Source organism: Vicugna pacos, chromosome 2 (assembly GCF_048564905.1).
Source record: "Vicugna pacos chromosome 2, VicPac4, whole genome shotgun sequence".
In the NCBI taxonomy this organism is placed as follows: domain Eukaryota; kingdom Metazoa; phylum Chordata; class Mammalia; order Artiodactyla; family Camelidae; genus Vicugna; species Vicugna pacos.
In genome coordinates this window covers 23,481,871-23,626,049 of record NC_132988.1, presented here as the reverse complement: position 1 = coordinate 23,626,049, position 144,179 = coordinate 23,481,871, and the positions used below count along the sequence as shown (strand labels likewise).

Genomic DNA, 144,179 nt, shown 5'->3' with positions numbered 1-144,179 from the left:
TTATGCTGTACACCAGAAATTGACATGTTGTAAACTGACTATACTTCAATAAACATATATACAAAAAAAGTTTATGTATCAATCCAATGAGAAATAAGTTTTTCATTAAATTGACACAGCTCTTTGTCAAGAAATGTACCATCTTAAAACAGTTTTCCCCAGAGCAGCTTTCTCTTCTACAGGTACCCACAAAAGTATATAATATAATATATAAAAATGCGTAGTATATAGTCAAGTAAAAGGGTAATTACAATTTAATTAAAAATCTGAACAGGCATCCTCTCCTTGGTAGGAGTGATAGATGCATAAAATAAATCATTTAGAAAATCAAACTGGTTGGGGGTGGTGCAAATTTTAGGGGGAAGTATGGGTCAGAGAGTTTAATAGCCTTGCATTTGCCATCCCCCATTACCCCCACCATTTATGGTAGAAGAATATGAGGGCTTAAAACATGGCCCTTGAGGAAAGCTATTTTATAAAATTCCAGGTTGCCTCTAGACCTATAGCATTAAAATCCACCAAAAAACCCCAAAAACCTACACAGGAAAATTGTACATTGGTTTTCCTGCCAAGCCACAATTCTGGAGACAAACCTTAGAATTTGGAAGGCAATCTTCACAGACTGCCAAGTGGGAAAAAAACCACAACCATTATCCTCATACAGCTTAAAGTTAAATCTGTTGGCGCCAACTGGATGATGTAGCTCACTCAAACCAAGGAGTCAAAGAACCTAGCCGAGTTTCTAAGGAAAGAGTGAAAGCTGTCTTTCTGGAATAGGTCACATTCCCAGGTCCTGGGCTAGCTGGAAAGGAAGCCAAAGAAGGGCTATTTCAAACTATTTCTGAGAAGAGTGTGCTAGGAGGTTAATGGGGGACAGCCTGAGGGTTCAATTACCTACCATTTCATATCACTCTAATTAATTGGTGGTGATCAGTTTGGTTTCCAAAAGAAAAAATATAAACTTCTAAGAGACTTTTAATATAAGCTCTTTTTGTTTTTCTAAATCTGTTGCTCTGCTCAGCCTGGTGCTATTTAGAGAGCATGCCCCGTTGAACTGTGGTTAAACCGAACTGCGCACTTGCTAATCTCTGAGAAAAAGACAAGGCTTTTGTAATCATAAACGTCCATCGCGCTAAAGACTATTGAATCTAGTAGATCACTTCACATAATAGGATCTTTACATCAAACTTCTATTTTGGGAACTGTCATTAATATTTTCTACAGCCCGACTTCTACAAAGACATTCTTCAGTTTATATTGGAGCCCAGTCAATTTATGAAGCTTATGTTGGAGCCTAGTCAATTTCTCCCACACTCTTCCTGCTTTTTTTGTATAATGACCTCCATTCCCCAAACTCAGTCTCTGTTGTTAATTTCCTGAGGATTGTATAGAATGCTGCCTAAATGAGAAACATCAGTTTTAAAGATGTAGGCAATGTCTTAATTGATCAGATAAACATGGTCCATTTAGTTTTGCTTTAACTCAGACTTCAAAGTACCAAGCTGTATGTTTGCTTCATTTTGGCAGAAGCAAAAAGCCTGAAAACTCTTCAGGACGTAAGGAAGCAGTGGAAATTAGGCATCTGCCCAAAATCTAGGCTGAAGAATAAACACTTAAAACCCATTTTAATTTCTACTTTGAAATGAAAAGAAAAGGACTCATGAGAACATCTGAAGACAGGAAAAGTACAATTTTCAAGACCATGAACTTGCACCCATTTGACAGCAGAGGATGTGGTTTCAGGGCCACGGAATACTGGTCTTTCTTCATTAAAGTCCCATCAGCCCTATCAAGATAAAACACAGGTCCTAAAATCTCCCGCAGTCTTCCACCTGCCATGTGTTAGCACTAGGCAGGGACTTGCCTGGGGAGGGTTTATGTAAGCCCTTCTGAACTTCAAATAGAGTCTCTCTTTTGAGTAAGCATTTAAAGGAAGATTAAATTTAATTAGACTGTATCTTTTTCCTGGGATATGCTGCCTTCAAAGTTCACTTTATCACATTCTTCTACCAAAGCAGAAGTGTACTAATGCTGGCTGGCACAGGGCACGTTCAAGATGCAGGAGGAAGGGAAGGAGATATTTATATACTCATTTATCCCCTGGGAGTATTTTGGAACCAGCTGACATCGGACATCCATGCCAGCCCCAGCAACACACCTGAGTAATTACTGCTCAAGGATCAACTGGGACATGTGACAACTGGGAGGAGTCACCAGAGTCTCCCACTCCCCTGTCCGAGCCAGGAGCTAGAGTCATCAGGGGTTCGATCATCTACTCACACCCTATTTCTTTCCTTTTTGATGTTCTCTCATTCTCTGAATTTATTCATAATAACTACACCTCAATAGTAGTTAGTAAGAACCCACTTATGAGAAGCATTTGTTTTATCCTGAAACCTAGGTATGATTTAATTAATGATCATCTCAGCCTAATTTGCTTTTAAAGCTATGTTTACACATTTACTATCAATACTATTTATTTGAACAAAATCAGTGTCAGTAGTTCTAAAGGGATTCATGGGAAGCAAATACCATAATCACTGTTCAAGAAATATTAAATCACATAGAAAATCACTTCAGGTAAGATTTGGTAATCATAATTTTTACTCGTAGATTTTTGAGAAGAGAGAAAGAAATATAACAAAGAGAAAGCAGGCATTTAAAAAAAAAAGAGAGAGATGAAAGTCAGCATTTTCAACCTGGTACTAAGGACTCATTCCTCTTAAAGGGGAAAAGAAATGCAGCTGCCTCACGATGCCTTTGGTTATATCAATATTGTTGGGAAGCACAGATGAATGTGGTTTTCTCTCTTCTTAATTGTGTTGTTGATTTAGCCAGGATGTGATGCATTTTACCAACCTTTCCCTACCCAGACACATCTTTTACAAAGATAAAGAAGAAAGAAAACGAACAATTTTTAAAGCAATTCCTTCTTCATTTGGGTGTGTTTTCCAGCAATGCTGGGCTGTCTGTGCAGCCCTGGCTGCGGGCTTGCTGTTCACTTCTCTGGCCTCTAAGGCTCCCTGACTGCTTGGACAGGAGGAGGCAGAAGGGTTGTTTGTGATTTTTTCAGTTTTTTTCACTGAAATGACAGTGCACAGCAGTCTAGTCTATTCTCTCATTTTTCACTGGTGCAGAGGTGCACAGTCACTCAGCCAAGGAAACCACCGGCGGCTAAAGGCAGCAAAGAGGTAAAAAAGGAGCAGGCCAGCCTGGCCTTTCTTTGGGGCCTGAAACGGCCTGAAGTTAATTGCTCGCATAAGAAGAATAACTGGTGGTGCTGTAATTGAATTTTTATGGAAATAAACAGGTGGCAGATTTACTATAGCTGTGGGGATAGTAGGGGGCGAAATGCTGTAGCCACATTAACCTGTTTAATTTAATAGCTTCAGTACTCGTAGGAAAAAAAAAAAAAGGCAATGTTGCTCCTGGAGTCAGCTGGATGCCAAATGTAAATAACTACAATTACCCTCACATGCCCATGTGGTTGAGCCAAAAAAGGGCACGGTGCCAGCTTTGAATGGGTTTTCATGTTTATTAATTAAGCTCCTGAAACTATTAAGTTTCAAAATAAAAAATAAATTTTAAAACCCGGAAAAAGAGGCAGAGGAAAGAATTTGACAAAGGAAATCTGACCACCGACAGACGGATGGACAGTCAGGCAGACAGACAGACAAAAGCTCTGCTTCCATTAAAGGCACAGTATGAGTCTATGACAGGGAGATTTTACTGAGAATCTCCACTGGTTATGGGAAGAATGAACAAAACGCTAGCTTTGCACCATGCTTCCCCCCAGTGGCCAAGTTTTGGAAATGCACTTTTATAGTAAGGAAAGGAAAACTGGGGACCATCTGGGTGAAATATGCAAAGAACATCATTAGCTTATTAATGTACCTGATGTTTACTTTTAATAAAATGGAGAGTGTGTATTTAATTTTTTGCAAATTTGAAAAAATATGTATATTACATATAAAATATATATACTTTTTTTTTTTACATTAGGGATTAAAACACATTTTAAAGAAAAAAAGCTAAATGTTCATAAGAGACAGAGCACTTACTATCAAGGAGGCACCCCACCAGCATTGTGAACACAAAGGTGAATGAAACAAGAGTGTCCTCTGCCAAATTTCACAGGTCTGGAGGGTGGACAGATTTCCAGCTGAGCAAATCAAATATAAAGCAGAGTTTTCTAAGTACTGAAAGTCATCTCAAAGAAATGCGGGGATGGGAGTAAAATAGAGAGAATCAGAAAGCCATTGGATAAATGAGAAACATTTTAAACTTTATTTGAATCACCAGATCCAATACTTAGTAGCCAACATTATCAGAACAGAGGAACTGAGCAAAACATTACAATCCAATTTGGAATGTTCTGCGTTTATTTTTACTATTTTAGAGTAAGCTAGGAAAAAGTGAGAGGGCCTAAAGAGGTGCTCTATCTTTCTATCAGTTTTGTTTCTTGTTTTTTATTTTTTTAAGCCCATAAACGTTTAGTGAATTCTTGGCAGTGCATCATGTGATACTGACTGCCTCCCAGGGGCACCTGCGCCTTATCTGCCGGAGTCCTTCAGGGCACAGTGCCAGGCTCTTCTCTCCTCACTGAGCATTTCTCCACACCTCTGGCCTCACTTCCCACCTATCGACCAGTGACCTCCATCTTTATTACTTATTTCATCATCAAACCAGTTCTCATCCCTCATCTTTATGTCTGATTTTTCACTCAACATTTTCCCATGTGTCACGCCCCTTAATATCTACAGGCCCAAGAATTAACATATAATCATTGCCCCAATTTTATTCTCACTCAGTGATACACAGATAGATAGACAGATAGACAGATATTTTCCACTGAATCCAGATTATAATAAAGCAAATGAGCCAAAAATTAGACCTACTTCAGCCAGTTCAGATAGTATATACACATACATAGATACAGATAGATAATCTTTTGCTATACAAGCCAGAAATATGATAATATTGCTTTACAGTTTCCACTGCTGCCTGCCCAATATTCAATCCATCATCAACAGACCATCACCAACCCTGTTAAGAGCGCCTCCTAGATGTCTCATAAATCTACCCCCCTATTTCTATGTCCATACCACAAGCTCACACTTGGATTGCTGCAACAGCTCCATAACATACCTTGGCACTCTGCTCAAACCTCTATTGCAGCCAGAGAAGTCTTTTAAATATCTGATCGTGACATCTTCCCTACTAATAACCATGCACTTGACTTTAGGGATAGTCAGATAGGAGCAAATCCTGCACGTTTAGCCCCCGTCTACTACTTCAAGCTCTTCTCTTGCCACTTTGCCCCTCACACCCATCACTCCAAGTATACTGTCTTTCATTTGGTTCCTCAAGCACACACTCCTTTCCGGCTCTCTACAGTGTTTGGGCCCTTCCCTTTGCCTAGCTAACACCTACCTCTGCCTCAGAGCTCATCTAAGTGTCACTTGCTAAAGGAGGACTTTGCTCATCTTCCCTCCTCCAAACCCCCTCTACACACACATACACACAAACACCAGGACAATACAGGGGTCCCCTACAAAACAAGCTCATAGAATTATCTTGAGCAGCGCCAGTCTCCACAACCAAAATATGTGCCACAAAAGCAAAGGCATGTCAGGATTTGCTCATAATTGTCCCCTTGACATGTAGCACAGGGCAGGAACCTTGGTTGGTACCAAATAAATTTGTATGAAATGGATAACTGGGTATAATTTATAATCACTCAATTATCTCTCCATGTCTTCCAAGCATGTTCATCTTCTAGATGACCTAAATAGAGACATGAGAATAATCATCTTTTATGTTTTTGATGATGTCTTTAATTTTTGTGACTCACCTCTGGATGCAATACCTTTGGATTTTAGTACTTTGGTAGGTAAAGACAACTCTAGAAGCTTGGCTTTTCCAATCATAATAGCCCTACTCATGGTACAGTGACCCAATAGGGGAATTGTGCCAATTGCTTAAGAGATGTATTCCTCTCATGTATTCAGAAAAACAACTGCAGGACTGGACCACCTAGAGGCAGACTCAGATGAAAACTCTATCTATAACTGGAGGTACAATTTGCTGTTCCAATCAGTAGTTTTCTCAGTCTTCAGGAATTAGGTAGCTCAGAATCAGTGTTTATCAGTATCTCAAAGCTCCAGGGTTTTTTCCCCCCTTTCCCAGGGCATGTCTTGTATATATAGTTACTATATGGAATGTTACAGCTCTTTTGCATTCTATTCATATACAGATACTACCTAGTGTGAAATGTCTGTGTAGCCGGATTCTAGGATGTGTTTGTAGCAGCGTGACCTGAAATGCAAGCAGTCTATTTTTGTCACAAAGTCAAAACAATAACGTTTGGTACCTGAAAATGTTTATGTGAATGTTGACCCCTACAAGCCCATTACCCTTAGGATGTAATAGTGCTATTCTTAATGCTTGCTAGATCATTGGCATGAAAGAGCAATAGTTCTTTGAAATTCATTCTCCAAAAAGACAGCATTTCCCAGCCACTCTGAATAAACCCAGAACAAAGACTAGGCTAACCAGAGGAAGGGCTGTTTATCTGCAATACAGAGGAAATGGCCACAGATTTTTTTGGTGAAGTCTAGGAAGGCGATTTATTGCACATGCAGGTGATATTATTGCCAAGCCCATCATCAAGTAATTCTTGATTATGGAGATAACTCAAAGCTGAGAACTGAGTGAAAATGAGAGACTCCCTGTAACAGTGGACCATGTCAGGCGTATACTTCCCAGTTGTGGAGTGTTTTCCACAACACAAATCAAGAAGGACTAGCACATATTTCAAACAAGGGGCCCTACGAGCCACCAAGTACTACCAAAGATTCCTGTAATTCAGAACATTCCGACTAATGAATCTGCCCTGCTGCATATTATGGTAACCACAACAATTTTACTTTTGAATGCTGCCATGTGGCCCCAGTGACCCTACAGCAGTTTCCTCCTCATTTCAATCAGGGAAGCCATCTCAACCATAGCATCTGCCACCAACACCCTGAGCCTAGAGCCTAGAAAGGACAGTAGCACAAACTGTTCAAAACTTCTGCCACTCCCCTCACCAGCACATTTCTTAAGAACTTGGTAATGATCCTGAACCTCTTGGGGGACAAACTGGAGTGACAGTGATTTGTATATGACAGTTTCACTCCAGAGCACTTGCTACCCTTCTCTGTGTTATTTATAAGGATTTCTAGAATCTCAGCTTTACTGTCCTAAGTCTTCAGTGAATTCAGATGATAGTCAAGCAAATGAGCCAAGGATCAGACACAGTCCTGCCAGCTCAGACTGGATACGACCACCTCTTTGAAAAACTATGCTTTATCTGTTCAAGGTCAATCACTCTTTTTTTTTTTTTCAATCAGTCTTATTAGTCTTACTGTTCTTCCATATAGACTCAAGTTTTGTCAAAAAATAAAAGGAAAAAACTTCTCCACCCAGGCTTTACAACACAATTGACTCCTCTGGGACATGTCGGCATCTAACCAGTAGTTAAGCCTGGAGATAATGGGAGATCTGTAGGTTCCAGGTGGTGAATTGGCTCTCCCTTACAAAGTCAGCCCTGGAGAAAAAGAAATCCAGCCTCCAGACAAGAAGAAGAGACGGCCCTACCAAACAAGGTAAAAGGCACTTCTGAAATCCCAAGCACAGTGATGTGCTGGTAGACGTTTAACAACCCACTCTCCAGCAAGAGGGGGAGAGGGAGTTCTGACCTGTAACATTTAAAATACTTCCACCATAGTTGACTTCAAGTTGTCCACATGACATCACTGAGCACGGGAATGGGAAGAGGTAATGCACTCAGCCCTCATGAGCCATAAAGAGCTGGCCCCAACACACCACTGCAGACGGGAGGAAAAGCCTGGGGTTCAGGGCATTGCAAGTCTTTAGAATCAGCTCACATGGTCCAGTTCTGATGCCTAGGATTCTACATTTTTCTGGCCAGTGCTCCCACTCTCACATAATGACCAGCAGGATTGTAAAGTTCATTGGTATTATAATTCAGCAAACCTATCAAACCCTGAATTTCATTTGCAAGTACATGGAAGTTGAAAGAAGCTGAGAGAATGGAGGCTCTTTTAGCATTGTTAGAGTTCCTGAGATCCAGTCTTCCCCATAACCAAGAACTTAAGGGGAGAAACGTACTACCTTTGTCAGATGTTCGATGTTCTCAAAACATTCCCAGTACGCCCAAAGTCTTCTATTTTATCTGTTTAATGACACTGGTAATTTAGTTAAGTTTGGGGGTAAGTTTCCCCAAAGCCTTCAAGAATAGGCATTTCATTCCAAGGGAGTCTTTCATTCCAGAGACCAGAGGCTCTGTTTCATTAGCTCTTCATCACAGCACTCAATGGGCTGCCAGAGTCCTGTCACCAAAGACGAACGGAATTCATTGTTTTCATCCCCAGTCTGATACTGAGTCCTACATCCTCACTCTTCACCCCACTTTCCCTAAGGATCCACTGCATTAAACCCATTCCCAAGTACCACTTTCTGCATCAGTGAGGTCTTTAACTCAAAGGAACGTAACCCAAATGTGTTTCAATTAAGGGATGAAAGACATTTACAAAAAAGATATTAGTTAGCTCGCAGAATTACATGAAACTTGGAAAACCAGGCTCAGAAACTAAGAAGGAGAGAGGAAGGGTGCGGCTCAGAGGTAGAGTGTGAGCTTAGTCCAGTTTGGGACACCATGGACTCGAGTGTCTGCATCCCAGGCTCTGTTCTGTGGCTGCCACTCCTCTGTTAAGAATTTCTCTTCTGTCCCCAGGTAGGATCATCTGACTGCCAAGTCAAGACTGCATACCTGGCCCTAGGTGCCTGGGCGTAGAAAGACAGAGCATCTGATCTCTTCATCCCTGTGCATGAACCCTGCCTTCTGCCAAGATGTGAAAACTCAAGAATTCGCTCTTAGCAGAAAGAGCACTCAGATGCCTTATAGTCCACAACCATGACAACAGTACGCGATAGGAACTGTGCACTTGCATAGCATAGTTTCAAAGAATGGGGAAGAGAAAAAGAGATTACAAAAAAGAGAAAAGCAAAGAAAGAGGAAAGATGACAGAAACTGCAGACTAATCTTTCAAGAACTTTTGTAGGAATAGAAGCAACAGCAGCCTGAAAGGCAATTAGTTTCGGAAGCAATGTTTTGTTTCTTTTCCTTTCTACGGAGTAAATGCAAGTCAATCAGAGGATGTATTTAAGAGAAAAAGGCTGAATATTTTAGTAATTAAGGAATAACTGAAGAATGAATAGAAGGGTAAAATTAATAACACATGTGTCTGGATTAACTTAGTAAAGGAGGAGGGTAAATTTCTCCCTAAAACTGGGGAAAGTGAGGGAATTATGAAGTTGAGGATAGTATGAGTTGGAGGGGCAGGTTGCAATTGTTTATTGATGGAATTCTCTCAGACAGCCTTGATCTGTTTCCTCATACAGATCAGAGCAGTGTTCAGTATTAAAGGAATGAGGCAGAGTTAGGAATGGGCGGATGAGTGAGAACATTGAGAAAAGCTACTCTGAAAAGTAATAATGAATTCGGCTCGAATACATGGTCTGCTAGTGGAATTGAGGACCCCTTCCTATCTGATGCCTAAAAAGCTGTCTCTGAATAGTCACTGAAGTTGGGCTGGTAATTTTTCCATTGGGGAAAAAAAGAAAAGTATATACTGAATTCAGGTTCCCCACTCTGGTAACAGCCTTCAATGTAATTATACAAACAACAGATGCAGAAGAAAATATTAGCCAGACACCCACACACATCAAATGCACAGATACCTTCTTGTAGTTACAGTAAGTAGAATAAAATATTGCAAGAGCATGAAATGATGCTGACAGATGGTAAATGAGTACCAAATTTCCGTGTCTGGGACAGCTTTCTCTTTGGTTTTGTGGTGCCTTTGATGGCTATTTAAAGGAACGAGAGTTTAACCACCCATTAAGAGGACACATCAGGCCTCAGTCTCACCTTGGTCTTCTGAGGTTTGTCCCTCCCCCACAGAATCTTCCAGGTGCATTCTGTAATGACACTCTATCAAGCCGCTGAGACCAATGCCAAAGCCCAATCTGCCATGGGCATCTTCCTAGAAGAAAAGGCTGTTTCATTAGGGGCGGTCATTCGTCCCAGCCCACACCACGCCTGCTTCTGATCTTCCACTGTTAAAAACAGAACACACTGGAGGAAGATTGTGCTATATTTCATGAGTGCTCTGTGCCGCCGCCAAGGGACGGTTCCATCTGTTATTTGCTCTCAGCTTTGCTTACTGATAAAACAGGAAGGACAGCTTGCTGATGGGCTCTTTGAAGCAAATGGCTCCTCTCTTTCCTGCAATGAATGTTTATAAATTATTTCTACAGTAGACAGTAGGCACGGTACCAAGATTTCAAAATTAGTTTCAATAAATTAAGGGCCTGCATGGATTCCAAGAGGAGCCCAACCCCGACGCACACCAAGGCGCGCCGCCTTTTGTGAAAATTGCTGCATGAAATCGAACCCTGTCATTAATTCCGTTGATTATCATCTCCTCCTAAGATCTTAAGATTGTGGGTTCAGTTGCTGAAATTTCATTTTATGCCTAGTATGTCAGAGAGTTTCAGCTGTTCACAGAAAACAGGATTCCAGGGCACCGCAAAATTTCACAGACTAGGTTAGTAGCCCTTTGGCTGTAGCCAAGGGAAATGGTTCATGGGAACAAAGCACAAATATAACTGAAGTGATTTATTTTTCCCCTAAATTATTCTGTTGTTCCAGTCCTAAACCACTCTCAGGGGAGAGAAATAATTGTATATTTTCTGGCCTCTGCACTACTCTAAAAGAGATTTCCACAGACCTAGAATATGAATTACTTTCTCTAAACTGGAAAACATTCTTTTACCTCAACTTGTCAAGTTTCTTTTATTTCTTTGGCTCAATCGCCATGACCGAATTTGTCTGTTTTCTTCACAAACTAAATATTTTCCCATGTTCTATAACGGTCCATCTTCTAAGAAATAGTGATTGGGAAATTGATATTCAGCTTGTCATGTTTAAAGTTTTAGACTAGGAATTTTAACTTTCCAAGCAAAGCCTATCAGTTCAAAGTAAAAACAAGGGGAAAAAAATGAAATCAGGATTTCTAAAGACTCCAGGTTGGAAAGAAATATCTTTGAGCAATGTTGAGAGTCATTAAAAGACTCTGAAAAGCCCAGGGAGGAAAACGTCTCCTCATCTTTGTGTGAGATCAGATGAGAAAATGAGCCCCTGCCAGGAGGGAGGGTGCAGGGGAGACAGGAACACCACGGTGGCTGGTTAAAGAGGGTAATACTGGACGCTACGTGAAAGCACTATTCCTTGGTACCAGTTAATAATAGAAAAACGGAAGAAAGAATTACTGGAACAAGAAGAAAGAAAAATAGGTCTAAAGCACCCCCTCTCATTAACAGAACGTGTTTAAGAGCAGCAACGTTATAAAAACACAGGCCAGTGGCACTGCACACTCGGTGAGCATCTCATTTTAGTTCATAATAACCCATAGAAGACATGGCTGTGTTGTGTGTGCTCATGGAGCCATGAGAGTAAATTAGAAAGCATGGTAGAGATTTGAAGCCTAAAACTGGCTGCACAAAAGACAATTAAGTTTTTAAGATTAACCTGAGTGGAATTTGAATTACAGCATTTTGTCAACTCCATCATTCAATGAGAAATAAGATAAATCCCCTCTGAGATGGGATCACACACATTAATAAAGAGAGAATAAAACGTTCATGGTGGTTTTAGTGATCATTAAATCCAATTCCTTCATTTTTTTTTTCCCCTCACCTTCCAAGTACCCAGCCATTCTTAGATTGAAGTGGTGTTCAAAGTAGCACTGATGAAATGGAGAGGTGACCCAAAACTGAAAGAACACAGTTACAAAGAGGGTGAATAGAACAATTAGTTTGTTTTTTTTTTAAATGCCTTTTGGTAGGATTAAAAGAAATAGTTATCAACAAGGCAGTACTATTGTTAAAAGAAAAATAGCAGGAACATCACTGGCCTTCATGTGATGAAGAAGAAAAAAGAAATAATTTTCCTATTGCATATAGGAAAATCTGGATAATCCAGGAGCCACTGGAATGGTTAGACATCTGGCAAAACAGTGGTCAGTTTACTCTCTCAATTCATCAGGGAGATAGAGGTATTCACAGAGGTTAGAGGAGAGAATAGATTAAATTATATGTGTGTGTGTGTATTTTTTTTTGAAGGAATAGCATGTATTAATACCCAGAGGATTGTCTACCATGTAGCAGACTTCAGCAAGAAAGGGTAACTCTGTGTTTTCATAATTCCAAAGAACATACAATAAAAAAAATTGAGAATGTAATACGAGAGAATGAAGTTGAATCTAGGACCACACACACAGAACCTGAAAGACACCAGCCTTTGAGTCTTTATCAACACATGCACTGTCATGTGAAACATTTGAACGCCACCCTTCTTATAGGCCTATTCATGATGGCCATTCCTATTACTATTCTTATGATACAGTTTAGAAAATAAGTTTGTGCACTTAGTAAATGGACTGAATCATAAGCAACTGTCCTTTGCTCCCAAATTGGTTGCTTTGATCATTCATACACTTAACTAGTCAATATTGGGGGGGGGTGTTTTTGTTTTCCTTTGAAAGAAATGAAGTACCTGCTTTTAGAGAACCAAAAACAATCAAGGCCTCCGTTGTTTTCTCTTCCTGTGAAGTCTGACTGATGTTTAAGGATGACTAGTACAACATAATTACTGGCTACTAGCAACCAGTGGTTGTCTTTTGATATGGAACTTAGAAGAGTTTTTAATTATTATTTCAGAATTTTCAGGTGCCTAATGAAGTGACAGGGAAAATGGGCAGCATAAGGCTAATATTCAGGAGAAAGACTAAAAGCTCTTAAATAAAAACAATGAGCTATGTGACCATGTAAGTGTTTAAGTGTTAAAACTACCTGTCACTCAAATGGGTATTTTCCCTCAAGGTGATCGCCACAAGAAGCTATTACTCTAATGATGACTTTGTCCTAATTATTTTGAAAACACCACTTCAGAACTGATTTCGTACGTAATACCTGCCGTACAGGAAATCGGGCACTGGAGCTTTGCCGTATCCCGTGTAACAGCTCAAATTCTGCTGCTTCCCCCAATACAGCCAAACAAATATTATTTACTCAGAATATTTGCTGCCTCCTCATTTTATTCACAGAGCCATACAATTAAATTAAAAGAATTAAAAATATTTAAAAACTCAGAACTAGCAATTTAAATACAGATTCATGGTCTTTAAATATTGGTGTCATAATGTACTTTGTGAATTGTCATGAGCCAATGCCCTAATCTACTCGTTTACTATTGATTTGGTTAAATGAGGCTCCTCTATATCATCAGATAAACATTTAGGAAGAAAAGTGGCCTATCCTGTGCAGGTGAAATGTCTCAAGGTAGTTAATATATTCTAGTCAATTGCCACTTTAAACCAGCTCAATACTAGTGCAAATTCTGCAGCCAGCTTGGGACTGTTACTCACTCTTGACATAGTCGTTTACAATCCAAAGAATGGTCATGTTCCTCCATTTAGGAAGACAGGAGTCTTAGGGTCAAAACTCCTTAAATTGTAATCTTTAATGTAAACAAAGCCTCTCATGTTTCATCATTCTGAACAGAATTATTGTTTCTTAAAAATTGTTAAAATATTGACTGGTAGAGTACAGTGGCATGATGGATTTTTTCTTTTAAAGGCAAAAATGATCAAATACCAACAACATGTAGTGAAATATAATATGATTCCTATCTTACAAACATTATAATGTTTGATAATGGCAATATTTAGTATAATAATCCCCTCCAAAGTTAGCATTGCATTACTGTCATTATTGTTTTCAATAAAACCTCTTGCCTTGGAAGGGACAGTGGTAAATGTGACTAAAAGTATTTGTAGGTTAATTGCATAGATTATGTGTCTACAGTGTGCTCTATTAACATAAACATAGTTAACATGTCTAGAGAACTTACTAGGATCCAGACATTATGTTTAACCTGTAGAGGAGACACTGCCAGTCCTATTTCAAAGATAAGCAGGTAGAAATTCAGAGAGGTTAGTAACTTGCTCTTGGTTTCATCCCTAAGAAGTGGTAAAGCCAAAATTCAAACTCAGGTCTAGCATCAAAGTTTGCATTCTTATTGACTATTTCTGTGAGTTTTGACTAATCCTAGTTGTTGAAGTTTTAGTAGGAAAAATCTCAGTCTCTAGGGGCTGAAATATACACTGTTGTATATGACAATTACCTGTCAGCTAAAGAAACACAATTTAAAACAAGTTCAAACCTGACACTAAACTCTATGTCCTATTTATCATTTCACAAATGATCAAATACATTTCTTTCCCTGATGGATTCACCCCAGAATGGCATATGATATATTTGGAATCTACCATCCAGTCTCAAGTGGCCAGAAAACAGAGCTGCTTTCATGTCATTTCTAAGCCAAAGCTGAAAGGCCAAAAATCACTAGAGAATTTCACTCTGGTGAGATTTTCAGTTCAATTGTATTCTCCCCTGAGGTTCAAACAAACTTCAGATAATCATCTTGAATTTAGTGATGAACCAAGCTCACATTCAGACTACGGCTCCTCTATGGCACAGCTTAAAGTGACGAGCCAAATGGGGTCAGATGTTCAATACTTGGCAAAAGCCTCAGCTGTCGTATTGAAACAATGTTGACAAGATGGCAGACTTTAAAATAAATCCCCTGTGGGGGCTTCCTGATATCATTCTTGCTTTCCCTTCTGCCTCAGCTCCAGCCCCGCTGCTTTCTGGAACACATGCCAATCACGCGCAGCACTCACTAAGAACTGTGAGGACTACGCAACATGACAGTATTTATTTCAGCCACAGGAGCCAGTCCTGGGCACAGGTACAAGAGTATTTCCTGACTTCTCAGCCCAAGATAAAACATGTTGCTGATACATGTCTGTCCCTGCTCTCAAGAGGCAACCCAAGGCACCACAGTCCTCACCCACCAGCAGTTAACCCTTTCCAGTCCATTTCATTGAGTAAATTGGGTGTTAAAGCACCATGAGTTCTTCTCCTAAACAATTCATTTCAGCAAATGCTCTGAGAATGTTGGTCGATTTCAGTTAGGCAACGTCAGTCCATCTTTCTGGTAAAGAAGAAGCTGACTTACCAACTTGGAGTTAAACAACGTAAGAGGTTTAGAAATATGGATCAATTAACTCTTTGGCTGGTACCATTTCTCTATAATAAACTAACTTGGGCTGCTTCAAGAATAGCCTAAAAGTTTAGCCCAAATTGTGATGACACTTTAGATTTCATGACCTTTTAATGTGTGTGTCATAATCAACTGTAGATAGAAAGCTGGCCACACTGTTAGGAAAATGAACTTTTTGATACATTACTCCTCTGTTCTAAAATAATTGACCACCCTACAGATACAAGAGAATAATAGAATAGTATAATGCCAATAAATATACTATGAAATTAAGGTGAGATTGTTTTAAATGGCTCAAATTATCTTTGCCTTTGGAATTTGTATATTATATAACAGCCAGTCCACATATCTTTCAGTTATAAGATTTTGCAGTTGGTAGATCCATTTCTCAGTAAGCTCGGTAGGGTGTCCTAAACCGCCAGGATACTCAGGTAAATGGCTTTAATACAATGAAAAGTTGAAAAAAATACTAAAATGAAGGAAAGCATTGAGGTGTACAGCAAAGTGACTCAGTTATACATATATACTTTTTCAGATTCTTTTCCATTATAGGTTATTACAAGATGTTGAATATAGTTCCCTGTGCTATACAGTAGGTCCTTGTTGTTTACCTATTTTATATACAGTAGTGTCTATCTGTTATTGGTCTTTTAAGGGGAGTTTCTTTTGGGAAAATAAAATGGTACTGTTAAGGGAAAAATGAAGAACCATGGATCTTGTCCATACTCCTCATTTTACAAGTAAATAAACTGAAGTTGAGAAAGGTGAAATGATCAGGCCAATGTTGCCCACCCAGGCAATGACCAGGTCAGAAGTATAACTCCCCCTGCTCCTGACACTGCAACACATCAGTCCCTTTCAGGAGACGACAGTTTTGCTCTTGCTGTTATTTCTTCTGTCTCCATTACCTGATCCCCTCTCTTCTCCTGATTATGTCCTATTCACTTTCCCAGGATAAATCCACAAAGCCCTTTTGGAATCCCAGGAAATTTTATTCATGTCACCACACAGCTGAGCACTTACCCAAAGTCTGAAGGAAAACACAGGAAGGAACTGGCTTCAGAGAGAAAAGCCAAAGCTAGGCGGAAACATTCACTTCACTTCAGGGTTCCCAGTCTCATCACCATTATCATGATTATGTCATCATCATCCTCTCCATCATCATTTCTTATATTTATATGGCAATCTATAGTGGTTTATTAACCCACATGTTACTTTGTTCAATGACCAGTCAACAAGAACTATGAAGCATCTTAAATAAACCGAGTGCTGGGAAAATCAAGAATTTGTACGACTTTGCATTTTTTAGACAGACTGCTTCACAACCATCTGCAAGTTGCCTAGCATGTGCAATTTCTCTCACAAAACAGACTTTTAAACTTTTGAAGTCGCCTGTTACACCTCCTGTTACTTTTTATTATGCAGATGTCTTACAAAGAGGCATATTTACAGAAAACAATCTGCAGATGACTGGTTAATGAAACTAGAAATAAAACCAACACCCTTCACCAGAGTCCAGTGACTAAAAGTTGGGCTGAAAGTAAAATCAGCTGCAGGTGAACTGCAGGGGTGCGCAGCCCCAGTGACCTCCCTGCAGCTCCTGATGCTAATGACCGTGCCCTCCTTCCCGAACCTCCCATTCCCTCTGTTTTATATATCACTGCTCTCGTCCGTCTTTGAAGCTTCCTTCTAAGTGCCACTTTATGGCTCTGCTGACCCTCCACATATTTTCATACTTTTGAGTATTTGCTCATGATATTCTTTTCTTGCCTCCTCTCTGCTTGAATTTCTTATCTTCCAAGACTGACCTCAAATACCACGTCCTTTCTAAAGTCTTTCCTGACCATCCAGGCTGGAATGACTTGCTCTTGTCTCTTTTCTTTTTAAAAAATATATTTAGTTTTTCAAACAGGGAATGAATCCACAGAGTTCAAAAGCCAAAAATACAAATGGGCATGCAGTGAAGTCTCCTTTACACCATTGTTTTCTGTCACCCAAATTTTCTTCCCATCAGTTGATTTTTGGGTCTCCAAAGGTACTTACGCAGCAAAGACAAGCGTAAGTTTCTTCTAGTTTTACACAACTGCTAGCATACTCCACAGTATGTTTTGCACATTGCTTTTTTTTTTCCCACTTAATGATGTGTTTTGGAGAGAGATGCTTTCATATTAATATATACAGTATAACATAATTCTCTTATATTCTCTTATGTATAGTATTTTATTGCACGGTTATAACATAGTGTATTTAATTAGTTTCCTACTGATGGAAATTTAAGTTGTTTCTAACTTGCTGTTTTGAGCAATGATACAATTAACAGTCTCATAATGTTTTTGCACATATGTACTATTATACTTACAGAATAAATTGGAGTTGTTCTATCAGAGAGTATGAAATTTTGATAAACATTTTAAAAAGCCCTGCACATATGTGTTGTAGAAATTTATACTTTCTCAAGTAATAATATGTGAAGTGCTTATTCACTCCCCATTCTTGATAACACAATAAACACAGTATTATCAAACTTACGTATCTTTGTCAATCTTAATAGGTAATAGATGTCATTTCAGTGTGATATTAGTTTTCATTTATTTTATTACGATTAAAATTGAGTACCATTTCATAGTTTTAAGGTTATGAATATCTCCTTTTTAATGAATTTTTTGTTAGTATCATTTCCACATTTTCTCCTGGGTAACCTCATTCATTTAGACATGCTCTTTACATTTTAGGGAAATCAGGTCTTTTTTTCTGTTAAATGAGCTGCAGTTTTTTTTTTTCCAGTTTGTACTGTTTGCTTTTGACTCTGTTTATAGTAATCCACCTAATTTTCTAGCTGTCCATTACCTATTTATTTACTATTGAACTCAGTATATTATGTCACAAATGTGTCTATATTTGCTATTACATAAAATACTATTGCTATTAGACTTGGAGGATCTCAGAACAGATAACATTTCTTACTCAACTTTCCTTTTGCACATTCACACAATGCCAGGCACTTACAAGTCAGCAATAAATTTTCTGTGAATAAAGCATTAGCGTTTGCTCGCTTGTTTGTTTTTCCCTTTTAAGCTTAAAAGAATGCTAAACTGGAAAGGCTAAGACGTGTTAGCTACATTTATTAAATAAACAGCCTTTACAGCAGTGCTGTGTTGTGGCACTGCTTTTGCCTTTCCTATTCTGCTGATACTTAACTGAACAATAACAAGCAGAAGTTATTCAGCAGATTGGTTTTTACTTGGGGTCCAATTCCAAAAATGTCATGAGTGAGTGTGTAAGTGTATTCACACACGTGTTGGGAGGGATGGAGTGGAGGAGGCAAGTTCATGTAACCTTTGAAGGATGTAGTTTCTTTTTTAATATATAAAATGACCAAGTGTCACAGTAAAACCTCCTGAAACATGCTGAACATTTTGTGCCAAGATTTCTATCCCCAGATTTCTTCTGTATAGCACAGGGAACTATATTCAATATCTTGTAACAACCTTTAATGAAAAAGAATATGAAAATGAATATATGTATGTATATGCATGATTGGGACATTGTGCTGAACAACAGAAACTGGCACATTGTAACTGACTGTACTTCAATTAAAAAAAAAAAGATTCCTAGTCCCAGAAATCTATTTAGAAATGATACTTTGAAGTCAATCAACAGAAAATTCAAGGAAATAAGAAGCCTGCCCTTCAGTGAATCTAACATCACTCAGTACCACCTCTGTTTGTTCTTTATTTCCCTCCTTGTCTATCCTAGACACAAATTTAAGGCTATCTTTTTGTAGAAAAAAAAATGAAACTTTAGTTTTCTAGTATCAGCCACTTATTCTCATGCTATGGCTTCGCAAGTGTTTCTGGAGTTGAACAAAGACACACTGACAACAAAGGTTGTTGTGTACTTGCTCAGCCGGGGTGGGAGGAAGGCGTAGAATTCCACACCCATGTTCATCCATAATTTTCTCTTTGGTTCAGACCTCAATGAGGAGCCAAGATGTCCCCTTGTTTTGTAAGGATCTGAGGTCTCTGTACTAGCATGTGACCGCTGAATAGTGACTCACCCAGACTCACCTTCCCTTTTTGTTTGTTTGTATCTTTTTTTTTTTTTGCCACCGATGGTTGCACAAAAAAATAAACAGCTTTCCTATGGCGCTCAATAGCACTCAGATGTGCCAGGGCAAGGACCCCTTTTCTAGAAAATGAAATTAAACATATGGAAGGAAATGAAGAACTCTTGTCAAAATTATTCCACTGTGAAATTAGTTACATTCCACAAGAAAATATAATCATGCCAAGGGTTTCTTTCTTCAGTGACTCTCATATAAACTGCAGCAACAACAACAACAAAAAAATCTGGTGTTCAGCTTCATAAGCTGTCACTGCCATTGGCTACCTAAACCCATTCATATTTGATTATTTTCAGTCCACTGCCATTTCTATACAGCCCGGGTGGATATTTCTTTCGTTCATTGCATAAAACATTCACATCAGTCTATGACCGTGTTGCCGCTGTCTTTGCTATAATTAACACAGCAACAGATTAAAAAAATACTACTTCAAATAACTGGTGTCCAATTTACTTCCAAACAGAATCCACATAAAAAAGATTATCCAAGAGAGAGCTGCCAAATGTACTGTAAACTGGAAGGGTTTCAATATCCCTTAAATGCTCGGCTAGAAGCTAACTGAACCACATCTCTGCTGTCAGCAAAGCATGAAACTCTGAGATTTGTTTCAGTTTCCATCCAGTCTCTGCCAGTTAAAACTAAAGACTTCCACCGGGGTAAATACATATTTCCATTTTTACTGGCATTGTCTACTTACTCTTTTACAAGCAGTGCATTTCCCTCTCAAGGATGCTTGAGCCTTTTATGAAGATGTCAGTCTGAATAGTATTAAGGTCTAACAAACTTTCCCAACTTTCAGCCTCACCCTCATCTCTACAAGGCCTTTCTTGTGTGCACACAGTTATGAATGGCACCACAAAGAAAATCGAATAGACTCCTTCCTTTCTCCTGTAAGACGTATCTCTCTCACACACACACATACACACACACACACACACACACACATGCGCACACACACACAACTAGAGAGAGAGAGAGAGAAATGCATGCAAACAGTAAATCCTGCTCAAAATCCTCCATTGAATTCCCATTTCTTATCAAATCAAATACAATTTTCTCAGCATGTCATTCAGGGACTCCTGCAATATGAACCTAGATTATCTTTCCAGCCTATGTTTTACCAATCTCCTGAGTGTATCTCTTATTCCTAGGAAACAAGATTACTCACAGTTCCTGTGTCATTGGCGCTTTCTGATTATCTGATCCTGCCTCCTAGATAAGCAGAGAATCAGGGCCCTGGAGTCAACTAGTCTAGAGTATGATGGGCTGTTAGATGCCTGCTTCAAAGAGAAGGGAGGGAGGGGCCTAGGAAGGAAGAGGTGTTCCTTGTAATCTTATCAACAGGCAGCTGGTGTGCAACTAAGAAAGTGATCTGAGCCAGATCATCTCTGAGTTGCCAATGAGAAAAGTCAGGCAGACCATCCAAATAAGTTGGCAGTTTCAATGAGTGCTGCAGAAATGAGGGTTCTGTGATGAAACCAGGAAGACAGAGACAGGACCAGAAACATTTGACAGTGGAGGGGCTGAGATGCAGTCTAAAGCCATATAAATGAGGGGAGGGATAAAATGAATTCCTACAGGGGCTGCTTCTCTGGGTGGCCGAGGACAGGGTTAAGGATGTAATGGAACTAAATGCCACCTTGGTTCTCCTACTCATAACATTTTCTGCAAAGAGCATCTCCCTCCACTGGTTCCAATCAAACCCATTCTTCAAGACCCATCTCAAAGACCATCTTCTCCATAAAACCTGTTCCTATCCCTTCAAAAGAAGTGACCTTCCCTCATTTTCATTTCATCAGACACGGTTCGTATTTCTCGATCACTTTTTTATGCTGACTGTGTATTGCATTTTTTGGGTATATTACAGTCTTTGATTTATTTATCTTGTACCTTTACTATATTATATACACTGTAAGTTGTGGATGCGTTCTTTCTTAATATCAACTGTAGCAACTACAAACTCAGATGTGAAACCGTTGCTCAATAAATATTATTAACATTATTTTAACTAACATCTGTAGGGAACATTTGTAGGGAACAAATATTTGCATGATCTACGGAACAAAGAAAGGGGTATCAGGGTCAGAATATTTCTCTGGATGTTCTTTCAGTTGGCCAGCATCACTGGCATCCCCACAATAGGTTTTATAGAGATAAATATTCAATATAAGCTGAATATATCTTGTTATCTACAGTTCTTCATGGGCCTAGTCAATCAATTTTCTAACTTGTCAGAATAAAATTATTCACTATATTCTCATGATATATGGAAGGTATTTAATAAATATCACTGCAGAAATATAGAAATGTCCATTTTAATATTCTCTTCAGTTTTTCTTGGCATAGCCAGGAAACTATTTCATCCCACCTAAAAGTCTGATACCAAGACTAATTTAGGTTATGTTTTGATTAAAATTTAGTCTGCTTTCTTACTTAAGTGAACAATATATTTCACTATATTATCCTTTTGTGACATCCACCATTTTGGAAGTACATGCTTAAAATATATATTTCACATAAACTAATGTAGGATCCACAGGAAAAATCTTATACTGCTGACATGAATAAAGCACTCCTTGAATAGTCTCTGTATTAGCTGCTAGGACAACTGAAGTAAAATTTTCAGCCAAGCTATAGCAAAGTCTATTGGACATTATGAAATATATTTTATGGTTAAAACTATCCCCAGATTTATTTTATTTTTTCTACTTATTTACCTATTCTCCAATTTTATTGCTTTAAAAATGGTATCCTATAAGCCCCTTTAAATACTTTTTATTTTAACAATGAAGGGTATAAATAATAAACATAAAATTAAAGTAATCCACTCTTATTTACAGTTTGATATCCTAAAGTCAAGTATATTACACAGGAACATAATATTATTAAGTAAAAAAGTAACTGTCACTTTTGGTATATTTTCTTAAAAGTAGAATAGAAGTTGAAGGGAGTCATTTATTCATTTTAATCTTTTTTTTCCTCTAAAGGGTAAGGTAAATAAAAGTTTCACCTGGCCACTTCACTTTTACAAGTCTATCACAAAGTATAAAGATAAGAAGTCTTGGCTTTCAAAATTCTTTGTAATACAGAGCTGGATGATTCTAAGAAATGCAGAGTGGTCGTATTTATTAAGGACCTTCGTTTCCAAGGCTACAGGCATGCATCAAGAAAAGAAACTATAACTCTGATACACTATTGGCTATTCAGCATTTGAAAGATCCTACACACCCTTAAACTATGTAGTTCTTTCACTAAAATAAGATGGAGACTTAGAACTTGAAGCTAATTAACAGCAAAATCATTGCAAATGTAATGAAATTTTGTCATAACTTCTTTTTATTTCCAAAACCTTCCTATTCCTAGTAATGCTATGACATATATGCTTTGCTTTTATTTGCATATCTTCATTTCCAATTAAAATGTTTCAAAAATTAATGTTGTAACTAAAAACAGTCATTGAAAGGCCAGTGCAAAATATGAAGTTTCACAAAAACAGAATTTTTAAAAATATATGTTTAAACAAACTATGAGGCTTTTTATAAACCAGTCATTTAAATGTGTGGAAGTGAGCAAATGTTTCATTACTGCTGACTCAAAAGAAGACACTTGCTGTGTGGGCAGAGAATGTGGAAGCTATTTGTGAAGGGAAGAGGGTGTCACCTAAATTAATGTGGTAGACTCGCCTCATAAGTCATCTCCACCACTCTGCTCCACTACACTGCTGGGAAGCGGAGAGGTCAATACTGCACTCATTTAGAACATAGAGAGCCTATTTATTTACTAACGGACTCATATCCCCTCATGTAGTCAGGATACAATAAGACTCAGATGAAAAGCTTCTTTAAGAAACCAGCCATTCAGGGAAGTAAATCAACTATTAAACTTGAACAAATATTTCAAAATCCTGCTTGCTATCCTCCGTTGCTGAATGCCATGACCAGCCTACCTATCCCAACAAGGTGGTCACCCACCGACTCAGATTTCAGTGCCGTTGAATGGTCTCCTCACCCCAATGCAATATATTGTTTCCCTTTTTATGTGTTCACTGAAGCCCTGATTTCTATTATTTTTCCCAAAATCCTTTAAAAAGGAACATGGCATTCCTTTGCTCAATTAGACTTAACAATTAAACTCATTTATACGAAGGAGTGCTGTATTAAACGTGGTGGCCATGCCCTCAAAAAGCAGAGCGTGAAGGCGGTATGTGGAGAATATCAGAGGAAAGGAGATGCTGACCTAAGTGTCAAAAACAAACTTCACAGGGTCAGCATTTTGTTTTGGTTCATTTTTTGCTGAAGGTAAGAATATACTACATGTACTTAGGATAAGGATTGGAGGATTAGTTCTGAATATTTATATTGGTCACTTTTATTTATAGGAAATAATTGTGACTGGTTATACAAATAACTGAATATTGAATAAATGGCCTTCCTAGTCCTGTGGGCCAGTTTCCAACAGAGAACATATTCTTGGTACTATTTTGTTCCCATAGATGCACAAACAGTTGCTGCTTCAGTTTTCTTGCCCAGAGAATCAGTTCATTCAGCACATCCATATGGTGCCCTAGATTCTACTGAAAAGTCAGTGAATCGTGGGTGAATGGCAGTGGACCACTTCTATGTCCTCATTTTCTTTTCCATTATTTGGGATTTTAAAACTTTGATTTGAGTTCATTTTGATTGCTAATTATCAAGTTTCTGTAGCCAGTTAGGACTGCTGATAAGGATCTGAGAAGATGGTGGGAAAAGGCCAGAAGCTGGAAAAAGACTCAAGGCTGGTACAAAGATGTGACCAGCTGAGTTGCCCATTGCCTAATGCTCCAGAGAGATCCCTATATTAAACCTTTTTTTTTTTTTGCTAAAGTCTTTGTTTCAAAATCAAGCGAATTGTCTAACAAATTCTTTCAGATGACTTTTAAAAAAATACTCAATGAGCACCAATTATACATGAAGCAGTATGACAGATTTTCAATTATAAAAATATTTAAGAAATATGATTCCTGTTTTCACAGAGCTCAGGGTCCTTATGGAAAGTCACCATGAAAGCAATACGGCTGAATAAAAACTTCTGTAATAACTAGTGGCAGGTTGTCAGTGCCACAGAAGAGATGATATTGTCTCACGAGGCACACAATGGAAGGGTTATCTAGCAGGAGAAATAAAGACCTGTGAAAAGGTAGCATTGGAGGGGAGTCTTTTAAAAATGTGATTGAGAAATATAATGTGATTTCAACATATGAGAACCAGGGAATCAATTCCAATTCCTTACCAAGGGTCCAATAATACAATTTGGGGTTTATGTTTCCATCCTACGCACTCTTAGCTGTTTCATGTTTCTATTTAGGCATTGTTCGCTGGTTGCCTGGAATCTTTGCCACCACATGTTCATTGTCTCTGTTCTTTTTTCATTTCTTTATGAAAAATGACTCAATAGATTTTCCTCATAGGTCTCTATCTCCCTCTAATTTTATCATCTTTAGGCCCTTCCTTGACCATTGGGAAGCTCTCTCAGTTCAGTGTAATGGTGCTCTCAAAAGGGCAGAGGCATCAGACTTGGGGCAAATCAAAATTGGTTTCCCTACTCCCCTATGAGGTATGGTTAAAATGAACATCAAGAAAATCTATGAGGGAATGAAACAGAGGAGATCTCACAAAAGCAACTGAAACAAAGCAGAGTGTAAGCCCCGCGTCTTCAGCTTGTTGAGGGGATGCTGTCAAAGCAGAAAGAGTGGGGACCTGGCCCTGGGAGTCTCTTCCCCCTTTTCTCCCTTGTGCTTTCCCTGTGATACAAATCCCCCGATACCCACTTCAGGCCTGGATTCCAGCCGCATCCCTGTGCTTGTAGAAGCCCTTCCAGCCAGAAGGAATAGCGGGGAACCAGCTCAGATGTCACAGCAGATAGGACAGCACATGGTGCAGAAGCGGAGCTGCAGAACAGACCAGAACACACGGGTTTGGGGGAGGGCTTTCGGCAACAGGAAGCAGAAGAAATCAAGAAAAGTACACACGACACAATCTGGAGCAGAAATGCCTCAGCGTGTTCAGCATACATCCCCCCCCCCTTCCCTCTCCGCCCATTCCTTCTTCAGTAACTGTCTCCTGGGAATTGATGCTGTATCACTTCCATTAGTTATATTTTCATTTGCCCAAACGTACTTTTGCTCTCAACCTCTTGACATAAGAAACAGGGTGGTAGAAAGGCCACTATTTTCCTGAAAAGTGGATTTCATCTTCAGAAACTTATTGAAAAGCTAACAATAATTCATTCCTATCAACCACTTCCAGAAAGTCAGGGAAGCAACAGCCCATCACCCTGACGGAAAAAGAAACATGATTTCTCTGTGATTTTTAAATGTATGAAAAGAAAAATCTCTATTGCAGCATTGGCTGTAAACTACACAAAAGAAATAAATTGTTTTACCAGAAATAGACTCACAGACATAGAAAACAAATGATGGTTACCAAAGGGAACAGTGGTGGGGGGAGAGATAAATTAGGAATTTGGGGCTAGCAGATACACACTACTATATAAAATAGATAAACAACAAGAGCTTACTGTAGAGCACAGGAAACTAAATTCAAGATCTTAAAATGACCTATAATGGAAAAGAATCTGTAAAAGAATAGATATATATGCATATGTATAACTGAATCACTTTGCTGTACACCTGAAACTAACACAACATTGTAAATCAATTATAGTTCAACTAAAAAAAAAAAAACCTCTCTAGACATCTAAAAAAAATCCTTCTGAAGATCGGATTAAGCTCCCAAGTTTTGCTGTGAGAATTAGTCAATGGCATCAGCAACCTGCTACTTCACGTGACAGAAACAGAGCAATTGTGAAAAATCCGCAAGTGCAACTAAATCGGGTTGTAATTCATTCAGGTAATCTTAGAAATCTCCTGAAAGTGGAAGACAAAAGAGGTAGCAAAGGGTACAGAAGTCTAGGCGTTCTGATTTTCATTACTACTGCACCAGCAGAGTTTGATTTTAAGTTGTAAAATTTCAGGATAAACTTTGGTTCATAACGTGTTCCCATTTTCAAGGACGTAAAGTTTTCTTATGCCAAAAACATAGTCTGCAATTACTGCAAGTCCTTTTCCCAATATTTTTGCTCTCCTTGACAAAAATACTTTGTTTAACCCCCTTTCACACCCTTGATTTTTCTACCTGCTGGGATAAACTTGAGGGGGTGTATAAGCTCGCCAGCACAGTGAGCATTTCCAGTCATGAAAAAGCTGGCGGGAAACCAGCTGAAGGCAACACAAGAAAACAGGATGAACCAGTAGAATTATCTGAAACTTACATCATCCTCACTCAGGGGGTCAGTTCTGATTCTTTCTGTATCTCTTCATATTGTCTAGTACAGTATATGGCACAGAACAGGTTCTCAGAATTGCTGGGAGAAACTGGTTAAAGATGAACATTCTTATATTGTAAGAATACAGTAAATTATACTTCATCTCCCACTTTTTTCAACATGGTCTTCACAGAAGCAAGACACCATCCTGCCACTTGGGACCTAAGCCTTGAAAAGTGGATTTGCTAAGGTAGAGATCAATAAGACCAGTTACAGGATCAAAGAGTTCTGAAGTACGAGACCAGCAGTTTAAATCAAAATGTCTCTTCCAGGAGGAATGATGTATAGCGGGAAGAGCACTGAGGTAGGAGTTGGCTGACAGAACTCTATCTTGACTAAATGTCATATTGAATGAATCGCTTTACCTTTCTAGGTCTCAACTTACTCATCTGTAAAATAGAACAAGTTGAGCCCCCAAAACTTCGCTGTATGTCTGGGTGACACTTTTTAAGTAGCCTGTTGCCTTTCATCTAGTAAACCAACGAATGTGAGAAACAGTCATCACAGAAGTCTTTCCAATCTACCTTGAATAACTAATAATCACAATAACTGAAATAAAAACGTGATGAAAGGGGGCCTTTTATTTGAGTCCTCGCCCAGGAACTTGTCTTCTTCATCATTTTTTCCTCCTCTTTGTTACGCTGTTGGAACCTGCGGGAGAGTGTGTGCACGCACATCTGGTCCCACTTTGACTGCCACGAGGGCTTAGTTTCTGGGATTGCCCACAAGATTCAGTTTGTCTGCTTGTACCAGGGCTTGCATGACTTTTAGTAACTGCTTCCCTAATCTTCCAATATCACACTTTCAGAACATCATTTCCTCAGCAAGCCCCCATGTTAGTCTATGGTCTAATTTCTTCCACAAATTCTAATAAATTCTTTATCCCATGGTACTTAGAGGAGCTCTGTTCTCCTAACTGAAAGCTGATGGTACAATGGCATGACAGACACATCATGTTGACCAGCAGTTACAGCCTCTGATCTGTTTTCATGCTTAGTCTCTACCTTTAAATCTTTGTCCTCGGTTTACTTTGAACTTCCCTGACAATGCAGTACGTTGAATCACTGCCTACCTGCATACATGTTATTTACCAGGTGCAACAGAAGGTCTTGAAGACTGCTTCCTGCTAAAAGGAATTCCTTGTCTATTCTGTGAAGATGAGAATAGAATTAGGTATGAAAGAGAAATGTTTCTGGGCAGTTCTCTTTTTTAGCGCCCCTTCTAAAACTGCTCCTGAAGAGAAGAAGGAGACAGAAAAGTGGCTATCAGGAGGAACCCCTGTCATTGTTCCTGAGATCTTCACACAGGTTTAACATCCATTCATCCTCTCCTAAGAAAAATTAGGGTGAAATGCAGACAACAATAGGAAATTAAATATAGAAATGAACGAAGTATTTAGTTCATGAAAGGCGGTATATAATTCGATGTAAAATATATTTAAGAATAAAGCTAAAACTCTCTTTTTATTGACAAATAGACTTCAAACTGTTAAATGACACAGAAACATAATGACTAGTGTAAGTGAGGGGAGGTATGACTCCTCACTAGTTTGAAAGGCACTCTGACTTCTTTGTCCTATTGTCTTTCTAGTCCGTTTCTAAGTGCCGGTGCCCTATCAAATGCTCAAATGCAAATTCTTGAGTTCAAATAATTGTCAGCACTCTTCTGGACTCTTTTTTATTCCATCTTACATTTCTAAATCATGTTTACTTCATAACGTTAAACTCAAGCCTGATGAAATCCCTTGACAAAAGAATCGAACAAGTTCAAATTGATCTCTTAAGTGGATCAATAGAAACTTAACTGAAATGGATTGGGGATTTTATCAAACTTGATGTAGTAGAACACTAATAAGATCACTTCCAATTCACACATATAGAACTAAATTTTCAGCACAAATTGATCTGATTACTAAGGATGAATGGTCACCTTTAATAACGGATTAAGCCGGTAAAGAATTCTCTTTTTATACAAAAATCCTATTTTTTTTTCTTTTAAAGTATTACAGATTGCTTTCACTTTTCTTCCTCTTGCTGAATTTTACTCACTCCTTCCATGGTCAGGTTTGAGTTTAGGATTGTTTTAATTTTCATAATTTGACCTGAATTTTTAAAGTCAGAAATATCTTCTGATGTGTTCACAAAAGGGAATTTTGTAACAGCCAGAAAAGCCATGATAATACAAATGTATTACTCCAGTAAACCATAACATCCCTAAAAGTTGTTTGTAAAATAATGCAAATAGTAGTTAGTAAAGCTGTCAGTACAACAGAGGATTGTCCATTTGAGTGTTAGCTTTGTCCATTTTGTGACTATTAATATGATCATTCAGATACATGCTTCTCAGAGATCTGTTACATGTTAGAATTCATTAATATTATTCATAAAATTTAGGCATGAAAATTTGATAATAAATCTTCCAGTTGGTTGGGGAAAAGACTTAATATAGTGATGAATAAAAGCCAAAGATTGTATTTCTTAAAAAAAAATACCCTAATCTACCTCAAATCCATTTGAAATATTAGAAGATCCATCCATCCTTACCGTCACCTCTTCATTTCAACATTCAATGACTAGCCTCTGCAATGTGTCAAGTGTTGGCTACAGAATGCACCCAACAAGTTTCACTCTTCTTCAACTAAGAGGAAGAGTGTTGCTGTGAAATGCTCAGATCCTAGGAGATTTTATTGGACACTTTGCTAGTGAATGCATGTGGATGTACATTTTCCAGACCTTTTCTTCCTGGAATCATAGAATAATGCTCCATGACCTAAATCCCATGAGAAAATCAGTCTCTCTATCACTGTCTCTTCCTTATCCCTCCCTCCCTCTTTCTCTCTCCTTCCTTCCCTCTGCCCCCTTCCTTCTGTCCTTCCCTTTCCTTCTGGTATGTCTCTCTTTGAGTCTTTGCCTCTATTGATTCCAGCTTCCCCCATCTTACCTTCTGTAAATGGATCCAAAAGCAGAAAACACCTAAGAAAATGTTCAACACTCAGCCAAGGCTCTGTAGCTTGTTCCTGCACTCTCTTTTGCTTACTATTGGGTGTGCTCTGAATTAGAAATTCTTAAACAAATTTGTGCTTCAGTAGGGAAATAACAAGGTAAGATATTTGGTCTACTTTACTTCTGGGTTCTTAGAACCTAGATGGTTCAGATGGAGAAAATCCCATCTAAAAAGTTCTCTATCTTTTGGGTTCAAGATAACTTGCAGGAGTTTTATGTTGGAGTATAGATCTAAAGCCCTGGAAACTCCTGCAGTGTCCTTTTCTTTTCAGGTACTGTCTCTGTTCATCTTTGCCCAGAAGCAAACACACACTCACAAAGGCTAGTTTGTCCAGTGTAGATCTGGATGTGTATGTGGTCTTAAAACTAATACCACCATAAAGTCTGCTAACATCTTTCAACACTGGGAACTATAAGAAATATGAAAATGAATAAGATATTATAAACACTCTCAAGTGACATGGAATTATCCTCGATTTTCCTGAAATCAGTCTGCCTTAGTTGTACTCTTTTTCTTACATTGTTTTTGAAAATAACTTTATCATATTTTTTCTAAATGTAAAAGTAATGATGTGCTTATTGTTAAATAAATATTTGGAAAATACAGAAAACTACAAAAAAAAAAAAAGAAATTAAAACACATATAATCCCACAACCCAGAGAAAATCACTATGTTTTAGAGAACCTACTGTGTTTACGTCAACAAGTTCTGAGGCTAAAGTGTTAAATAGGAAATTTCTTTCTATTTTTAGACCACAGCCCACATAATGGCCACATGTTTTGCATTTTCAACACAAGGAAAGGACACTTTTTCAGGAAGAAGCAGATAGAAGAATATTTAAGATATTTAAGAGACAGAGAATAGTTACCTCAATTGTTACTAAGAGCTCACTGGTCCCATTCCCATTCCATTCACCCACCCTACCTGGTTATGTGGGAAGGCATTCAAAGAGGAGAGTGGGTACATATAAATGGCATAACCATCCATGAGAAAGAGGATGCTTCAGCCTACTGACAGTACCAGGCCACTCTGGCTCAGCACAGATGAAGCCCCTGCCCATTTTCAAGTGGATAACAATACCTCTTTGGCTTTGGGCAACCCATCTCCTAGAGGTACATTAAGTGAAGTATTCCCACCTCTTCTTGAATAAGGAGTGAGGAAGTTCTGTGGGGAAACAGGATTTGAGCTCTTTTGAGAAGCCAAAACCACAGTAAAGGGTATGACATGAGTATGGGTAATGAATGGCGAGTAATGGCAAAAGTTATTTAATGTGAGACAGTGGAGGAAATGAGAGATGAGGGGCATGACTTAGTGTGAGATCAAATTTTATTACTTCCCTCCTCTCAGTGCGCCTCCTGGAGGTGCGCTCCCACAGCCCCACTTTACTGAGTGCGGACTCACTCTGGCCAAGTGAATGTGCACGGGGTGGTGTGAGTTAATGGGATGCAGAGGCTTTAAGAGCCTCTGTGTAGTTTGCTATGCCTCCTTCCTCTCTGCAGTGACGGTATTCCAGACAGAGATGGTTCCAGCACCCTAAGATCTAAAGGAAATACAACAAGGAGCAGAATCAGAGCTGAGCAGTGGAGGATATCAGCATGAGAGGAATGCACATTTATGGTTATAAGTTAACAGGATTTGTGTGTTGTTTATTTCCATCGTCTACAATAACCTGTTCTGATGGATATATGCCACGTGCCAAAAATTTCACAGCCAGATGAGGGAAGAACAGATGACACCACCACAAGAAAGGGTAAAGCAAAACCCAGATGGAAAAACTGAGCTGCAAAAGAGATTTGGTTTTTTACCAAAGAGTGAAGCGTGAATTCCTGGAAGCTGCACTGACTTAGTGCTTTCACTATGTATTTGTTTTTGATTCATACATTATTTTTACTCCACATCATACTGTGAGCATTTCTCATGCTTTAAACATTTTTGGAAAACAACATTTTTAATGCTTATGTTCTATCCCATTTATTTACTTTTTGTGCCATTGACATTCATCTCCTATTTACCATTGCAATGATACTATAAAAGACATCATTATGTCTGTACTCAAGTTTTGAGTGTATTTTATAACCTTAGTTGACTGTGAATTTTACTTATTTAAAGTCTCCTTTTGTACTGTCTCTTGCATTAAATTGTAGCTCCTTATATGCACAAATTTTGTTTGTTATTTTCTCTTCATTTCCCTTGATACTTATTCCAGTAAATTACACAGAGCTGATGCATATAATAATTATAACTAGCAAACTAACCAAATAGTGCTATGAGCATACTTTACTCTGACTCTCATAAAGATAATTGACAGGATGGTGGAATGTTTTCTTAACAATAGCTGCTGTGTGGGTGATGTAACTGCATAAACATTTATAGGTACTCATAGGAAGGTTAATTCTGAGTTTTATTCTACATTTGATATATATGTCCAGGCGCTCATCAAAGTTCTTTAGAAGACAACTTAAGAAAAATGGCAAAAGCTAATATTTTCATATATCCAAATTCCTGTTTCCCTTCTCATTCAATAACTAAAAGCTATTAAACACAGTAAGATTTTACAAAGTCAAGATCATAACTGATTCAGTTGTAAAATAGAGAAGTCTATGAATGAAAGAAAAACTAAAATCTGTATAACTAATCATCCGTAGATGACACCTATTCATGCAGACAATCTAGATAATTCCAAAAGGAGGTGAAGGGAGAGAACTGAGCTTCACTCCAATTACCATGTCTGCTATACAATTAGACCCTAAATTCACCATATGTAAGGTACGCATGAGGCAGAGTAGGGCGAGAGTTGAGAATGACAGCCTAATCTCTAAGTTGAGCAACACAATAAATGGTGATACGATTCTCTAAGAGAGAGAAATCTAGGTTGAGGGGCTGAGTTGAACGGGAAAAGACTCATGTAGTCGTGGACATGTGGTTAAATGTGAGACCAGGGTGTTGGATGTGTACATGCGCGTTTAAGCATTTGTCCATTTGCTTGTAATTCCCGACACTTATCAACCTGGTTGGTGCAGTATCTAATCTTGTTCGTTAGCTAGTTACATCCTGTGATTTAAACTTACAAGAGAACAGAAAAGCAGTGGAGAAATAGGAAAATGTTTTACCAAGGCAGTAAAGTAGTGAAAAATAAATGCTTACACAATAATATGCTTTAACTCATTTGGAGTAAGTGCTGGCCATTAAATATCGTCAAAACAGTTATCATGCTGCGAATTACAGGGTCTTAAACATCGCTTTAACTGATATTTGACTTGTTACAGTGTAATGGTGGGTGGAGAGAGGAGTATCACAATAAATAATTGAAGATAAATTCGAAACCTGTCAGCAGTGATTTCTTACATGTTACTTTCATTTAAACACTGAAAGAAATGACAAAGGCATAAATAGAAAGCCAACTTAATGAAGTCTTTTTTTTTTTAATACTGTTCAGTAATGCTGAATCTAAACCAGTTTCCAGACAAGATTATTTCAGCACTGAAGTCAGATCTCAGGACTGGTCTGCCTGGATCGAAACTGAGATGCACTGCTAGAATTGTCTTTATTAGAATGAGTCCGAAAGGTCAATATCTTCATGTCAGCTACTTTCTGCGTTTTTTCAACGTGATGGTGTTGGCAAAATCTTTTCAATTTACAAGATTTATTCTGTAGCTAAACATGTGCTGCAGATTAGTGTATACTGTACACCAGAGTTTTGAGTGTAGCAATAAATTTACATAAAGAAACACTTGAAACTTTCAAAGCTTAGGGCCTCCAGCACAAGTTAGTCTACTTTTAGCTTCTAAGAGTGCTTCTATCTGAACTGCCATTGATCTAAATTTACATTGTCATTGCAAAATCAAAGCAAGTCAAAGATTATGCTGTGTTGAATTCCCATACTCTAATAGTTGTCTATGAACAGAAGTTGCTTCAAGAAAGTCAGCTGATACTGGGTATTAATCCATTCTTTTGATCATTTTATTGAGGATCTATTTAATGTCAGACAGCATGGCATATACTAACATAATCAAAATATTAAGTCTATCTTCCCTGTCTCTCTTGGGACCTAGATATATGGCTTGAACTGCAAATTTTAAAATACTAGGAAAGTCAAAAATTTTCTCACAATTAATATGATTCTAGAGCCCTACCTTATCTTGATGTCATCTTCTTCCAGATCCATCCATATCTGAAATTGAGTTCCCTTAAGAAGACACACATGCACACACACACATACGTACATACAATTTCTGCCCACTCTCAAGACTAGTACTGCTATTAAAAATGTAGTGTTCCCAAGTATAGGATTATATGGCAGAACGTCCAGCCTTCTCCCATCTCTCTAGTTCCCTGTGTCTCTCCCCCATTAAAACTCTCCCTTTTTCTCCACTCTCGTTCATCTCTCAAGACCTAAGCAAATTCTTTTCCTACTTCCATACCTGACATCTCTGTCTTATTTCATTGAAATGTTCTGACTCAAACTAAAGTCTCTCTCTGGTTTGTGCCACTTTATTTCCCAATAAAATCTCTAATTTACAGAGCAAGGTTGTTCAACAGAACTTTCTGCAGTGAAGGAAACACTCAATATTCATCTCGTCTACAGAGTAGCCACTAGTCATTTGTGACTGTGGAATGTTTTTAATGTAGCTAGTATACATAAGGACTTGAATTTGTATTTAATTTTAATTAATTAAAGTTTTAACAGCCACAGGTGGCTAAGGTCTACCATATAGAACAGCACAACTCTAGATAAAGTAATCTCTGCCAAACATTCAAGTACTTGCTTAATAATCAGGGCTATATAAGCAACCAAGTCATTAAGTATCTCTTTATAGACTTCATTTTCTTCATGTTAAATATTTTAAAGTCTTAATGAAAAGACACTAAGGACTGAACTATCAAACCAGACTCACTTGAATCAGAGTTTCACACTTTAGTAATAATTTTGAGTTTTAAATCAATCCATGGCACAGCCAAAGCAAAGAGAAGCCTTGGATCCCTAGGGCAGCTCCTCTGGTGCTTTGTTGCCACATCAGAATACCTGCCAGCCCTGATGAATTACTAATTAATGCATGAGATCAGTAATAATGTATGTGACTACACTACCTACACAAAAAGGACCTATTTAAATCACAAAATATCTTTATTTTATACCAAATAGGTTTTATGACATTTCCTAGAAGGCCATGCCCACATATCCATAGATTTCATTGCCCCCGGACCCACAGACTTCCATAAGGAATTGTTGACAGACCCAGTGCATCTGCTCAAGGCATTCCATAGATAAAACAGACTCTCCCAACACTAAATACCACCAGTGTGCTTCCCAGGAGTTCTGTAACTGGAATGTTTGTGAGAAGACTGACTGGGTCATCTTCGTTCTTTCTTGGAGGCATTTTTCAGGTAAAGGGAGAGAATGGACCTGATGCTTAACCATTTCCTTCCTACTCAAGAAATTGTGTGTTCACTGACGCAGAGTTGAGTCCTAACTTCCGTGCATCCAGCAGTTAGGCAGCTACGGTGAGAATGTATTACTGGCCAAGCATCATTCAAGATGTAGTTCCATATCTGGTCCAAGTTCAGCAGTCCCAGAGGAGCACTGAAAATGAAATCATACCGTCACCTGCAGGTTACCTATACTACGGAGATCTAGGTTTTTGATGTCCAATAGAAGCCACTAGTCACGTGTTGAGTCCTCGAATGTGTCTCGCTCAAATTGAAATGTACTGTAAGTATAAAATGTACACCAGATTTTGAAGACTTAGTATCAGAAAAGGAATGTAAATTATTTTGTTAATAATTTTTATATTAACTACATTCTTAAATGAAAGTATTTTAGATATATTTTATTAAACAAAATATATCATTAAAATTAATTCCACTATTCATTTTTATGTTTTTAACATGACTACATGAACATTTAAAATTACCTCTGTGGCTTGCTTTTTGTGATTCCCATTACTTTTCTACTGGGCAGCACTGGTCTGAAATATCCTATTTGAAATACCCTTTGCCTGTTAAAGTTCAAAGCCTCTTTGTGATCTCTTCAAATTCCCAGATATTACATTTCCATGGTACTTTTGTCAAATATCTCCTCTATATACACTGTCTCCGTTTTGCTCTGTATTAGCTCAGCCAAAAACTCATAACCTTTATCAGTTATTAATTTTAAGGGAAGGATTTATAAATGTAGGAACACTATTGGCAATTTATGGGCCAGAGTTGCATCTTAAGATCCCCTGCATTCTCTTTGCTTTCTTTTTCCCTTTATTTGTTCATTCTTCCTTTTCCTCTCCTTTCTTTTCGGTAACAAAATTTCTCTCCCTTTATCCTGCAAAGCAGTTTAGTAAGCATCACATTTTGTTTAAGCATGCTTTTGAGATCTGTCTCTCTCTCCCTGAAAATAAGCAAAGTTTCTCCTTAGGATGAAATCTCAGAAATAATTTTTTCCTCATCTTTTTACACTTGCAATACAAAGATGAAAGCCACTGGAGAGATTTTTAGTGTGTTCCCAATCTAGAGGGGGATATAGGGACACTAAAACAAAAATGAAAATGCAATATGAAAAGTGCCACGATCAAGCACCGCACAAGATGCTGTAAGAACACAGGGAACCAACACCACTCATTGTTAATTATACAGATTAATAAGAGTAATCAGTAGCTGCATTGGTTTGGCTACATTCATGCTATGCCCTCGCCAAGGGACCACGGGACATTCATCATTCACTCTACCTCAACTTCTCTACTATAGAGATTTGCACATCTTAAATACAATTTCATAACAAAGCCCCTCATTTAAATAAAACCTTACGGAGAAATGCAAACCTATGATTCAAATAAAAGCATAGTTACTCTGATCTTGGTGAGAGGTGTGGAGTCCCATTGATTCACTCCTCTCTGCTATTGGGAAATGCAGTAACCCACAGGGGTACTTTGAGGAGCACAGCGTAAAAACCATTGCTCAGTTGCCTGGGCTCCCAAGATATTCTGTTCCACCAATTTTCCATTTCTGACAAATCCTCCTCAGTCAACATGAAGGGCTGCTCTTTCAAACACCCCTAATACCAGCTTCCTGTTGTGTTTCTCACTCTCAGTCTCCCCTGATGTGTTTCCATCCAGCATGGCTTCAACTCTGCTTCCTAACGGCTGAAAACATCCAAATTTAAACTCCCAACACAATTTTCATCTAAGCTGCAGGTTCAGATAGCAACACACCTGCTAGATAGCTAGACATCTCCTGTCGGCTTGAAGTTCCACAGGCTCCTCAAACTCTCCACGCTCCACACCTCACACCTGAATGATTCTTCCTTCATTATGCCTCATGGCAGTCGATAACATCTTTCTTAAAGTCAGTTAAGTTAAATACATGGGAATGCTTTACTTTCTCTTTCACTCATCCCACACTCTCTCCATAAATTACCAAGTCCTTGTAAATATTTTTTAGCACGTCCTGTGTGGTAGACAGAATAACGGCCCTTTAAAGATACTTCCAGCCTAATCCCCCAAACCTGTGAATATGTTACCTTATACAGCCAGAGGGACTTTGTAGATGTGATTCAGTTAAGGATGTTGAGATGAGGAGACCATCTCATATTCTCTGGGTGAGCCAACCCCAGTGTGATCATAGTTTTTATAAGAGGTAGGCAGGAGGGTTATAGTCAGAGATGTGATAACAGATACAGAAATTAGAGTGATGCAAAGAAGAGGAAACGAGCCAGGGAATGCAGGAAATCTGGAAAAGGCAAAGAAACAAATTCTTCCCTAAAGCAAGCAGATGGAACATAGTTTTGCTGAAACCTTAATTTTAGCCCTATTCTATGACCCATTTCAGACTTCTGATCTCCGAACTGTATGATAATGCATCTGTGTTGTTTTAAGCCATTAAGTATGTAGTGATTTATCATCACAGCAATAGGACCAATACACCCCTTGTATCAGTCTCTATGTCCACCACCCTGGTTTGGTTCTTGTCATGTCTTGCCTAGAACACTGTCACAACCTCTTTATTGTAGCACTTCTTATATGGTTCTCTAGAATTTAGTCTCTAATCACCACAGGGTTTTCTGAAAGCTTACCTTCCAACAAGCCATATAAAGATTTCTCACCAAGGCTGATGTAGTCCCATACGGCTTGACCTTTGGCTACTTCTCCAGCTTTATGCCTTTATTCCTGCCTCAAACACCATTTGAAGTCCTGTAACAGAGAAGAACAAACCTGACTCCATATTGGATCTATTCCTTTAGTTCTAACCCTTGTGCTCTGTTGCCTGTGCTGAGTCATGCTGGCTCTGTACCTTTGTAGAATACAGTTGCCTATAGCCTGAAATACAGGACAGCCCATTCTCAAGGCTCTCATCTTTAAAGGTGTAACACTTTTCCATTCACATAGGGATAAACAGTTGCAGAACAGAGAATAATATTTGCCTTGTTGGAGATTTACAGGAACATTGTGACCAAACCTACATGGGCAGTTGCAAAAACAAAGATTTTGAGCACCAAGATGTTTGCAACAACCAGCACACCCCCTCCCCTTTTAGTATAAAAGAATTCTGAATTCCGACTTGGGTAAGATGATTTTTTGGGACATTAATCAACCATCTTCTCAGTCTGCTGGCTTTCTGAATAAGGTCACTATTCCTTGCCCCAACAACTCACCTCTTGATTTATTGGCCTGTCGTGTGAAGAGCAGTACAACTTTGGACTCACTAACAATCCCTGTGCACTCTGCACAATTTCTTCCTCCTTGGCGTTGTACACATTGCATCCCCAGCTGGAATGCTTTCCACAACCCCAAGCCTCTCTTACTTCTTTAGCCTGGTGAGACTTCAATGCTCATTTATTACTCATCCCTCCAATATCTCATCTCTATTCCCCTGAGGTATGATTATGATTTAGTATTAAATGCACCCAGAAGACCCCATGCCTGCTTCTGTTGGGCCCTTATAATACTGTCTTATATCTGTCTATGGGTCTCTTTTTCATTAGCTACCTGAGGAAAACAGTGCTTTATCTTCGAGTACACAACACTCAACCTGGCATATAGTAGTTGTTTATCATTTGTTGAATGAATTAAGTTATCGAATTAAACTACATAATATTGTCCATCTATAAAAAGATCAGTTTCAAACAAAGGGAAGGGACTAATTTCACCACAAATTGGAATAATATTGAGCAACTGTGATAGGAACATATGTCACAAGTGAAAGAAATTTTAACGCATGTTGTAAAACACCACAATTCATTCTGTTGTTTATAACCTGGAAAATTCATCTAAGACAGGAAATATTGTGTAAAGGGAATCAGGGTTGCAATGGTAAATGTGCAGTTGAAAAGTATAAATTACCTTTGCATTGGTATGATACAGATAAGACTCGTATTTGGTCAATGAAGGAAAAGATTTTATAGGACAAAGCAGTCATTTAGAATCCATATTCATATTGGAACTCAAATCAAAGTCTTTGGAATGATCTTCTATTGCCACATTTATCTTACTATGTAGCTGAAAGGTTAATAAGCCCATCTCAAGGCTTCTTTTTGTTGCTTCATTTGCTACAGAGTTAAAGGAAAATTGTGGAGAATATCTTATGATTCATGTGATATATATATTTGAATATTATACTACCTGGAAACTTTAGATTATTAGGTCAAAAATTTTGTCAGGCAAGCTGAGAAGTGAGAAAGTTTGTTCTATGCTTCATTTTTCTCTGAAATCTAGAAAACTGTTGTGAATTCCCTGGATAATGAAGCAGAGGACTGTGGTAACCCAGGAGTGAGATGGATGTCTCTTGCTAACAAGGCAAACCAACGATCCTCTATTCTTCTTTGTTTTTTTATGGGCCTCTGTCTTTTACAGGCCTCAGATGCATAAATAGCTAAAAAAAAGTGTGGTAATTTACAACATGTATTGACAATTATTTCATTGGTACACACACTTCTATTACAGCTCCTCAGCATCACTTTAATTTCCTGTTGAATAATCCCCCTTCTATTCTAAAAACTGATTTGAATTGAACATATCATTATTGCAATATTACAGTTAATTTGTTAAAAACTGTTTTCTTTTGAAAATACCACTAAGCAGTTTCTCAGTTCATGATCCTTCACCTTGATCAGCCTGTGCAGTCCCTCTCCTGGTTTTGTCACTGTCGTTGTGTTGTTATTGTTGTTAACTTCCCCCTATATCCACATCACCGTTCGCCTTGCCTTCCAAATTTCCCTCTTAGAATGCTTTAGCTGTCACCTAAAAATGCTGGCTTGTGGCTTTCTTCATTTTCATGTAGTTCTAAGTATTCTGTAACTTTTTTTTTTTAACCTAAGAGTTTCTTAGCAGTCTCTTTTTATTTTTAAAACATTTTTTATTGAGTTATAGTCATTTTACAATGTTGTGTCAAATTCCAATGTAGAGCACAATTTTTCAGTTATACATGAACATACATATATTCATTTTCACTTTTTTTTTTTTGCTGTGAGCTACCACAAGATCTTGTATATATTTACCTGTGCTATACAGTATAATCTTATTTATCTATTCTACATATGTCTGTTAGTATCTACAAATTTTGAAATCCCAGTCTGTCTCTTCCCACCCCCTGCCCCCTTGGCAACCACGTTTGTATTCTATGTCTATGAGTCTGTTTTCTGTTCTGTATTTATGTTCTTTATTTTTTTTTTTAGATTCCACATATGAGCGATCTCATATGGTATTTTTCTTTCTCTTTCTGGCTTACTTCACTTAGAATGGCATTCTCCATGAACATCCATGTTGCTGCAAATGGCGTTATGTTGTCATTTTTATAGCTGAATAGTATTCCGTTGTATAAATATACCACTTCTTCTTTATCGAGTCATCTGTTAATGGACATTTAGGCTGCTTCCATGCTTTGGCTATTGTAAATAGTGCTGCTATGAACATTGGGGTGCAGGTGTCTTTTTGAAGTAGGGTTCATTCTGGATATATGCCCAGGAGTGGGATTCCTGGGTCATATGGTAAGTCTATTCCTAGTCTTTTGAGGAATCTCCACACTGTTTTCCACAGTGGCTGCACCAAACTGCATTCCCACTAGCAGTGTAGGAGGGTTCCGTTTTCTCCACAGCTTTTCCAGCATTTGTCATTTGTGGACTTTTGAATGATGGCCATTCTGACTGGTGTGAGGTGATACCTCACTGTAGTTTTGTTAGCAGTCTTTTTTTAAGATTACAGACATACACTCCTCTTAAAGCACTCCTTTAATGGTTAATTTCTAATTTTACTCTATTATTGTCATAGTCTCCAAGATACTGATTCCTTGAGACTTAATTGGCTTTCACTGAGTCCCAATAAGAACTCAGTTTTTGTGGCTGGTCCATGGGTGCTCAAAAATAATATTTACTTATCGGGTATTAAATACATACATGTACATATACATATATACAATTTTATGTATAATTAATTAGATATATAGAATTGTGATTTTCTAACATTCTGTATGTTCCTGTCTTGTGTGTTTGACCTAACCAATTTCTGAGGAAGTGATAGCATTTCCAACTAAAATTGGTAATTCAACCAAATCTCCCAGTTGTTATGTCCAGGGCTCACCCCTACTTCGCCTCTACTTAAAAAAAAAAAATTTGAAACCAAGAAACACAGAGTAATGTGGAATTGTTAATTAGAAGTAAAATCATTTTTACAAGCTATGGCCTCAGGGCAGGGTTGTAGAAGTGAGGTCTGTAATTTGACTTGAATTGCCTTCCTATTCGCGGGATTTTCCAGTGGTGAGAACCTGGCAAATTATACCTCCACTCTTAACATTTCCCCACAGCTGGATAAGGCACTGTCCACGCGTGCACCATCCAGTCTGCCCTGTGACCTACGGGAATCCCAAAGGACCAGCAATACTCATCATCAATCCTTCCCATCAGTTCTCCTACCGACGGAGGTTTCCTCTGCTTTTGCCCAGTAAACAAAGAAGATTCAGTACTTATGAATAGACTGAAAATAAAACATTTGGTGGTTGGAGAATAGGAATAATTTTTAAACGCTTTCATTTAAAGACATCTAAAATGTGCCAGACACTTACCATGTGACTTCGGACAAACTGCTCGATTCCAACTTGCCTCATAAAGTTGTCATGAAGATTCAATGAGTTAGTAAATAGTGCTTAGAACAGGGCTAAAGGCATGTAGTATGTCTTCGTTAAACATTAGTTATTTTTATCTAATTGCTTGCTGCATTTCACTCTTCCTCCTCATTCCAATTTCTTGATTTAGTCATGATTTATGTGAATGGGTGTCTGCGTATGTGAGGGGTGTGTGTGTGTGTGTGCTTCTGGAGAAAACCTTTTATAGTTAGTACTAGCTCCAGGAATTCTGCCTCCTCAAAACCCTTCACGCATTCAATTGTGCAGGAACCTGAACGCCACGCTTGGATTCCGCTTGGGGTTGGTTAGTAAATAGCACAAACTATTTACTAACTCACTGAATCTTCATGACAACTTTATGAGGCAAGTTGGAATTAAGCAGTTTGTCCAAAGTCATGTGGTATGTGTCTGGAACATTTTAGATGCCTTTAAATAAAAATTTGCGTTTTTGTCTGAGTTTTCCTCTTGCATCGGAAGAGATGCACAAACTCAGGCATTGTAGAGAGGCGGCCAGTATAGGGAAGAAGGGACGAATGACAGGGTCACACAGAGACAGAGATCAGAAATGGAGAGAGCGTCGCCTAGCTTCCTGTAGCTTCCAGTGCCAGACCTGGGGCCCCTTCTGAGGCCAGGCTGCATTCCTGACAAATGGGCCTTAGAGCCATGGCTCTATCCATATCATAGGCCCTCTTTTGCTTCCGTTACTTGAATTGGTTTCTGTTACTTGCATCTAAAAGTGTCCTAAACAATGTAATATAATACATCACAACAACCTTGGTAAGGCTGAAACATGCTTATTAAAGGTGAGGATTGTGTCTCTGATGGCTTCCAGGATCAGGAGATAGAAGAGGAATCACTGTTTGACATCCTTTCATTTACCACAGACCTGAAACCAGAAAGCCCAGAATGGCTGTCGACTTGACCAAAACATGAGAACTCGAGCATGACATCAGTGGAAGTATTCTGAAACTACAATATACCGTCATCATCCAAAACAGACATCCAGCTTCAATCCTGAGTCCTGGCAGGTGCCCCTGTTCTTTCCCTGCTCAGTCCCCCTGCCTTGTTCCATTTCCCACCCAGCTCGTCATGCTCACTCCCTGGGGGACATTCTTCTCTTTTCACATCCCCTCCAAGGGAAAGCCATTAAGTCACATCATCTTCAACTGCCAATCTTATCCACCCATTTCATCAAAGAGTATGTTGAGTAGTTGACATTTTCCAGGTACCATGCTTAAGTCAAATGGTGTATACAAAATGCAAAAGACATGTTTTCTGAACCCATGAAGGTGCATTTCTATGCAGCATACTCTTAAGTGTGAAGGGCTGGGGAAAGAGGAGAGGGTTCCTTCCCATAGCTGATGTTTACTTCCATGCAGAAGGCACCGTGCTAGGGAAACACTCTTAGCCTCATTCTGGATGAGCAGTGTCTTACTCTTACTGGTGAGTTTGGAAAGAAAAAAAAAAAAGCTGAGTGTTTGTGTTTTCTCTCTTGGGAGCCATCCTGACCTCAGAGGGCATTAATTCTGCTATGCCGCTCCACATCTTAAATTTTATAGAGTCAGAGACCCACAGGAAGAGGCCTCAAATGGTACAAGACTGCCTGCAGTGAGAGGAGTAAATCTCCCTAACCCTAGGGTTCAATGTTACAAAACCCACCTGCCCATAGCTATGAATCACATTCTTCTCTCTTAGCTGCATCAGCAATAATGGCGATATTTTGTTCTCCTATCTGCCTTATAATTTTGACTTATGCCTTAATTGATTTATAATTCAAGTGGGGAAGAGAGGTGTTACTTATAAGCCCCCCCAAGAAAGTTAATGCTGTGTATCTCAAATCCTTTTTTCTCACCTGAGCTCTTGCCCTCTAATCTAAGGATCAGGGAATGTCTCCAGATGGAATTTTCAGTACGTCAAATTGAGCGCATCCCAAATGGAAATGTGCTCCAACCGCTTCGTACCAGGAAACCAGGCATTTACCACCAAGCATGTGTGTTAAGTCCATGCATTCAGGCTTGACAGCATGAGGTCACCTATGACTCCTCCTCTGAATCCTCTCTAGTAAGTCAGGCACAAAGTCTGGTTTCTCCTCCAGAATTTCTCATTCATCTGCCCTTTTAGCTCCAATCCCAGTCTAGACTTCTTCACAGCTGTTTACTGCAAAAGCTTGTCAGCTAGATTTTGCTGATCCCAGAGTTTTCCTCATAAACTCTAGCAGAGCTGACAACCCTGCTCCGTTGCCACTCTGACTGTATGACTCCCTTCAGAAATGCCCTCAGCAGCTTCCATCTTCAGATCAAACTCATTTTCCTGATTCAAAGGCACCACTGTAAGTGGACGTGATACAATCAACCTCTCTGTATTTACTACCCTTGACTCTACTCAGACTTAACTCTTTTATTAACCAAAAGCATAGTGTGCTTTTAGCTCCTGCCTTTCATCAAATTGTAAACCACACACACATCATCATCATCCAAAATCAGCTTCGACTCTCTTGACCATCTCCTCCAAATGTTTAAGGTCAAATGCAAAGCCCAACAAACATTTTCACAGTTAATCACACATTGTATTCAATTGTGTGTTCCTGTGGTTTATTACAAATTCTTCTTTATCCAAGCTGAATTACTGTGAGTTCTTTGGGCTGAAGAATAATGGTACATTTCCCATCCCATAAAGCTCATTGTTAATCATATAGCTGATACAAAATAAACATTTAATGACTGATTAACTTATAAATCAAGTAACTGTATTTACCTGAGAGATGGTTTGATTCAACAGTCTGAAATTTCAGAGGGATTTGATAATCAGAATTTCTACCCTGACCTCTCTGACTTTCTCTGTTGCCCGAGGCAAGGCATTTTAGCTATTTTGGACTCATTTTGTTAATCCAAAAATGGAAGTAAGACTTGTCATCTGTCTTATTCATAGAGAATGGTGAGGAGTATCCTAGTCAATGCAAAGCACATGGCTAATACAAAGTTTAATAAAAATGATAAATAACATCTATTACAAAATTGAACCATTGTTCAATTTCTTCTGCCCTTTCAGTCCTCTGATTCAATACTCTCTCACTGAAATCTGAGAGCTTTAATTTGAGAAAGTGTTTTACTAATAATCATAGACTTTCTACATTAACCTTTTCATATCACTAGGCACAACTGGATGATATCAAATTATTCTTTTAAGGAAATCAATATATCACTATAAGTGCATAAGAGAAACATCTGGTTAATGGAACTTCAGGATAGGGGAACTTGGGTATCAAAAACTGTATCAGAGCAAAATGGCAAAATGGATAGTTCCTGGCTTCAGTTCCCCTCACAGAAAGAGCAACTAGCAATTAACCCCAGGTAAGATGCTTTTGTGAAGATACCAAGATACCAGAACTTGGTGGTGAGGCTGAAGCATCCCCTTGAGCCAAAAACAACAACAACAAAAAAAAACAAAACAAAAAAACACACATTAGAAGGGTAGGAAGGATGGTTTTCCTTTGACCATGTCTCCCCTTCCCCAGGCCAGTATACCACCAACCTAGGAGGTCCTCCCTGGCCTATAGTTTCTCCAGTGGAGAAATCCAGGTGGACACCCAGCTTCCTCAGCATTCCAGAAGGCTTCCCAGGAAATCCATGTAGGTATGGCCTCACAGGGATAACTGAGGGAATCAGCTAGAGATGGAGAAGAGGAACAGAGCTCGCAATAACCAGTGCATAGATCCTGGCAGACAACATTTCTGCTGGCAGTGCGTCTGACCTCAGATCTCAGCCAGCGGCTCTGCCCATGGGCAGACCCAAGATGGTGGCCCTGCTGGCCAGAGAGCTTAGTAGGAAGTCCTGCCTGGTTTGGGTGTACAGCCAGCAGGCTGCCCCAGTGGCAGAATCCATTCTCCAAAACTGCCGGGACAGTGAGGCAAGTCAGCAGCTCCACTCAACTGCTAGGCCTGGCCTCTAGCCCCGCCTGACTAGCAAAACCAGCCAGAGACTCTGGGCACTTGTGAAGCTCACGCTGGTTGCCCAGCTGAGGCCAAGAGCCAAGCTGGCAGCCCCGCCCAACTGCAGAACATAACTTTGAGCCCCGTCTGCAAGGGAGCCCAAACCATGAGCCTAGGCAGCCTCAAGCCGAGCCTACAATAATGCCTAATTGCTGAGCACAGCGAGCAGCCTCTTCCAGGCAGAGAGCCCAGCCGGCAACCTTGCCCAATCATGGAACATACCCGTGGCCCCACCTAACCAGGAAGCTTGGACAGCAACACTTAGCGACCACGGATCACAGCCTCCAGCCCCACGCAATTGCAAGGTACAGCTGGTGGCCCTGCTTAACCAGGGGTCCCAGCCAGAGACCTCGCCTTAGAATAGAGCCAACCAGCTTGATCACAGGCTACAGCCCAGCCTAAATACAGAGTCCCGCCAGTGGCCCCCTCCAGCTGGGAAGCACAGCCTGATGAATATAGATACAAAAATTCCAAAAAACAAAACCAAAAAAACTCCAGCAAACGAAAATCAACACTAGAAGGATTGCACAAAATCACCAACTGGGATTTATTTCTGGGATGTAAAGAAGGTAAGATATGTACAAATCAATACGTGTGATTCATCACATTAATAGAATGAAAGATAAAAATCATGATCTTTTCAATAGACGCAGAAAAAGCATTTGCCAAAACAGAACATCCTTTCAGGATAAAAACTCTCAACAAGCTGAGCATAGAAGGAATATCCCTCAACATGATGAAGGTCATAGACAGCAAACCCACAGCTAACATCATCCCTAACTGGAAGTTTGTATGTTTTTCCTCTAAGACAAAGAACAAGACAAGAGGGCTACTCTCACCACTCCTACTCAACATAGTAACAGAAGTCCTAGTCAGAGCAATTAGATAAGAAACAGAAATAAAAGGAACCCAGAACAGAAAGGAAGAAGTAAAATTGTCTTCCGTTGCAGATGACATGATCATCTATTTAGTGAACTATAGATATTCCACCAAAAAATGATTACACAAATGTTCTCTGATCTTGCTTGTATGTAGGAACTAAAAAGTCAAATTCATAGAAAGTGGATTGGTGGCTACCAGGGGCTGAAGGGTGAGGGGAATGAGGAGATGGTTAAAGGGTAGAAGTTTTCTGTTATAAAATGAATACATTCCATGGATGTAATACACAGCATGGTGACTTAGTTAACAGTACTGTGTTGTATATACACTTGAAATTTGTTAATAGGTTTTAAATGTTGTCTCCATAGAAAAAATGTAACTGTGTGTGGTGACGGATGTGCTAACTAGCCTTAATGTGGTAATCATTTCACAATACGTAGATTTATCGAGTCATCACATTGTACTAAACTCACACAATATTATTTGTCAGTTATATCTCAGTAAAGCTGGGGGAAAACTGTATCAGAGAATTCCCTGCTTTCCATGGGAGTGTTCTTTAAATAATCTTATATAATTTTTCTTACTTTATTCCCCTAATTCCTTAAACAAAATTCTTTTTCTCTTCCTAGAAGAGCCACTTTTCATCCATTGTGAATGATGAAGAGTGGGAAAAACAAGGAAAATTCATTCTTTGTATTTGTATAGAGCCAAAAATAAATTCAAATATTTATAGCATTGACATTTTTTATATTAAACCATTAGAGTCAAATGTATGATACCTTTACTTGTAAGACAATAACCCTATTAGCAATAGGTCATGTAAGGTAGATTTTGTGTAATGTTTTCATTTGGACAAAAAATAAATTTTCAAAGTTAAGATTAGCTTTAAAAATTATAGCACCAGAGGAGTATCTCTCAAAAAAAAAAAAAATTACAAGCCATTCTAGAGATGATAGTTAGTGAGTGTTCAATACTGTAGATCAGATGTAATCTAAGTTGGAAGAGAGGGGGAAACATACTAAGGAGAGACAACAATAAAGTTCCTGGAAAAAAGATTTCCCTCCTTTGTTGATTACATATTCTGATAATTATTTTCTCTTTCAATAATATGTACAGGGCCTACTGCAGTTTACAAATACTTCTGGCAGTGTGAACTAATTAGGCAAAACAGAAGAATAATAGGGATGTAATAAAATAAATTCTTTTTTTTACTATTGAAAGAATTCTATTTAGAAGTTTTAGGGGAGGGTAAGATTTGAAATGGTGGTAAGGTTCAGTGTTCACATTCTGTGTGGCTGTCACTGGTCTGTGCAATCTCCCTTACACGGGGTAAAGACCAAAGTCTTGAACATTGCCCAGTAAGCTCTCTACAACTGCTCTTCTCCAGAGGTGCATTATGTACTTTGTCCTGTGTTCTAGTTGCTCTGGTCTTGAACTTATATTCTTAAACAAACCTTGCTTCTTTCTGGCTCAGGGCCTCTATCACACAGTCCACCTTGCCTGTAACGCTCTGCATCCTCCCTCCACGTTACCTGGCTCGTGAGCGCCCAGCCTTCCATATCAGTCATACTACATCCTTAGGAAAGCCTTCCCCAACCTCCTAGACCAGATCACATCTGGGTATGCTGCCTTCTAGCACCCGAGACTTACCCTAATTCTTAACAATCCATTTGAATGATTATGAAAAAATACACTGTGCCCTCAACTTCACGAAGCAGAGGCAGTACCAGCTGCGAGCACGGTCTCCCCAGCACCCATCATACTGCTTGGCGTAGGGAAGGTGTCTAGTGAATTTCTGTTTAATCAATAATTAAATTTTGATTTTAACACATTGAGTAACAAATTCTGAAAAGAACACAGCAATGGGGGAGTAAGAAGAAAACAAAAGTTTAAGACAGAATTCAGAACATGAAATAAATTTGTACATTGTGTTTAGACTTTAGGAAATAGAATACATAACGATAATAACAACATGTTGTTCTATAATTATAATGTTAATTACTTCGACAAAAGTAAGATCAGTTTCTCTTATTTTTAAGAAAAACTAGAATGAGAGGAAAACAACCGGCTTGCTCACACATTTCTTAGGGTTATACTCATTTATACTTAATTTATATTTCATTACAGCTGGAGGGTATTTCAATTTTTGTAATAATTTAACCTGAATTAACACCTTTGAAATCTTGTTTCATGTCTTTTGGAGATTAATAAATCTTCAAAGCTAAAATTTTAAAGGGTATTGAAACCTAATTATATTTTATTTCTGAATTCTTTCAAACATCAAAAATTTTAAGATCATAGTTTTTAGTTAATGCCTGCTGGTGACCAGGTGTTTTTAAGCTTAAGACTATAGAAACAAAAAAGTAGCTATGAAGACCTGACCTTCAAAGTCAGATTTCTAGAGTCTGCAAATACAATTTGTAGGGCACGTGGGGGCAAAAACAACAGTATAGTTATCCATGACCTGCCCACCTATCCCAGGATCCATCATCTCAATTTTTTATAAATTAGATATAGCTTAAAAATTAAAGTAGAAAATTACTAGATGTAGTTCGGTTGCAAAAGTCTTTTGTGAACCTAAATCAGCATATTTAAGAACCTAATGTTAGTGTTTAAAAATTATTAGCCATTATAGGTTATATAATTTTTCCTACACATTTTCCTTAAATATATTTCCAGTCATATTCATTCATTTAAAAGTAAGTATATCTACATATCATATGGTTTGTATTTCTTTTCAAAACTGCTTAAATTTAACAGGTGCAAAAGTTATTAGTTTCCTTTTTCACTCTTTTCCCAAAATATGCCATCCGGAATAAGTGCTATTTAATCTCCCATGTCTACTTCAAAGAGAAATTTGGTCACCAGAAATATAGATTTTCTTCTGCTCTCCAATTCAGACCATTAGATTTGTTTTCAAATTAGTATTCTGAAAAGGATAGCTTATCAAGAATATAGGAACGTAAATGTTTTTTCGTGGGAAGAGATCACGGTAGGTCATTTGCTCATTTCCTCTATTCAAGACCCACCTACCAACATGGAGTGAGGAGCAGGGCGGGGTTGGGATAGGGGAGAAAGAGAGAAGGCACAAAAGCAGACAGAGACTGAAACTTCCCAGTTTTCTCACAATCTGGAGGTAGGACATGTCACAGAATTCCGCAAAATCTAATGGATTGCTTACATTTAGAGGTGATACAAACTGCTTCTAAAAAAACGCTTATCATGAAACCTAATGATGAAAGTTATTTGTTCATTTATTGAGTTTATGAATCTAAACACTAACTGAGTACCTGTTACGCTTTAGTCAGTAAAAGACGGTAAAAAACTAACTGCAAGTCCAGGAAAAGAAAGTTACCAAGCAAATCAGTTACAACGGTGTACGATGAGTTCCACAAAGAGGTGTGCCCCGGATGATGAAGATGGTCAGGAGTCAGGTCCTGAGCCAGCTAGGGGAAAGTTTCTGGAAGAGATGACTTTTGAACCCAATTCTGAACATTGGGTAGAAGTGTGCGATGCTGGGCATGGGAGACAGAAACGGGGAGCAGAGGAGTATCGTTCCTGTCGGAATCTGCAGTGTGTCAGGTGAAGCAATGGCATCCTTCCTCAACCACTAAGAAGACATTTACTATTGTGGCAGCAAATATGGAAGTGGTCATTCATAGCTGGAGAAAGTAACGTGGCAGATTATGGAAAGCCCTGCATGTTACACAGAAGTGTGGACTTTACCCACCCAGAAAAACATAAATGTGAAACCACTGAGGATTTTTACCATATTTGTGTTTTAGAAAGAACGTGCTGGGAAAACTCTTGCAGGCTGAATTAGAGTTAGACAAGAGATGAGACTTTAGTTAAGAGGCAGGAAAAAAGACTAAGTAGCCAAATGCTTCAGAGCACAGGACAGATGGGTAGGCCACGAGGAAGAAGAATATCTACAGTGTTTGATGAATCTGCCACCACTTTCAGGAAATTGCTGTTAAGTGGGATACTTCAACAAATTCACAGAATCAGTGATAGAAAAACCCAATCACTAAAACCAAAGCCTTCAACTTAATAGAATGTATATCGCTTTAAAAACACACACACACACATCATGACTTTTATTAGGTAAGCTATCAAATGTTTATTTCATTTCCATTTAAAATATTTCAACTAAAAATAAGTACAGAAATACATACACAAAGGTTGAAGCAACTAGAAGCGTGACAGGAATATATATACATAAACACAATTGAAATTAAATTCAATGCAACATTGAGTGACATCATATTGCACCAAAATTTATTCCATACAAAAACACATGCATCAAGAGTTTCCATCAGATGAAAAAGCACACTTATTTCATAGTATCTTACCACTTACACCAATAGCCCATAAACACCATCTGGCACTGTGATTGCTGTACCAGAACTCTCCCCAGAGGCAAATCATTAATCTGTAGAAAAATCCATTTTATTTCATGTATTACATGCTGGCAGAGGCATCAGTGCCAGAGAACCCTAAGAAACACAGCACGATCCACAAATCAAAGTCCCTTTGCACCATTTATATTTTCATAGTTAAATATCTTAGCACCTCTAATATGGTTGGGCTAAAGATGAAGAAAAGGAATTTGGGTTTTTAAGAATTTATCAATCTGAGACATTGTATAAAATTTGTATGAAAGACGCACAATCTCCTTTACCAAGTTTCCTTATCACAGTGCCAGGAGGAAGAAATGCCACCACAGATGAGGACAATTTAGGACATTAAGGCTCACTCTCCCTCAGCTGGACTTCCTGTTGTATTCTATAGCACAAGGCCAAACCCACCTCTCCCCCCACTCCTCAATCTGGGGAATGGTACAAGGTCATGACAGATGCATTCCAGATCCAAGTGAAGGGATAGAGCTGGTCTATAAATTACCATCTAAGCACAGATCAAAGAGACAGCTGCCAGCATGGCCCTCCAGAATAACCTACTACTTTCCCACTGGGCTAAATTCATTCCTTCGGTGCAAATTACTGATGCTTGTCACAGACTAAGAAAGACATTTAGATACATTCACATACAGTTCCTAATACTATGTTGACACAGACATACCAATACATACGGAGTTTTCTATTCCTTGATAGTTGAAAAAGAAATGATTCTTACCAGGTCAAATTGTAACCCAAAGCTCACTAAACCCATTTTTATAGAGTCAATACAGATAAACACACAATAAAACAACATGAAAGATTCATCATGAGATGAACTCGGAGTCAACAACTGCAAATCATCCCTACCAGTGCATCACTACCATCTAATCCACCCTATGATAAGTAAAAATCAAGCTCTAGGAAACCCAGAGTCAAGCCTTTGTCAGAAAACTAGGACAAATTCAATTCACAAAGTATTCAATACATGAAGCTACTTGTCTTTCCTCTTTCTTTGACTTATTATAAAACCACAGGTAGTTAACATTTAGCATCAGCAAAAAATTCTACATGTTTGTTCATTAGTTTGGCATAAAAAGAAGACACCGTATTACATGGTAATAAGCAATGTTTTTTTAAACACCTGATGCTCATGTTCGCAGAGTTCCCAAAATGCTGAGAGGTACTACTGAAAATTCATTACTATTGTGCTACAATTCATCTACAAAAAGATAGAAATTTGGGGCAAATGCCTGTGTTCAAAATAACCAAGAATAAAGTGATACGTCACTCTTTTAACTTAGATAATGTCAAAAGATGAACCCTGTTTTCAAACTGTAAGTATCAATAGTTAAATTCTAAATTTATAGCAGTAGTAATAACATTCACAAGGGAAAACTATTAACTAAAAAAGTTCTCCAAGAAGAGAATCAAAATAATCTGGGATGACTTAAAATTTTTAGAGGGTTCTTGTGGTTTACATGATAACCATAGCACTATAGAGCAATTTAAAAAGAGCAATTTAAAAGTGCTATGTGGTAGTGTTTGAAATCATTAATATACACAGTAGTTTAATGTAGATCATTTCTATTTTGTTATAAGCATACACTCATTTTAAACAATCTGTGTTCTATTTCTCCAAAGTATTTTTACTTTATATTACAATATCCAGTAAGCAGAAAATTGGAATGTAGGAGACGTGTTAGGGAAAAAAATAATTCAGAAATCCTTTAAAATAAATCAGTTTAAACCTAGAACCAGGGAACCACATCGCATTGGCCCCTGGTGCAACACGAATGTGCTTCTGAGCATGCACAGAAGAATGTTACTCAGTAGGAATAAATGACGTCTCACTTCACAAACCCTCATTTAAGTCAGGCCCCTCACAACCCAACCAATTATATAGCTGTAACATCCAAAGCCCTAATCTGTTTTCCCACAAGATGCTGTGCAAAATATCCTGCTGCACAAAGTACTCTGAACACAGTCACTGCTGCAAAAGAGATTACTGTGCATTAGTTTTTAGTTTTTTTGGTTTTTTTCCTTTCTTTCTCTTTAGCATTCAACATGGCCTTTAGAGGCTTCAACAAGAGGTAATAAGGACTCAGGGGGCAAGTCTTCGAATGAAGAAATTAACTCACTTGAAAGTTATACTTTTAAAAATAAAATCAGTAGTGTATATGTTGAGGGAAAAAAAAGTATATTCACTTTAAAACCAGTGTATCCATCTGTATGGCTCCCAGATACCTAATGCGCCACAGTTTCTTGAGAGAATTGCTATCTATAAAACTGCTAAGGCAGTTATTGATACTCCAAATGTTCCCTTGATTCAAGTAGCCAAAATACACACATGTAACACATAACTGGAGACTGTCACCATCCTCCAGTGATATTTTAAAGCCAATGATAATAGAGAGAAGGAGGGGGGAATTCCCAAGGAAGTAATCTAAGTGATAGTTTCACACTACAAATATCAGGTAATTATATCAAATTAAGACTCATTTCTATCTTGAAAATGTAATTGTATAAATTTATACAGGTAGTTGTATAAATTTAAATTTAGACTCACTCCTATCTTGAAAATATCATGTCAAAAAATAAAAGACAAAACAAAGGGAATCGTTGATTCATTCAAAAAAACAGAAATGGTTCAAAAAGATCAAGTTAATATCCTGATGAGGACGTAGAGAAAGACAGTATCTCACAACATACGGAAAACTGGAGAACTTTCTGTGAGACCACATTGTACACCTTCGTGAATTTGTATCAGATCTAAAAACAAACCAAGCATTTCTTTTTAGACTCCAAATAATTTGAAAATGCAGCAAAAAGAAGGATTATCTCCCCAGATTGGCTATTAAAATATTGTTTTAAGTACAGTACTAATAATATATAGAGGTTACAATTTTAGGTATTAAATATATTGGGATAAAGTAAAAATACTATATGGGAAATTTAACCTAAAATACATTTATAGGTAATAATTGTTTTACCTATATATAAATAATGTAAACAGAAGCTGTCACAATGACTCATTATCTACTCTAATTTGTATCCGCTGTGGGCTTCTTGTCAGTTGCACATTGCCATGCTTTTATTCCTGACTTTGAATGGTTAGGAAAGTAAAATGTAACTTTGTAAACATTATCAGCACTGACATAAAGCATGTCACATAGGGTAAAATATAGCAAGGTTTTATTTAAGTAAAATCAAATTTCTGGACTCATCTACATTCGAACCCCAAATCTCTCTATATTTCTTTCCAGACTTAAAAAAAAAAAAGCTACAATTAAATTCCCATTCTTTGTTTATCTATCATTCAGAACTGACACATAAAATATGTCAACAGTGACACTTTCTCCTTATATATCACATATAATAAATATTATGAGAAAGTTACTTACATAGAGAGATTTCAGTTAACTCACTACTTTATTACTTGAATATGTATCCTACAAATCCTCCATGCTTATTTCTAAAAGAAAAAGTAATGGGGATACTTTGATCTTTCTCACCGGGACAGATGCAGATTTTGTAGGGTCAGAAGTATATATAATTTTGCTAACCTTCTTTCGGAAAATTAATACAAAATTCCTAATGCAAAATTAAGTACTGGACCAGGGAAGGGGCATGTGTAAGTGAGGGGCACTGAAGCTTACATTTCATTAGTTTCTCGGGATAGCCACCTGTGTACAGCAGACCGTTTTTTAATACTTCTCTGTCTATATTGCATTATAAACTAGACAAAAATATTGCTACCTCTAATCATATACTACCTTTCATTTTCCAGCTACTCTGGCCTTCAGTTTTCTGTCTTTTCATAATCTATGCTTCAATTATAAGAAATCAAATATTGGTCAGAGATGCTCCCTTTATCAGTCTGTATTACATTCATCTCAAACAGAGATAAATGAATGAGTTTCCTGAAGACTGATTACAGTTCAACATAGAATTCCATTGAGTTATATAATTGTACTCTTGTTAACCATCTGTTCATATATCAAATAGCAATTGGGAAAACAACCGTATCAGACACAAAGGACAATCTGGAAATTTGTTTCAATGTACTTATTTTAGTGTTAGAGAAACTACCATAAATTGCTAATGGAACCTAATAATCTGTCCTAATTTTGTGCTTGCAGGGGCCGAGGAGACACAGTACAAGCAGACACGCATATATGTGCGTACACACATCTAACGTTTATGTTTGGTACCAGAGTCCAACATCTTTCCTAGGACAAATCTTTAATCTCCTAAAGAAAGACAAGAACAGGGTCTACTTCCAGCTGACCAAGACACCATTTATAACAGTTTTCTTCTTGTGATCAAAGAAAACTCTCAGAAAAATAATCTAATACCTTTAAAAAGGGGTCAAAAACATTTACTGAAATATTCACAACTGTGTAAGGAAAATCATTCCAATTTTTACATTAAACTGTTACAGCTTTGTAAGTCTTTACTAGATCTACTTAATTCATAATTAAATACTTGAGAATCTATGTACCAAAAAGCAGAACATTTGAAAATAGTATTCTACTTGCCTTGAACTATATTGGCCACTTTTATCATTTGTGTTATAATACATTCATAAAATGTCTTTAAACATTTGAATAGGCACACTGGTACAAACATATCACATGTAGTAGTTCAATATATGAAAAAATATATATGAGAAAAAATTTTCTAAATATATGAGAAAAAAGTTTCTTAGTATAAAAATACACATATGTGTAAAAATGTGCAGGAAAGTTTTCAAACTGGAATCTGCTTGACATAATACCATTCCAAATAAATGTTATGAGTATCAGTTTGGTGATTACATAAACCCTATATCTTGTCATTATGTAACCCAAAAATAAGTTGAAATGCAACTTAATCCTCACCACTTAAAAAAAAATTACTGACTGACTTTCCATCTGGTTAAAGTAGTATTACAATGGCATTACAAATTTAACAATGTAAAAATTATTCTAAAAATCATGAAAATAACAAGGAATATGTAACCTAGTGAGCTTGTATAGTGATTTATTTAAAAAGAAATTAAAACCAAAACTAAACAAATAAATAAAATGAGGAGACCTATTTGCCACTTTGATATAAGCACATTAACCTCTGGAGTAAGCAAGAACTATACACACTTCTCCATGAGACTTCACCTTTTTTTTTTTTCATTAGAAAAGAAAAAAACTCCAGAAGAGTGTGCTGATTTAGATTATATAGGTCTAGACTATAAAAAATAGGAATATAAAGGAAATCTATTTTTACCTCTAGCAACAAATTAATTTAGTGGAGACAGATATATACAAGTGGATATATGAAGTATAGATTACAGATCAAATTTTGAAAACCCTATGAAAACCCAAGGTAGAAGAAAAAGGAAGGAATTTTTATGAGTTCACTTAAAGAGCCAGAGGTAAGGTTTGGCTGAAAAATTTTCAATCTTGGATATATAATAAATTGAAATTAACTAAATAGAATTTTGAAATTGAAATTAATGAATTGAAAATTAATTAATTGGAATTGACTCAAATTATCATCATTTCTACTTTGATCAATTGTTTACGAACTCTATATCTGCTCTTAATGATTTTAATCAGTGTAATTCTTCCGAAAATTCTTTTTTCAAATAGACAAAAATTAAAGGATGAAAAATACTCTGGCTATAATTAACTATTTAATATGACATTTATGTAAATAATAGTTAACAAATTTCATCATTATATTATTCTTATTTGGAAATTCCACAATATTTTCTAAGCCTAACATAATAATACCCGTCTGAATACACACACTTCATGCAGAGTTTCTCCTTCTTTCAGAGAACTTGTTATCAGTTACCTCTTTTACAATTTAAATGATAATTAAGGTGAGGCAATTACTGACAAAGCCTAGATACAGTAGTGGTAAAATTTTTAGAAACAGTTGTAAATCTTACTTAGCAGTGACATTTCTTCCTTAATTTTTATGTAAATATATGCCTTTTCCTAATTGATATGGACAGTATTATCCAAAGAGATATTTTAACACAGTATAAAATGTATAAAGAAAATGTACAAACTGTCAAAATTCATCACCATGCAAAAATAGCTATGAAACTAAAAAACTGTTCAGAATCACTAACATTGCATATAGAACTACAGAGCTAGGCATAATATGTTGAGGATTCTGTTTCTTGGTGATTTTCTGTCTTATATTGATATCATAACTTGAAAACTTTTAAATGCACATATTTAGATATATTTACCAAAGGGTAAATTATTAGTGAAACCACTGAATTGTGCTTAAGAGGCTTTAATTCCAAATTGACTATGGCTTTGCTCTCAAAAAGGTGTTATACATCCTTTCCTGATCAAATCAGTGGCTGTGAAATCAAAAGAGCACGTAACCACAGAGGTTTCTGATGATGAGTGAAGAAAACCTAACATAAATTCTCAAAAACTTGTTTACTTAAACATAATTCCTGGATTTTCCTCATCAACAATAGCCCCTAGAAACTTGGCTTTAATATACATTTATTAAAATTTAGCATACCCTCTCTGTTCTTCATTCAAAGTGCTCTGGGTATAATAATATTAAAAGATGAGTAGTATCTAAGTTGGTATCTGTGGGAAACAATGGAATGTCAATGTAAAACAAATTTCTTTCTTTCCTCTGTCTGTAATGATGACATACACTTTTTTTCCCCATAAGAAGAGAAAACACTTTTCACAGTACAGTTATCGACAGTATATAAAAATTGTTTTTACAAAACCCATATATATAGAAAACATCTCAGTCTTTAGTTTGAAGGTTCTTAGCCGTAAGACATTCACAGGGAAAGATCCCTAAAGTAATTGTCCATTCTCTAGTCTTTTTCCCTGACCTCAACTGGTAGGTATCAGGGACACAAAAGTCATGTGAACTTGTGGTATAACTGCCTATCAGCATTCTATAACTACACAGAGTTAAAACTAAATTTCTTAGAAACCAGCTAGTTTGAATACACTAGAAGACAGAAATAACTAATTTAGTCCATTCCCAAAGTTGCAATCCTCTGGATTTTCATAAAATGGAGTGAAGTTCCATTTTATTTTGTTTGTTTCAGCTCTTTGGGCAGAAACAAGGCCAAGGAGAGATTGCCAAGATTTCAAATGCATTAATTCATAATTTTTGGCAATCTTCTTCTGGTACAACTTCCAGTATTATTTGTAATGTTCTGGTTATCTTGTCTACAAAAAAATAAAGAAGAGAAATTAAAAATGCATAGAAATCAGAAATGTACAAAAAAACAGCAAAATGTGAATTATCTGGGGTTGAATACTGAAAACACGCAACTGCCTACTTCATAGAGCACTTTCAAGAATGATTTATTTCATTAGAACCCTATCATGTTCAATTAATGTATTTGTCACTTCTATAACTTCCCATGATGGCTTCTCAGCAAGAATACACTAATATTTTGTATTCAAATAAGGACTTTTATTCATGAACCAGGGGGGACTGAAAATATTTTGAGACAACAGGACCAAGATATAAATAAATGTTCAAAAATACACTTCATATTCAGTCTAAAATTGGTTTGTTGCTTTTGCACCTAGAAGAATCAGAAGCATCACAATGCACTTTCCAGTCTCAAATGGGTAGTGTATTGAGCAAAACATCTTATCTCCTAGGGCCTTGTTTGCTTCATCTGCGGCAGGAGGGACTCAGGAATGACGTCAGCAAGATGGAGGGCTGGGAGGTCCCAACGCTTACCTACTCCCCCCAAAATAAACAAACAGAAAAAACCCCAAGAGCAATGAACAGCTACAAATGGAAGAAAACAGTTCAGGGAAAGCTCTAAACGACACAGAAGCAGCAGCAAAAAAACCCCAGCGGAGCTCACCAGTCAAGGATGGCCGCGTAGGAAAGTAAAGGAAGTATTCTGCCCACATCGTCCCATCTCCCAGTTAAGAGCTGCTGGGCACCAGGAGGGATCCTCTCAGAGGAAGTCCATGACACGGGGAGAAGGAGAGCAGCAGGACCACAGCAAGCCTCACCATTTCGGTTGTCTGCAGCTTTTGGTACAGAGGGCTCTCAGTCTTCAGTGATGCTGACCCTAGCTGATGGAGTGGCCTGTGGTGCCCCAACCTCCTCTGGACTACTCCCAGAGGCTGGGGCTATTGCTGAGGTGAGACCTGCCCTGAGGGGGCCCAGTGTTTCTGTGCCCCACTCTCATGGACTGAGTACCACAGTCCATTACCATATATGAGACCAGAGGTGCGACCGCTCTTTGCCTACCCACAGCCCCAGGATGGGGCCTTGCTCCACCATTAACAAGGCAACTTCCCTGACCAGAGTCCTGCCTCCAGGGTCCCAAGTCATGCTTTGGCTGCCATTATTGGGGCTGTGCTATTGTCTTGTGCCCCAACCCCCATGCCAGGTCAAGACTCAGAACTGTCATTGCTGAGATGAGTTCTTACTGCCCTGAGTCCTGCCTCAAAGGTCCCAGTCCTGGTTCTGACTGCCAGACATACTGCCCCTGCCCTGAACCTCACCTCTCCCTCGCCATGCCAGGTGGCACCTCTGAATTGTCGTTACTAGGGCCTTGCTGCCACTACTCTGTGCCCAGTTCCCTGAATCCCAACTCATAGCTTTAACAAACTACTGGAGTTGGACTATTCTCCTGTGTGTGTTCCCAGGGGGCTAGAGTTGAGACTGACCCACCATCGCCAGGTTGTGCTACTACTGCACTCTGCCTTCTGGGCCCAAGCCACCACTGCACCGTCATCCCAAGACCCTTGTCACTGCTGTACAGTGACACCAGCACAAGTCACAGCAGTGAGCCCTTGAGACCCGGGTACCAGTTCCATCGGCACATGTCCGCATTCTAGACACCCGTGTCGCAGTCACAGCAAGGGCACCTATGCTCCATGACCCTGGCACTGTGATAGTTCCATGTGTGCCTGATCCTAGGACCCCAGTTCCAAAACTCCTCTCAGTGTCAGCACATCAGACCAGGCACTAAGAGGGGTCTCCTCAGCTAGAGCTTCCTCCTATGTGCAAAAAAAGAAGAGGAGAGCAAGAAGACCCCAGCAGCCTCAGCCTCTGAAAATCCTAGTAGCCCTACCTGCCACTGCAACCTGCAGGTCCTCTGTAGCCTTAGCCATAACAGTGTGGCCAATTTCAGCATCAGCCAATGGAGTGGCATGGAGACTACATCACTGTGCTTCCTCAGGAATCAAAGACACTGCATCCCACCCAGCAGGTGCTCCTACATCCACCTCTGGGGGGAAGTCTTTCCCTACTGGAGCCAGTCTGAAAAGACTGGAAGAGGTTACTACACCTTCTAATGCACAGGCATCAACAGAGATCCATCAGAAACATGAAAAAGCAAGGAAAGATGACATCACCAAAGGAACGCAATATTACTCCAGTAACTGATCCTAAGGAAGTGGAGATCTGTGTTATCTGAAAAATAATTCAAAAGAATGATTTGAAGGCAGCTCAGCAATATTCAAGAGAACACAAATAGATAAACTAAGGAACTCAGGAAACAATATACAAACAAAACGGGAAATTCAACAAAGAAATAGAAATCATAAAAACAACCAATCAGAAATTCTGGAGATGAAGAATACAATGAATGAAATGAAAAAATGTGATAGCTTCAACAGTAGGCTCCATCAGGCAAAAGAAAGAATCTGTGACCTTCAAGACAGATCTCTTGATATTATCCAGACAGAGGAGAATAAAGAAACTAGAGCAAAAGAATGAAGGAAGCCTACATGAACCATGGAACATGATCAAGAGAAACAACATCCATATTACGGGAGTCCCAGAAGGAGAAGAGAAGGAGAAAGGTCCAGAAAACTTATTTTAAAACACAGTATCTGAAAACGCTAATCTGGGAAGAGATATAGCCATCTAAGTACAGGAAGCTCAAAGATCCCCAAACAGATTCAACCCAAAGAGATCTTCACTGAGATGCATTAAAAGAAAGCTCTCAAAAATCAAAGACAAAGAGGAAAATTTAAAAGTAGCAAGAGAAAAAAGAATCATCACATATGAGGGAATCCTGATCAGGCTATCAGGAGATTTCTCAGCAGAAATTTGACAGATGATATATTCAAAGTGTTCAAAGGAAAAAAATTCTCATCAAGAATACTTTACTAGAAAAGCTGTCAGATAGCACTGAAGGAGATAAAGACTTTCTAAGACAAAAAAAAGGTGAGAGAATTTGTAGCCATTAGACCTGCCCTACAAGAAATGCTAAAAGGAGTTCTTTAAGCTGAAATAAAAACATGCTAATCAGTAACATGAAAATATATGAAAGTTGAAGAAGAGGGAATGCTTCCAAACTCATTTTGTGAGCAGTACCCTGATACTAAATCCAGACAAAGACACTATAAGAAGATAGTATTACAGACCAATATCCCTGATGAATATAGATGCCAAAATTCTCAACAAAATATTAGCAATCCAAATTCAACAGTACATTAAACAGATCATTTGCCATGATCAAGTGGGATTTATCTCTGGAATGCAAGGATGCATTCTAGTACTAGAAGTTCTAGCCAGAGCAATTAGGCAGAAAAAGAAATAAAAGGTATCCATATCAGAAAGGAAGAAGTAAAATGATCTCTGTTCAACAATGACATGATTTTATATACAGAAAGCCCCAAAGACCATTAAAAAACTGTTAGAACTAATAAATGAATTCAATAAAATTACAGGATAGAAAATCAACATACAGAAATTAGTTGTATTTCTATACATTAACAATATATAATAATGAATTAGCTGAAAGAGAATTTAGAAAACAAACCCATTTATAATAGTATCAAAAATTAAAATGTCTTAATCAGGAAGTTTAATCAGGGAGGTGAAAAACATACACAAAGAGCTTTAACACTTTAATGAAAGAAACTGAAGAAGACTCTAGCCAATAGAAAGATATCCTGTGTTCCGAGGTTGGAAGAAGTAATGTGAAAATGTCCATATGACCCAAAGTGATCTAGAGGTTCAATGCAATCCCAATCCCAATTCCAATGACATTTTTCACAGAAATAGCAGAAAATCACTCTAAAGTTTGTTTGTAACCACAAAGTAATCCTAAGAAAGAAGGACAAAGCTGGTGGCATTCCAATATCTGATTTCAAGCTATCTTACAAAGTTATAGTAATCAAAACAGTATGGTACTGGCATAAAAGCAGGCATATAGATAAGTGGAACAGAATGGAGAGCCCAGACCATACATATAGTGCACTAACAAGGGTGCCAAGAACACACAATAGGAAGGACAGTTTCTTCAATAAATGGTAACTGGGAAAACTAGATGCATTCTACATGCAAAAGAATGAAACCGAACTCCTATTTTACACTCACAAAAATTAAGTTGAAATGGATCAAAGATTTAAATGTAAGATCTAAAACCATAAAGCTCCTAGAAGAAAACATAAGGGAAAGATCCTTGATATTGGTCTAGGAAATAATTGCTTGGGTAAGTCACCAGAAGCACAGGCAACAAAAACTAAAATAAACTATGACTACATTAAACTAAAAAGCTTCTGCACAGCAAATAATCCAAAAATTAAAAAGACAACCTGAAGAATGGGAGAAAATATTTGCAAACCATACATCTGATAAGGGACTACAATCCAAAAATATATAAAGAATTCACAAGTCAATAGCCAAAGAGAAGATAATCTAATTTAAAAATTGACAAAAGACCTGAATAGATATTTTTCCAAACAAGATACACAAATGGCCAACAGGTGCATGCAAAGATGTTCAACATCAATAATCATCAGGAAAATGCAAATCAAAACCATAATAAAATATCACCTTCACCTGTTAGGATGGCTTTTATCAAAAAGATGAAAGCTAACAAATGGTGAGGATGTGGAGGAAAAGGAATATTTATACACTGTTGGTGGGAATGTGAATCAGTACAGCCAATGTGGAAAACAGAACGGTGGTTCCTCAAAATCTTAAAAATTGAACTACCATATGATCTAGCCATCCCATTCCTAGGTACGTATCCAAAGGAATTGAAATCAGTATCTCAGATGTACACCCATGCTCATTCACTGTAGCATCACTAACAGCCAAGATAAGGAAACAGCTTAAATGTCCATCAACAGAAGAATGCAAAAAGAAGATATAGTACGTATTCCACATCTGGAATATTACTCAGCCATAAGAAAGAAAGAAATCCTGTCATTTGCAACAACATGGGTGGACCTGGAAGACATTATGCTAAGTGACATAAGTCAGAGACAAATACTGTATGATACTATGTGTGGAATCTAAAAAAACTGAAGTTATGAAAACAGAGGGGACTGGTGGTCACCAGAGGCTAGAAGGTGGGGAAATTAAAGAGATGTTGTTTAGGGGTATAAACTTACAATCAATAAATAAATAAATTCTGGAGCTCTAAATCAATAACATTTATTTAATAAGGCTCTATTATAAAAGTTGCTAAGAGACTAAATCTTAACTGTTCTTGATAAGAACAAAAGAAATGATAAATATGTGACATGATAAGGCATTAGCTAATGCTAATATAGTATCATATTGCAATAAATAAACATGTCAAGTCAATACATCTTATATCTTAAACAATGTTATGTATCAACTATACCTCAAAAAATTAATAAATAAAGAATGAGGGATTTGCACTAGAATACTGATTCTCAAAGTATAATCCCCAGGCCAGCAACATTACAATCACCTGAGATATAAGAAATGCAGTTTTTCAAGCCCCATTCTAGACATACTGAATTAGAAACTGAAGGTAGGTCCCAGAGACCTGTCATTCTGACAGACACTAAAATGTCTGAACCACAGGGCTTGACAACTTCTAAGGTCATTTTATCTGGGCAGTCTTAGAACCTGTGACTCTTGTTTCCTGAGATACTAGTTCTTGTCCACCTCTTGTCTTTGTAATCAGTCCCTACAGAACCTCTGCAGCCCCCAAGCGTCTATCGTCTTGATGGTTTCAGACCCACATCATCTCTCATCCAGACACGCCACCTTTTTTCCTCTTTTATGACTTGTCATCTGTGGTAGTCCCTTTCCAGCAATATTTAACACCACTAAAAAAGGTATGTTTTTCACCCTTTACAACAGTGTTCCCTGAAGTTGTTCTCGTCAGCATACTAATTTTTATAACATACATTCATTATAAAGGACCTACCACAATTTTGTTAAGTGGTAAACTATATGTAAATATTCCTTGAATAAATTATATTCTGTCACAGTCTACCCTACATTGAGATGTATGTGGAGCACAGGGGAACACTCAGGAGTGACACAAGTTCACGTTTACGGAGAAGGGAAGTGATCAAATTATTCTAGAAAAATAGAATGTGGAAAAAGGAAATATCAATCAACAGCCAGGGAGATGTGGCTTTTGCAGGCAGAGAAAGAGCTAGGGCTACCTGAGAGGTTGAAACAACAAGAGGTCTGCCAGGGTCAGATGCAAAGCAGTGGCATTAAACTGACAGACTTTGCAGCCCCTCCTCTGGAGAAGTCCTGCCGTAGTTACCTGAACTCATCTCCACAACTCCTGCCTTTCTTGAGTGTGTGTGTGTGTAACTATTCATGCATTGGTCTACCAAGATTTCTCTTTTTTCCCCCTATAACTGTCTTTTTATTGAAATATAGTCAGTTTACAATGTGTCAATTTCTGGTGTGCAGCATAATGTTTCAGTCATACGTATACATACATATATTCCTTTTTCTATTCTTTTTCATTCTAAGTTACTCCAAGATATTGGATATAGTTCCCTATGCTACACACAGTAGAAACTTGTTGTTTATCTATTTTATATATAGTAGTTAGTATCTACAAATCCTGAACTCCCAATTTATCCCTTCCCACCTCCTTCCCCTCTGGTAACCAGCAGTTTGTTTTCTTTGTCTGTGAGTCTGTTTCTGTTTTGTAAATACAACTGCCTTTTATATGCAGCATCTGTTCCTCCACGTCCATAACAAAAGCCTTTTCCAAAAGCGTGTTTGGTATTCTGGAGCAAGCCCCTCCCCAGGGCCCTTTGCTTTCTTAGACATCTGACTTTACCCAGGTCACAACACTGCATGGGTTCCAGACAGAGGGAGAGCCACTTAAGAGACCCTGTTAATTCCCTCGTACCACGTTCCTCTTCCAGACAGCTCACTTTGGATCTTCTATTCAAGAGCACACTGGGGCCCAGGAATCTCTCTTCTGGTTCTACATATGCAGTCCCTTCTTTGCCCTCATGGTTCACCAGCTCTGATGACAGTCTCTCCTGTGGCTTTCTTATGCTCCCTCTTGGGATCTCGAGATTTAAATAATTTTCGTAACGGAGGTTTGAGCAGAGTGATTGATTTTGGCTCTGAGTAGCTGCTGGAGTCATGCCAACTTTTCCTCCCAGGCTATCTCCAGCCATGGGGCCAGGCAGGGGTGCTCAGCAGACCCAAGTAAGCCTCTGAGGAAGCTTCCTGCTTGTCTAGGAAAACTTCAGATCATGTGGGCCTCCAACTACATCTCTAGTCATATAAGGCCTTTGGCTTTGGGGACAACCAGCCCCCTGATAATATTTCTCTAAATAAAGTTGAGCCATTGAATCTCATTTGTTGTCTTTAGTTAGGTAAGCTGTAAGACCAGATAGCCACTGCAGTGTTTCTAGCTTTGCTTTTCATGTTCTGCGATTGTTCCTGAAATCAGCTGAAACAACTACTGACCTTGCAAAATCTGATTTATCCAATCACACCGGTATGAGCACAGGAACTACAGCCAGAATTGAATGAGCCTGTGAAGTCTGAGCACAAAACCCATCTTTCCCAGAAATCACAATAAGAATAAATAGTATCTGTTTTTGTTTTTTTTTTTTAAACCTTCACAACCTCTTCCCATGCATGGTCTCATTTTACCTTACCATGAAGATGATTTGGGCTCCTAACAAATGTAGGCAAGCTTAACTCATTTAAAACATTGCACGCAGTCTCCCTGAAAAGGTTGTCAAATGTATTCATTCAGCAGCTTTCAGGGAAGCATCATTAACGAACTTATCATGACACACTGTATGCAGTACATGCTTTTGGGACTCTGGTTCTTCTGCAAAATTGCTGTCCACGACGATGCACTGTAGTCATTCTGCCTGTGCTGCCCAGTACGATTCTTCATAACTAAAGATTTTGTTTAAATACAGCTGTCCTCCGTATCTTGCCCTGAGCCAGAGGGACCAGCTCCCAGCCTCTCCTATGAACTCTCAGCTGTGACGGGCTTTGGCTGATCCAGAGAGGCAGCCAAGTAAATCGGCTGCTGTGAGCCGGGGTCGGGCAGGTCTAGCTCTCTCCACGCATTTGAGTCTGTCAGTGGGGTATCTGCCCCATTTCCCTTGGGTGGGAAGCTCGTGTTTCTACAAATAAATAAATAAATAAAGAGCGATCCAGAAGAATTAAGCACTCTGTCACAGATGGTGGGAAAAAAGCTTTCTGCGTATCCTATTCCCTTAAGAGCACATTTTCTTCTCTTCCTAGGGATGCTATCAAACGAAACGTGGTTCAATACTGGCATCCTGTGGCCAGAGAAATTCATCAAATCTCTGAAACTTGCAGCTCCTCGGGCTCTAATGCATTCTCTGGCTATCTGAACTCAGCAAGCTGGCTCCGTTTTCTGAATGCTGTTCAGTGACCTTGCGTCTTTTTAATGGAAGCGCCCCAGGTAAGATGTATTTTGATAAACTATCATTTCACAGGCCTGATCTGTTCATGTATAGTAGGGTGAAGATAAGTGATCATATCGAGGCTGAAGAATGTTCCCCCACTAAACAATCTGAGGGTAAATCTGAGCACATTGCTTCAAGCAGAGGCTCCCTGCCCTCCAAGTTCACACTGAGTTTCTCCTAACAACACGGAGGTGGTGGGGCGAAGAGGCAAGGTGGGGTTCAGGACTCTGCTGTGTGGTGTGTCTGTGTGTGTGTGTTTTGTTTTGGCCAAAGGCTATGAAATACTTGCTACTGCTGCAATAAATATGAATTTTCTTTATTTTACTCCAAGAATGCTGCCTAAGAGGAAAATCAAACAAAATTACGGAGGAGTGCTGCTTTTTGCAAACTCACTTTCAAGGCAGCTATAAAGATAAAGGGTTACAATGATCGCAGTTTAAAGGCAGAATTGCCATGCTCCCTGGTAAGACTCGATGGCATTGTCGAAAACCAAATAACCATTATGGGATCACTGCATTGCTGCCACTTTCGCAAATAGCTAACACTAAATTTGGAGTCCTTGGAGATGTTCAAAATGTCATTGGAGACAGAAAAATAACAGAAAACTTCAAAATTACGTGAGCATGGAAAAACACCAAAGAAGGAGCAAGTGGAAAACCTGTAGTGGATATATACTAGCAAAGAAAGGGGACAAAATACGCACATGTTAGCAAAAGGGAAGAATTTTTAGAGTTGGCTGACTACCAACAGGAGGGCCAAAAAGCCGCACAAGTGGGAAAGAATAAGGAATCTGTTCTTTTATCGTGCTCTCTCTCACTGTAGTCCACCTCCAGGGCTAGCTCTTTCTTCCTAAATCCTCGTGGTTTTCCACACGCTCTGGGGTTTTAATTATCTCCTAGACAGGATCTGAGATTGACACAAACCTCACAGTTTTGAGTACTAATCTGCCCTGGACATCGGTAATGAGCAATCCTAATGATAAATACTGTTTAACAAGCCTTGTTTTTTGTGTTTGTGTGTTTGTTTACAGAAAAGGCTCTTTATTTAGTGCCTACAATAGAGAAAACATAACTAGAAACATTCTACCAAAAAAACTGGTGTGATTTAACAAGAAACAGAGATTAAATTCCCTGCTAGGCAACCAGCGTGCCTGTGTTAGCCTTAAAGAAACTAACTTTTATAGTAATGCTTCTTTGGGGAACAGTGTTGCCAGCTAGGAAATGAAATTCGTGTACAAATAGTAGCATAAGGTCTAAAGATACCAAATATCAATTAAAAGCTCAGAAAGAGTAGTAGCAGAAGTCTATTTTAAATGACCAGCTTCTAAGTGAGTTTGTGCAGCACACTAGAGATGCAGTATGTCTACAAAGTTGGGTTTTGTTTTTCTATTTTTAGTAACACTGACATTATTTATTAATAATTTTACCAGCAATCTCCCTGAACGTTTTACTGGGCTTTTAAACATTAATGATGGTAAAGTCAGTAAATTAAAATGAATGAGAAGAAGAGTTGATCTTCAAATTCACCAAACTCACCAGTAAGAACATATCTGCTCCTCTGGATATATTTTTTAACCTCTCTCTCTCTTCCCTCAGGCACCCAATCTAAAAAGAGCATGAATCTGAAGTCCAGCAGATGTGGGTTCATATCCAAGCCCAATGGTTTAAAATCTACACACTCAAAAATAAATTCCCATCTCCCTGAGCCCTGGTTTTCCCAATAAACCAACTCACACGTGGGTCTCATGGAGGACTGAATGAGATGATGATGTAAGAGTAGGATCTTGCTTGGAAGAGCCCCTGACCGCGGGAGAGGCCTTCAGCAGAGGCTTTTCTAAAGCATCCTTCCTACTTATTAATTTCCTGTATTTTCTCCTCTTCCAACTCACCTGGTCACCAAGCTCTGTTGGTTTTTCTTCTTTACTGTCTCTCACTTTCTCTCGGGCCCTGCCAACATTCCCTGTGTTCAGGCTCTCCTCAGTTCTTGTAGAATTACTGGGGTAACCACCAATCTCTAGTCTCCAGAAGCCTCGTGCTCTCTAATCCATCCTCATTGTCTCCCCACCAAGACGACTTTTATAAAGTACCAAAGTGCCTCAGTTTGAATTCTAGGCCTTCTCTGTACTATCTGCAGGACTTGGAGTACGTCACGTGGATTCTCCCACACCAGAACTCAAAACCTACGAAACGGGGCTCATGTTTCCTACCTCGGAAAGTTGTTTGAAGGATTAAATAAGGTCATATATGGGCTAATACACAGAAATCACTCAATAACTCTGAGCTGTTATTCTCCTTGTCTTGTTCTTACTGTTCTTATGACCCCCAGTGAGTCACCAATAGGGTAGTGTTACACTCATGATATTTAAGATTTTTGCAGGCTCTGCCTAACTCCCCACCAAATCTCATATCACTCATCAAAGTGTATGTTATCATATAGAATCAATAAACTGCGTTCAACCCAGAATAAAAATAATCAGGTTAGTAAGGGAATCAGAAGAACAATTAAGTCAGTTACAGAACTGCTGATGAAATTCTACCTAAAAATTAACTGAAGCAACTCAAACTAAATATACTGAAAGGATTCAGTGGCCCAACCCTAAACATCCTTCCTGCCTTTTCTTCTACCAGTTTTAATTAGAAAGCAGGAATGTATTCAAACTAGCAATTTCCCCACTGGTATTTTCAAACTTTAAGGTATGAGTGTGGCAGATGTACACAGAGATGAGTTTTCTACAGCCTGGTTTCTCGAAGGTCCAGAAACCGGTTAAAAGTCTTACCTGACATTCTTCTAAACCACTTAGGTTTCTTGTCCCATATAATAAAGAGATAGTAGGCAGGGACCCCGGTCAGAGTGATGATGAAACCAATCCCTGTACTAAATGGGTCCGAATAAAGGGAAAGGGCGACCATGAAGAGACACGTGAAGGAAAACAAGGCTGGGATGAACAGCGGCACCTGGAACAACACAGATGAAAATCATTTCAAAGAGGGTCCAAGAGGAGCCCGTCAGTCACGTGATCAGGTGATAATGCTTTGGTCATGTGACCAGGTGACAGGCACCATCCTATCTTACTGCAGTTAGTACCAAAATCTCTTGCACAGGGCACAGAGAATGTATTCAACATATTCCTTTAAATTTTCAACAAAATCTTTGGCAAGAACAAAATCTAAGGATAAATAAGTATATTTCATTCAAGATGTTCTGTTTAAATTATTTTCCTCATTAAGTACCATTATGATTTATGGTTTGGATTTTAAAAGATTGGTTCTTTGGTCATGATGATTAGAATCCACTTTAATGGAGAGCCAAGAGCACGGGCTGCTTGTTACACATTAAAGCCTTTCAGTGCATATTGATTTTCTGTTGGAGACTCACAAGACGACCCAACAGGGATAAAACAGGCCAACTCCTATTCAACCACTAATAAAGATGTCGCCAGCATTAGGCAATGAATATAATTAGAAAGAAATTCTGACAACATGACTGCCAACATTATCTGTGTTATTTCTTAAAAGCAAATAAAAAGTGAGGTCAAATCAATCCCTGAACATTCACGGCTGAAGGTGACGAGAAGCATATTCGTCAGCTCTCCTGAAAGGAAATGCTTCATTATGGCAAATGGACATTCTATTAAGTGGTAAATTCAAACAGCTTCGCCTTCCCCGGACACTTCACATTTCTATTCCTTCTGGAGTGTACCATGCAGAAAAAAGGCCATGTAATAAGTCATAACATTTAAGAATACTTAAAATGCCACTTCCTAAAGCAGCAGCCTTTTTAGAGTTTTAATCAGTGAGGATTCCACACGAATCTGCCTCACTCTCAGCGTGGCTGCCACAACTATTCAGCTTAAAGAAAGAAGCATCCCAGACCTTGAGCAGATCAGGTCGTCAGACACATTTACAAAAAATCCACATAACGAACATTGTATATTAACACCCCCACTTTCCAAAACATGACATGCAAAGTTCAGTCCCTCGCTTGAACAAGTGGGTGAACTATTTTTCCAAACTAAAATAAATCCAATATAAAGGCACTACCTGCAAGAGTTAAACATTTTATTCCAGAGGGATGCTGTCCTCCACCCAAGCTCCACATCATCAAGTTATGACACAGGGAGGACTGGGTGTTAGGAGGAAGATTTATGTAAACCCGTCAAGATCGCTGAAGTTACCTTGAAAGGACGATGCATATCTGGGCGTTTGTATCGAAGATAAATCAGCCCAGCAACCGCCAGCCCAATAAAAAGCCACCTGGCAAAACTGAGGAAATTCAAGAGACTGTAGAGGTCCCCAGAGAAGAGCATTATCATTGTCAAAGGGTGCTGAGGGGAAGGAAGAGAAAAATACACTCAGTGAGTTAAAAGAGAACACAGGTGATCACAAGTACTAACATCGCTACACATCCTTATTATCCTTTCAAATGATTATTTATAAAGATAAACTGCCATCATGATTAAAAACTTATATTCAACTAACCCTCAGCTATATCCTGCTCTGGTATTCTCTCACACACAAATACGGATGCTTTATTCTTAGTAGTTTTTCATTTGAGTTAAGAGAATATGTTTCCAAAGAATGAAAACACAGGATACGTAATGACTGAAAATGTAAAGACTCAGAGATTGAGATGATTAATAAATAACCAACAATAAAAAGCAAAAGTGCATCCAATTAAAAAATTTGCAGAACGCTCTGCAGATGGTTTCTGATGAGCTCTTGGCTATGCACACACAGGATATACAGCCACTTCGAGGTGACTCTGTGGTCGCCTGAATGCAAAATGTTGACCTTTTCTTCCTCGACACTTACTCTCCCGGTGTGCTTGCCACGTGTGACCCTCGAGACCGCGGAAAAGAAGGGAGTGCAGAGATCAGCATAGCAAGTCCCTACAGCTGCACATACCAAGGACGGCATGACTGATAGTGGAGGCTTAAAATGAAAGCCCTCTGCACCCAGTAATACATTCTGTTCCCACCAGTGATGTAAACGTCCAGATTCCACACAGAGAGTACTCATACCTTACAAAGAAATTTCAAGGAAACATTTTGAAACAAATTAAGTGCATGGGAAAAAAAGTGTCGGATGCATTCTATGGCACTCCTGACAGCAGATTCCATTTGAGAAAAATGTTACAAAATGGTAGGTAAAAATGAACGTAACGTTGCCAATGGGGATTTGAGGACTTTTACACCTCACTGTCTTTCATATCTCACATTTCACAATACTTTTCTCTGCACAAAGAATTCTACAACTCAAATTTAAGTGTTGGGGCTTTTATTTCTTCCCTTTGGGGTTGCTCTCCAAAGTTGCTCTCACCTTTAATCACAAAATCACTGCACTGTCTAGGATTTCATCGGCTTTTTCTATAATTTTGTATGCATTTCATTATAAGGGGCCTGGGATGAGACATCTGGGTATTTGGGGACTGTAGTACTTAGCTCCACTTTCAGTAAGTGGAGTTGGGACTCATTACAACCTTTTCAGCGAGGCTATATATCAATGACAGGAGCCAAGGTAATCATTTCCTTTCAATTTCACAAATTTCTACAAAGGTAAAAAACAAGTGATGTGGCGATTGCCCCAAAGCATCAAATATGTATCAGAAATACTGGATAAAGGCAAGCGATGGAAAACATCCTGCCTCTCCAACTCTACCAAGACACATATACAGCCAATTCAGCAATGAAGGAGAACACAAAGCACTATCCAAGGTCAAGTTTGAAATCCTCTTTGCTAACCTGTTCTTCGAGGCTCTATCTAGATCTACTTGTTAATATGCATTACCAAAACAATAACAGCTGGTAGAGGCGTGTGCTTGCGGACGTGAATCATGGAGAGGATTTCTGGAAGGTGACCCTCTCGAGATGCGACATAGAATAACCTGACGGGAGAAAAATGGGGGTGGAGTTGACTGTGCAATTGATCATTTCAAAGGTGAAAAAAAATCCAGAAATCTAAGAGAAAACTTGCATCTTCTTCACATGAAATGGCTGGATATTACTTAGGTGGTTACTTAGACTTCACTTTTCAGCTAAGGGAGAGTACATCATGAGAAATCTGCCTTAGAACTGTATAAAATAGGCCAAAATCTGGCAAGATTCTTTGGGGAGAAACAATAGCAACCTCTAGCTCAACACAGCTCAGCCTGTGTATAAACAGCTGATGGTGAATTTAGTTCCAGGTTCCTAGAATCGCATGTGTATTGTTAATTCAGTCCAACCCAACACATGTACACACACAGATTTATCTGATCAAGTTTTAATCATGTTAAAACAAAAGGCACTTCTGCATCAAACAGAAGGGATACAGATGGTGGGCTGGTGATTTGTGATGTCTCTTACTTTACTTTTTTTCTTGTCACTTTTAGAGAAACAAAAGATTTTATCACCAGAAACAAAATGCTGTTGTTAAACTGCAGACACACAATTAACCCCCCCCAAAAAAACCCCAACCCCCCCAAACTCCCCAAAACTTCATGCCTGACTTCAAAGTAGGCTATGAGTAAACATGCAGTGCCCTCTAATGGACAGAGCAGGAAGTGCGGCTGATACTTGGAGGAAGACTTCACGTTGCCTGTCCCTTTAAAAACAACAGGCATGGAGGCACTATTTCTTTTCCTTTGAAACCTATCCTTACTGCATCCAGTCTCCAAAACAGAAATGTGTTGCTAGAAATGCTTGAACTCACTCACCTGGAGACAGCAAACACACCACCATTCATGGAGCCAAAGCAGGAGAGGGCAACAAAGATCGGAACTGCTAATGAGAGATTTCCCAGGAGCCGCTCAGAAAAGGTCTAGTGAAACACAGAATGAAGCAAATTAATGCTTTGCCAGAAAGTGGAATAAAATGAAACAATTTAGGCCAAACTCACTCTATGACTTTCTGTTCACTTGGTGATATGCGTATGTTTTATAATCCTTCTTTTGAGTTAGGGTCAGACTAACCTCTTAAGACAATAATCAAAGGCAGGTACTATGTTATTGCTTGTTGCAAAACTATTGGCAATGGTCTAAGCAAGCACCTTATCTCTTTCAAAAAACAGTGATTCATTTATCAAATTTTTATCAGCTGCGATATCTATCATCTCTGACTCTGTTAAGTAAAAAAAAAAAAAGCTCGATTCTCCTTTTGGAGACAAAAGTCCTTCTGTGTGTAATACCTTCTCTTTGGTCTGGAAAGACACATTTTTAATAGTGAAGTACAATGGTACACTGAGAAGTGTTACTGATACGTGTTTCATATATCAATTCCACTGTCGTGATTTAAAAGTGTGGTGAAAAGTAATTGATGACCTAATCCTGTATATCAGAGATGTGAGCAGTTCTGAAAATCTTTTGCCCAGAATAATCACATTAGCTCAATCTTGGTTTATCGAGTCACTCCTGCCCTCTCAGGTGTCTCTGCCAATTTCTTCTGCAGTTTCCTATTATAAGGCTAAAACACCAAAACAAGTCTGAGGAAATCAAGCCACAGAAATATAAAAGATAAACCAAACTTATGACGTTTCCTTTTATTCCCTGGCATGTGCGACACTGCAAATCTTCACGAAGGGTGTATTTTCCAAAAAAAAAAAAAAAAGGGGACTCTTTACTTGTCCTTGATAAAGCTGGTGCTGTGTAATTAATGGACCACATTATGCTCAAAGAATAAGCGCTGCACTTTGTCTAGTAAGACGAGATGATGACCCGACATCTGGAAGCTTTGTGCACTGGATTGTCTGGCAGAAGTTACAGCAGTGGGCAAAGTCTTTTCTTCATACAGTGAACTCGTACATAGGTTCACATGAAATGAGATAATTTGTTCCCTGTGGATGTTTCTTATATGAGGCAATAGTTACTATTTTAAAAGGAACTGACATCTAGTGACGGGAAGTTCTTTTTTTTCACCCTTCATTGTTAGAAGGTCATGAATGAATGCTCTCTTACTAGCTAAGTTTTTATACCAAAAAGTGTGTGTCACAGAATAGCAGACCCGTAACATGACCTTCGGGAGCAAAGATGGTGCTAAAGTCAAATGAATTTTGGAAAATGCTGTAAAATTATGAGTATTCACTTCTTAGGGAGTTAAAATGCACATTAGCTTCTATAATATTCTGAGAACTACTGCAGCAATGACATCTGTTTAACTTTGAATAACTCAGTATTTCCCCACACTAATAATATCCTAGAACTAGTATTCAAAAGGATATATATATATACATACACACACACACACACACATACTAGTAAAAACAAATGTATATGGTCCACTTAGAAATTCTTAAGTGGTACTTTGGGAAAAAGATTTGAAGTTAGCATCTGAAACGTGTCCAAATAAGAGAGAGCACAGAATAAACTGCAATTTGCATACCCCAAAAGGCATTTATTTAAACTCAGTAACTGCCCACCTGTCCTTAAAAACTTCTATTCATGATTTCCAATAAAGCCTTCTATTCAACATGTATGTGCGGAAATGTGTTTTCAAGCACGTAGAGGTGGAAATGTTTTACATGAAATTAACAATACAGAAAAATCATAGAGGATTTTAGTTGTACCAGTTAAACGGAAGATGCCACGGTGTGTCCTAAATTTTTAAAATATTCATTATCACTCAGTTCTGCAAAAATTACTGAATTTCAAAACACTAGTATAAAACTGCATCAACTCATTAACCTAAATTCCAGTTGGCATTTTCCCAACTTCGACTTACCACTGCCACCGCACTGGAAAGCAGCAGTTCCTCAGCACTAATGGTCGTAAAGTAGGCCACGTTTGTGAGCACGTAGCCAACGGTGACAATGGCCATGGATATACATATGGCAAGGGGGATGGTTCTGAAATGCACGAAAAATTGCTTGTTAGTCCTCCTTTGCTAGTAATTTCTCTGAAACCAAAGAAGATATCAGGCTAATTCAAACACAGAATAAAAGGGTGCGGATAATGACAGGCTTTGTTGGGTATGTATGAACACTACATCAGGATGCAGCACCACACACTCCTCTGTAATTGAGTGAGGTCCACGAGGGGAGATGCGACATCCGTCTTGTCTCTTGCTCTGCCCGCAGGACATGTGGGTCTGCCCAATTCTTGCACACTATAAATGCTAGAGCAGCGTTTCTCAAACTTGAACATGGAAGGCTTGTTAAAACACAGACTGCTGAGCATATCTCAAGAGTTTCTGATTTGGGAGGATGTACATTTCCAACAGGTTCCTGAGTGACTCTTACGCTGCTGGCCAGGGGACCATACTCCATGTTCCACTGTCCTCTATGCCTTTCTAATACTAATTCACTTGCCTTGACACCTTTCTAATACTAGTCTCCAGAAAGGTCTTTTGCATTCAGCATTTTCCCCTTCAGTAATTCCCCTTACCATCAAATAAGAGGACCCTTTTGGAAGCATGAGAGCAGGATAGATCTACCTTTCTAAATGTAATAACATATAATAATAATTTTGTATCTAACACAAAATAAACACAGATGTGCTCCCAATAACTACTTTGCACTGCCCTGCTGTGAGTTCAAAGGAGGCTCAAGATCATGAGTATATATTAAAGCAACAGCGTAGATAATCCCATGAAATTAGAGGTGACACGCTGTGAAGTACATATGACCACACAGTGCTGACACCGGGTGGCATCAAGACATACCCGGTGCAAATGCAATGTTATGTCTTCATTTAATGCACTAGGAAAGTCAGGAAGTTACTGACCCTAATAATCTGATCCCATGTTACTAAGACATTACTTGCTGAAAATAATCACCTCTTCAGACTCTTTCCAGTCCAAGCAACTTAAACCTTCTGCTCCCGGCACAAAGGCTGATGGGTTTTTTAGTCATCCAGCTTATCAGCCCTCATGGAGCCTTAACCCTGCTGGGTGCCACTAATGAAGACCTCAATATAATTTCTTACAAGATGAAAATACAGTTCTGAACCAGGGGAAAAAAAAAAGCACAGCCTGCCTCGCTCCCCAAGCCGGGTGTGTTGAGCACATAGTCCCAGCTCATTACGCTGAATTCTCTAGCCCCCGTTGAGAACAGGCAAACCCAGCCAGTCAGCAACTGCCATTCATTATGCTGCTTGGAGCCTGACACTTCCCCCTGATCCCCAAAGCCTTAAGCCTTGATGGGGAAACACACTGACCTCGAAAATCCTGGCATCCTAATAGGAAAGGAGCAGATGTTCCCTTTCCCCAGTGTGAAGAGGGTCCTGCGGAATTTTCTGTTCACACTGTAACACGCATTGCTCGTTGTGACTGATAAATGCTAAATGTAAGCAAAGGCAATCACCGGGCCAATTAAATACACGGGGTAAATGGCAAAAGGCGAATTAAAAATGAATTCTGGTTCTTTGAAAGAAAGGCGCTACATCGGTGTGCGCAGGGCTAGGAAGAGGAGCATGGGGGTGGGTGAAGCACTCAACCACTCCCTGTATTGTTTTAAACTCAAATCCTTTAGCTTCTCTAACACCCCAAATGGGGTTTTAAGTTCTTTCCATGGAGGAGAGAAGCAGAGAGAGGGAGGAAGAGACTCAAGAGATTTGCTGACAAGAAGAGGATGAAGACTGCTAATAAAAAGTGGCGGGATGTATTGTCAAGCGCAGCGAAGTCACCCACCCTGTCCAGGACAGGTGGTACCGTCACATCACATGATGCTGCTAAGAGCCAACTCCGTCTGGAATTGGGCAGCGGCTTTCCCAGCACAGCATCCCGCCTCTCAGCCCAGCTCTCCCAGGGCAGCCTCCCTGTTTCCCACCCCGAGAGTATGGTCTTTCTGAGAGAGAATTTCTAAACTGATTTTAGCAGAAGGGATTCTAAAAGAAGTCCAGTCTCCCAGGTTAGTTTCCCTTTCTTTCCGCCCTCAGCTTGAAGAAAGAAAGAAAGGAAGAAAGAAAGAAAGACACAACAGCGGCTGCTACTATTAACCCACCATTTTATTAGGTATTGTACATATTTGCCCCACTTTGTCCTTGGAAAATCCTGTGAGTTAGGGGCATCATCACTGTTTTATATATGAGGACATGAAGTCTTAGAGAGTTTGCATAACTCTTCAAGGATATACAGCTGGCAAGTGGAAACCCAGAATTCAGCTGCAGATCGATCCTACCTTGAAGTCAAAGCATCTAAACCACTCAAGTGTAGTGTCTCTCTCTCTCTCTCTTGCATGTGAGTCTCCAAACTTTACTAATTTTCAGAGAAATTATAATTGTTGAACATAATGTTTATCGGAAAGCTCTCATCAAGGCTGTATTCCTCATGTCTTCACTGAAAATGCAGTTTCCTGTAGTATGAAGGAGGGGAAAATCTATTGCATGATTCTTATAATTTCTCTATATACCATGGACTATAATGTCAGGTGAATGTTTTCAAGAGTTTCAAGGTTTAGGAAACATTAGTTTATTTTGAACTTGGCCTTTAAACAGAAGCTCACTGAATAAATTTCCCTAGACAACTTCTATGGAAAAGAAGGACAAGTAAGCATACTTATCAGACAAGCTAAAAGATTATGAACCATTTTCCTATCAGCCAAATATACTATAGAGATGCTAAAGGGAGAAAAATCAAAGGAGCTTAAAATATAGGATAAAGAGAAAAAGGCTCTAACCTTGCAGCCAATCATAACAGGCCCAGTCATTCCTCTCTAGGCAAGATTAAGCCATGGGAATTGGAGAGGATGTGACCAAATAGCCACCTGTCCTTAAGGTTCCATTTCACTTTAACAAAGGGAAGGAGAGGGGTTTGCAGCTGCCTTGGCATAAACAACAATCATGTACCGAGGAAAATAGCTGACTTATTCAGGAGGGCTTGGCACTGTGTGAGTAACTCCTGGATTTCAAGCTTCAAAGCTTAAGAGCCACTGGGTGAGCTGATAAAAGCTATTAGGCCATGCCAGAGCAATCTTTCTGGAGGCTTTAGATGCAGAGGACAGATAAGCACAGTTAGCAACCCAAGATGAAGGCAAATGGCACATGATAATAAAAGGAATTAAAGGACCTGGTAGGCCACTGATGTTTCAAAGCCCCTGTATTATTGGAAGGTATCCACCAATTCTAAGTGCAACAAAAGCATAGTCTTTAAGCTGAGTAAAAATAACTCACATCTATGAGTTCTACTCTTTTCCCAAATGTTTGTGTGTCTTTTAATGATTAATAAGATACTAAGGTACTGAAAACACATACTTAATCCTTAAGAGCTTTTTGTCATGTGTAGCCTTTTCAGTTAAGTACTAATGCGTGAGACGTAAGCGAGCATCTGATATTTTTATTAGCTACAAATGGTCTTCAATTAAAAGGTCTTGGATAGGCAGGAGAGAGTATAGCTCAAGTGTTGGAACACACGCTTAGCATGTATGAGGGCCTGGGTTCAATCCCCAGCACCTCCTCTAAAAATAAATACACAGGCCTAATTACTTCCCCCCACCAAAAAAAAAAAAAATTAAACGAAACTTTAAGAAAGGGAAAAAGGTCTTGTATAGCCTTCGTGTAGGTTTATTTTAAATTGGCATCTATAACTAGTCTATGTCATGCATGGATAAATATTTGTTTTACTTGAAATCATCAAACGGAAGTCTCTGGAACAGCTCCTTAGAAGCACTTCCATCCTCAGGGATAGAGCTCCCCAGGAATATAAATGGCCCCAACAGTGACGGCAGGTAGCTTATAGCTGTACAATCTGTGAAGCACTAGCAAATAGGTTTTATCTCCAAATACACACATTACATTTCAAATCCTTTGTGGAATAAGATAGAGTATGAACAAACAAAATTCACAACTACCTCCTGAAATAGCAGGTTATACCACCATGTTCAAACAAGGGAACCAAGGCTCTGAGAGGTTAAGTGAGGGGCCAAGGTCACAAAAGTAGTAAGTGGGAAAGCTGGAACTTGAACCCAGATCTTCCAACTCTAAGTTCCACACTCATGGCACACCTTATCCATGATATCATGGCTGCTTCGTGCTTCCTTTAACTCGAGGTACTAAGTTCCTAGGATCCTTACATGCTGAGAAACATGTATTCTATTTTACATAAATGATACAAATATCAGATGGCTGATAGTCACAATGTGACACATTTTAAACCAAACATATTTTACTGTGCACCTAACAGTCATCACAGATAACCATGCAAATGATGCAGCATTGGATGTAATCTTAATATGCTTCCCAACTATATGATAGAGCATCAGAAATGATCACTGTGTCCAGGGCTTCACGCTGGCTAAAAAGACTCTTACCATGAAAACCAAAAGAGTAAACCTAGCTTGATTCTCTAGAGAGCTGAGGACATCAGAAGGTTAAAAGGATTTCCAATATTCAGACCACCTGAGTAATGCTGTAATTACTGGTATTTAGGCTATTCCTAAAATTGTTTTATAACTGGTACAAAATCTTCTGAGATTTGTGTGAATCAAAATAAATTTCATACACTCCACGGTGTTGAGTACACACAACGGGGACCACAGAACTCACTGACCGTGGGGCGTCTAAAACTGTCTTCGAGTCATGGGACTGGGCATGATGATGGTTCTGCTAAAACCTACTCTAGTGTGTTCTGGAATCTTCTAAGAGAAGTAAGTGCGTGATGCTTCACATTTATATTTAAAAATCATTACTATTTTAACATGTATTTGGCAGTCAGGAAAAAGGAGGGAGGAGGAAAAACGGGGATTAATAAGGGCAAGAAAATGGAAACTTAATACGTGAGATGCAAAGAAAAAGGAAAACAGTATTTTTCAAAGTATTTTTTAACTCTTTTAGTAAACTGTGGACTATTTGTATGTAATTGAAAGAAAGCTGTGATTTATTTCCACATAAAGCACTTAAAATTATAAATAAGTACCTTCAGATTCTGAGTATTTATTTTACAATCATTCCTATTTCACATTTTCTGTGTAATGACCCACAGAGACCTGGAAAGCTTTTCTCTAGATCTGATCCAGAAGTTACTCAAACATCTGCTTCTCTTTTTGATCAACCAATTAATTTTTGCAGAATTATTCAGTTCATTTTATTACCACTGCTGTTAATTTTACCTCATTTCTCAAACTTCAGTCAGGTGTGTATCTTAAAGAAGATTTATATTTTTCATTCATACCATTTTTTCCCCATACATTTTTACATATGTTCCCTGGTTCTTGCTCACATCAAATTCTCCAGAGACCCCTAGACATGGAACTCTACTCTCTGACTATGTGATTTCTGGCATTTCTAGCAGGGAATGAATTACGAATAAGTGTTCTTGATAGTCTTCCAGACTTGAAATAATTAGATTACAGATGATTGGAATCAAACGAATTGTTCTGTATGTTTTCAGTGACTTTGCCTCACTGTTACTTAGTGCTATCCCTGAATCTCCAGTTGTACATCGTGAGTGAGACTTGGGTTATTAATAACATTACAAAAGAAATGCACTTAAGGCGACACAGCAGGTAGCTGGGGGGAAGGCCTGGGTTGTCACTGAAAGAAAAATGTAGCAAGAAGAAGAATACATTCAATAAACCTATTTATAAACATTCTTAAAGGTTCATGGTTCATGTTCTAACTTAATGACAATTTCTGGGCCAAGGCTGAACACAGTGATGTGACAAGCAGATTGTCACATAAAGGTACACAGTGATCCCACTGATTTCAAGCATTAAACACCTGCCCTCCGCTTCTGACAGCACCAGGGCAGGGCTACGGGGGTTTTCACTGAGATGTTTTAAATTTCAATACCACTGATGCCTAACCTAAATCTCACCATTTTCCTTTGTCCACAGATGAAGAACCCCATAAACAAAAAGAGAAGACAGAGAGACCTATAGGGAGATGTGAGAAATGAACAGACACAGATTAAAAGATCACAGGCTGAAGGAGGCTCATGGAAAAATGTACACAGATGCAAAAAGGAGAGAGAAAAGTGCAGAAAAACCACATAGAAAAATAAACTAAAATGGTAACTTACAATCCAGAAACATAGGGTAATAAGCAATCAGAAGCATTAGTATAAGCATTTTTAGCTCCAGTAATACTTTACTTTTCATCCTACTATTAGAATAAATTCATGCCTAAATAAAATTATTCGGCAAAATGTAGCTTGAAAGTAAATTTTCATTTGCTTGAATTTCCTACAAACAAAAAAAATCTGCATTGTCTGCATCTCATTTTTTCTAATTTTCTAAAGATTTAGAGTGTGTCTTCCAGATGTATTATAGTTATCCATATTTATCATGGGTGAACGTCAAGATATTAGTAGGCAAGTTGGAGTGTCCAAAAACGAAAACAAAATTGGTTTCCAATAAATGCTAGCAAGTAACTACAAAGACAATATAGTTTAATAACAATAAATTACATTTCCACTAATGTCCAACTCTTATTTCTGTTATATTGTTTTTACAGTGTATCTTAGAAAATGTTATCATTTTCCTCAGGATTTTGTCTAAAGTATTCTAAGGTAATCCAACATCTCAGCAAACCATTTTTCTTTTTTATAACAGAGTTCCTGAGATTCAGATATGTGTGGCTGAGGAAAGAACTACCCACCACAATTTTGTGTTCCTCTTTCCCAGGTATCAGTTATTCCTGGGGAGCAGCGACCCAGGAAGACCAGATTTTCCAGACTCTCTGATATCTAGCTGGGAATGTGACTCATTCTTATATGTCAACTGATGTGATAAGTGCAGGCAAGGTGGTTAAAAGGTGTGTTGCCCTGCCCTCCCCGCCCCCTTCCATAAACTAACAGCTAGTTTCAAAGGCTCTAAAGAGAGGCAAAGCCACGCTGTGGAGGGAATCCGGGCCACAGAATCAACACATGGAAGAAAGTCCACCAATCAGTTGGGGGCACCAACAGTGGACCATCACGTGATTTAAAAATTCAACTTGCAGTTGTTTAAAGCCATTGAACCTTTATGGTTTGTTGTAGCAGCTAGTGTTACCCTAACTAATAAAAGAATAAAGGGCCTCATTATATCAAGGCCTTTAGTCAATCTCAGTGAATTAATTTATAGTAGACAAAAAGGGTCCTCATTAAATTTTACCTTACATGAAATTTTCTGTTTTACAAGAGATCAGTATATGATAGAATGTCTTTAAAAGAATGTCACAAATGACAAAAATCAAATTAAAATACATACCACTGAAAAAGTTAGGATAGTGAGTCTTCCCAGGAGTAGAGCAAAGACTGATCACTATTTTGAAATATAAAATCTTCTGCACTTCTGACAATTACCACCAATCCAACAAAGATCATAGCACAACTGCCTTTTGTTTTGGTCAACAATACATAATAAGACAACGCATTATTGAATAAATACACTCTACACTGAGAACAAGGCAACATAAAATAAATATACCCACTTTGGCATAGTAAATGGGAATTAGCATCAAAACTCAATCAGGCCATAAGCACGTGTCTTAGAAGGAACTAGTAACACTTCTACTATAAAACCCAGAAATCAAATCCAGTCACATTTCTGACCAGCTGTGCGATAAGAAATGGAACAGGTAAATATGGAGACGTTCAACCATGACAAATGAACTACTGCTTCTACCACCAGACACTGCCTTCAACGTTTGTGACCAACCATCACAAGTGGAATTATTAGTAACCATTTTGCTTTGATATCTGATGGTCTAGTGGACAGCTGGCCTTCCAACTGGGTGCTCTGGGAATCAGAATGGAAGGTGGACAATTGATCAGATTATAGACTAACCTAATCTTACTTCAACAAGATCAGTCGTCTCATACTTGCTTTATGTATTGATGTTCCGACAGACAAATGAAGTGATCTAGTGCTTTCAAATGATTTAAAAATCACTCCATTAGATGGAAGAAGTCATGTCTTTAGGTAACTCTTTGGATTCAATACTGGCTTCCTAAAATAGTTTAAAAAATATATAAACTGGTTTCATAAAATACTGATAAATGAATGATTATAAAGTTGCATATGTATATATTTGATCCTATACATTTAAAAATAATTTTTCACTGCCACAAATCATATTTATAGGTAATTGAGGGAATAATTCTTAGTAGGAAGGGTTTGAAGTTGGTTGGGGAGTCAATAGCTCTGGCCTGGCTTTAATCAAGGTGGTAAATCTACATGGCCTGGCCACAGAGAATGTGCCACTGAAGACTAATGGAGCCACAGAGAAGGGGAAGATGAGAAGAAATAGAGTTGATGGGCTCAGCACCTTGCCAGCTTAGAGAGACGACACATCATTGTCAAGAAAGTGATGATGAAGACTCCTGCTTGGAACAGTTGACAGCTGCCTGCAAAGGTTGCAAAGGCCCCCAGGATGGCGGAACCTCCTGTAAGGAATCCTCTCCTCTCCTGTTCATTCACAAAGATTCATATTCCCAGCAGAAATGGAAATTGTATCATCCTTAACCTCTCAGCTCAAAAGTTAAATCTTTTGAAAAATAAGCATTTGTGCTTTATTTTATATTTGCTGATGCCTTTTCTTCAACTACCAGGATTCATAGGCAAACTTCTCCCTATGGATAATTTTTTAAAGTCAAACACAGCATGCAACCATTGAAGGACTGACTGCCCTGGAAAGAGAAGTTGTCCCCGCATTCACCCACCCCATAATTTTCCTTCTCTTTCATATTTTCCCTCAGCCACATCCCCAAATTCCTTTAACAAGAAAAAAACCACCCCAAGTGTAAACTTGCCTTATGCAACATCTTTTCTCTGAAGTTTGCCTCTGATACTTGTTTTAACCCGGTTTCAGAGAAGTATGAAAAATCATCTAGATTCCAATTCAGTCATGTTCCAGTCACTAGTGGGAACCCAGGACATCACTGGACCCTACTAGGCTTAAACTGCCTCATTAGTTACAGAGGTTGTTGGATTCACAAAGCCTGAAGTTCATTTCACTGGAAAGTTGATTATTCAATCATTTTAGCAAATAAAGCTGATTTGTAAAGACTGTTTAACAGGATACTTTGAAAATTCAGCTGAGCACTTGCTCATGTACCAGAGCACCCTAAGAAACACCTGTCTTGTTCTGTCCTTCAGAGGGAAAAACAGGACACTGACTTTACAAACTCTTCTCCTGGGTCTTGAGATTATGATTCTATCCTCAACCAGGAATACCAGCACATCACAGTAACTTCCATCATTACAACTTCACAGCCGCAGCCTGGCTAAAAGTAGTGGTCATCACAGAAGATCATTTAAAGGAAAAGTGGTCTGTCCATTCTTCCAGATTCTGAAACAGTCAGTGTCTGCAGTTCAGGTCTCTCAAAGCCACATTACATGGACCATACTATCATAGACACTCACAGTTTATGTCTTTCAGTATAAAACACGCCACCAGGATATATGGTATAACATGGGGCATAGAGCCAATATTTTAGAACAACTATAAAGAGAGTATAACCTTTAAAAATTGTGAATCACTATATTGCACATCTGTAACTTCTACAACATTGTACAGCAACTATATACTTCAACTAAAAATTTTTTTAAATGTATTGCAAATATGTTTTTAAGAATCATCTGAATTTTAGGAGGACATTCATAGTAATATTATAGATATTGTCATTTGCATCTACCAGAGTCCCTTATAAAAAGTTCATTCATTTCATGTTTATCAAATATCTTCTTTATGCTAGACACTAAAAAATGATGAAGACATCAACTACAATCAAAAATTCATTCTCTCATGGAAACTAAAATTCAAACATGACAAGACATGGATGCCCCCTGACCTGGTTCTTCACATGATTGTCTCATTTTCATCAGTCAGGCTCAGATCAAGCCTCCCTCTCAGAGAAATCACCTCTCCTTTTTCTAAGTATGCCCCACGACCCCTGTGCTCCTCATCCCCTGTGATTTTTAATGTGAGGGAGACAAAACAAAACCTTTTCTAACTCTAATAGTCTTTTCAAATATTTTTATGTATTCCTGTTAGAGCAGGCAGATAGCTAGATATGAGCAGAGAAAGGGGGACCCAGGCCATATGGCAGTAATTGGGCAGAAAGGAGGGCCACAGGCCAAATGCAGGAAACCATACATCACGTAAGTACCAGGGGTCCCTGGGCAGAGAATGAAAAGCAGGAACCTCTGGGCTGATAAGGGGTCACACATTTTAGGGGTGACAAGTGGCCTGGAGGCCGACAAAGAAAGGTGGAAAAAAGCAGGAATCTCCAGTGTTTGAATGTAACCTTTTGCTCATTATGCCCTCATTTCAATAAAATTAGCCTTGCAGATTAGAAGTGCCCATCATGTACCCACACCATGACACTTCCTATCCAGAATAAACAAGGACAAAAATCCCTCCTCCCCTCAGGAAGGTGGAGTTGGGATGAAAATCAGGGAATAGGACCCCAAACCCTTCCCTCTCCAATGAATATTCTACCCATTCATTTTTACACTCTATGTAACCAACTTGCCAAAGAAACTCAGGGCAGCCGCTCACCTCAGCCTGCCTGCTCTCCCCTTGAGAGTGTACTATCCCTCCCTTAATAAATCTCCACTTTACTTTCTTAACCTCCATGTCTCATCTCTGAATTCTTTCTGGGACAGGACAAGAACCTGGACACTGGCTACATCTACTGCAACATTCTACTCACTAAATTCTACAAAGAAATGAAGGCCACGTACTCAGCATTTAAAGTGCCCTCAGAGTATTTTCTCTAAATCTCTAGAGCAAGTATTTTTGAGTGTTGTCAATATTATTTGTCGCCCTTAAGGACAAGTCTGTTTTTTATGCAGCTTGTAATCTCAAATGGAAAGAGTTCCTGGCCTCTTTGGCCTCAGTTATTATTATCATTATTATTATTTATTATTATTATTTTTGCTTTTTATCAACCTTTTATTTGTAGGACATGTTCTAAAAGAAATGGTTCATTAAACAGAGAGAGAGAGAGGATAACTACTTTGGAAGATAAAACTTGGGATAAAAAAGTGAAACAGAAGTATGTTTACAATAGCGATGGAAAGACTCAAAGAAACTTACCAAATTTAACTTACTTCAACCAAACTAAGCTATCGTTTTGACTCTTCCTTTTACATTATTTTCACAGCCATGAGATAAATCTGTACAAATCTCCCAAAAGAAGACTTAAAAAAATAAATGGAAGCAGTGAAGAGGAAAAAGAGGGGAAAAAAGTTGAGGCGGCTTTAACAGAGAAAAGAAATGTTTATTCCATCAAAACCTCATGTGAATTCTAAATTATTAAATCTCTGAGAACACCTGATTTATGAACAGGATAACACAGCCCCTAGCCAAAATCATTTTTAATAAAAAGCAGGAAACCTCCTGAAGTTCATCTCCGATTTAATATCAAACACAGCAGCCACACACAAACACTTTCCCATAAAACACAAACACAGCACGGCACAGTCAGCTGGTAGCCAGCGGCAGGGAGTCAGCAGAACACACTAACAGGGTGTCAGAGCCAGGGAAGGGATCAGGCTCACAATCGAGATGGAGCAGCCATGAGGAGTGGACCACAGACTGAGATGATGTCACGGAGGAAGGGAAGAGGGCATAAGGAAGGCTCATTTCTGAACACAGGAGAACAGCTGATCTTCCCTGGTCAAAGCACCGAGCTTCCTGAGTGACTATGGGATGGAGAGAGCATTGCAACTGTGTCCTGTGTTGATTTCTGCACATAAACTTAGAATGTACCAAGTGAACTGGAACCACCACTAGAAAACAAGTGCTAGTAATGAAATCAATGAAATCCAATAATGCCATCCTCATTTTGTAGGAAAAGTAGCAGGTGTCTAAGAGAGGCATAAAAACATGACTCCAATATTTTCCAACAGATGCTTGGTTCATCGATAAGAAGGATATCAGGGGGGAAAAATATCCTTTCTAATTTATGTTGCTTAGGAATCGAGTTTATTACCATGTTCATAACCTATGTGGCAAAGGATTATTTCTCAGGAACACAAATTCGACTAGTTGGATACATTTATAATAGTTAAATTCATTCATGTTTAATCCTTTACAGGGTAGTTTCAACAACTACAAGGATCATAAAGAAATATTTTTTGCATGTTTCCATTGATATTTCCATTAACATTTTGGCACTTGGTATTTTGTTAAAAAATATTCTGGAAAATAGAAAATCATTCTGAAAGGTGCTCCATTTGTAGAGCTCAGGGAATTAAAAAAGAAAGGCCAAAGGGGAAGTGAGTAAGACTAATATTATCGACAGAAACCTTGTAGGTTACTTTAATTAGTTAGTATTTTAAAAATCTAATAGAAGAAAAAGAAACCAAGTTAACAACTAAGCATAGTCAGCAAAAGAAATGTCTGGACTATAAAGAATTTAGCCATACATTTAGAATATATCTTTATATAGTACAGGTTGTATCATGAGATAATACGACCAAGATAATTTGAAAAACTGTGAGCTTTACATTTCAAAGCACTATCTAGATTATCCTCCTATGCATAAAAAGCTTGGAGTAGAAATTGCCTTCATACAAATATGTTATACTCAACGTTGATTTCTTCAGAGGAAAAGAATAATAATTAAGGCCATCTTTCCCTGCAGATTAAAAAGAGTATTAAAACTTTTAATAATAAAAATTATATAGTCATTGGCTGATACAGCAACAGAAAGATAAATAGAGCAGAATAGATTACCTTGAAATACAACCTAGTAAAAGACACAAAAACTGAATACATAATACAAGTGTAGTACATATTATAAACCATGTAAGCATCGTAAGATAAGGGGTAATATGACTTTAATAAATGATGGGATACTGGGAATTTGGGGAGAAATCAAGAGCTTACACTGGATCATATTCAAAGAAATCCATTCCTGATAAGATAAAAAGTTTAATGTGAAAAGAAATCAGGGGAAAACAAACAGAAAATGTGAGTAAGATTTACATGATCTACAGGTGTAGAAAGATCTCCGATATAAAAGCAGTGTCTAGAAGTTTCCAAAAATTGCAACATTTAAATGTAGCAGTTACATTTAAATATTTAACATATTAAATTACTATATTTAAATTTAAAGTTCTTTAAGCTGAATCATAAGGAAAATTTACTTACTGAAGAACTGATGAAATATTTTGCAAAAAAATGTAAGAAATAAAGAATCATCGCCTGTAACATACAAAGAATTCTGCTGAATCACTCATATTCAGGCCCCCACATGGCAACCACACACAGCTACTAGACAGGGGAGTCACACAGATTCACGTGTGATTAAAAAAAAAATGCAACTTGAAACAATGGGGAGTAATTTTTGCTTTTTAATTAACAAAGATTTTTGTAAATAATGACACTCAACGCTGATTAAGTATTCTTAACTCTCGTTATTGTGGGAGGAAACTGATATACCCCTTCTGGAAAGCAACTTGGTAATGCAGAAAGAAACTTTTAAAAAGTTCATTGCCTTTGATATAGTAATTCTCTTCTAGCAGTCTTGCTGAGAAAATCATTAAGTATGTACAAAGATTAATATATTAAACACATGACATAGCATTATTAGGCTAAGAAAAATTGGAAACAATTTCAATGCCTAAGAGAAAAAGGAGTAATTATTGGTACATCTACCCAATGAAATATTATACCACCATTAAAAATGGTGTTTACTTAGATTTTAAAGATCTAGGGAAATCTAATGAAATGACATGAAATGAAAAAAGCAGGATCAATCTAGATGAACAGAAAGAGCTAGAGCTAAGCTCGAGACACAGCAAATCGAGATGGCAGAGCAGACTTCAAGGTGCCTTCAAACTGCTGGGGATACAGTAATGAATGACACAGGGGAAACTGAGAACAAATAAACAAATATATATATATATATAATGTAATGGCAGGGTTATGAAGAAAAACACACATGTACATTCATCTCAAGTAATATAATGTGACACATACATACATGGCAGAAACACACACACATATACATACAGAAGGGGAAAAAACACACTATCAAAACAATAAAAATGAGGCCTTTCATTTGATGTGATCATGAGATGAGAGATGACTTTTTCTTTTACACATTTTTGGATATTCTAATTTGATCACATGGATGTGCTTAGAGATTGTCATTCTAAGTGAAGTAAGCCAGAGAGAAAGAAAAATACCATGTGATATCATTTATATGTGGAATACAAAAAAGAAAAAAGAGGACACTATGAACTCATCTACAAAACAGAAACAGACTCACAGACATAGTAAACAATCTTATGGTTACTGGAGGAAAGGGGTGGGAAGGGATAAATTTGGGAGTTTGAGATTTGCAAATATTAACTACTATATATAAAAATAGATAAACAAATTAATTCTGTATAGCACAGGGAACTATATTCAGTATCTTATAATAATCTTTAATGAAAAAGAATATGAAAATGAATATATGTATGTATATGCATGACTGGGACATAATACTGTACACCAGAAACTGACACATTGTAACTGACTGTACTTCAATAAAAAATAAAGATAAAGGGGGAAAGGCTACGTATTGCTATTGAAAATATTATGAAGGTCATAAAGTTTTACTTTGACTTTTTCTAGTAGGGTACAGAATACATAGAAAGAAATGTTTCTATCGCTTGACTAAATCATTTGACCACAACTAGAGATGGAGATTGGTGTCCTAGCCATTGAAAAATGGAATAAACAAAGTGCGTCTGTCAGGAGAAATACAAGAATGAGATCATCAGGACATCTCGTGTTCCTGGGTGCCCCTGATGAGAGGTGCAGAGTTGAGGGGGCTGGGTTGACCAGTGAGGGACTTCCGCCCAGGAGCAGCTACAGAAACAACAGGAGCCCAATTCACACTATCTTTTAGAGAACAGGAAACTCCGGCTCTGTTTAGTCACTGTCTCAGATCATAAATTTGATGGTTTGAAAGCACCTACATATCCAAACAGAAGCTTTCTCTTATGCTGCAGTTCAGAGTTCAGATTGTGGCTTGGCAGAAAGCCAAATGGCTGCGTGGCCCAGCCAGAGACACTGGCGAGTTCAATTTGTGGCTGTGTTCCCCCAACGTTGACCACTTGCTCCCCTCTCCTTGGCAAGAGTACACTCATCCACCCATCGGCATCATGAGGATCAAACAGCTAAACACACACATTTCAAACACATTTAACCTTTCTTCCATCAGACCCTGAGCAGCTACAAAACAGTATTTTAGCATCAGGACCTTCAGTTGCTATCCATCTCACTCATTTCTTTTGTCATTTTCTGGCTCAAAAAAAAAAAAGAAATTAATTGCGTCTTCTATATCAATTTCTGTTTTGTCTGCCTCAGGCCGGAATAAAGGAAGTGTGAGATTTTGATTGTTTGACAATATCAATACAGAAAAATTAAATATTGCCCCCCAGAGAGTTATCAGAACTGTTTTAAGTACCAGCATATCTGTAAAGACGTTAGAAAAAATAAAAAGCAACTCTTGTAAGAGCCTAACATTTTAGCATTTCCTCATCATCAAGTTTCTGTTTTATTCTTATAACCAAAAGACCTTCAATAAATGACCTTGGACAGATTACTTAATTCAGCTAGCCTGGGACCTCTTTTATAATGTTTGAATAACAGTTTTAGAAAGTGGAACACAGGCAAATGTTAATGCTTTTGCACATTTTTAAAAGCAGTTTTGTTCTCTTCTCAAATGACATGTGGGTCACTCCTAATGATTACACTCTCCCCTCAGCTAATTTCAAGGCTGCAGTCTTGCCACATTCATCTCTCTCAGATTTGTATTCAACAATGCAAAGTGTTTAGAAAGAGGACTAGAAAGGGATTCAGGTTTTAACTTGTAAACATAGACAAATTAATCCACCTCTATGACTTCAATTTCTTTATCTTTCCAAAGAAAGGGTTGGAAAAGTTGATGGTTACTTCATTTCCAATTCTAACCTTCCAGGCCTTTGTGCTTTATTTCCTCAAGGTCAAGTTCATGATGTTGTTCACCATGGCAGTGAGTCAGTCTAATAAACTAGGGCAGCCAGGCCACCATGTAAATGAAAGGAGATAAGTGGGTGGAGAACTATTTGTACACAGATGTAACATGAAAATTGAACCAATTTAGACATTTAGAGACAATCACACACTTTCCTATCTATCCCTGAGAGAATGACCATGACAGCAGAATGTCAGGAAGGAAGAAAAAACTGGTATCATGAAGGGTCAACAGGAGAGACACTATGGATAAGGTGGGACATGAGATGCTTATAGAAAGACCGTGTGATAGGCAACCTACCAGGTTCTAGAAATGCCTCTGCTTATAAAGTCATGCATTATCATCTTTTGTCTCTATCTCATTTTGTGTTATATGACTATATAAGCTTTACTTTTTCACACACTAAGAAAAATTTGAGTGTTATGCCATGGACTTAATTTCATAAACTATCTTTCATATAATACTGTGTACCTTACCATATAAAACAGTGGCCTTAGTAATTGATTACTGCATTCTCGTTTGTATCATGATTGATTATTGTTAAGTTTTTGATATTCTGTTCCACATATACAATTTCAAGAGAGACAGAGAATATGAGAAAAGGGGAAAATGAGAACATGACCCAGCAGTAAACAGTTGGGGCAACCATCTGATTTTTAGAAGCTATAAATTGGTCTCCTTAGATAACCAATGAAATACTCTATGTTTTTGAAAAACAACCCTCTATGTCAGAAATTAGAAACGCCTGACTCAGACTGAGATCGTTTCTGCTTCCCATGGCAAAGTGTTTCAAACAAGGATGTCTTTTACCTCGTCATAATGGAATGCAAACCCAACACTGAACCAGTGCAGAAAAAAGTGGTAGTTGGCCCAAGTTCACAAATCCTGATCTGACAATCCCTTTTGGATTACAAATGAGCTAATGACATGATGTTTGATGACAACAGTAAAAAGTAAATGGTTGACCATTAAATAAACATCTACTATGAGCAAGATATTGTCAGACACATGAGTATATTATTTTTAATTCTTGCAAAACTCTCCACAGTAAGCATTAGAATACCCACTTAACAGCTGGGTAAGGGAACAAATATACATTTAAAAAATATTACAAAACTCTCTCTCTCTCTCGTTCTTTAGGTAGGCAGCAAAAAATTATAAATAAGTAAATGCAATTCTAACCAGATTATTGGAAATGCCTAATGCCTCAAGTAGTTGACTTATCAGAGAAGATACTTCTCTGCATAGGTAATTCCTTCATAATATACACTTAGACCCTCGAGAAAAATGAAACACATAGTAAAATGCTACCATGAACATCTGTACCACTTCATACACCATTTGATACCTTCTGCAGGCATATATGCTAAAAACAGTAAACAGGATCCCGGATTCATCATGCACATTGCTGATCACCCTAACAAGTGTACTAACATCTGTATTCATCCAGTGCACTCCGTGCATCACAAGATCCTGTACTTAAGGTGATCCCACTTAATCAGTTTCCACAGCTTGGATCTAACCCTAGATCTTCAGATCTAATCATTAAGTTCCTACACAGCGGAGCGCCGATTTGGCTTTATCCCATCCCCAGTTTGTCCATCCAAACTTCCTACCACTTTCTGAAATAACTCAAAAAAGCTACAGTCCACTCTAATCTCCCAATCATCATGAGATCTAGAAACTGGTCACAGAATCCCTTTCTCTGTGTCAGTGTCCTTGACATTTTTTCTTCCTGTGACAGAGATCCTAAGTTTCATGCCTTGACCATGCTCCCCAAATGCTCCTTCTATTTGTCAAGCTAGGGACTTGTGTGTCATCTACAAGAATCATAGAACATAGCAGAGTTGAAAGAAAACTCAGAATTGGCTATTCTACCATTCTTTTTCTGCAGTTGAGAAATCAGAGGCTCAGAGAGGATAAAGGATGTAGCTAAGATCACAGAATTAAATGTTTCCAGAACCAGAACTAGAACCTTAGTCACCTGACTCCAAGTTCAGAGCTCTTTCCACAAAGAAAGAGTCTCAGCTGCCTCCCAGCCCGGCTCCCGTCCTGGACTGGCATTGTTATTTTCCCCACCTTCTTTATCCCACTCTTCCCCTAGAACACCAAATGTTTGAAAGTCAGATTTTTAGCATATATTATTTAAAATATTTTATATTATAGAAGAAAACTGAGGCAATGGCCTCTCACTTTTTCAACTTCAATATCTAAAGACTTGCAGCTGAATGATAACCCCTTTTACGTCTATTGTGAAAATTTCAATGCCTGACCAAATTCTCATTTCAACACATTTGAAAATAAATTTTATTCTAAAATGCACTCTTATTAAATTTAATCTCATTTGGTCTTTTATTAGCATGGAGAATAAATCATATCACCTTTTTCATTCAAAAAACAAGACAAACTCCCCTGCATTTTTGAGGAGAGGATGTGAAGGCTATGTTGACTCACCCTTCTTCTCTAAGCAGTTTGTTTAGTCCCTATCTTTGGGCTGAGACAGTGTGGAGATTATGGTGCTATTTGCTACAATTTTCTGTCATGTGATTTGTCACCTTGTCTGACTCTAGCAATGGTTCAAGTCCAAGAAGCAATTACCTTTCCCAAGATATTTGCTTTTGTTAAAAATAAAGATATAAAAGAAGACTGAAAGGTTACTTCTTGGATTGCAATGCTCTTGAAACTGTATATATGTCACAAAAAGAAAAGCAACTGAACCTGCTATTAGGGTCATCTTCCCCAAGCACTGCTTCACATACACCAAAAACCTGCAACAGGTCCCCACACCCGCATCTCACGGGCTACTGGATCAAGTCCAAAATTCTTGTAATGGAGGCTAAAGCTCACCACATGCCAGCATCCACATCTTTAACTACCATATCTTTCACTCCTCTTCACAATGCTTTGTTTTCACCAGAGCAGTTTACATCGTATTCCCTGAAACCACTAAACAGTTCATGCTCTGTGTATGGTCATCCCTCGTTTGAGATGCCTTCACTTTTCTGTTCTTCCTTTCTAGGTCCTGCTCTTCTCCCAACTTCCTCTTCCACAGCAAAGTTACCTCCTTAGTCAGCCATCACGCCCCCTGCACACCCATGGGTCACTTCCACTTCGTACCCTAAGAAAATGACTGGCATGTTGGAAAGAGCCCTGGAGCCAAATAGTCCCTGCATTGTATCAAGCATGGATTATAATCCTAGTCTTCTCATGTACTAATTACATGCCTATGAGAAGTTACTCCACTTCCACATGCTTCAACTTTCTCAACTGAAGAATGGGACTAAGACACACCATATTGTTAAAAATAATCTGAAGGGCTACCCAGCAATCCATCTATTACTCAGATAACAAGTACCATTTATATTTTAAATAAAGACTATGCATTTTTAAATTAGACCAAAAATTCATTAAAAAAAATTGGGGGGTAAACTAATAACTTGTGTTTTCCTGTTTTGTACCAGTTTGATAATTCGACAGCTTCCTTTCGGAAATAAAAATTTAAATACATGCTATCAGCCACTCAGATCAAGAACTTGTTCGTCAGATTTCATAAAGGAATTTCTCGGTAAGATAGTGAACCTAAAAATAGGTGACCACAGTGGAAGTACAAACAGTCCATCCATCCTACCAGCACCGTTGGCTAACAGTGTGACGGGGCCAGTATGGGTATGGGTATACAAATATTTGGTTCAGTAGGAAAAAAAAATCTGCCAAGAAATTCATTCTGATTAGGATGCGTGAGCGTATTACTACCTGAGGGAGGTTAGAGACTATTAAATAAAAAGCAGTTCTCATCATCTTCTGAACCTTTTAACTACTAATAATTGGGTACTTTGCTGATGAGGCAGAACAACTTTTCAAGCTGATTAATAGGTCATGTGTGTTGAAAAGGCACCCCGTTCATAAAATAATTATGCTAATCCTCTAATTTTTTCCAAAGATTATGAAATATTCTAATCTTTGAAGAACATAGGTTTGGGTTGCAGATGGTGTTTGTATATTACTTGTCAGGCTCATTAACATTTTTGATTTTCACATATTTTATCCTCCCAACCCCATGAGAACTGTAATATAGGGATTATTACCCTCTATTTCAAAGGGGTAAACAGACTCAGAAGCAATTTAGAGGTCTGCCCAAGGTCAAACATCTAGTAAAGAGGAGACAGCATCAGAATTTTTATTTTCTGAACCAGTGTTATTTTCAAAGACTCAGTAAGTAAATATTTTTACAGTTCATAAAAGTGAAGGACATGTTTCTTCACTGTAAAGTCTCAACTTTATTGGGTTCACTTTAGACGTTTACATTATTGGTAATACAGTTTGAGCTTTTGCCTATACAAGTTCAAAAGTTGCTCATTTTCCAGAGTAGATCGCTAAGCTCAGTCAGTGTTTGAATATGACTGGGCAAAATTATCAAGATTATTTCAGTGCCTGGTAAGTGCATATATAATGGCCTAGATGCATTTAGTCTCTGCCCATAATGAATGACATGGGATATTACTCTGTTTTTGTGAGAATGTTAAACAACAATGACACTGAATGAAAACCAAGCAGCGGTCCACAAACTAGATTTTAGTGGTCCAAGAAGTTTTTCACCAAGTGTAACCCAGAATGTAAAATTTAGTTATGAGCCACCTTTTGGGTACAATCATTAACTTTCAAATCCAGGCATAGAGAAGGGTAGCTTATTTGCATAAATCAGAATATGGATGAGGGGAGTTACTAAAGTGTGAACTCCAAAGCAGGAGACAATCTAATGACTGATTTATTGCTTCTAATCGCAGAAGGTATTTCCTTTCTGATAAGAGGATTCTAACTCTGTAACCCCTGGTGTTTGAGAAAATGACCTTTGGGTTGTACCTATTACAGTCAAGACATATAACCCCTCTACTTATGCCACTCAACAAATAATTTATAAAAGATTGAAATAGTCATGGAAATTAGCAGGTTGATAATCAACATATGCCAGTGAAAAATATCTGTAACCAAGTTCAAAGAAGTTGTAAATTTCTCATTGTATTTTATATGAATTCTGTTTAAAGACATTATAGATGAGATTTATGCATCTGGTGAAAAGCTAGATTACATAGTGTCCAAGGTCCCCCTTTAGTTTTGAAATTCTTTGATTTTATCATCATACCACTTATGGTCTCTTATTATATGGATAATTAAGGGAAACAGAAGCACAGGGCAGAATTAAACCAGCCACTATTGCTGCTCCTAAGACAAGTTTATGATTCTTGACTCAAAATATAAACTTCAATAAAACTAAAATTCAAACTTAGAAACAACTAACATAAAAGGATGTAAAACAGTCAAAAGCATTGACCTTCAAATTTTTGCCTCATAATGGGGTTAGAATCCTTAAAATTTAAAAAAAAATCTAAATGTCTTCCACAAAGCACTTGAAGGATTAATATCTGTCTTCTTTGATTATTGCCTGATAAAATATTATAACATAATCCTATAATTTCTGCACCACTTATTTGACACTTCAGCCTTACATGAACAAACTGTGTTTGAGCCAAATGTATTTTTTATGCATATGTGAAGCTGAGAAATGCAAGAATTTTGATCCCAGGGTACATCAATCTCATGTTCCATTAGTGAGGAATTTTCAGACTGCTCAAAGGCAAGGAAGAGTAACTTGGTGACCTTGTTCTCTGAACACAGAATCATCACTTCTTGTGTCTTTTGGACGAATAGTGATCTTTTGTCTGCCTCAGTGGCTCAAACAGTGTAATTATACTCCTATCGCAAAATATATTTTAAAATGGATTTGCCAAACTTTTTATATATATTTCCAGAAGAAAGGCACAAAATAGAAGGATTTTAACTTAGGTTTTAATTATTTCAACAACTGAAGAGAAACACTGTCATGTATTAAGATAACTCTAGCAATACCTTGTCATTAATAAAGAGATGCTTCATTCTGACAAATCTTTGTAAACTTGGGTATAAATGCAATTTTACAAATAACTTGGTTAGGAGACACCATTTTTTAAGCAATTCATTTGGCAAATACTTTCACAAATTAACTTTGCTTAATAATTCTTATTTTTCTATATATGTTTATTTACAGTGAGGTAACTTTCTGAGAAAATTAGTTTACATAGCTTAAGAACATACAGCACTTGAGTATTGGTAAAAGGTGCTTTGGAAATATTCTAAGAATGTAGGTAGCATTATTTTGCAACAAAAAGATCACAAAATATAACACTGCTGTAATCTGCATATATATAGTCAAGACATTATATGCTATTTTCTAGCAACTGTTACGTTAGAAACCTATAAAGCATACAGAGAGGAAGATTTCTCTCATAGAAAACTGCATCCTTAAAATACCAAAATAATGCAAGATAAAAGACTTCAAGTCAATTTTTAATGTTTTTTCATGTAACTGCTACAGCTCATTTGGGTAAGATTTTTAAATTATTTCTGTTTTGCTATGTTTTTAATCAGGTTAATTTTATATGCCGTGTAAGAAATAGGCCTTAAAAAACAGTATAATATTATTAATAATCGCCTTCACTCTGGCTTAATACAAGTCAATAAAGATAAAAGCACATATACCAAAAATTTAAGACTGCAACATCTGAACTGAGTGTAAGTAATGTAATTGTGGACCATTTATGGACCACTCTGATTGATCACATCACCTTAAAGGTCTTTGGGCATTTTTCCCAAATCAAATCTCTTTTCTTCTAAGTTATCATTGGTACAAGGTGCAATGACTTTCAGACATCAATTAATATAAATTGGAAGCAGGTAAAGTATTAATTAAACATGACACTCTGATTATTTAAACCTTCTATTAAAGTTGATAATTCAGAGCATGTTGATAGCCTGCTCTTCAACAATGACTGATGGTATTAGCTTTACTGACTCCCTCCAAGTCTACTGTTTCCAACTCTTCAGAACAGAAGGAATAAATGAAGTGAGAAGAACACGGGAACAAGTCTAATAGACAAACTGACTAATCTCAGACCCCCAAGGTCAAAGTAAAGCAATCCATTTCTTGGCTTTCATCAACACAAGACATGATTTATCAATCCGAGAGCAGGATTACAAACATTATACATCTCAATGATATGTTCTCTGCACCGTGTGACTTTTTGAACAATGACAGATTGCATGGCCACCACAAAAGTAACATCATAGGGCAAAACCCATTATATTTGCAAACAAAAACATTTTGATTTTTAAGAACAAATTAGCATATATTACCACTACACATTTCATTTGGGGTGGAAATGGCATTTTAAAATTCACATATTCCTTGGGATTCTATTACCTTCATGGTCCAAACTTTGGACATTCATGCTCCTCAAAACAATATTCTTACTCTAACGTATATCATTTGCGGGGCCAGTCACCATGCTATAAATAATTATTAAATGGAATAGTTTTATATTACTACAAAATTTCAATGGGAACCATGGCATTTTCACATAAAAATGTTAAATGCCTCTTAAAGAATTACTACTCCCATAGATCCAAAGCTACTCCTGGAGAAGAAAATATAAATTATAAGAATGACCATAGGAACATTTTTTTAACATTATAGATGTAATCATATAACAGGAATTTTGCCCAGAATTTCAGGATTAGTGATTTACAAGCTTTAAAAAATAGGTAAGACTTAAGAGACGAAAGAAGTCAGGAGCTAATTATTTTGACACCATTAATCTCTCCGTTTCTCTCTCACTTGTTACATTAAGGAATTGTTCTATAAGTCATACTCATGATAGCAGCTTGGAAATTATTCCATAGAGTAATGTTAGCTAATTTGAAAGATTTCCACTAAAATTAAAGTATATGTAAAGGGTACCCAATTGTGATCATGAAACCTTATTCTACATACTATATATTTTAAATCACATTGGTATTTTACCTGATCTAAATTAATGATCCCTTTTTCAATTAGGTCACAATTTTAGGGAAATTTAATTGCTGAGATCGAGAAGGATAGTAAAAAGTTTTGTATCTTCAGCTGCTGATTCATTTCGCCAGCTGCCAGGACACTGCACGCTATAGTACACCTGGACGCATGCACCCGTGACTGATTGGGAAACACATTTATCTTGGCACGTCACAAAGGAGGTGGAAGTAGAATTATTCTCCCTGGTAACTAAAGGTATTTTGGAGCTGTGTCTCCCCACAAAATAATACAAATTACACATCTGGACTAGGTCCACGTAATTTTACCATCTGTCATCCATATTCAACCATCAATTGTTTCCAAAGCATTCTCTGTGTTTAAAAAAATAAGATTTTGTTTTAAAAGAACTGGACTAATTGTCAACATTTCAGGGAAATGTTATTTTAAAAATTTAAGACATTGAATAAATTGCTCAAAACCCTGAATTTCCTTGGTTGATTAATATATAGTACAAACTTAACCTTTACTTTCCATTAAGGGGATTTTATAGATTTCTCATATTCTGAGAAAACAAATGTGCTGTCTGAGTTTTATACAGAATCCTCCATGCAAAAATTGATTATTTGAGTACCTAATATAAAAGAACAAAAAGGGATCAGAGGTTTCTTTCTTCAGGTTGTCCTAAGAGTTACTTATTTTCCTGACCTAAAAATCCAGAAATTTGTAATCTCTCCTGAGAAGTTCCTTAGTTTGAGAGCTCAAAATATAATTTTATTAAAAGTATTCCAGGAATATATAATGAAATCTGCAGAATCATGGTTTCCAGAAAATGAAAATACTTTATCCAATGTAAGCAGTGATAACAATCTCAGCCTTAATCTTATAGATCAGGCTTCAATATGGTGTGAAATAATTTTGTCATGTTTCTTTCAAAAACACTGAAGAAAGAGAATTGCTTAGGATATTGAAACCTAGGAAACACTCTTATGTTACAGTTTACTTTGTTCCCAAAATAAAGATATCATAATCATAGCAACAACCAATTATGTAGAGATTAAAAAATACGTCACTAATCTATGCATTTTACACATATTAACTGATTTCCACAACTCAGGGAGGTAGGTGCTATTATTATTCTTACTTTTTTGAGATAAGGAAATTTCTTTGCAATTAGAAACAAAACCACAACCATAACCACAACAAAAACACTGAAGCAATACATCACGATTCTTTAGTATTTGTATATAAATTGATCATGGACATTATCAATGTGTGAAATTAAGGCTCCTAAATTAAGAAAGAGAAAGAAGGAAAGAGAGAATCCTTGATGGCCATATGACTCAGGTAGAATGCATCAAAACTCAGATCAAATTAATAATAGCATAAATAGTTTTAAATATGCTTAATATACACAGGAATATTACAGTATGTATTACAAACAAAATCTATGCACAAACTGTTAAATAACATTAAAAGAGAATGTGAACTATTTCTATGCCACTGATGTATCATAGACGTCACATTATAGGTCACATCCACAAACCTACAGTCTGCCATTCTTTTCATAAGAAACACTCTCTGATACTGGATTTTAGTAATTGGTCTCTTTAAAATGTTTTTAGGCTTAAAAGGAACAGTCATAAACCACAGTAATCTCTTTCCCACAATGGAAATTCAATAAATACTTTAAAGAAAAGAGGAGTCTTTCCTCTGCATTGCCACCTACACACTAATTATTCTCAAAAATAAAAGACAAGGCAACCTATTTATCTCTGTAATCATAATGTAGTTTACCATTTCAAAGTAATGCCAGAAACAACTAGTTCCTGGTAAATGTATGTTCTCTACCACAATTCCAGTTGTAAATATGAAACACTGTTATAAATTTATCATATTTCTCAATAAAACAAACTTTTCTCATGTTTAAATTGCAGAGTGTTTGTATAAAAGTTAAATCGGATAGTATGAGACATCATTTTAGCCTAACTTCTGGTTTGTGTGCTCAAAATTCTCACAACCCTGGTACTTGGCCAGATCTAATCAGCTTACTACCTTCCAACATACTTGGTGCCAGAATTTTAGTCCACCTTAGTTTGAATTAAGGCATGTTCTCTGATGTCCTGTCTACTTCTTACTCACTCACCTCTATACTTGTTTCCCTTTCATGGAGGTCTGTCCCCTCTTCTCTCCCTTTCTCTCTCTCTCCTATATTTATCTAAGGAACACCTACTCATCATCTGAGACTCTATGTAAGCAACGTCTCCCTGGAGAGAGTTAAATATTTCCTCCTTTCGTCTCTGTCAAACTAGGAAAGTAACCTAATATGGTATCAATCACACTATGTTACAATTATTTGCACATTTGACTCAGCGACTAGACAATTCTTGAATACAAGCCTTACTCCTCATGTAAAATGACACACAATAGTTAGAACTTGGTAGATGTTTAATAAAATTAAGATGAACTAAACAACTTCAAGAATCTGTCTGTATCTTATTCGGTACTACTTAAAAATTTCCCTCTTCTGGCCACAGATTACATGATTTTCCTGTAAAAAATCAGGTTTTTACACAAACAATAAAAATACTTCATTTTTCAAAGTTCTAGGTTAAAAAAAATTCATGTTTAAACATGAAGTCATTATCAACTCATCTAATCATCAAAAGGATCACTAACCACAAAAAACTTTTACAAGCAATTGTCCAGCTCCCAAAGTTTACAAGTCCCTAGAGTATCTGCAGTTATTTGAAGGCTTGTCCATTAATTGCCCACAATTGTATAGTTGTAACTAACTGTATAGTTACAAAAAACTCCTATGAGTTACTAGAAATAGTCAACTTTTGGAGTTCACATCTTATGGAACATCTGTGGGCAGCTGAGAGTCCATGTTAAATCGTACGTATGTTTTTATGAAGTAGGTCACCTAAAATGCAACTCTATCCTTTTGTGCGTTCAGGTTACCAGATAATTTAGTATTGAAAGTAGAATATATAATACAGTTATTTACATCTAGTTTATGATAAAATTAAGTAAGTTTTACTTGCCCAAGAGAAGATGATGACAATGATGGGAAAGTGAATTGGCCCACACTGTACTCCTTCGTTGTCTACTTCTTCAAATATATAACCTTACCTTTCACTCTTCATAAATATTGCAGAGTAAATATGGCTACTTACTTTTCAGGATTTTCCACTTCTTCAGTAACAAAGTTGAGATAAAACCTAAAAAGATATAAATGCAGTACAAATGATCAATGTATTTTATAATCATAATCCAAAATTTCAAATTTTAAGTATTTAAAATCAAATTTAGAATTATAAAAACTTTATAAACAACTAACCTAAGATGAAAATCTCCAACATCAAAAGCTCCCACAAATCAGTTTTCTATTAAACAGTATTTGTGGAGTTCTTTGTTATTTCTTAACATTTTTATAGAGGTTTAACATATGAACAGTGAAGTGAACAAATCTTAATGTATAACCTGATGCATTTTTACATATTTATACATCTAAGTAACCAACAAAAATATCAAGAGACAAAACATTCCTCAAGGCCCTTCCAATCACTATCATCTCCTCCACCCTCACATAAATGCAACCACTATTCTGACTTTTACCACTATAGGTTAGTTTTGCTTATTTCATCACAATAGACTAATATTTGCTTGTACAACTATTATACAATACTTATTCTTATGTGTCTGGCTTTTTTGCTGGACTTCATGTTTGTGGGTCTCATCCATGTCGTTGTATGTAGCAGTAATTGATTTCTTTTTATTGTTGCTTTTCATTATATGAATGTAACACTGTATATTCTCTCATTGATGGACATTTTAATTACTTCCAATTTATAGCTAATATGAATGCAGAAATCATAAGTATGCTTGTGCACGTCCTTTTGGGGACCATGCAATCATTTCTCTTGGGCATATACTCAGAATATGATCACTGGGTCACAGAGTGGATGTGTATTTACTATGACACTATTTTCTACCTTTTTTGCATGCTTATCAGCAATATATGAGATTGCCATGTGTTGGTCACTTGGGAAATAAAAGGAGAAAATCTATAATCTCTCATCTCAAGGAGCTCATAGTCCATGAAATAGTCCATAGAATCATGTGACACGCAGGCACAGGAGGCTGTGCTGGAGCATGCCCAGGGTACCACGGGAGCCAGAGGTGAGGTCAGACCCAGACTGACAGTCAGGGAAGGTTTTCAAAAGGAAGCATCACCCAAGTCGAGTCTTCTAAAATGCTTAACATTTAGCCCTGGTAAAGTGGTGTGAGGACACTCCAGATGGAGTGTAGCACACAAGCACGGGGGTGTGATAAAATGCTGTGCATGGGGGTGTGAGCAAGAGTTGAGTATTCTGCAGCACAGAATACTGGGGGAAGTGAGAACACAATGTAAGTACAAGATGGCCTCTGGCTTCTGGGAATCCAGATTTTAGTAGCAGTAACATGTCAATCAAAACTTGTAAGACAAGAGAAGTATGACAATAGCATTTGCCCTGGATTTAGACACAAAGGGTGAGTAGAAAATGAAAATGGGATAAAAGATAATCAATTCTCAATTTGCACTTCTTCTTTGCAAGTCACTGTTTTCCAGGATGCATCCTGCCCAAATAACCTCAAGTCATAAGGCAACTGTACCTTATGCAAAATAGCAACTATGAAATTGCTATTTTTCGTTTTTGTACATTTAGGCAGCTAATTTTAGACCCATTGTTTGTCATTATACTCTAAGTTGATAACTAAGTAGCAGAACATTTTGAATACTTCCCCTGAGCCCTGAACACTTCTGTGGGTCTCGCACAAGACAAGAAGCATCCTAGGCGCACAATCAAGCTCTGCAGGAGCTCAAATACTACCTCACATTACGGCCCTAGAGAGATTCAGATTCCTTTCCTTCACTTGGTGAGTCTACTCGTCCCACCCAGGGATGTCTACTGCCTTGCATCCTTGACTTCTTTTTCCAGTCTAAAGGGATTGCTGGAGACCTTTTAAAACCCTTGAAGTTCTTTTTCAAGGTTCTAAGATGTAAGATTGAGGCAGACTCCTCAAATAAGCATATAGAGATAACTGGATCATGAAGATGAGAAAACTAAGGGATCGCCCCAGAGAGAGACAGACATGAAGACAAAGACCTTTCTACCTCTTCACTGTATAGGCTCAGGAAATTTTCACAAAGTAATGAAGTCATATTTTCAATATACTCTTCTGTGTTCTTACTATTCCTTAGAAGGTAAATTAGCCATCATATAAGTACACAGACATACGGGTCTATAGGTACAAATTCTCAAAAACCAAATGGCTGGAATATTAGCCCATCATCCTTTATACTTAAAGCATTTCATAACTTGAAGATGAGAAAACCTGTCTTATTCCATCTTTATAAAAACTCCATCTAAATTCACAAGTAGGCAGTTGATGCTCATGGTTGTAAAAAAATACAAGACAACTACCCCAAGATGGAGTCACTTATGTTAAGCCTCACATCACCAAACCAAAACTTCACTCATGTAAAGTTTCAGATCTCCCAGAAATGGAATCTTGAGCCAGTCAATTAGGAATTGCACCATTTAGATAATCTGCCTGACAGACTCTGCCATCCTCTAAATGACAATGACTTTGCAATAACCAATCTGGTGGGTTTTTTCTTTTTTGTGCTTATGCCTTTCTTGTTCCCTGACCACTTCTGCCTATAAAAGTCTTCCAATTTTGTACAGCTCCCCAGAGCTCCCTTCTACCTGCTAGATGGGATGCTGCCAAACCAAATCAATTTTTGCTCAAACTCTTAAAAATTTTAATATCCCTCAGTTTATCTTTTAAGAAAGCTAAGGTGTCTAATATTTTAAGGACTCTGTTCTAAGTAGAAACATTTGAATATCTGAGAGAACAGTAGCAATAAAGGTGACCAAAAAGTGAGCAGCCAAGGGTATTTTTTAATGACTAGAAAGTAAGTTGCTAAAAATAGAGGTTGTAGTTATATCAGCAAGGCAAGCAACAATCAATACTTATATCTGGAATATGCGCTCGGAGGGATTTGATGTGTTGGTTCTAAGCCCAAGGCAATGGGAAGTACAGGAAGAAAACGGAAAAAACCAAACCAAACAAACAAACAAAGAAACACAAAAAGACCTCACAACCACCCCCCCCACACACACACATTTAGAAATATTTCTGGGCTTCTTGCTTCAAAAATAGTCAGTTCCTCCTAAACTGGTCTTTTCCAACAACGTTAAGACAGGAATGGAAATATTTATGAAAAAAGAACCCAATTTCAAATATTTGCCACAGAGAAAAGGCAAGGGCTTGGGATAGGGCAGGGGAGTGGGAAGGAGAAAGCTGCTTATTTTGGTCCAAACATTCGCATCCTGTGGGAAATACACCGTTATGCTCTCCTGGTCTCCAGCAACGCGTCCAGAGATCCTTCTTGCTTTACATCTCCTCAAGTTCTCCAGAGAATGTTCACAAGATCTATTGTTCCAGCTTTTCCATGGTTGTGTAGAAAAAGCACTACAAAGCTGGCAATGCATTCTAATACCCAACGAGGTGAATTATTTTAAAAAGAAGCTTATTTAGATTAGATCTGACACAATGCTACAAAATAATCCCAGCAGGTGTTTTAGAAAGACTAAACCCACTGAGGATAGGATTTAAAAGGAAGAAAAAAAGACACCAAAAAAACTATTTTCTATCACACAGTTTAAAAAAAAAAAATCCCACCAAGCAATATTTAGCTTTGGATCAGGATATGGGACTGAAATTGGTTGAGTTCCCCAGGTCCCCAGGGAGACTGGCAGACATATTTCTCTGAATGCGGACATTGGCAATAATATTAAAGTTGTTCTGACCCAGCTCTGTGACCTGGCTGGGTTAATGATTTCTTTCCCCCAATCATGTTTCTGTGAAGGAGTTTTCATCATTCGGAAAAGGTCCAGCACGCCTCACGGCCAAAAGCCTGCTCTATTCAGATCCAAGGTCTGGCAGTGTCTTTTTCCCATTCAACACGTAGAGGTTGACTCATTAACAGAACAAGGCCCTCAAAGAAAACAAAAAGGTCTTGCTGCTTTTACTTACCCTCTAGGTGGTTAAATTCTAAAGACAATAGCTGTTTCTGCCTTCTTATTTGCAATGTCCCTATACTACCCGCCCCCCACCGCATCAAACATTGTCAGGGCGGCAGCACAGGGAGTGGAGGCTCACTTACAGTGCCCCATTTATAATTCCACAACTCAGTCTTTAAATTCTATCATGAAAGGCAAAGAGAGGTCAGAAAGGCAGGATCACATTTGGAAAGTGCCTAAATGCCCCCCCACTTTGGAAACTGTTTTAGCTCCCATCATGTTCCATTTATATCCAGATAGTAACTTTTCCTCTGCAACTCCAAACCAAAAGACAATTTCTTCTAAACACAGCTCCCTTTTTCTAAGACCGATGGCCATAGATTAACAATCAGATTATTTCTACCCGTCCACAGAGCAGCATTTAGGTAGCCAAACAGCCTGTTAGAGAAGTACAGTTACCTATCTGTCCCCTACAGAAATCACTTGTATCAGACAACATTCTGTTTAAAATCCTAGACTTAATTTCCCATTGAACCCTCCAGAATGTAAGAAAATCAACAATTTCTCATTCTTTAAAATAGGGAGTGGACATGAGGATTCTATGGGTAAAAGTATAAATAAAGGTTCATGTAAATCTTATTTACCCTGTCAACAGAGGGTTGAAGAATAAATTTCTAGGCTCAAGATGGAGCCAATCAGACTCCAAACACCAAGCCAACATTGGGCTCTATACTTACTTCCTTGTTTCATATTCATTTTCTGTTTTTCTCTTCTTTGTTCCTTAGTCCTCATGCTATTAAAGCTTCCTGTCCTCCACTCTATTTTGCTGTTCTTTGGACTTTTGTTTGTATCACCTAAATTGTCATTTTAAATCATTTTAACAACAGTAACATTTTGGGTTCAGCATCAATAAAACTAAATATTAAGATAAGAACATAATTCAAAATGAAAAGAGTCTTTATACTGGGAGAAATCTACCGGCCCTTGAAAGCCTACAGAAGTGGAGAAGATTTGCTCTACATAAAGCAGGTGACCTGAATATTCAGCACTTGTAGTAGGCGAGGGAGTTGGGGAGAAGAGTATTTTAAGATTCCGTGGGAACAGATGCATGGGTACTCACAGGCAAAAGAAACTTCATTCAATAGAATTAATCAAATCTCCCTTGTGAATATCTCCACATTCCACACTCCTGATTGAACACTGCCGAGCTCCCAACACTTGGCTCTGCCTGAAAGCCTTTTGCCACCTCCCTGCTTCACCCTGGCATCTCCTGGTGACCCTCCCAGTGCTTGGCTGTTGCCCCAGGGTGCCAGGGCTCTGATCCAGGCTGAAAAGCCACAGAACAGATGACTCTGCTGCTAACCCTGTGATCACAACTCTGTTCTTTATTCCGCTCAGCACTACATTGTGCTTTGGACAAAAATATAAAGACTTCAGAAATACTGAGTGATACGAGACTAATGCTCACAGACAATGGCTATCAAAATATTCCGAGAATGCACAAATATTTCACACTAGACTTCTGAGAGCAACAATCTTCTAAGAACTTCAGACACTTTGCTTCAAAAGCCATGTTAAAATTTTTAGTTCCTGTCCTCTCCTGATCCTCCTCTAGTGCTAAATTTCCATAATCCAATCAGATTACTAGGGTAAAACCTCCATTTATTTTGAAATATATTTTTATATTCCATGCATTTGCTGGAAGGTAAGAGCCTAAAAATTAAAGAACAAAAGGAAATTGTACTTGTGTTTGAAATGCACTTATATGATTTTTGAGCTAGTGTGGTTTGTTATTATTTTTAGGTTCATACAACATTCTCACAGCTAACACTGTACAACCACTAGCTCTATAAATACTAAAAAAGAAATATTGCTACCAATTACTCCAAAACAGTGAAATTTAATTTTCTTACAATTATTTTGATGTTTAAATAACACTATTCTTCCTACTGGGCTTTCTCCCAACAGTCACCTCAACTAAATCTTACTAGATCAATAAAATTTAATTAGGAAGAAATCCCACTCACAGACATGATTATTGTTATTCAAGTTCCTGAACAAAGCAAGACAAAAATACAAAGTTTTAATGCTTCATCCAGAAAGGTATCACAGTTGAATCTGCATTCAAGGAACCGTACCTGAAGCCGAGTGATTTTATTCATCTTTGCTGCGCATTTTGTTTTCAAATGCTGAGGAAATTTTAAGGAATTTGTAAGGTCCTTTCAATCATTAACAGAGAATCTAGCACACCTGATTTCATCATCCGGGTTTCTCCTTCCTGCCTTTAGAGTACCATTTTACCTCTTGGAAACGTCTTACTTATTTCTATACCTGAACTGTTTCTTTCTCATGGGAAGGTGGAGAAAATCAATCAATCACTATTTGTATACACCCTTGGAGCTTCAGTTGGAAAGCTTTTTGACAAGCAAAGACTAATTTTTAATTTCTTGTGGCACTATTATGCCCTTACTTATACATACTTATAAGTGATTTGTACTGGCTCATGAGACCCAGCATTTGTTTGTTTTTCATATTATCAGGCTAAATCCAGCAGTCACCTTGACTGGAAACCTGAATGATGTTGGTGTGAAGTCGTGTACGCAGTAATCAGCCTGGTGAAGGGAGCCGTGCCATCTTTCTCACTTCGTGTAAAGCGCATCGCACTGGATTATGGCTGTTCACAGTTGCCCAGCACCTTGCTTGGCACTTGATCACAGTACTTGAAGGAATTAAGTATCCAAACCACCAGTTGACAGAGATAAAAACTTACCAGCCAGCATATGCATACATTCCATAATAAAAAGCCAGTGGCAATCCCATAATACTTGCATCTCTTCCTGAAAAGGCATCTTTAAAGTGTTGTGTTTGTCCTGCAGTGAGAATAGAAAGATTTAGGACTTTTCAAAGAATTGGTTGTTATTCTTTCTTCAACCGTAAACACGAAGAGGGGAAGACAGAGTGGCTGGGGATGAACTACATAGAGTTTAGGTCCAGATTTCTTACTCTCTGCTCATTTCTAACTTTATCAATGCTGCACCCACACTAGAGAAGGAGTCCCCAAAGTATACTGATTACCACTAACACAACTTCACTTTTCTTTTAATAAAATCATGGCAAAGAGGAAAATGGCATTTCAAACACAATCCCTTGTTTAAGCGTGCCTCTGCTCTTCACAGAGTTTTTGTCCACAAAAAAAGGCTAAAGGCTCTTCTGTAAAATCTAGTTTTTAGGAGTGTGATAGAATTCTTAAAAATGAAGATAATACAGCGCTTGGGAAGAAATATTGAAGGGTCACTTCTCAATGAGGAGGTGGCATGAAACCCCAGAACCGCCTTCCTACATCATTTCACTTTCTACTTTCTGCTTTTCCCCTACAGTTCATTAGATACCAAGAGGGGCTGGAAAGCCCTGTGGAACAGATCTGCTCCCACCCCCAAGCTTCTTCTGTAATCAAAGGTCTGTTGGAGCACAGCCAGGCCCACTTATTTACTCATGACTGATACTATCAGTCTGTGGCTAATTTCCCTCTCCAACAGAACTGTATGATTTGGGAGAGACCACGTGGCACAAGAAGTTGAAAACATTTACTCTCTGGCCATTTACAGAGGAAGTCCACTGACTGTTTCCTAGAGAATGGCATGATTTCCTTCTAGAAACACTGAAAAGAAACTCTCCTGAACACTAAAATAAATAGGTTTTAACAAATTTTGCATCAACATGTGGATTGAACACTTTTAGGCATCACATTTTTCTCCACTTTATAAATCATAATGGGACTTTTCTTGTGTATCTTTTGGATAATTAAAAAAACAGAAATTCAGATTTACTTTAGTCAACCAAGATTTAAAGTTAAGCATAAAATGTCTCCATTGCCCAAAGAAAATAGCAAATGAGATTACCCAAATGAGAAATGTTTCAAAACTGGTCTTCACATATGTAAATAACAGAGGAAAAGGAGGTGGATGATAAATGAGATCCTCTCTCTTCACTCAAATCTGGTTTTGCCTGCATTGTCCAGAAGACAACATATGTATCAAAAAAAGGTAAGAGTTCTAAAACCAAAAATGGAGAATGCTGAGTTATATACTAAATGATTTTCCCCTTGAAGCATCCAATTCCCAAATACAGTTCATTTTTTAAAATGATACCATCAATTCAGACATACTCATTTTACTAAAACATCTCTGGGTCCTCATAAAAGGAAAATGTAAGTACTAGAACCCAGATAAAAAACTTCTGTTGAATATTACATTATCATGATCTGTGGTCTCCTTAGCCTTAAGTAACTATTCCTAAGAGTGTAGCACTGAAAAAATCTATGAAAGATACCAAATTTTGTAAAGACCAGATTCCTAGCACAGATCCTGAAATGGGCCATTTTGAGAGTGTTACAAAAGAAAGGCATTTCTAAGCTTTGGGAATATTTTGGCTGCATAACATTGATCTCAAGAAGATCAAAGTCATTATATTCAAAGGAAAGTTTATCAAATCCTCATAAGAGAATATATAACATATAGCCATTTTCTGGATTGGGTTATATTAGTAATAAATGCACAATGTGTATTAGTCAAATTTTCTCTTCCTAAAGTTTCATATTAATATGAAAAACAAGTGATAAATTATAAAGAAAATCATCATTTTATAGTAATAAATATTCCTGCTAAGAATGCTCTCCTAAATATGAAAATTTACTTTAAATGTGGTAAAACTCTCTTAGGTCATTTTTCTATTATGTGAGATACATAAGGAAATCTGGTCACATTAAAACTTTGAGATTGAAACTGAGGCCTTTCCAGGGGCAGACCCCTTTATTCCCTGCCTCTTGTTTATAGAAAAGCTTTAGTCTCCTAGGCCTTCCCTGAGTTTTAAAGAGCAAGTTTAATCTGCGACGTGAGAGAATGAAGAAACAAAGGAAAGCAGTTAAGCAAGACAAAATATATTAGAATAGTTTGCCATAAAACAAAATCAAGATCCTTCAGTTCCTCCTCAGGGGCTGAAGATTTTATCCTGACTCATATCCTTGAGTCATTTTACAGATACTAAAACTCCTACCAAGTGATAGAAGCTAACTGCACAATGACCACAATCATGTAACCCCTAAACCAGCTTGAAACCTGAGGATTGAAAATGCTGACCCCTGTGACCTTACCGGTTACTCCATTATCAACCAGTCAGAGAATTGTGCATGAGCTCATCACACATCCCAAGACCCTCTCTCTCACACTGTCTTTTAAATCTCTTCCCTGAAAGCCATCAGGGAGTTTAGGTATTTTGAGCATGAGCTGCCCATTCTCCTTGTTTGGTCCTGTAATAAATACTGTACTTTCCTTTACCACAACCCAGTGTCAGTAGATTGGCTTTGCTGAGTCCTGTAGGGTGAGCAGATCCAAGTCTGGTTTGGTAAAAATATAAGTATTAAAGAATCATCCTATTGCAAATGTCCAAAAAAAAAATCCAAAAGATACATCATGACCTCTGCTCTCATAAAATTTACAATTCAGTAACATTTGGGAAAACCCACCTCACCTTACCCACATATATAAATAAGTGGTAAAAATTGACTACAGTCTTACATTACATCAAAAAGAAAAAAAGAAAGAAAAAATCTTTGTCTTAAAGGACAATGCATCATCTTTTGGAACCGAAACTAGAAGAAAAGATGGGTCAATGACCAGAGTTTCTGCACGTTCCAAAAATGGAAGAAATTTCTTACAGAAGTCTTAAGAGTTGGCCCAGAAAAGGAAAGCAGTAACAAAACAGACTATTTCCCTACATTTCTAATGGATCAGATAAAATGTGAGCAGGCCAGCTCTATGGAGGCCTACTCCAATGTGAATTACATGAATGAGCTCACGTCTTCCCTTCAGTATAAGCCATAGCATAAAAAATCTCCACTGTGTTTATTTTGAGTTGGCTGAGGTTGCTGGATTTAATGCAAACATTTAGCCAGGAGAGTTCTAAGGTCTCCCACTAGGCTTATTAAATGGACAGCAGCAGCTCCCTTTCCCCAGCTACAGAGTGACGAATCTTTCCACGTTTGTTATTGTTTAATGCCTCTACCATCAGCAAAGGTTTTGCTGAATTTTGGCATTTCGTTTTGCCTTGTGTAATTCATCTTCTGCAGCTTCATTAAACTTCTCTATAAAATCCTGTTCTTGGAACAGACAGTATCAATGTAAACATTAAATACTTAACATGCCCAACTTGTAAGTCACTTCTTTACAATTTCATCTCACTTTCCTACTTATTTCCTACTACTGCATCCATTGCTCATTGAGTAACTCACCTGGTCCTCCTTCTCTTCCAACAATTTCCCCTGAATCCAAGCAATTGAGTGTGCCTTCTTCCCTGGAACAACTGAAACTCGAAATGACATCATCCTCACCCATCTCATCTATTATTACTTAATAGACAACTCTATAAGGCAAATAATCCCGGAAAATGGCATTACATTTCTGCAGAAATGCAGATTTTACATTAAAAATAATGTAACAATAAAAAAATTTTTTTACAACTATTTTTATTGTCAGATGGTATTTGTTATTTTAGGAATGCTATTCCCATATTGGACTATCTCTGTCCAGATTTCATCCTCAAGGTAAAAGGAATAATAATCATAAAGTAAATTATTCATCATGTTTCAGTATTTTCAGATGCCTTTTTCTCTCTAATTTTTAATACTATTGTTGAACTACTTTAAAGTAGAAATAAGTGGACATATTTATCTATAGTTAAAACTAACAGCTTATTTTTTTTCCTACTTTGAGTTTTCACTACGACCAGTTTATACTGAGAAGAAATTCACTGATGCCTTATTTTGTTGCTTGGCCCAGTCTTAATCCTCTTGTTGCCATTATACCAACCCACTCCCCAGTGTTGCAGGCTTTCAAATCAATTAGATGACAGTATAGAGTCTAAGTTCCATGAGCAGAGAGACTAATTAAGGGATTCTGCTAGAACAAGCAAAAGTTAGTGTTAGAAGAGACCAACAGCAGATACGTATTTTAAAAAGCATTTACTTTTCAGTCCATACCTTTAATTAGCTGCATCACTCCAGGGACTATAATTATCAGAATTGCTGTGAGCTTGCAAAAGGTTAGAAAAATCTGGATCCGGGCGCTCCAGCTGACACTCATGCTATTTAGGACCATCACCACGGCTACAAAGAAATAGATGAAGTTACAAAAGGCAAATCCTCATCGGCATGAAGACACCTTAGGTCCTGGCTACTCGAGGTGCCATCAGTGAACCAGCAGTGTTAGCATTACCTGGAAGCATTTTAGAAATGCAGAATCTCAGGCACCACCCCAACCTAAGAACTACAAATATGCATTTCAATAAGATCTCTAGGTGATTTTTATGCACACTGAAGTTTGAGAAGCTTGGATAAAACCTGCAGACAGTAAGAAGTTATCACTCATTCTGTTTTCTATATATGTCAGTAAGAAGGGACAAATACTGTACTGCCCCAACAATCCTATAATAAAACCTTCTAAGCAACTTCTTAAGTCATCACATGCAGTCAAATTATTACCAAATGCAAATTTGTGTGCCTGATGCTCTGTGAGGCCCAAGAAACCAAAACGTTGGGGTTTGGAGCAGAGAAAGGTTGATTGCAGGGCCCGGCAAGGGGGACTGGGTGGTTCATGGCCAAGAAAACCCCAGACTTCTCAAAGGGTTTCAGCAAAGCATATTTAAAGGCCAGGTAAGGGAGGGGATCACAGAGCTTGTCATCAGCTCATGCACAATCCTCTGATTGGTTGACGATGAGGTAAGAGGGCAGTCAACACTATCAACCCCTCCGCACCAGAAAGTCTGGGTGCTATGTGCTCTCAATCATCAAGTAGTTAATTTCTACACTTTGGTAGTGGTTTTTAGCATGTAAAAAACTTAGGAAATACACATGAGACACTATTACCTGGGTACGTCAGAGAGGAGCTACAGCAGAGGATATGGGGGAGGGGTTTGTCCCCGGAAGGTCCCACAGGGTCCTGCTCAGTTACAAGATTGCTGAATGTAACTCTTCAGCTTTATACAGCAGGCAACTACTTCCTTGCTCCATGATTGCAGGTGTATTCACCTGCCAGCCTGGGATCACACACAAGAACTGGGATCACACTCAAGAAGGGACAGTATGTCGAGAAGATGGCTGAGACCTTATTCTTCCCTCTCAGGACTAGCCTTAGCCAGCAGTTTTTGCAATTCCTCTCCACTTTCCAATTAGCACATCAAGGAGTGACTTTGAACCTACTCTAAAGATATGTTTTGGGACTTGAAAAAAGGTTGTAAGTGATAAATTCAAAAGAGTTCCCCGAGCAGGATGCACATTGGGTCCGAGGCCAGCAGAATTTCCCTGTCTTGATGCTGTCTGCCGTGTTCTGAGCAGTACAACTATCCACTGCCCCTCTCCCCACTGTGAACCATGAGCACCGTGAAGACAGAACAAGCAACATCCATCCCTGTATTGCTAGTATCCAGCTTCATATCTGCCCCAGGAAGATAATCAACACAGTTTTCTTGAATAAATGAATGAGCTGGGTCACCAGCTTAAAATACAAAAAACAAAAAAACAAACAAAAAAACCTATCTTCAGTCAAGAAGTATGAATGAAGGGTGATACTGTCATACCCTGCCTCCTATACTCTGCTGCAATGACTGAGTTATTCTAGACAGTGGATTTCAACTTTATTCTCTTTCCAAAACCTTACGCTTAGTGTTACTACTTCCTACCCACCCCCCCAAAAAAGCTACTTCATATCTGACATTTATAGTTATTATCTGTAAGCTTTATTTTTAAAAAGGTGTATTTCCCTGAAACAAATACCAAAAATGTATGAAGAGACTTCTCAGCAGACAAAACACTTGTAGAATTCTTGTAATTCAAGTTGCGATAGGGAGTTTTCCATATGTACAGTAATGAGTGATTGTCAGTGTTTCCATTGTCAGATGTATCATTAGCTCATTTCATAATTTAAGAATTGGTTCAAATGTTATCAACACATGATATATAATAGTAAAAAATCTTAAATAACCTAGACCCCTGAAGAAGTTAAACATTTATTACACAGAAGTGTGTTCGTGACATATTACTAACCAATACAGCAAATTACAGAGGCATAATGGACTGATAAAGACGCAAAGAGAAAAAAGGACAGGAAAAATTCTGAAAGAGTGTTTACCAAAACATTAACAGAAGGTGTCTACAGATGATAGAATACTGAATAATTTTCAAGTTTTAAAATTTATTTTTCTACTGTATTTTAATAATTTTTATAATGAACATGAAGCATTAAGTAACAAAAATCAACAAAAGCAACTTTCATTTCTGAAAAAAATTCAAAGATGGGAAGAATAAGGGACCAATAGATCCCATACAAAGTTAAACAGGGGGTTACTAATGAAGAAATGTTTTGAAGGAGTAATTGATGAGAATAATTAGAAAGGCTGGAGCCCTAAATAAAACTACATGGGAGGCTAAGGGAAATATTTTATCTTTGAAGCTGAAAACATGAAGAAATAGACAGACCCATTGTCAATAGCCCAGTGCATTATTTTATCAGCGGAAAAGTAGAAAATGAAATTATTTTCCTCTCCCCTATATAAAGCACTTACATTTTGAAAATAATTTAATGCATCTCTGCTCTCATCTTCATCATCCAGTGATTCTTTTCCTTTTTCTATGCAAATGACTCTGTGATAATGAGTCATCATATGAAAGGGATTATGTTTTTAGTTAAGGAGATTCAGCACTGGTCTGAAAATAATTGGACTCATGTTCCCACCACCAACAAAAGAGCACTGTTTTCTTTTGAACAGAGCTCCTAAAATGCCAAACAGTTTCTGAAAGTACTCCACAATAGGAAAGAGCTGTTGTACAGAGAGGGAGGGAGAAAAGGGAGGAAGGAAGGGGGAAAAGGAAAAGAGGGAGGGAGAGAGGGAGGGAAGGAAGGAAAGAAAGGAGGGGAGAAACGGACAGGCGGAGGGAGGGGTGAGGGAGGGAGAGGAAAGAGAAAGGTATTCTCATATTTGGAGCCTCTATGTATTTGGGAAGAGAAAAGAGGGTTTGTTACTTTCGTAAAGCACGTATGCACTTAATGCCTGATGAAACAGAAGGAAAAAAATGAATCTGAAGAATTTTCTTTTATATTTCATTCAGTTTTCTTAGAAAAATGGAAAACAAAAATCGAACAAATATTATGCCTTGATAATCTCACCTTGCTTTCCTCTCAGACAGCGGAAATAAAAATTCTGGTTAAAACTGATTTCTCTCAAAGGTTTCCCAAAACCCTGCTTTATCTGAGCATCCAGACAGCACCCTCATTATTTGGTATGCCAAATTCCAGATGAGATGTACCTCTCTGACCCTGAGGAATACAGCTTAACAGGTAACAAGGCAGTCAGTACAGAGGCACCGTGAAGGTCCTCAAGTGGCTGGAACTGCTGTTTCATAACGTGTTTTTACAGAGAAATTTAAGTCTATGTATGTTACTTATCCAACAATATTGAAAAGGGATTTGGGATTCACTAAATGCAAGAGCTTTTGGAATTTCTGAAACAAATAATATCTACTTTGTTTCTTATATACTATCTATACCCATTGTAATCAAAGAAATCTGAGTAAGCTTTCCTCCTCCTAATTTTACTTCCTTTGAATAATAATTGGTAATTTCGCACATTAGAAATTACTTGTATCAACTTAGGCTTATTATTATTATTTTTTTGCTTGCATTAAATGTTACCAAATTGAAACTAGAGGGACATATAGTTTTTATTTACCCAGTAATGATTCAGTTTCTTAGGAAGTGAAAGGCAGAAATGAAAGCTATATGGATATATCCTGGTGATCAGAAATGCATATGGAAGGGAGCTGCATGTGAAGTGGATGTTTAGAGGAGTGTTAAGAACCGATGCAGTGATTTAAGGATTGGCAAATTACTTCTTTCTGCATTTCCGTAATTCAAGTCTGTCTTTTGTTTTGCAGAGTGAGATTACTGAGCCTGGATATATTGGGTTTTCTCCCAGGTACAGGTTCTCCCTGGCTACTGACTTCTGCTTTGTGCTAAACTGGCAAAATATATGTGCACTGTATGGGTGAGCTAAAGTGAATTGTTCCACTGTTCTTTGTGACAGCTGCCTGGGTTGCCTTTCTCTTTTTGTTCGCATTCACTTCCTGGATGCATTAATTTCAGAGAAGTTGTGTAGCCATAAACACCTTTACAGAGCAGAGAGACTATATCTAGGATCTCACTATTCAGAATAAAAATGGTAAGCATTCAATAAATGTAATCCTTACACGGATAATGTTATTTAATCCTCATGTCTCTGGGATGTGGTTACCATTATTGGCATTATCTTTCAGATGAGCAGCTGAAAATCCGTACACTACTTAACTTGCCTATGTTCTCAGAGGTTAAGTGTGAAGATAGGATCCGGGCCAAGTAAACTGATTTTCTAGTCCACTCTTTTGACCCCTCCCTCACAGGTAACCATCAAAGAGGAAGTAGTTCAAAAGACCTATATGATCTCACTAGCATATCTATTTCTTCCAAACTCCTGGTGGCTCTTCATCTCTGCTAAGGTTCATGTTTATCTTGGCTGGGACTTCAGAACACACTGGTTCCACATTTCATCTGTCACCCTTCTGAAGGGTATGGTTGTTGTTTGCAGTCCTTGTATATTTCAGTACTATGTTTCTCTACCTAAGAATTGGTTGTCATGGTATTTAGTTTTGGTAGAAAAGGAGTAGGGATAGCCAGACTTCGGAAGACTTAAACAGAGCCGCTCCACATGCAATATTTGAAATGCTAGCCCAGAACCGGTCCTAGATTATCTTTCATGTAATTTAATGATGCCAGGAAAACACAATTTTAGAAAAGAAAATACAGTAATGCTCTTGTAGAGATGGTTATTTTGTTCCTCACAATGCAATCACAAGTGTTATTTTGTTTGCTTCCCCTAATTATGCCCACAAGTTAAGAGAAGAAGATAGGGCTCAATGCTGGAGAGGGTGTGAAGAAAAAGGAACCCTCCTACACTGTTGGTAGGAATGTAAATTGGTGCGGCCACTATGGAGGACAGTATGGAAGTTCCTTAAAAAACTAAAAATAGACTTACCATATCATCCAGCAATCCCACTCCTGGGCATATATCCAGAGAAAAATACATTTCAAAAAGACACATGTGCCCCAGATTTCACAGCAGCACTATTTACAATAGCCAAGACATGGAAACAACTCAAATGTCCATTGATAGATGACTAGATAAAGAAGTTACGGTATATTTATACAACAGAATACTACTCATCCATAAAAAAGAATAAAAACGCCATTTGCAGCAAAATGGATGGACCTGGAGATCATCATTCTAAGTAAAGTAAGCCAGAAAGAGAAAGGAAATGCCATATGATATTGCTTGTATGTGGAATCTTAAAAAAAGGACCCAAAGGAACTTACCTACAAAACAGAAATAGACTCAGACAAAAAGAACAAACTTATGGTTACCAGAGGCTAAAGGGGGTGGGAAGGGATAAATTGGGAACACAAAAATTGCACCTCTTAGGGAGTGATGGAAATGTCAGGTATCTTGATTGTGGTGGTGGTTTCAAGGGTGTATCATTTATCAAAATTCATCAAATTGTACGTCTGAAATATGAGTAGTTTATTGTACAGGAACCATACCACAATTTAGGTGTTAACATTAATTAATTAATTAAAAAGAAGATAGGGCTCTTTACTCACCTACATAAACTAAACTAGCAAGAAAGTTGAGACTCAGAGAAGTTGTTAGGGATGCCTCTGGGAGTAGATCTCACACTGTAAGGAAAATATTTTTACTATAATATTCTGCCATTCAAAGGTATACTTACATAGGGTCTAGTTTCAGGAGACCAGAACAAAAGACTAGATGTCATTTTATATACTGAACATATTTCGATGCTTACTGAAGCTACAAGGAGAGTGAAAGTTCATGAAGTCCCATAGAAGACAAAGGGAGTCATAACAGTACTGGGCTAGAGGCGAGTTGACGGGTGAATATCTAAGATTCCCTGTTAAACTTCCAAGTGTCTGACATGTCTACCAGAATGGACAGGATTCTGGATAAGCAAAAACTCTTAATTTTTATTAATTTGATGCAAATGAAAAAGAGTACATTAAAGGCAGGGGGCAAATTAGTATTTAGTAACTCCCAACACCCACTCTACTCTGATTTCTTAAATAGTTGGTTCACATTTCACCAACCTTGAAGTTCTTTTTCTCTATGATTTGATTATAACCAGGTCCTTCAAGGTTTGCTCATCTTCCGTACTTGAAAGAAAGAATTCAAGCTCCTACAAACTGTTTCCTTCCCCTGTAGGGAAGACAGGGAAGCAGTTCATACCATTCAACTCTCTTCTCTCCATCTCACTAACCTTCTACCCCTCTCCTCACTTTGAAAGCTGCAGAATGTGAGAGATTTGCCCCCAGGCTAGTTTCTCCTTCTCTATCTCCATCTCCACCTACTGTTGCTCCATTAAAGCTCAATTCTTCTCAGAGACAGTCTGGCATTCCCAGTTAGACCACTGATTTACATTATCTACCACTGAGTCATAAGCATAGCCAGCTTCCTCTTTTAGTGCTTCTGATCCTAGGAAAATATTTCCTCAGAGACTCAAGCTTGCAAAAGAAACATCAAAATTTGCAAACTCCTGTTGTAACTAACGGCAAAAATAGAAGGACCTGTCTAGGTTAATCCAAGATTTCCTCAGGCTGTCTGCTATCTAGTCTATCACCAATCTCTACTGCAGGAGTTTTGTAAATAAACTGCAACATACTTAATCAGCCCTACCTATAATTGTTTTCAAATTTTGGTTTGAACGGTTTCCATTTACTCTTCTAAAATACAAATTTTTCCTTTAAAAAGTTTAGTAGAATTGGGATAAATAAGAAGTCATTTAGACTTCCCCAAATAGTAATATGTTATCATTATCCATCTCATTTCAAGTCTATCTCAGTCCAAGCTGTGGATTTGTAAATATTTGTATAATATCTACTGAAAGTTTGCTGTAGTAGCTTTTAATGAGTAACCTTTACTGGCAATTCACAGAGCTCTCAAAAAATGATACCCCTACCTTTCTCTTTTTGAATATAATAATTCTGCCTCAGTCAGTTGAGGGACAAGAATATAATGGGTACAGCAATTGCTACTGATCCGACCCCTTAGAGGAACACCAGATTTATTAAGAACTTTCTTTGGGAAAGGCACTCTGCTCAAGGTCTTACAAATCTGACTAATTTCATCCTTCCAGTCATTCAAGATAAATTATCTTTTCACAGGTATTTTACCAATAAAAAAACTGATGCTTAAAGAGGTTCAATAGTTAGCCCCCCAAATCACGTAACTAAGAAACTATTGCACAGAATTTCAATTCCAGGTTGTTTGCCTCCAGAGCCTGAGCTATAACCACTATGCTAAGATGGTTCAAAAATTCATGGTGTTAGATCTGAACATCACATCAAGCAAAGTCTATTTCATTTACCACCAATTTCCTGCTGCCTGAGAAACTTGAGGATGTGTCATTCTCCAAGTTCAATATGCAGACATTCCACTGGCAAATCAACTAGAGAAAAATTATCAGACCTCTTCTCATAGAAAATCAGTTGTCAACAAATATTTCTTGAGCACAAACAACATATTAGGAGCTATGTGAAGGGTTGGAAATAGTACAGAGAATGAGCCCCTGGTCTCATGGAACTTCCAACGATGTTTTCCCACAAGGGAAATAGCTACCATTTGTAATTTGTTCTCTAAAAATTTCTGGCATTACCCAAAACACTTTATATACATCATGTCTTTTAATATCATTAAATCCTGACAAGACACCTTATGAGACCGAGCATGATTTACAGATAAGAACACTGGTGCAGAAAGGTTAAGTGACTTGTCCCCACGTCTCACATCTGTAGTGTGTGTTAAGGACAAGATGAATCAAGTACACCATCACCACTCCAGAACTTAGAAATATCTAATTCCAGTATTTTTCTTTGTCTTTCTTTAGAGACTTCACAGAACAATTATGTGTATATGCTTCTTGGATTAAGGGTGAAATCCAGGATGAACCTGTTTAAGTTCAGAAATACATGTACTTAACACTAGAGATGCATTATGTGTAATTCCTAACTCTTTCCTGCTAACTAACCCCTCATTTCTCCATTGGTAAATGTTCATCTCTTTCTTTACTGCTCTATTGAAACACCTCAGCCATCTACAACTAAAATTTCATTCCTGAGTTTGCAATTCAGTTATTCCTGTGTAGCTCTCTCTTTCCAAGTAGTTCAAACTTAATCAGATGGAATCATATTGATTCCTAAAACAGTGATTCAAACAGTATCTACAATTTAGTAATCATTTTCCATCATATTCAAGGCTCTGGAATCTAGACTCTTGTATTAGGAAATTAGAGTCATATTTGTCTTCACACCACATATGTAATGTTGTGCATGTTCTTCCATTTTATTTCCTTTTTTTTTTAAAAAAAAGTTCTAGTATCTGTGCCCATTAATGAAATGAACAACTTCCTAATTTGGAGACCGTAAAGAAAACTCCTAGTTGAGAAATGCTACTAATAATCAAATATTGAAAGAAGACTCTTATCATGATCATTGATGGACACTTAAAATCATAAAGCATAATGAGAGTGACAGATGTTAACACTAGGAAATGTGTGAGCACAACACACTCAACACAGAATCGTCACTCCACAAGGATACGTGTGTTACAGTTCAACACGTTACTACCAAGGAAGGATCATTTCTAATTCAGAAAATCCGTTAAAAATTGGGTTTTCTTTTGTAAAAGTCTTTTTTTAAATGTACAATCCAGTTACTAGTTTACTAACAAGGTGCTTTTGTTTGCCTATTTAAAAAGATCAGCCATCATATCTATTGACCCAGTGCAAAACTGGCATGTAACATAGTATCAGGGATCACTCCAAATCCTTATTTTTTTATTTCCCAGAACAACTTTGGCAAGGTGTTGTAAGCAAAAAGAATACCATGTGGGGAACAGTTTCAGCGTGTAGGAAGTCTGAAGAAACTATGTCTCTAATCACTTTTGTGGGTTTTTTTCTTTTTCAGATTTACACCTATGATACTCACTTATGCCCACGGCTGTAATGAGCTTGATTGCAAGTTCAGGAATTTCACATTGAATAAAAAATGGTTCCAGAATGTAGCGTCCAAATGCCAGAGATATCACAGCAGTGGCTGCAGGGCTAGAAAAAAATATATTTAGGTTAACTACAGAAAAAAAAAATAGCATCTTCACTAAACTTCTTCTACCTTGAGGTATGTTCTTCAGCATAGGGAACCTATTCCATAGGAAAGTCTGTAAGTATGAAACTGTCCATCTTAATCACTATTTTATCCTCAGTGTTTAGTATAATGTCTGTCATACAGTAGAAAACCAATAAATATTGACTGTATGGTGATGTGTGAACTCCATAGAATGACCCCTGCAATGTACTGATGTGTTACAGATTATTTCTGACAAGAGTAACTTAATCTGAAGTATAATTTTAATAATGAGTATTTAGGTACCATGGGTGTTTTCAATGGAAGAGGAATGAATATTAAAGCACCTCAGTATCTTGACACCCCTCAAGCCATTCATTACTCTATTTGAAAGTCCAACCAAGTAATGTGAGTCTATTATCACCAAGAAATATATGAACCCCTTAAAAAAGCTTTAGAATACATCTAGGTAATTTTTTCTGTACACAAACACAACACACACACACACATGAGGCAGCTCTCTTGGGATTCAAGTAACATTTGATTATGAGCTACTTGAGAACAGAAATTGCGGCTTATTCCACATTAGATCTCTTTAACTGGCCATACACCATTCAGTAACAGTTTTTGGAATGAATGAATAAATGAATGAGCACTGTATTGGTGCTACTATTGCAATTGGAGCAATCATGTTTATCATACTGCTAAGCAATTAGCCAAAGCACGGCTAATTAGCCAATACAATTAGCCAATACGGGGCTGAAGAGGGACTCAAGTCCAGCTGCATCAGGCTCCAAAGCCTGCCTTCCTGACCAGCCAGCACTCTATCTAAGTAAGTAAGTAGTACACTCACTGGAATGCTGAGTATGTTGTATTCAAAATATTGAAACCTTAATTTTTCGGTCATTTGTTCAAAAAGAATTTAATATCTTACAATTAGGGCACTAAAGTAAGCAGTAGAGGGGTCACAAAAAGTGTGACACTTGGTCATATATGCTTTTCAAGTTTTAACAGGGAAACAGAGCACAGATGCCTGAAATATTAAGGAGACTACAGGACATCATGTTAAATGTCAAATGAGAAACAGAGACTGCATTTTTCAGAAGAATTAAGAGAGCAAAGAAATACCATAAACCAGAGTGAACAGGAAATTAACTGTGGAAAAGACAGAATTTAAGTTGACCTTTGAAGAGTAATATTCAGATTATCAGCAAAGAGTGGAAGGCACATCCCGGGCAAATTCTGGATGTTAGAAAAGGAACAAAAGACTTCCTTATCATTATTTTGTTACAGCAAGTTTTACGCATTGCAGAATTGTTTAAAATGAGCACAGACCTAACAAAGAAGTAAACGCTGCTCTCAGCTCTCCACTGAAAAAGGGACTCCTAGGACTATAAAAATCAAGATTAGTGTTAAGTCCACACTTATGAGCTCTGCATTCGCCACATAGCCACACAGGACAGGATAAAAGCTCACAGGAGCTCTCAGCTGTGTATGTCTGATAAGTTTGCAGGAAGAGCAAGGTTCTCCAGTTATTTCTGCTAAACTTTGCCGTCACAATGTGCGAGTCACGTTTCAGGGGAGTAGTCTGCCTCAAGGAGCTGTGATACTCTCAACTTCTCATGTGATGTCATAAGTTTCCCACAAAGTTGGAGGAAATTTGCTATTCAGAATGACTTAGCATTATTCGGTTTGATTTTAAAACGAGATAATCAGGAAGAGGAACACATTCTTAAAACAATAAAATCAAAAAAGCTTTCCGCAATGGTAGTTCACTGATTTGTTTAACATGAGGATATGAGTCATTTATGACAAGTGAAATTTTGTTTCTTTGGAGAGTATAGAACTTGGCAACTTACTCAGCTGTTAAGAACAGAAGTTTCCTAGTCACGAAACTGAGTAAACTAAAATAACTTCATGGCATAACCTCCAAGAAGGAAAAATGTCAGTTCGTAGCCTAATGTTTAATATTGTCTAATCACGATTTATAATCAAACAGAAGGTCTGACTCATCAAGGTAGATTTTGATGTTTCATCTCCTTTTCAGGTCAACATCCTTCCTGAAAATGTCATAGAGAATAACTGAGTATTAAAGAAAAGCAGCTGCTCTGAAACTTTAGCATGGCTGGCAAACTACTACTAGTGGCAAAACGCATTAAAAACATTGAGTAGCTTACTAGCCAGAAAGAGAAAGAAAAATACCATATGAGATCGCTCATATGTGGAATCTAAAAACAAAACAAAACAAAACAAAAAACATAAATACAAAACAGAAATAAACTCACAGACATAGAATACAAACTTGTGGTTGTCAAGGTGGTGGGGGGTGGGAAGAGACAGACTGGGATTTCAGAAATGTAGAATAGATAAACAAGGTTATACTGTATAGCACAGGGAAATATATACAAGATCTTACGGTAGCTCACAGAGAAAAAAATGTGACAATGAATACATACATGTTCATGGGTAACTGAAAAATTGTGCTCTACACTGGAATTTGACACAACATTGTAAAACGATAATAAATCAATAAAAAATGTTAAAAAATGGATGAATGGCAAAAAAAATTGAGTAGCACAGGGAAATACATTTAATCTCTTGTAATAACATGTAATGGAAAAGAATCTGAAGAATATATATATACACATATATATGTATGTATATCTGAATCACTTTGCTGTACACCTGAAGCTAACATTATAAAGCAACTACACTTCAATAAAACATTTTTTTAAAAATTGGAAAAAAAAATTGAGAAAGGTGTTTCATCACAGATTTCATGTCCTGAAGTAGCCATGTTTACCACGTAGTCCCATGACATGCACATTTCTAATTACTTTAAAAAATCAAGATAATTCAAGAAAGGGAATAACAAAAAGGTTTATTTTTTCCTTAATTCTTTTCTATCTAGGATCTTACCGTATTATGAGCAGTTCCACCCAGACTCGCACAAAAGCTGGTAATGGGCCAAAGACTTCCAGGATATATGTGTAATGACCGCCAGATTTCTTTATACTGGTTCCCAATTCAGCATAGGACAAGGCTCCTGTGAAACATTTATAATGAAAAGGTGCAAAGTTAAAATATCACCAAGTCATCCAGCAGTAGAATGGATACAGCAATGTTTATGTTGCATGAGATGTTATTACATTCTTTGGTCTGAATGACATCACTTTTTCAAAATAAATAACTGTCATCCAATTCCTAAGAGCCTCCGAATTCCTCTTGTAACTTCCTCGTATTTGAGATCTAGTTAATTCTAGTCAAACAATGTAATTTTACTTGAAATGGTAAAGACAAACTTTAAAAACAATATATTTCTGAGAATTTTGAATCTCAACCTTAAGAACAAGGGACTAAGAAAAAAAGAGAAAATAGATGCTAATCCTTATTTTTCAAAGAACATAACTTCTCATCATGGAATTATCCTAAATTGACCTCATTATCATTATATTGAGAATCCTTTTAATAAATGATATTTCTGTGGCATACCAGAATAAGTAAGATTTATCTGCTCTCCCAGAAAAGCATGGACTCAAGGCCTTGCAAGGCTTCATGTCATTTTTAGGATATGTTTTGTTTGTCAACAAAATGAATTTTGACTCAGATATTCTATTTTTAGGAAAGTTTTTCTTGGATGTCTTTCAAGTATACACTCTGGGCGGTTGAAACAACATACTTTTTAAAAAGGGGTGCTATAACATTTATGTACATTAAGTAAAATGAATTATAAACCAAATTTTAACATGTAGCAATAAAACTCACATGGACTTGCACAAGTTATGTAACTTACCCAAACCTCAGTTTTATCCTCTGTAAAATAAAGATCTCAACCGTCATCTTATAAGGGGTTTGTGTGTATAAATGTGCAAATGGGTGTCAAGGACAGCACTGGGAGTGACACACAGAAAGCACCTCATGAAATACAGTTGCATCTACTCATTTAAGCAATTAATTCTCTAGAAAATGAAAAAATATATCTTGATATTATGTGAAAAGTTCTATCCACGCTGCTAAGTACCCAAAGGTAAGGTGTAACTTTTACCTGAATTACTCTGGAGATGAAAAGTATAGGAAATTATTACTACTCAGTAAAGCTTCAGGTAGGCCTCTCCAACGTGAATATAATTTAGATAATCAGCAAAATCTTAGTGTCACTTATCCTATTCCTGAACCTACCAGTGTATCAGAGTCACCTGGGAAAATTTTTTTTATTTAAAAACAAACAGAAAACAAATGCTAAGACCATACCCCAGACCTACTCTCTAACCAAGAGAAGCCAGACTCTCCCATAGAAGCATTCAAGAAAACCTGTGATTTTAAAATTCACACAACTAATTCTAAAGTAACTAGTCTACATATTGATATTTGGGGATCACTGATACAGTTTGTAGGTTTATAACTGATTGTAACTAGTTGCAGTTCACTCTCTGCTGGAAACCATTCGCCATGCTAGTTGACTGTACAGAAAAGCATCTAATACAAAATATTATTGGAAAGAGTCTTAACTACCTCAGAATTTATCGCCAGAGAATCAATCCCTAGTCCTGTGTATACTTTGCTGAAACTCCAGGATGGTTATCCCTGGTTTAAATTGAGTTCTGGACAAATGAAATTTTCATTTAAATGTCTCAAGCTCCATAACCACTTTCCCCAGATGAAAAAACTTCAAAACAGGATGTAAAAATCCACGTATTAACCCTGGCTTTAAAATAGGTTGTAAAGCAAATATATAAATTTTTTATTTTTAGTTCCTGAATTCTAGAGTTTTAAGATGACGATATTTTTTTTCTCTTATATTTTGCTTTGCTTCCTGTTAGGAATGCACTCCTGTCAAAAGTTCCCAGTAACTTAAAAGACAAGTGCAATGAAAATATAGATAAGTACATTAGTTCAGGAACACACTCCCTATAATTAGTAATCAAACAATACCAACTCAGTGTAAGTTTAGCTAGTCCCGTTAGCTTTTTTGTTAACTTCTTGAGATAATATAAATATGCAAAAGTATATTTTCATAGTACAAATCTGCATCACTTCAGCTTAATGCTCAGAGCCATTCACTTTATTATGTATGAATAACCATTTATTGTGTACAAAAGTGGAATCACATAGTGGGGGGTGCCTGCACATAGTATGCAAAATCCAGGAAACTGATAAAGGTTTCTCCTAGTAGATATTGACTTATTCTGAGTATACCAAGTGTTGTGGACAATTAAAGGCTGAGGGTGCACAGAGTCATTAAAGAAGATCAACAATTAAGTTTCTCTTTGTCTACAAACGTGCACACCACACCATATGAATACCACTAACTCTTTGTAAACACTTAAAAATAGAGTAGATATTTCTATAAAAACTAAGCCTTTGTTTCAACAAGTTTGATTTAAAATACCTTCTTCCTATTAATAGGAAGTTTTCTAGATGAATGCTCAAACCAATGCATTAAAACATGGCAAGGCCTTAAGAATAAATGAGTTGGTATATGTAGGACCAAAAGTTAGTACTTGGTCCTGGAGTTAGGACAAAGACTTAGTAACTTTAATGTCCAATATCTTTTGGAATCAAAGCACACTATTTGCCAAAGAAGAGCAAATATATCTCAGACATTTTTCACATAGCATAAATAAAACTTAATTTTCTTGACCATTCACCAGTTTTTGTCACCTTCACAACTAAATCAGGTAGCTTTCTAGTAATTTGCCCACCTCAGGAGGGGGCATTTGTTACCTCTTTACTATAGAGGAGATCTAGATTTTGAAGAAAAATTAAGAATCATACTTCTTCTACCAGTTCTGTTGAGACTAACTCAGTGAACAGGTGGACAGATTGTCTGTGTCTCTGGAGGCCAAGTGAACTCTTAATGAAGAAAACAGACCTGGGCAAACACAGCAAACGAACACCTAATTCCAGTTTTACAGTTTAGATTGTGAAAGTTTAGAGGTACTGGGGAGAGATCAAAGGTTGAAAAAAATGTAAAATATGCTCAGACACTTGCACTATTGTCACTTAGGACAGAGATTAAATTATATGCCATCACACTTCTTTCCACGTCAGGGACTTTTCAAGGAATATCAGGAATTGACAAGCACACAAAGTTAAAAAATTAAAAAGGAAAAGACTGCTACCCGTTTGTTTTGCCAAATAAAAAGTCAGTAAAAACTTCTGCTGAACACTCAGTTCTGTGTCTAAATAGGCCACACCGGGTTTCATTTCACAGGTGTTTCATTCAGCATGCCAGCTGCCAAGATGCCCCAAACAGACGTAACTGAGCACAAGTGCCTGGGACAGAAAGCTTGGTGTATTTTACTGGGTCATCAAAGTTAGCTTTGGTGCTCACGGCCACAGGGAAAAGTCAGACGATAATCTGTCTTAGGAAAAGAGAGCACAGCCTACAGGAAGCAATTTCAGGGAATTCAGGATTCTGCCAACAGTGGACACTGCGTTTGTATAGTTCACATATCTCACCAAAAATCCGAAAACTGAGGGTACCCTTTGCCATTCATTCCCTCCTGAGAAATTCCCTTCTGCTCTCCCAGAGAGCAAACAGACACACCCCCAGAGAAGCAGCTGCAACTCACCAAACAGTGACAGGACCCCACAGACCGTCCAGATAACCAGAGACAAGCCCACGCTGCCCGTGTTCTGGAGGATGCCCTTGGGAGAGATGAAGATTCCTGCTCCAATGATGGTGCCGATGATGATGGAGATTCCTCTCAAGAGAGTGATTTTCTTCTTGAGCACAACTCTCTCCTGCCCAGGTGGCTCCTTGCTGCCCAGGGAAGGCAGCCTCCCATGAACATTCCCCTGCAGGTAACCTCCATTGGAGATGGTGGACACAACGGGCTTTCTGACCATTGCAGGGACCCACGTGTGGGGAAAAAGGAAACAGAGGGAAAAAAATAAAACCCACAAACTTTCAACTTGGATGCCTCTTGGTGTGACTGATCGATCTCCTCCTGTTTGCTTTCGGATTCTTTCTCAGTGCTAGTGTGCTCACAGGTAAGACTCTAAGGTGTATTTTCGCCTTCAGCAATCTAATTACTCCTTAGGAACACCTGTGCGTTCGTTCATGGTGCTCGGGTCCCCCACCTCCCCGACTACCTCTGCTGCGGCGGCTGCGGCAGCTGCCCTATCATTACAGACCAGCTCAGCTTCCTCGTGGGCTGGTATTTAAGCTCCTGCCTGTCACACCAACTTACTCTAGCTAGATGATGATGCAAATTCTCCAGGTTTGCATCAGCCACATGAGAAGTCTCCAGCATTACTCAGCTCTTTTTTTTTTCCTTTCTTCTTTTTTTTTTTTTAACACTAGCAGCAAGTTGCTCAACTGGCCAAAGCTTTCAGAGAACAAAGCACACACTTAAGAGGGATCTTAACCAATCCAGAAGGAGTAAATTCGGAACAGACCTTCCCAGAGATTTAAAGCAACTCCTAGTGAGGGAAAAAGTGCTTCACTCGAAAAGAAAATGAAAAATGAAACAGGAAATGATCACTGCGTTGTGCGGAGTTTCTTTTTATCTTTAGCTGAAGTATAAAACCATTTCCACAAAATTGTTTTGATCATAGAAAGTTACCCAAAGCTGCATTGTTTATAACAACAAAATTTAGATTTCATAATGCTTCTTGCTTATTTGAATTTCTTTTTACTTTGGGTTTCCTAGCAACAGCCAAATCTAATATTTGCAAAGCTAGAATGATTCTGTATAGCTGCTATCATGCATATAACAATTGTGAGCCTTACATAACATTAAAGACAAAAATTATTTCTTACTACCTATAATAAACCAATACTTAAAATCACCATCTGAGTGTGACTACTTCAAAACTTAGTGACTCCAGAAAATAGTCATTTTCTGATTCTCATTAGCACAAGATAATCTCTCCTAAACTAAGAGATATACTCTCTATTTACATTTTGTTCCATCAAATGACCAAAAAAATCTAATTTCAAAATTAAGCAATGTTTACCATGGCATAAAAGTATGCATATAACAAAGGCTTGAAAAGGGATACTCAGAATAAAATTGTGGACGTTGATCATGTTACATATGATTTTTTTCTAACGTGCATCAACTATCATTTCATTATAATTATAAATTTAAAATGAATTAGAAATATAAGATAAGATTAAAATAGTTACTTTAAAATAGTAGGAAAACCAAACATTCTTCAACTCTATTAGCTTTCTTAATCAAGTGCCCATAAAACAAATACCAAAAGAAAAGAAATCCTGTATATCACTTTTGGCTGTGGTTATAGGTGGTTTTGGACTCAGTGAGATTTGGATGTTATCATTACCCTGAAGCTATGTTTACAAACACTATTAAGTATGCTTCTAAACATCTAAGCAAAAACAACAGGCAGAAAAACTTGTGCATGAGAGGTGAGGATGAGAGGGAGGGGTCAGGATGATACAAGAAACAGCCAGAAAGTAGCACGGAGAAGTTCAGAACATTTTCTGTTGTGTTAGCACCTGAGAAAATTACACCACATCAATGTTCCAGCATCCAAATAACTAAGACTACATCATTTCCTTTCTGTATTATCTACCTAAACTCTACATAATCTGCTTTGGGTATACCAAGTTGGGGTGTTTTTTAAGTTAAAATAAATACTTTTTCCCAGCTGCATGTCTTTCAAAAAATAAAAATAGGTAGTTTTCCTCAATCTTATTGAAACTCCTAAAAGAAGGAAGCTAAAGAAAGATTCTCATACTTCTCTTCTTCCTCCATGTCCTTCATTCACACAATTCTCCTGATTAATACACATATTGAAGAGAGGAAAAGTGTACAAGGAATAGCCCCTACTCCTTAAAAGCATTTCATGAAAGAAAGAGATATGCTATATTGTGGTAGCTTCCCTTTTCTGGTAATCATTCCTGTCTCATGATTATAAATATGGGCATATAATGAATGAACTGGCCAAAACAAATCACCTCCCCAGCTGCAGGGCATAGGAATGTGGCCTGAACTGGGATATTTCTAAACAGAATTAGATTTATCTTTTTTTCATCTGTTGGAAGTTGTAAAGATGTGACCCCAGAACAACTGGGGGTCATGTTCCCAGCCATATTGAGAAAATCCTCATAAAATAAGACTATACAAAGAGAGATACATAGAAAGTGCCAGCATCATCATGCCCTGTTTTAGTTCCTTAGGAACCCAGACTGGCTCTGGCTCCCCAAGGTCTTCCTTTAATTCTATAAGCTACCTAGCGTCCTTACTTCGTGTGCTACTTCATCCTACCACCCCCGCCTCTACCCGCAAACACAACTGCACATGGCTAGCACGGTTAAATGTAAATGGCATGTCATTAGAGCTTCTGAACTGGGTTCATATGACATATGACATATGACAGCCATTAGACACATGTGGTTATCAGCACTTGAAATGTGGCCAGTCCAAACTGGGATGTGCTGTAAGTGTAAAATATCCACTGGAATTTGAAATCTTATTTAAAAACAAAAAACAAAATATATCTCCTTAATAATATTGTTATTCATATTAATTTCTCCAGTTTCATTATATTTTTCACGTGGCTACTTAAAAAATAATTTATATATGTGTTTCAAAGTTGTGGCTCCCATTATGTTCCTAATAAACAATGTTGATCTAGGAGAAAACACTGAATATATTCCCCAATTTGGTGTAAGCATGGATTTCTCAATAGGGACAAAGTACTAACCATAAAAGATACATTGGAATACATTAAAATTAACCATTCAATTTACCAAAATACATGATCAAGGGATTGTAAAATTGAATCATAAAATGGGAGAAGGTATTTACACCTGGCAAAGATCTCATATCCAGAATAAATAATAAATACCTGTAAATCAATAGAAAAGAAACAGATAACCAAGCAGAAAATGAAATGGGCCAGAAATTTGAAAAGACACTTGAGAAAATGGCCAATACATTGATGAAAAACTGCTCAACAGTATTAGTCATTAGGGCAATTAAAACTAAAACCACAAGGGAATATTAATTCCTGCCTTCACAGTAGCTCACTTGAGAAAGGCTGTCAGTACCAGGAGTGGTAAAAACGTGGAGCAACTAGAACTCTTATATTCTGCTGCTGGTAGTCTAAATTGTTGCATCCATTATGCAAAGTTGTTTGGTAGTATCTACTGAAATTAAATATACACATACCCTTTGACCAATAAACCCCACTCCTACAAATATGCCCTATTAAAATACAGGACATTTATGTACTAAGACACAGTTGAGAATATTTGCAGTAGCTTTACTTATAAAAGTCAGTACTGAAAATAACGCAAATTTACATAAACAGTAGAATGGATAGATGCATCATTATATTTATTCTGTGAAATATGACAAGACAATAAAATAGAATGAACAATAGGCTATGTGCAGCAATATGGATGACTCTCATATGTCAGAAGGCAGATTTTAAAAAAATACATACTGCATAATTCAATCTATATAAAGCTTAAAAACAACTCTATGGTGTGAGAACTCTGATAGTATCTTTGAGGTATGTGGATACTTGTGATTGAAGGGGTTAGAAAGGCAGTTCTGGGGTCCTGGTAATGTACTATTTTACAACCTGGGTACAATTACTTGTGTCTTTTCACTTTGTGATAATTCACTGAACTGTACACTTATATTTTTGTACTTTTCTATATTCGGGTGGAAGTTCAATTTTTTAAAAATAAGCATTTTAGTTGAAAGTGTATGGTATTCTCTCAAAAACAGATGAAGCAGACAAATAAGCAACACTATAGAAAATCTGAAGAGTATGATTAATAAATTTAGGACAGTTCTATTGAGAACTTCCTATCCACCAAACAGAAAATATAGATGATTTTAAAGCATATATAAAGCATTAACAAAAACGCCATGTCTAAAATACAAGGGAAACCCTAATAAGTTTCAAAATTAACATGCTAGTGAAACACTCTTACCGTAAAGCAGTAATCAAGTTAGAAATTAATAATGAAATTATAAAACTAAAAAACTAAATCTTTTATGTCTGGAAACTAAAAAACATCCTATCAATTTGTCTTTAGATCAAAGAAATGTGAGAAAAATATTCACAAAATACACGAAATAAAATTGAATAATAATTTAAAAATTATATCTTCCAATTTATAAGACTCAGTAAAAAAATAACTTAAAGGAAAATTATACGCTATAAGTTACATTAATCAGAAAATAAGAAATATGTAGAGCAAATAAGCTAAATAATCAACACATAATTTGGGGTAAAAAGACTGTTCAAAGAAGAAAAAAAATCAGGAGTAAGGAAAGTCAGAGTAAAAAGACAAGAGAAAGTATTTTTAACAGCAAATTCTAATTATTTGCAAAGATAACTAACATATATAAAACAAGACAAAAATGAACAAGAAACAGTCAGAAAATTAACTAAACAAAACAGAGAAAATACCTTAATGAGTTGGAGAAAGTTTTTAAATAATAAAGAAATATAATGAACAACTATGTGCCAGTAATATGAAAACCTACTGTAAGTGGACATCTTTCTGGAAAACAAATAGATACTTAAACTGTATTAGAACAGAAAAAAATCAGCAAATAGAAAAACTGAAAAAATTTGAATAACCATTTAAGGTAGTAATCAAGGATACTTTTGGCTCAAAAAAACAAAACAAAGCAAAAGTAAGCTTTATTTGTTTTATAGATAAGGCCTACCAATTTTTAATGAAATGATCTTTTTCTTAGAGAAGTTATTTATTAGAATGAAAAAAGAAGAAAAACTATCCAACTCATTCTTTTGAGTCTAGTGTAGGAGTTAGCAAGCTTTTTCTATAAAAGGCCAGAAAGTAAATATTCTAAGATTTAAGGCCACACATAACCCATTCCCAAGGTGCTTCATGTGTCTGTGCATGTATTTTTTTTTTTTATAACACTTCAAAAATGTAAAACTTATTCTTCACTCTTGTGTAGTTTGCCTACCTTTGGTCTAGTTATATCTTGACTGCAAACAGGATAAGGCCATACAAAGTCACTGCAATGGCTATGACAGATGATTTTGTACATGATGTTTTATTAAAGCACAGACATGCTCACTTATTTTTATACTGTCTGGCTGCTTTCACATTGTAAGAGAAGTGAGTGGTTGTAACTGATTGGCCCAAAAAGTGGAAAATGTTTACCATCTGGCTCTTCGTAGAAAGTTTGCTGACCCTGGCTTAAGAGAACATGCAGAACTGCCACGCCACTTCTTCTTTGATTTTCTCTTTTACTAGTAATCTTCTTGCACATTTAGAGCTTAACATTATTCCTATAAGACAGACATGCTCCAGCCTTAGGGCATTTGCAATTGCTATCCCCTCTACCTGAAATTCTATTCGCTTAATAGCTACATGTTTCATCCTCTTACCTCCTGTGCTAACTTTTACCACAATTCATCATTGTATTTCAGTTAGTTTTATTAATTTTCTCTATCCTTCATGAGATTATGAGCTCCCAGATCTTGGATTGAATTTTATTTCTGCATCTCGAAATGCGTAGCCTGTTATCTGTTACAGAGTAGTAAGTACTGGATATATATCTGATAATTATTAACTCCCAGAAACATAACTATTATTATTATATACCTCCATTGAGAAAGTGAAATGGGGTGGATTAAGGGGAAAGAGGAATATCCAAATAATCATCTCTTATAGTAGAAAGTTAATATATAACATATAAAATGATAACTGTAAAATAACATGATAGGCATACTATTAAAAGATATGGACTCAAAGAAGAGGAGAAAAATCAGGTTCAAGGGGAATGTATTGTGTCTGGGGAGTAAGAAAAAGAAGGGAAGGATAGAAAGGGATACTTAAAAACAAGGATACCTGTTCATGTTATAAGCCTTATAGAATAACTTGAATTTTCAAACTATGCTCTCATCTTTGATAAATATAAAACAAAAAACTTTAACAATGTATAGTTAAATTTAGACATAATAATATAAAAAACAGCAAGCAATTAAGATTTCTAAGGCCTTTAGATTATGTAAAGTCATGTATTCATGTGAATAATTTAAGAGTAATTATAAAAAGAGAAGAAAGGAAGTCAGGAACAAATGAGGAAAGAAAGAAAAATAAAGAGAAAAGGAAAAAAAAGAAACAATCTAGGACTCCCAAATCAGAAGAAAGGGAAAAGAAAATAGGAAAACCTCAATTACTCCAAACTACAATCAGGAAAGAGGGGAAAAGGGCAAAGTTAAGGGAAGTTAAGCAAAAATGCAGAAAATCAAATTATAAAAATATACCCAAATATATGAAAAATATCAATAAATTTAAATGAATTAAAATCACCAGTTAGACAAAAATTTTGAATTATAAAAAAATTAACATTCAATTAGGTTCTATTAACAAAGAGCACATGAAGTTAAAATAAGACAAAAAATTATGAATGAAGAGTGATTGTGCAGACAAAACATCTTTGTACACCTAAAATATAGACATAAAATACATGAAGCAAATATCATGAATTACAAGGAAAATGTGATACACAATTGTTGTTGGAAATATCAACACTCTTATTCTACTATTTGTTGAATCAGTAAGAAAAATTTTATCAATTGTAGCCAATTATTGATATTCAAGTTTCTTCATATCACTATTACTGTTTCTGTGTATTCATTTCCTGGCTTGTAATTTTGCTTTATAAAGGCATACCTGTGATTCTCCCTTGGAAGGCTGTCCTTGGACTAATGGAGTCACACATTTCCCATAGGTCCACAGAATGTGAAGTCCTTTAAGAGATGTCAACCAATGACCCACTGATCTGATTATGTAAAAGTTCAATGGCCTTGCCTTGAGTTGAGAAAAACGCTAAGGTATAATTTATCCTCAAGAGTTCTTCCTGCAGAATCAGTCTAGAACTTTACCAAAAAGTTTTTAATGTCAAGAATAAGACAAAGAAATTTACTGTCACTATTATTCAACGTTATGTATGAGATACTAGCCACTGCAATTAGACAAGAAAAAGAACTTAACTATTTAAAAATGAAAAAGAGGAGGCAAAAATTCACACTATTTTATGATCAGTTGACTGGAAAAAACAAAACACTCAATAACTATAAAAAATTCCAATTATAAATCAAATAATTTGTGAGGTGATTAATAAAAACAAATAAATATAGAAAATCAGTGGTATATATACAAACATGTTAAATAATAAAATCAGTTATGCTATTTATAATAACTAATAAATTTAAAATCAAAGAATGAACAAAAAATTTGTAAAACTTATATTTTAAAAAATCAGCTTAACCAAATGGAAAGGTATGTTATATTCTTAGATAGGAAGACTAATAGCATTAAGCTGTCAATTTTTAAAGTTAATTTGTAAATAGAACATGATCCAAATGAAAATGCCAAGAGTTTGTTTTAAGTAGGAAAGTGATTCTGCAGTTATACAAGAATATTGGTTTTTTAATTCTGAAAAATAAGAGCACCAAGGGGATACCAGGTTATCAAAATATACTATAATTCTTCAGTAGTTAAAATTATGTGGCATCAGTACATTAAAAACAGAGTAATATAAGAGAATACAAAGCCCAGAAACTGACCCAAATACATTAAGGACTTTATCAGATGATAAAAGTGTCATCTCAAACTGCTGAGGGAAATATGGACTATTCAATAATAATATGTGGAAAGCTGGATAACCATTTATAAAAACATAAGTTGAATCAGTTCTACACACTGTAATATAGGAACAAAATCCTAGTAGATCAAAGATCTAAATATAAAAATGAAATTATAGAAGTCCTATAACAAAACTTGGTAGAATTCCTTTAAAATATAAGAGTCCAGAAAGTTTATTTACCTGGCACAAGCTCCAGAAGTCATAAAACATAATTATATTAAGAGACTACAAATTTTAAAATCCATGTAGCAAAAAAATAAATAAATAAACTTAAAAATAAAATGGAAATTATATATTCAATATCACAACCAATGATCTAGTCTTTTTAAATTTAACAGTTTTAGACAAGTAAGAAAAAAGACAATCCAACAGGAAAGAACAAAAGATATTAATAAATTCTCTACAGAAAAGGAAATGCTAATCACTTTTATAAATATGAAAACATACTCGAACTAGTGATATTTAGAGAAATAAAATTCCATAAATTAAAGATATGCTCAAAAATAAAAAGAGCTGGTCAAAAGAGATACTTTCTTGAAGTAGCTTCTATTGTCCAAATTTAGGATAATTTGAGCATGAGAAAAGATAATTACAACAGATAACATACTTTTAAATGGTGAGCACAGTTCACTTAGGAGAGAGAGAAGGAAACAAAAAAAAAGGCAAATTCTTTTAAAAACCATAGCTAATATATGTAAAAGGAGGGAAAGAATTAGAAAATAATTTTGCAATTCAATGCAACAACTGATTCAGACAAAATCATTGAGTATCAAAACCACTGGGTTTAAACTTTGTTAAGTTAAAAAAGAGAATATTCACATAATCTTGAATTACCTCTCCATTTAAAGAGGAAAGCATACCTTTACAACATGGAAATCTGATTTTCATTACCTTAATTAAGTGATCAAAGTAAACATACTCAATAATGCCTATTGATGGAATCAATATTGATAACTAAGTATCATCTATGTAGAATTCTTGCTCAAAATGTTTAACCTAAATCTAGTGATGAGGAAATAATCAGAAAAATTCCTAATAGGAAAAAATCTATGTAACAACTAAATTAAAAAAAAATTTAATGTAATAAAAACAAGGGAGGATGAGGACTATTCTATGTGAGAAGAATCTAAAAGAATGCCGTTTATGAAACTTGATTGGACTTCAGATTTTTAAAAGAAAATATAAAAGATAAATTAGGGAGTATTGAGGAAATTTGAATATAAATTGTTTTTTAGATGACATATGAAACTTCCATTAATTTTCTTAGGTATAATTATAAATTGTGATTGCATAGGAAAATATCATTTTTCAGAAATAGGTGTGAAATACATATGTCATGGTGTATGCAATTTATCTCCAAATGGTTCAGTAAAAATATGTGTAAATAGAAATAAGTCAAATGTAGTAAAATCTTAACATTGCATCATAGTCTGTAATAGGAAAACTTTCAAAACAACATCAATGCCCATCAAAACGGAAATGGTTAAACAGTTATCTAAATATGCACTACAAAACGAAGCAGCTATCTTTTTTTAAAAAAAAAACTTCAAATATTTTAATGTTAAGGTAGATAGATTTCTAAACATTACATATGATACGATATATAAAATATAAAATACATAAGGGTTAATAATTGTATGAGTGTTTATAAATATGACTGCATAAAATCTCTGCATAGAAACTAAGCAGGTGTCAAAGCAGAAGAGAACTTCTTAGTACATACTTTTTAAAATGCTATTTTCTATTTAACTGCTGTGAATGAGTACCTATTTTAACAACAACCACCACAAAAAATGTAACAAAGAACAATGGAGAAAGTTCCAAAAAATGTAGAGAAAAAGAGGATAACAAGGTAACAATAGAAATTGAGACACATAGAATAAGAAACAACAAAAGCAGCATATGGTCCTATGAAAAGCTAACAAACTAAACATACTGTTGACAAGATGGATGGAGGTAAAAAGAGACAAGGTAGATGTAAATCTTTGTAAAAGAAAAATAGGGGTCATATCTACCAACAATATACAGGTTTAGAAACTCTTTGATAAAGAAATATAAATTCAAGACAATTTATTTTAAAAATTGGACTAAATAAACAATTTTCTAAAAAAATCTTTTATTACCAAAATGATTCAAGGGTAAACAGAAATTTTAAATTCCTGAATAGTTAGAAATTAATCAGCAGTTTAAAAATAATTTATAACAAATGGACAAGAAGCATATAGGTAGTTTTATAGGAAAGATCCATAAACATTCAAAGAACACAAAATTCCCATCTTAAGCAAACTGTTACCCAAAGTAGTGAAAGAGAAAAAACTCCTAACTCTTAATAATTATAGTCCCAATGTATTTAATATACTCTTAATGCATTTAATAATTCACAATGATCACCAGGCTATCTCAGTAATATAAAGTTATTTTCACAATAGAAAACTCAGTGTAATCTTGAATTATGTAATTAATGGATGATAAAATTATAAATTTCATATACTCTCTCTATATATTATTTTTATATAGGTATACAGAGTAAAATGTACAATATATATTCTTTTCAACATTTTATTAGAATTTCTAACAAAACAAAGCAGAAGGAAGAGAAATCTAAAGCATAAGAATTATTTTTAAAAAATCTTTGTTATTCACAGATTACATAATTATCTACATAAAAAATTCAAAAGAACCTACCGAAAATATATTAAAAATAGTAAGAATGTTCAGTAGGGTTGCTGGATATAAGATCATTATACCAAAAAATACATTTCTAAATACATATAACACTTATAAAATATAAGCTTTTAAAAAATATCATTAAAAATTATTATTAATTCTGATTTGCTAAATGATGAGTCTGTGGCAAAGGATAAGTAAGCTGATATGTGAAAATACATAGAATACTTTCTGACATCTAGAAAAGAATCAATCAATAAACGTGAAATGCCACGTTACTCTTTCTAAAAAAATTGTCATTAATAATTGAAAAAGTGGCAGAATACTTAAAAATAAGCTGAAAGTTTAGAGAAAGGTTTAGTCTTTATTGAATGACTTATGAAAAGATTTATAATGTGGATACATGCCTTTTCTTGCATGATAAAACTCAGTATCTTAAAGATGGCAGCTTTCACTAAAAAACTGATACATCAAACTAAAATCAAAGCTTACTATTCTATAAAACTACACAAGCTCATCCTCAGATTTATGTTATGGTGAAAATCCAAAAGTATTCAAGACAAATTAGGAAAACACTAGTAAGAAGAAGATTCAACCAACTGGAAATCATGATTTCTTATAAAAATGTAGTAATTAAATAAGTGTGATATTGGTATAGAAACAAATAAACAGACCAATGGAATAGAAGAGAGAGCTTATAAAAAGACTTAATAATATATACAGCTATTGGTATATGACAGGTAGCATTACAGAACAGTGGAGACAGAGTGGTCTGTTTAACATATGGTGTAGCAATAGCTAGCCATTGATAAAAAAGATGGAATTAGACCCCTATCTCATACCATAGACACACACAAAAATATTTCAGACAGATAAAGACCTAAATAATGAAAGCAAATTTTAAAAGATATTTTATAAGAATGTATAGGAGTAAATTTTATACCATCAGAAAATACAAGATTTCTTAAACAAGAGTTATCTACATAGCTTCCTTCCTCATCTAGTAAATCCTCTGCTCTAATTTCACCTAATCATAAAAACCTTCTTTGACTACCAGCTATAAAATACTAGCCCTCATACTTAATGCTTGACATTCCTTGTAATTATCCTGTTTTATTTTTCATCATAGCAATTTGTTTTTCATCACTGCTGAGATGGGAGTAGAGATTTTATCTATTGTCTTCACTCCTCTCTCCCCAGGACCTAGTATTTAGCAAATAGTATTCCCTGGATAACATATACAGAATTATAAAAATACAGAAAAAAATCCATTTTAAGTATTTATAAATTTATCATATTAAGTTGACATTTTTCTGTATATTAAAAATCACCTTAAACATAGAAATAGGCAATATCTGAAAGACAGTATTTATATTTCCAGTAAAAGACAAAGTTGAGAATATACAAATATATATGCAAATCTATAAGGAAAGATAAACAATCCAAGTAAGAAAAGGATTTAATCAAACTATTCCAGAAAAGAAAACCCATCTGGCAGAAAACATAAAAATGTGTACCTCATTAGATACACAATCACTTTACTGACAAATGGCAGGAATAAATTTGACTGGAAGACTAGGGCCACTTAGGAAAATCAAATGAGGTTTATGTGCCTAAAGCAGAGAGAAGGAAGCAAGAACATTCAAAATATACCCTGGAGATCTCAGCTACATTCTTCAGCACAGTCTGAGGTTCAAGTTCACCAGTTGCAGACCATAACATCTGAATGAGATGAATGAGGTTCCCCTGGGTTTCCATAAGCATGACATCTACTTTCCAGATCTAGCCTGACATCATAATCCTGGAGTAATTCTATGGGTCAACTAATCTGAATAACTGCCAGGACCACCTCATCTGGGCCAGCTTTATCTCATCAGTCTCAGAAGTGTACAATCTACAATTTGATTACAACTTACCCTATATGAACAAATCTCACCCAGCCTCATCAGCCTCCCAGAGGTCAACATAGTCTCATCCAACCCAGAATCAGAAGAAATAACACATACTTCTTAAATATACATGGAACAGTTTCCACAATTGACTACACACTAGGCTGTAATATAAATCTCACAGCTTTTCAGAGAAAAGACATCATACAGATTATGTTCTTTGACTATAACACAATTAAGCTAGAACCTGGAAATAATAAAATTAGAATCCCCATGAAAATATTATCAGTCAAAAGATAAGTGGTAAGAAATTTAAAAATCCTTAGAAGATGAATGAAAATGAAAACACTGTACCTAAATTTATGAAGAGTAGTTAAGACCTTACCGAGAGGGGAAAGCACAGCCTTAACTGCTCACATTAGAAGAGAAGAAAGACTGAAAATTAAAGAGTAAATGTCCAACATAAGATATCAGAAACAAACAATAATCCCAAAGAAAGTAAAGAAAAATAATTAAAACAATGAGGGGAGGGATAAATTAGGAATTTGGGACTAGCAGATACAACTACTATATATAAAACAGATCAACAAGAAGCTACTGTATAGCACAGGGACCTATATTCAATGCCTTGTAACAACCTATAATGAGAGAGAATTTTAAAAAGAATAGAGTAGATATATATATGTATATGTATAATTGAATCACTATGCTGTACACCAGAAACTAACATGACATTGTGAATCAACTATACTTCAATTAAAACAAATAATGAAATAGAAGATGAAGATGAAATAGAGAAGTTGATCAACACTAAGCTGGATCTTTGAAAGGTGACAAAATAAAAGCAAGCCTCTGGTAATATAGATGGACAAAAAGAGACATGGATGAACAAGTAAGACTATGAATAACTGTAATATGGAAGAACAAATCTGACCCCATGTTAGATCTGCTCCTTTAGCTCTAACCCTATGCTCTGTTTCCTGTGCTTAGTCATGCTGGTTCTGTACCTTTGGTAAAATAATGTTGCCTAGAGCCTGAAATACAGAGTATAGCACATATTCAAGGCTCTGACCTTTCAAGGTAAATAACACTTTTCTATTCATACAGAGATTAAAAAGTTGCAGAATAGAGAGTAACATATGCCTTTTTGGAGGTTTACGGGAACATCACCATGTGACCTACATGGACAGCTGCAAGAACAAAGGGTTCCAAAACCAAGAAGTTTGCAACAACTAACCACATCCCCCGCTTCTCTTTTTTTAGTATAAAAGGAGCCTGAATTCTTACTTGGTTGGGGATGATGGTTCTCCAGGACATTAGTCCCCCATCTCAGTCTGCTGGCTTTCTGAATAAAGTCCTTATTCCTTATCCCAACACCTCATCTCCCAACTTATTGGTCTGTCATACATTGAGCAGAATGAGTCTGGACCTGGTAACATAATAAAGAAGACATAATACTAATGGTGGAGTTGAAATTAAGTCGATAATAACTGAGTATGATCAGCAATTTTATTCAAATATAATTGAAAAACCTAGGTGAAATGGAAAAAATTCTTAATAGAAAGCCTTAACCTAGCAAAACTGACCTGTGAAGACATAGAACATCTGAAAGGCAATATAACTATTAATGAAATTGAAGAGTTATAACATCTTAACAGAGTAACACAGATGGTCTTACAGGTGAACCTAACCAAAACGTCCAAAGATTAGTACAGTTGGAAATTTGCTTACCCTACAACCCACCAATTTTCCTCACAGCAATTTAACTAAGAGAAAAGCTTACACATGTGCACTGTATGAGGTCCACAAGAACTCCCAGAAACCAAAAAATTACAAACAACCCAAATTCCCTTCAACTGAGGAACCGTTAAATTGTGTTTTATTCACACAATGGAGTGTGAAAATGACACTGCATGCAATAACACAGATGAATCTTAACATAATGTTAAGTAAAATAAAACCTCAAAAGCCATTCAAAATGATACTCTTTTCATTAAGTTTAAAAACAAGCAAAAGCAAACACACCCACTAAATTCCTAAAAGCAAGGAAATGATGGGTTATGGGATGTAAAGGGAGGGGGTCTGAGAGTTCATGGGTGTCCATGACATTATTTATAAACAAATAGGTGAATAAAAACATGGCTATGCATG

At 37.1% G+C, this 144,179-nt stretch overlaps 1 protein-coding gene across 3 annotated transcripts; it reads right to left on the bottom strand.

Annotated features, from left to right (window-relative positions):
• Window positions 1-31,052: 31,052 nt before the first annotated feature.
• SLC7A11 (solute carrier family 7 member 11) lies at window positions 31,053-130,037 on the bottom strand. Of its 3 annotated transcripts, XR_012077805.1 has the most exons (13): window positions 129,421-130,037; window positions 125,765-125,891; window positions 122,711-122,826; window positions 113,611-113,736; window positions 109,348-109,447; window positions 102,681-102,725; window positions 75,468-75,591; window positions 73,469-73,572; window positions 72,562-72,658; window positions 70,950-71,099; window positions 69,552-69,729; window positions 37,834-37,921; window positions 31,053-31,284 (listed from the first exon to the last, which is right to left on the bottom strand). XR_012077805.1 is itself a non-coding variant. In NM_001318341.1 (12 exon segments), coding segments are annotated over 12 exon segments (1,512 nt in total).
• Window positions 130,038-144,179: the final 14,142 nt, after the last annotated feature.

What these genes read in the sequence shown, in the direction of transcription:
- SLC7A11 (XM_072972243.1), bottom strand. Translation starts at nt 129,697, where the DNA reads ATGGTCAGAAAGCCCGTTGTGTCCACCATCTCCAATGGAGGTTACCTG. An exon ending in GAAGTGGAAAATCCTGAAAA is followed by an intron (nt 75,592 to 102,680) that starts GTAAGTAGCCAT and finishes CGTGCATTTCAG; the next exon opens with AACCATCCCCCTTGCCATAT. An exon ending in ATATGCATCGTCCTTTCAAG is followed by an intron (nt 69,730 to 70,949) that starts GTAACTTCAGCG and finishes GTGTTGTTCCAG; the next exon opens with GTGCCGCTGTTCATCCCAGC.